Below are 123,467 nucleotides of genomic sequence, written 5' to 3'. Positions count from 1 at the left end.
CTGACAACAAAATCACACAAAAATTATCAATGAAAATCAAATTTATCAACCCATGGAGGTCTGGATGTGGAGTTACACTCAGAATTAAAGTGGAAAGAAAACACTACAGGCTGATCCAACTTTGATGTAATGTCCGTAAAACAAAATGAGGCTCCGTAGTGTGTGTGGCCTCCACGTGCCTCAATGACCTTCCTACAACGCCTGGGCATGCTCCTGATGAGGTGGCGGATGGTCTCCTGAGGGATCTCCTCCCACACCTGGACTAAAGCATCCCCCAACTCCTGGACAGTCTGTGGTGCAACGTGGCATTGGTGGATGGAGTGAGACATGATGTCCCAGATGTGCTCAATTGGACTCAGGTCTGGGGAACGGGTGGGCCAGTCCATGGCATCAATGCCTTCGTCTTGCAGGAACTGCTGACACACTCCAGCCACATGAGGTCTAGCATTGTCATGCATTAGGAGGAACCCGGGGCCAACCGCACCAGCATATGGTCTCACAAGGGGTCTGAGGATCTCATCTCGGTACCTAATGGCAGTCAGGCTACCTCTGGCGAGCACATGGAGGGCTATGCGGCCCCCCAAAGAAATGCCACCCCACACCATTATTGACCCACTGCCAAACCAGTCATGCTAGAGGATGTTGCAGGCAGCAGAAGGTTCTCCACGGAGTCTCCAGACCCTGTCACGTCTGTCACATGTGCTCAGTGTGAACCTGCTTTCATTCGTGAAGAGCACAGGGCGCCAGTGGCAAAATTGCCAATCTTGGTGTTCGCTGGCAAATGCCAAACGTCCTGCACGGTGTTGGGCTGTAAGCACAACCCCCACCTGTGGACGTCGGGCCCTCATACCACCCTCATGGAGTCTGTTTCTGACCGTTTGAGCAGCCACATGCACATTTGTGGCCCGCTGGAGGTCATTTTGCAGGGCTCTGGCAGTGCTCCTCCTGTCCCTCCTTGCACAAAGGCGGAGGTAGCGGTCCTGATGCTCGGTCGTTGTCCTCCTACGGCCTCCTCCACGTCTCCTGATGTACTGGCCTGTCTCCTGGTAGCGCCTCCATGCTCTGGACACTACGCTGACAGACACAGCAAACCTTCTTGCCACAGCTCGCATTGATGTGCCATCCTGGATGAGCTGCACTACCTGAGCCACTTGTGTGGGTTGTAGCCTCCGTCTCATGCTACCACTAGAGTGACAGCACCGCCAGCATTCAAACGTGACCAAACCATCAGCCAGAAAGCATAGGAACTGAGAAGTGGTCTGTGGTCACCACCTGCAGAACCACTCCTTTGTTGGGGATGTCTTGCTAACTGTCTATGCTTTCCACCTGTTGTCTATTCCATTTGCACAACAGCATGTGAAATTGATTGTCAATCAGTGTTGCTACCTAAGTGGGCAGTTTGATTTCACAGAAGTGTGATTGACTTGGAGTTACATTGTGTTGTTTAAGTGTTCCCTTTATTTTTTTGAGCAGTGTACTTAAAATCCTGGCTAAAATCCCAGCTTAAAATCCTCCAAAATCCCAACAAAACACTTTGTAAGGTCTCTTGAAACTCTGGCTAAAATCCTAACCAACACTTTAAAAGTTTTCTTTTTGGCAACGTTTCGACAAGCTCTCTAACTTGTCATCATCGGGCCCCTACTTTCAGTTTAGAAGCTGTGGGTATGCTGCGAGATCGGAGTTGTCGCTTTTCTCTGTTCGCTGCTGCTGACGTATGCTGGTTAGCCTGCAACTCTGTGTCCTGATTGGAGGACAGCAGTTTCTTCTCCTGCTTCATTATCCTAGCTGCAGCCTGACTGCGTGTTAAAGGCCCACTTTCTCTGGTTCCCTATTACTAACTGTCAATTGTATAGAAGAAAGGATTCTGGTAGGCATCAGAACACCGTTGATTGCCTGTTGAGATCTCAGCCTATCCTCTGATGTTAAAACTCGAGTTTCCCTCAGTTCAGGTCTCCAAATACTTGATAACCTAGAAGCATCATCTCGTCTATTCATATTCTGCGGCCTCTTCAATTAGGGAGACTATCGAAATTGCTCTCATGTCCCCCCTACTCCTTCTTTTATCTAGATTGGCCATACTCAATTCCTGCGACTATTCTTAGTACATTTTAGTCTCCGGGCCTTTAATCCTCTTAGTTGCTCTTCTCGGCACTTTTTCCAAAGTTTCCACATCTTTTTTTGTAACATGGCAACCACATCGGGATGCGGCATTCCGGGTGTGGCCTTACTAAGGCTTTACAAAGCGGAGCTAAACCTTCCTGTGATTTTGATTCCATGCGTCTATTTAGAGAACCGAGGATCATGTCAGCATTTGTGGCTGCCACCGCACACGGCTGGCTTTAAGGGATCGTCCGCTAGGACTCCAATGTCCATGTCGCACTTCCTCTTTTTGTGCCGGTTCTCCTCCTTGCAGCTTGGATAAGGAACTATCCGTAAAACTGTCCCTCCACACCTGTTGAATTTCCCTTTCAACTCGGGGATCCATCTGTCATCTTTCCATGCTCGTCCCACGGGGGAACAGGGGCGCTGCGACGTTAAGCGACGTTGATGGTCAACGGAGCCTGACATTTCTGTCGCTAAGTGAGACATTTGTTTGGTCCATTTGACCCCCCCATTTTACAACCTTTCTGGCCCTGGTTGTGCGGTTGTTAAGTTAGTTGTGATGGTCATAACTGCGAAAAACAGTATAGTGGGTTCCACTTACCTTCACTACCGGTTCAGAACGGGGAGTGCGCGTGTGCTTGTGCTTGCTTCGCTCGTGTGCAGCGTTTCTGCACATGTGCAGAAGCTTCTGTGCATGCACGGAGTGTCCATGATGACGTCGAGCCCAGTGGGCGGAGCCTCCCACCACCACCTCTACCGGTTTGCCTGAACCGGAACGAACCGGTAGAAACCCACCACTGACCAAGTCCCTTTTCTTCAGGGCCATTGTCACTTGGAACGGTCACTAAACGAACCGTGGTAACTCAGGGATGACCTGCCATTTCTTATAGGATCAGAACTCGTTGCCAAACATCTGAATTTCGATGGTCATCACCTGCTTTGGAAGACGGGACTTATTTATTTTATTTATTTTATTCGGCTTATATGCCGCCCTATCTCCCAATGGACTCAGGGCAGCTCACAATAATAAAAACACAAGCCACAATACAAAATAAAATCTAAAAAATTTAAAATTTAACCCTTAAAACCCCCCATCAGTCCAGGTCAAGGGATTTGAAAAGCCAAGTTTTTAATTCGCGACGGAAGGTGCGAAGGTCAGGCGCTAATCGGAGCTCCAAGGGGAGTTGATTCCAGAGGGTGGGCGCACCCACCGAGAAGGCTCTACCCCTGGGGGCCGCCAGCCAACCCTGTCTAGCCGACGGCACCCTGAGCAGGCCCTCTCTATGGGCGCAGACTGGGCGATGGGGTATCGTTGCTGGCTGTAGGTGGTCCGCCAAATATCCTGGTCCTAAGCCATGTAGGGCTTTATAGGTCAACACCAGCACCTTGAATCTCACCTGGAGGGCAACCGGCAACCGATGCAAGCCACGCAGGAGGGGTGTAACCTGGGAGTGTCGGGATTCTCCCATCACTACCCGCGCGGCCGCATTTTGCACCAGCTGAAGCCTCTGAGTGGTCCTCAAGGGCAGCCCCATGTAGAGAGCGTTGCAGTAGTCAATCCGTGAGGTGACCAGCGCATGAGTAACTGTGCGAAGGGCATCTCGGTCCAAGTAGGGACGCAACTGGCGCACCAGACGTATCTGGGCGAATGCCCCCCTGGTCACGGTCGTTATATGGTCAACCGTGAATCCAGGAGGACGCCCAAGTTGCGCACCCTGTCTACAGGGGGCAAAACTTCACCCCCTATAGTCAGCGATGGCACCTCTCCCCTAAACCGAGATGCCGGTACCCACAGCAGTCTGTTGCAGTCTGTTTCTACCCATCCAGACCCGCACGGCCTCCAGGCACCGGGCCATCACGTCGAGGGCATCGCTGGGTTGGTTCGCGGTGGAAATGAAGACCTGAGTATCATCAGCGTACTGATGATACCTCACCCCAAAACCACGGATGATCTCCCCTAGCGGCTTCATGTAGATGTTGAACAGGAGGGGCGAGAGGACCGACCCCTGGGGCACCCCACAAGTGAGGGGCCTCAAGGTCGATCTCTGCCCCCCTGCCAACACCGCTTGCGTTCGACCCGAGAGGTAGGAGAACCACCGTAGAACAGTGCCCCCCACTCCCAACTGGGAAAGTTTCTGCTGCTAAGGGAGATGTGTGTTAAAATACCGGAGTTTCCCAGATGATGAACTTTCTCGCCACCGTCGTTAAGTGAATCTGGCTGTTTATTGGTCAGAGGTCGCCCGAGGGGAATCACAGCACCCTCGGATGCTGCGACCATTGTAAATACGAGTCAGTTCCAAACGTCTGAGTTCTGATCACAGGACCACAATGGTCGTAAGTGTGAAAAACAGTCACTAAGCGAACTACCTGCACTGGTACTCCTCGACGTACAACAGTTCATTTAGTGACCTTTCCAAGTTAGGGTTAGAAAAAAGGGCTGTTTTTTGCACGACCGCCCCGGAATCTCTGTGGTCACATGATCCAAACTCTGCAACTGACTCACATTTACAACGGTCGCAGCGTCCCAGGGGTTGCGTGATCCCCTTTGGCGACGATGGGGGAAACTGGATTCACTTAATGACCGTGTACCTCATTTTAACCCTTGCAAGGATTCACTTAATGACTGCAGGAAGAGATGTTGTAACATGGGACAAGCTCCCTTATCATTTTCGGGTTCAGTTGTGGTCGTAAATTGAGGACTATCAGCGTTCCTAAATCTGAGCCAATTTCAGAATTTAGGGGGGGAAAAAAACAACATCCGGGCATTTTCAGCCGCACTTGCGCAAAAGGGCAAGCGAAGCCAGCGACCCCGCCCGTTCTCCCGAGGGATTTAGAAAAAAAAAACTCCGGGCATGCGCACAAGTGCGAACGAAAGTAGCGACCCCATCGCCCGAGTGCGTCGTAAGAAACTCCGGGCTGTTCCTGCTGCGCATGCGCATCCGGGCGAAGGCACGGGGCCACCCCGCCCAGCCTCCCTAGGGTTTAAGAAACTCCGGGCACTCCTGCCGCACATGCGCAAAAAGTGCGAACGAAGACGGCGTTAATAAATTGGCACCTCCCTCCGCACATGCGCAGCCGACTCAACGAAAGCGCCTACTCCGCCCTTCCAGTGGCCTTAAGAAACTAGGCATCTCCCACCACACATGCGCAAAAGTGCGATCGAAGGTGCCAACCAAAGCGCCGACTCCGCCCGGCCTCCCGAAGGCGTTGTCAGGGTTAGTCAGGGCACCTTTCTCCGCACTTGCGCAACTTCAGCCTACGAAGGCACCGACTACGCCCGGCGTACTGAAAGTTCCCATCACGCACGCGCAGGGCGGCGTCTTTTTTTCTTTTTTTTTTTCGTAGCGTCTACGCACGCGCAGCAGTGGGGCTTTTTTTTTGTTTGTTTTTTATTTTTACTCGTCGTCGTCCAAACTCGGGGTAGGGCGGGCTCCTTTCGGCCCCGCGGCGCATGCGCGGTCGGGCGCGGGGCCTGCCTGGCATTGTCCCGCGCGCGCGCCAGCAATGGAGAGTCCCGGCCCGCCCTGAGGTAATTTTTTTTTTTTTTGGCGCCAGTAATGGCGGCCGCTGAGGCGGCTGAGGCGACTTTCCGTCGTCGCCGGGCTTCTTCCCGAGCCCGCCAAGCCGTCCTTCGGACCCGGGCTCGGAGCCTTTGCCGTCGGCTCCGGGCTCTGCAAGGCCGGCAGGTGGAACGGCACGTCCGGCAGCAGCTGAACGGCTTGGTGGGCCGAAGCAGGACGCGGCCTGGTCGGAACGGCGGCGGGGCCGAGCTGAGACGAGTGGCGGCCGAGGCTCAAGCCCGGCTCCGGGCGGCCCAGCGGGGCTGCGATTCGGACGCCACGGAGAGCGCCTCGGACGCTTCTTCTTCTTCTTCCTCCTCCTCCTCCTCCTCTTCCCCGTCGTCCTCGGACTCTTCCTCGTCCGGTTCCTCGTTCGGGAACTCCTCCTCGTCCTCGTCGTCCTCCTCTTCCTCAGACAGCGAGGGCCCCGAGCCGGTCCCCAGGCTCCGATGCAGCGCCGGGGTGGGGTGAGTGTCTCTTCTGGGCTGGTCTTGGGGGAGGAGACGATGGTTTCCACGGGCCTGGAGGGAGTCTAACACGTGTAGAATGGGCTGTGTGTGTGTGTAAAACTTAAAATTGGACCCTGACCTGGATGTAAGCGTGTGAATGGAACCAGACATGTGTTTGTGTGTAGACGTGTGAATGGAGCCTGAGATGGATGTACACGTATACATAGGGGTGTAACGTGTAGATGGACCCTGATCTTTGTGCACAGGTGTGAATGGAGCCTGAGCTGGGTGTACACAGATATAGATGTATGTATGTGTGTGAATGGAGCCTGACCCAGATGTAGATATGTGAATGGAATAGATATGTGACATGGATGTATGCATGTGAATGGGGTTCTAAATGAGTACATGGAGCTTGATCTGGATGTACACATGTGACATGGGGGTGTACATGTGTGAATGGGGCTTCCTTGGGGTGTGTACGCATGTGAATGGATCCTGATATGGGTTTGTGTACACATGTAGGTGGAGCCACATATGAATGGAGACTGAGATGGGTGTGTACATGTGTGAATGGACCTGACTTCTGGATGTACACGTAAGGTGTTCCCTGGGTCTCGGGATGTAACGTGTAAATGGAGCCTCACTTTTGGGTGTACGTATGTAAATGGAGCCTGAGATGGATGTATATGTGTGAATGATGGTGTAATGATGGAGCCTGACCTCTGGGTGTACATGTGTGCTTGGAGCCTGATATTGATTTCTGTATGTGAATGGACTCTGAGATGGATGCAAACATGTGAATGGAGCTTTAACGTGTAGATGGAGTTTGTGTGTACATGTGTAAATGGAGCTTGCCATGGGTGTGTACAGGTGTGCTTGGAGCCTCAGATCAGTGTGTAGACATGTGAATAGAGCCTGAGATGGGTGTGGATACTTGTGAATGGGGACTTAGATCAATGTATACATGTGAATGGCCTAATATGGATGTGTAGACATGTGAATGGAACCTGAGTTCTGGGTGTACAGATGTGAATGGAGTCTAATATGGGTGTGTACACGTATGAATGGAGACTGATAGAGATGTATGCGTGTGAATAGAGACTGATATAGGTTTGTGTACACATGTGGATGGAGCCTGATCTGGGTGTGGATATTTGCCAATGGAGTCTGATGTCTGGGTGTACATGTGTGAATGGAGCCTGATGTGGGTATATACGTGTGAATGGAGTCTGAGATGGGTACACATGTGAATGGGGATGTAACGTATAGGTGGAGCCTGTCCTATGTATACATGTGTATACATGTATGTGTATGTATACAGCTTGACATGGGTTTGTACAGGGGTGGATGGAGCTTGAGTTCTTGATGTACACATGTGAATAGTGCTTGACATGGGTATGTACAGGTGTCAGTGGAGCCTGACCTTTGTGTACAGGTGTGCATGGAGCCTGATCTGGGTGTATATGTGTGAATGAAGACTGACCTGTGCATGTACACGTGTGAATGGAGCCTGAATTGCTCTATTCCTCCTCTTTGTCCGGCTCCTCACTCGGGAACTCCTCCTCAGGCACCAAAAGCCCCGGGCCCTGACGCAGGGTCAGAGTGGAGTGAGTGTCTCATCAAGGAGAGGTTGCCCAGGTATGATAGTGTAATACATGTCAATGCAGCCTGACTTCTGAGTGTGGACATGTGTGCAGGGAGCCTGACCTGGATATACATGTGAATGGAGCCTATGGGTGTATGCATGTGAATGGGGTTCTACATGTGTACATGGAGCTTGACCTGGATATACACGTGTGGCATGGGGGTGTACAAGTGTGAATGGAGCTTCGGTTGGGTGCACATGTGTGAATGCAGGCTGACCAGGTGGTGTAAACATGGAAATTGAACTTGACCTGGGGGTAGACGTGTGAATGGAGAGCCTGCTATGGATGTACATGTGTGAATGCAGCCTGACATGGGTGTATGCATGTGAATGGGGTTCTACGCATGTACATGGAGCTTGACCTGGGTGTGTACAAGTGTGAAAGGAGCTTCATTTGGGTTCTACACATGTGAATGGAGCCTGACCTGTGTGTACACGGGTCAGTGGAGCCAGACCTGGATGTTATACATGTATGAATGGAGTCTGACCTGGGTCTGTGCACATGTGAATGGAGCTGGACCTGGTATGTGCATGTGGGAATGGGGCCTGACATGGTTGTGTAAATGGAGCTTCAGTTGGATGTACACATGTGAATTCAGCCTGACCCAGGTGTGTACACATGTGAATGCAGTCTAAGGTAGGGTGAGGGTCTCGTCAGGGTTGGGCGGAGGTCCGGCTCTCTCCCAGGACAGGCTGCCTCTCTCCGATCTTGAACTCTTTCGGTTGAATTTCTGCCTTGCTCTGAGACCTCCGCCTGCCCAATCTGCTCGCTCGGACTTGTTTAGCCTTCTTTTGCCAAAGAAACCGATGGGTGGCCCTGTTCGTGGGGCAGGGGAAGTGGGTGTCTTTTTGGGAGGGCGGGGCAACAAGACTGACCTGAGAAGTCACCATGTGAACAGAGTGGGGTGTGATTGTGAGGGTTGGAAACCGGGATTCAGATGCTGTAGAGGTGTGAAAGGGAAGGAGCTGAGTTCCCCTTAGCATAACACTGATGACGTTACATAGTTGGGTCATTAGACATCTGCAAGACAAAAACCCGGTTCACAGCACCAAGGACCCCACAGTGCTTCCTCCTTTTCCTCCTGTTCATTGCAAATCCCATTCTCTTCAGCACTAATGATGTTACCTAGATGGATCATGAATAGCAATAGCAATAGCAATAGCAATAGCAATAGCATAGCATAGCATAGCATAGCATAGCATAGCATAGCATAGAATTCTTTATTGACCAAGTGTGATTGGACACACAAGGAATTTGTCTTGGTGCATACGCTCTTGGTGTACACAAAAGAAAAGATACATTCCTCAAGAATCAGATTTCTGTAAGACAAAACCCCAGCTCAGAGAGCACCAAGAACCCCACAGTCATCCTCTTTTTCTTCCTCCTCCTCTCCACAATCCCCCCTCCCTTTTAGCACTGATGATGTTACATATTTGGGTCATGAGATGTCTGCAAGAAAAAAATCCCAACTCAGGACCCCTCATTTCAACCCTGAGTTACAGATGCTCTCCTTGATTATATACCCTTTTCTTGTACATTTATGGGTTCAGTTTTTTGCCATTCTCTGAAGCTGTTTCATTCCTCTCACTACCACTTAAATTCAAGTAAAGGGTCACATTGCTTAGTGATTGCTCCATTTTTTGCCATCCTGCACAGTGAACACGACTGTGATGGCAGTACTGGGACTGAATTATGCCCGGTCCTCGACTTATGACCGCAATTGAACTCAAAACTTCCATGACTAAGCGAGAACTTTGTTTTGTGAGTATCTTTCTTGCCAATTGCTCAGTGAATCCCTGTAGTTTAGTCGCACGGTCAATAAGTGAATCTGGCTTTGAATCCACCCCCTTGACTTTGCTTCTCAGGGTCACAAAAAAGGGATCATGTGACCCTGGGATGCTGCAATCCTGATTACAGACCATTTGATTGTGTGTGTATTTGTGTATCTGTTTCTGCAACCTGAAATGGCAAAGAATAGCCCTCTGTGAGATGTCACAGGTGTCCTGGACTTACGACCAGAATTGAACACCAGAATGTTCTGTTGCTAAGTGAAACACGTATTTAGGGAGTTTTGCCCCATTTTAAGACCTTTCCTTTCCTTTCCTTTCCTTGTGAATCACTGCAGTTGGTAAATGAGTCGCACATTTGTTAAGTGTAACTAGCTCCTCCCCCCCTTGTTTTTAAATACGAGTTGGTGGCCAAGCGTCTGAATTTTGATCATGGGTTAGGGTAGTGTGAGCAACGATCCTAAGTCTCTTTTTTCTGTGCCATTGTAACTTTGAACGGTTGGTAAATGAACTGTTGTAAGTCAGACTATCCCGTATTACATGCCAGTTACTAAGTGGGATGCTTCGATCGTCATAAAGACATGCCAGTTGACAAGGCACTTGCCTTGTCCAGTGGAAGGTTGGTGGTTCGAAACCTGAGCGCTCCGCAAAGGGGTGAGCTCCCGTCCCTGGCTCCAGCTCCTGCCCACCTAGCTCTTCGAAAGCATGAACATTTTTCCTTATTTTAGAAAATTTAGGAAAGTCGCCCATGGGGATTCAAGGCAGCTTATTTGAATATAAAAATATCATATAAAAATAAAAAAGAACAAAAGAAAAGAATAAATGAATAGACACCCCCCCCTCCTTACAAAAGACTAGTAGATAAACAAGTTCAGCTTTGGTGGGAAGGTAACAGGTATTGGCCAACAGGGCATATAAGCCATGTTAACTAGAGGCATGTTGGCTACATGACCACGGAAGTGTCTTTATAGACAATCCTGGCTTCTTTGCCCGAGAAACTGAGATGAATACCATGCTCTAGAGCAGTGATGGTGAACCTTTCTGCCATTGCATGCCAAAAGCATGGGGACCGGAGGGGGGAGGTCGCACGCATGCCCATACCCATAATTCTATGCGCCACGCTCCTGCGCATGCAACACACACACACACACACACACACACACACACACACACACACTCCCTTCGCTTTTGGCACATTAGGCCCGTTTTTTGCTCTCGCCAGGCTTTAGAGCCTTTCTAGGAGTCTGAGGGGGTGAAAACTGCCTTCCCCACCCCTCCGGAGCCCAGAAAAGGCCCATTTGCCAATTTCCTGTGGGACCAGAAGTTGGCAAATGGGCTATTTTAGGCCTCCGGAGGGCCTCTGCGGGCTGGGGAAGGCCATTTCGGTTCTCCCAAGGCTCCTAGAAAGGCTCTGTAGCCTGAGGAGCAAAAAATGGGCCTTCCCCAACCCCACCAGGCCCTCCGGAGGTATGAAACAGCCTGTTTCCCTATTGCAGGTGGGCCCAGAAGGCCTGAGAATCAGCTGGCTGGCACACACATGTGCGCTGGAGCTGAGCTCGCATGCCCACCAATATAGCTACGTGTGGCACCCGTGCCATAGGTTCGCCATCACGGCTCTAGAGTCAGAGGACACAACTTATCTTTAGACCAGATCATGCGACCATGGGGATACCACAATGGTTGTGTGAATAGTGGTTAAGCTTAGGGTTTGTTTACTGTCGCTAAAACTTCCCACGGTGGTTAAGTGTGGCCTGTCTGAACTTGAAGGCTGGTCTGAACGGTGAGCTTCTTGGTGCTTTCTGAGCTGGGTGGTTTTCTCATTTCATGAGCCAACTAGGGAACAGCATCAATGCTAGAAGGGAGTGGGGTTTGTGGAGAGGAGGAAGAAGAAGGACCGTGGAGTCCTTGATGCTCCCTGAGCTTGGTTATCTTCTTACAGACATTTCATGACCAGGGTGGATAAAAATCAATGATTTTTTTAAAAAAATAAAAAAAAAATCGGATTTTTTTGATTTAAATCGGATTTTTTTTATTTTTATCAAATTTATTTTAATAAAAAACTTTTGGAGTAAAAATCTATTGTAAGATAGTTTTCTATTTAAAATACATAAATAATTTAATTTATTCAGCATGAAACGGAGCTTAGTTATGTAGCAGGAGGCTGTATATTCTGCAACACTGGGACTATCGGTGAGTCAACAGTGGGTCAAAGGAGTAGCAGAGATGACAGTTGCTCTTTAAAAATTATGATTTAAATCGAGTTGATTTAAATCAAGCCTTTTTACTAGTGATTTAAATCATGATTTAAATCGTGATTTAAATCAACTCGATTTAAATCAAATCCACCCTGTTCATGACCCAACTAGGGAACATTATCAGTGCTGGAAGGGAATGGGGTTTGGAGAAGGAGGAGAATGGTGTCCTTGCTGCTCTCTGTTTCGGTTCCAAGTAACGCTCCCAATGAAATAAACCTCCAAGGCTAGAAGTTCCTCAAAGTTCCACTTTATTAGAGATGTCATATTGGCACATCCAGGAAAAGCCGAATCTGAAAGCTTCCAGGTTTCCCCCCGCCCAACAGAAACTCCTAATCCTCGCCCAGCACCCACATGTCCATCACATGGCCTAATCCAAGCACCATCCCCACTGGAGAGGCCTCCCAGTTCCAGCCCTCCAGGTGGAGGGTAAGATGTCTCTTGACTCTCTGGGACAGGAACGTTGTTATGACTATATCTCACCCATGCTTCATACAATCCCCACTCCCAGCTTCCCACCGTAGGAAATGTGGCAGGCCTGAAGGCCCAACGCAAAAGATGGCTTCTTCCAGGCCTGACACTCTGAGCTTGATGATTTTCTTGCTGACATTTCATAACCCAACAAGGTAACATCGTCAGTGCTACAAGGAAGGTAGGATTGTGGAGAGGAGAAGGAATATTGTGGAGTCCTGGGTGCTCTCCAAGCTGGGTGGTTTTCTTGCAGACGTTTCAGGAGCCAACTAGGTAATGTCTTCAGTGCAAGAAGAGGTTTGTGGGAAGAGGAGGAGGAGTCCTGGGTGTTCTCTAAGCTTGGCTGTGTTGATGCAGACCTTTCATGCCTTTCAACTAGGCAACATCCTCAGTTCTTTAACTTCATGGGTGAGGCAGCCTAAAATATAATCGCCCTTTTTTAATATCCCAATTACATCACCCTTCAATTCCCACTTGGCTTATAGCTACAATTCCTATATTTTCCCCCCATTCCTCTATCTAAACCACAGGTTTCAATGCAAACTTACAATCTTTCCTTTCCTTACCCTGCAACCAGACTTCTCTGAAATTTAATTCATAGATAGATAGATAGATAGATAGATAGATACAGATAGATAGATAGATAGATAGATAGATAGATAGAGAGATAGAGAGATAGAGAGATAGAGAGATAGAGAGATAGAGATAGATGATAGATGATAGATACAGGTATAAAATAGATACAGATATAGATATATATGGATATAGATATATAATGATATAGATGCACATACATATACACACTGTGTGTATATGTGTGTGTATACTGTGTATATATATACAGTATATACTGGCCATTTTTTAACATCCTGTTTTTAACCCAAGCCGCGAATGAAAAAATGTGGTACAATCAAGAGGCCAGAGCTCAAAAGTTTGCCAAATGACCTTCTGGAGAAAATCTGAAATATGAAACCGAGTTGTTAAAAGCCAGAACCAAGAAAGACGAGAAAGGCTTAACCGGGGTTTCCTGAGTTTCCTTTCTTGTGGCTTCCTTCGGAGCAACCTAGGATTTGGCTGTTGGGTAGACTTGTGTACAAATGGATGTATGTATTTCAATCCTTGTGTCTCTGATGCACCGAGCTGTGTGAAGAATGCTAACTCCCGTGTGCCAATGCTTCTGTTTTCAGGCACCGGCTGGCACAGCGCCAGTGGGCAATGGAGAGAGCGGCCATCATCTGTCGTTGGACGTGGCTACAAGCTCAAGTGTTGGACCTGGAGTATCGGATAAGGCAGCAGACCGATGTTTACAAGCAGCTCCGTGCCAACAAGGTAAGGCACGCTTCCTTTCTTCCTTTCCGGAAGCATCTTTGTACGGGCGTCTCGAAAAGCAGTTCGTTTAGTGACTGTTCAGAACTTTACCACAGCACTGGGGGAAAAAACGAGACCTGTGACAGCTTTTATGAACCTTCGCAGCATTTCCCGCCCCCCTCCCTCCAGGGACACATTGCTCAAAATGCGGACTGGCTCGTATTTACAACGGTCCCAGGGTCGGGATTCCCCTTTGGGGTGTCCTGAAGTCAGGTTCACTTAACAATCATGCAACTGACTTCAGAATTGCAGGTCGTAAAATTGGGGCAAAGCTCACATCCCAAGTAGGTCACAACATCAGTGCAAGAGAAAGTGTGGGGTTTGCTCTCTGTTCATACGTATAGTCCCTTCCAGAACTGATAACATTCCCTAGTTGGGTCATGAGACATCTGCAAGAAAACCACCAAGCTCAGAGAGCACCAAGGACCCCTAATTTATTATTTCTATTGAACATGGATCCTCCCCCCTCCCCCCAATTATTTCTATTGAACATGGATCCTCCCCCCTCCCCCCAATTATTTTGTAAACCGCTGTGAATCTACTGCCACAATCCACTCGAATACCCAAGTAGAATACATAATACAAATAAATGGCACATCATCCACTGATAAAAATTAAAACATAAAAGAGAAAACATTTCATCAGTATGCCAATGAATTCTGTAAGGTCTGTACCATTTATTGAGACCAAATAATTAACGTGCCTTATTTTACGCCAATTATTACTTCAAATCAAAGACGGTGGCTTACGCTTATTTCTTTTTTTGATTTTTTTTTCTCTTTCCTTATCTGCGTTTGCTCAGGCCAAACCAGAATTAAGTAGTTATTGAGGCTTAATGGGCTCCGGGCATCACACCAGTGTTTTTGTATGTTGTTCCATCCAGATCATGTTCACTGAAATTCACCAGCACAGACCCCACGTGTGAGCAAACGCAGCCATTGTGTGTTCTTGGAGCCTTGTTTGTAGGAACAGAGCCTCCAAGGTTTGGCTTTGAACACTGGTGAATTAAACGGGGGGGGGGGGGAATGAGAATTTTATTGACTTGAGGCTAATAAAACAGAGGCTGTGATTTGCAACCTGGGGAAGATCAAAGCTGGGGAATCTCTTATCTCCAACTAGACTCAAGGGAAAGTTTTTTAAAGGTTGTATTTATCACAAACATGTCTCTTTTATACACATCCGGCAGCGCAGGGACTCTGAGTTACAATGGCACTGGAGAAAGACTGTTTTTTTTCATACTTACACCTTTGTAGCATGTAATGTAAATTCAGAGGCCTGGCAGCTGGTTCATACTTACAATGGTTGAAGTAACCCGGAGTCACAGGATCATCTTTTGTGACCTTTGGACAGTGTATCACACTTATGATCCTCTTAAAGCATGCTAGCTGGGTGACTGGGCCAATCACCAGGAGATGGTGAATTCTAGTACCACCTTAGTTTAGGTATGACAGCTGGTTGGGTGACTTTGGGCCAATCACCAGGCAACGGTGAGTTCAAGTCCTGCCTTAGGCCAAACTGGCTATATCAAAGCAGGGACAGAGCAGACCTCTGAGCCTCCCGAAAACTGTTTCGGTGATGAAGTCAGCATCTAGGACCAGTAAAGCTTTGAAGTAATCTCCAGAAATGAGCATTGCACCGTCTTGGAGATTAACACGAGCTTCTAAATACAAAGGTTCCCCCCCCCCCACACTCCCCAGGGCCCAGTTATCCTGGGCAGCCTCCAGCAGGAAGATGGGCTGAAGCCACCGAGCCGCCTGGCCTCCCCTGCAGGAGTGATGAACTCCAGGAAAACCCCAGCACTGCCTCCCTCCTCCCCCCACTTGAAGGTGCCCAGTGGAGTATCGCCTTGCATCCCTTCTTATCTCCTCCAAAATGCTGAAAAACAGGTTTGTATTCTAGTGGATGCATCCGGTGGCAAGGAGCAGTGGTTGACCCTGAAGGGGAATTTTGGAAAAGCTGCATTGTCAAAGTCCTTATTTCTTTCATCGAGTGGGTGAAAAGAAAGAGAAGATCTTAGATCATGGCCATTTTAAGAGGGGTGGGCTTCCAATCCCAAAATTCCCTAGCCAGCGTACTTTAAGAGGGGAAGGCCAACTTCCAGAATCCCCTGACCAGCATGCTTTAATGGGGGAGGACTTCTACTCCCAGAATTCTTTAGCCGGGGTGCTTTAAGAGGGATGGACTTCAACTCCCAGAATCCCCCAGCCAGGAATCGATTTGGCTGTGATAGGCTTTGTGGGGAAAGGGCTTCGAAAGCTGTGAAGGGGGGGAAATGCTCCCTGCCGAGATGGCACATGGGGTTAAGCATTTTTCAATTATTCCTTTTGTTTTAATGGTTTTAATTTTTATATTCATTTAATTTGTTTCTCCTCGGGCTTTTGCATCGCTGGGAAATAAAACTTGTTTTCAGAACAAAAATAAAATAAAATTGCATTTTTCTCTTCTAGAATTCTCACCTCGCCCAGTCTTTAAGGAACCTGGTCTGTCAAAATCCCTCCTGTGCCCCCATCAATGGGTCTCCAGAGCCCCCCAAAGCCTTCCCATCCCCCCATCAAGTTAATGGAATTAGCAATTGGTGAGTTATCCCATAAGATTTCAATTGATAACATTTATAATAAACAGATCATTGTGATATTTATCCTACAATACTTAAGGGGATACAATTTAGAGTGAACAGATCATTGTAGTTATCCTACAAGATTTAAGTCGATAAATTTATAATTAATAGAGTATTGTGATACCTATTCCATAAGATAAAGTTGATAAAATTTAAGCCGATAAAATTAAATAACGAACAGATCATTGTGGTATTTATTCTACAAGATATAAGTTGATAAACTCTATAATGAACAGAGTATTGTGATACCGTAGTCATTCTAAAAGATTTAATTTGATAACCTTTATAAAGATCTTCGTTGTTTGCCATCCCTTTTTCAAGGTAATTTATATTTTGATCTTTTTCTCTGGAATCTTCCAAGCACCCGTTGGCATTAAGCTGACAAGTCTGGAGGTTGCTGATTTTAATCTTTCCCCTTATTGAAACTATTTTTTTTCTCCCTGAGTCAGGCCATTGCTGAAATAAAACATAAGGGTTATTTATTTGCCAGATTGTCAACTTTTTCCTCCGGCTCCTCATCCACATTAAAAGAGTTTGCTCTATTTTCTGGGATTTTCCTTCTTGGAAATTGTTTTTCCTTCCTCTCTTTCTTTACTTCCTCTGTCCCTATTCTTCCTTCATTCCTTCATTCCTTCCTCCTTGCTTCTCCCCTCCTTCCTTTTCTCTTCCTTTCTCTTTCTGTCTGTCTGTCTGTCTCTGTCTTTCTCTCTCCCTCCCTCTCTTCTTTGCTTCCTCTTCCTTTTCTTCCTCCCGCTCTCACTGCCTCTCTCCCCCTTCCTTCCTTCCTTCCTTCCTTCCTTCCTTCCTTCCTTCCTTCCTTCCTTCCTTTTTTATTTATTGAATTTATATTGCTGCCTGTTTGCCCATGACGACTCAAGGCGGCCTACAGAGTATAAAACCTCATTTAAAACAATAAATAATAAAAAGAATCAAATAAATTAATATAGTATAATATAATAAAATCACCCCGCCCCAGCGACAGCCCATCACATGAGCTATTTAATGGGCTCCCTCCCACTCTGGATTCCCCAGGCCTGCTGGCAGAACCAGGTCTTCAGCGCCTTCCGGAAGAGAGTCAGAATGGGGGGCCATTCTAATCTCTGGGGAGATGATGTTCCAGAGGGTGGGAGCCACCACAGAGAAGGCCCTTCTTCTGAGTCCCACCAGGTTTATCTCCCTTGGGGATGGGACCCGCAACATTCCTTGCCTCCCCACTTTGGTGGGTCAGGTAGATGTGACCGGCAAGAGACGGTCCCTCAGATCACCTGGTCCCAAGCCATGAAGGGATTTAAAGGTGACAACCAGCACCTTGAATTGCACTGGAAGCAAATCGGCAACCAATGCAGCTCCTGCAGGAGAGGTGACACATGTGCACCCCAGGGTCTGCACAAACCATGCGGGCCGCTGCATTTTGCACCAACTGGAGCTTCTGGGCAGCCCCATGTAGAGCGTGTTGCAATAGTCAAGATGGGAAGTGACTAAGGCATAAGTAACTGTGAGTAGTGACTGTTGGTCCAGGAAAGGGGGTAACTGGTGCACAACAGTTGCGCAAAGACCCTCCTGGGCAAGACCGCAACCTGCAGTCGTGAATCCAGGAGAATCTCCATATTACGTTCCTCCTTTCCTTTCCTTTCCTTTTCTCTCTCCCTCACTTCTTTTCCTTCCTCTTCCTCCCTCCCTCCCCCTCCTCTCTCTCCCTTTCTTTCTTTCTTTCTTTCTTTCTTTCTTTCTTTCTTTCTTTCTTTCTTTCTTTCTTTCTTTTTTTTCTTTCTTCATAGCAGTGATATTCTCTGGTACACATTTGTCATTGGCTGTAACAAACCAAGACCAAGACCTACTTTCCAATAAAATGTAAATGAGGGCTGGTGACAGAGCACCCACAATGCAGTCACACAACATTGTGGGGGCATGTCGCATATTTGAATCGGGATGTTAAATCCCTTTGGTGGGGACCGTTGACATATTTGAACGGTCATAACTCGGGGACCCCTTATAGTTGCGCTATTCGTTTCCTGCTGATTTCTTTTGCAAGGATTCTGAGCAGGAAGGTTGTCATTCCTTCCTACACAACAACAACCCCATTGTGTCCGGAATATTTCTCTAGCGGGATCGTTTCTTCTCTTTGATCCTCCCAGCTTGAGCGCCTGCGCCACTGGTGGCAGCTCTGCAGAAGGCCCAACTGCCGACCGGCACCTCAAGAAACCCACGCTGGTGAACCACACCCTGCCCGGCATGGCCTCAGCCCTGGACAACAGCTGCGTGGCAGCCCGGATCCGTCCCATCTGCAGGTACAAGAAGCGTCGGCTGGTGAGAATCAACTCCATCGTTCACCTGAACCGAAAGGTAAGGCTGAAGGTGAAGACAAGGCAGACATTTCAAATGGGGTCGCTGGTGGTCTCTGAGCCGGTTGGTTTTCTTGGAGATGTTTCATGACCAAAGTAGAAAACATCATCAGTGTTAGTGATGAGGGATGTTACCTAGTTTAGGTCATGAAACATCTGCAAGAAAATCACCCAGCTCAGAGACCACCAGCGATCCCACAGTCCTTCCTCCTCTTCTTTCTCTTTCTCCTCTCCCTCTCCCCCTCACCCACGAACTCCCCTTCCTTGTAGCCCTGATGCTGTTCCCTAATTTATTTATTTATTTTTTAAACTTGTATGTAGCCCTATCTCCGAAGGACTCAGGGTGGCTTTCAACAATAAAAACAAGCAAAATCAATGTTAAAAATACCCAATAAGATTATAAAAAGACCATTAAAATTCCCTTCAAAACCCCTAATTGGGTTGTGAAACATCTAAAAGAAAACCAGCAAGCTCAGACAGCACCAAGGACCCTCCCCAATCCTCCTCCTCCTCCCTCCTATCACTGATGATGTTACCTAGCTGGGTCATGAAACATCTGCAAGAAAACCCCCAATCTCAGAGAGCACCAAGGACCCCACAGTCTTCCCCCTTCCCTGCTTTTTCCTCAGTATAACAGAGTTAGAAGGGACATTGGAGGTCATCTTGCCCAGCCTCCTCAAGTGGGAGACCCTAGCAGGATCATAGAATAATGGAAGTGACCTTGGAGGTCTTCTAGTCCAATCCCTGCTCCAGCGGGATACCCTCAGCCGTTTCAGACCACCGGTTGTCCCGTCGGTTTTCTACAAAGCCTCCAGGGGTGAAACCCCCCTTTCAAGTCCTAAGCCCAGGGGACCTAAGAGCTGTTCAGATTGTTGTCATTGTTATCACTGAGTCCTCTCTCGCCCTGCAGCCGCCGAAGCCTCTCAGCCTGAAGTGCACCTGTGAGCAGCCCAACTCCTGCATTTTGTGCGACTTCAAGGCCTCACTGCCCACCATCAACCCGGAGGCCATGTCCTTGGAGGAACGGATTGCTCTGCTGGACTCCGGCTTCCACCCCATCCTCTCCTTCCCGCACGGTGAGTAACTTCACACCGCCCGCAACTCCTCCTCCTTCCCCTCCCCCTCTGAAATTACTCTCCGGCCTCCTTCGCTTTTTCCCCCCCTCCGTTCTGTTTGCAGGCACAAAATACAGGATTGTTTCCTCGCTTTGCAACCGCAATGCAGCCCAACGTTTCCGTTGCTAACTGAGAAGTGATGAAGGGAGGTTTTCCTCCTTTTATGACTGTTCCCCGTCCGTCCGACCATCCCACCCGCACTCATTTAGGGCATCCCAGCCGTGGTTAAATGAGCAAGACGGTTGTTGAGGGAATCGGACTTTCCCCATGGACTTCTCTGGTCACGAAAGGGGATCGTGTGAGGTTGGGACACTGCGACCGTCATAAATACAAGTCGGTTGCCAAGCGGTTGGTATCCCAACGGTTGTTAAGTTAGCAACAGGGTCATTAGGTGAACTGGGCTTTCCCTGTCGACTTCGCTTGTCCTGAAAAGGGATCACATGACTTGGGACCCTGCAATTTCTCATAAATGCGAGTCAGTTGCCAAGCATTGTATATCCCAGCAGTTGTTTAGTTAGCAATATGGTCGTTAAGTGAATTGGGCTTTCCCCATGGACTTTGCTGTTTGGAAGGTCGTGGAAGGGACCCCGCGACCGTCATAAATGTGAGTCACTTGCCAAACCTTACGAATTCCAGCAGTTCTTAAGTTGGCCACATGGTCGTTAAGTAAATCAGACTTTACCTGTTGACTTAGCTTGTTGGAAAGTCGCAGAAGGGGATCGGGTGATCCCCGGTGACCCTGCCACTGTCATAAATATGAGTCACTTGCTAATGGAATGGAATAGAATATAGCATAGAATAGAGAATGGAACAGAATGCAGATTAGAAAACACAGAATAGAATAGAAAGAATAGAATAGAATAGAATAGAATAGAATAGAATAGAATAGAATAGAATAGAATGCAGAATGGAATAGAATAGAATGCAGAATGGAATAGAACAGAATAGAAAAGAGAATATAGATTAGAATGTGGCATGGAATAGAATGCAGAACTGAATAGGATGAAATGGAAGAGAAAAGAGAAGAGAAGAGAATATAGAATATGGAATAGAATAGAATGCAGAATGGAATTTGTTGTTGTTAGTTGCGAAGTCATGTCTGAACCATTGCGACCCCATGGACAACGTTCCTCCAGGCAGAATGGAGTAGAGAATAGAATAGAAATTTTACTGTCACTTTAAATGTACACTAATCAGCATATATTAAAATGATATTTCCTTGCATTCATCCCTCCAAAGATAACCATTGTGCCCAAATACATGCACACGTATGACAGAAGAACACCACGGCCTTCATTCCAACGTTTACATACACAGGGCAAAAAACAAAAGATTCCCGCCAGCTTACGAGACGTACAGCGTAAGGAACCAAAGCCGTCAACCTATTACTCAAAGAGGACTTGCCCCTTGACCTCTCAACTTTTGTAGGGTTCAAATGTCATCATTCATTTATTTATTGTTGTCTCTTTTTTTAAACAGGCAACCCTCTGCATTTACACTTAGAGGCCTTGCTCCGAGAAGACCATTGGCAAACCCCCAAACCCGACTTTCTGAAGCTGCCCCATGCTGGCTTGAAAGACTTAACCAACAATGTCGGTTCTCCATCGTTTTCCGCTCCGGGTAAAGTAACCACATGATTTTGGGGTTGTTGTTGTTGGGGTTTTTTTTTGACTCTTGGACGCCATGTCCCATCTCCCTGATGGGCCTTGTAGTTCAGAAGAGGGATCGGAACCGGTTGCCAAACATTGGAATTTCGATCGCGGGGTCATTGTCACCTGCTTTGTAATACGGGGCAGTCCTCAACGTATGACTGCTGATACTTCTGTGGCGAAAGGAGACATTAAAATAAATTTGACGAATGTTCTTGTCCCTGTCATTAAGTGAATCCTGGCTGTTGTTCAGTGAGTAACGTCATTAAGTGAATCTGACTTTCCCCTTGATGGGAGCCCCCAATTTCTCTGGCTTGGCAAGACATTTGTTTTAAAAATACCTGCCCATTTTATGACCTGTCCAGCCGTATGGTCATGAAATCGCTGCAGTGGTTAAGTTAGTCAGATGGTTGTTAAGTGAATCCGGCTTTCCCATTGACTTCTGTTTGCCGGAAGTTCAGGAAAGGGGATCGCGTGACCCTGTCATGAATGCGGATCAGTTGCCCAGTGTCTGAATTTTGATATCACGATCGTAAAAGTTGTAACTCTGAAAAACATGCCTAAGTCCCTTGTTTCAGGACCCATCACAACTTCGAATGGTCACGAAACGAACGGTCATAAGTCGAGGGCAACAAAGAAGGCGGATGTCTTTCTTTGGAACAATCAGAAAAGATTTAAGAGGGGGATTGCCATTGGTTGGCAGAGAATGTGGTCAACAGTGGACCTCAAACCCGTCGTTCAATCATCCTGATTTACGACGGATTTGACTGACACGTCTTCTCTCCCGTTCCCTTTTTTTTCCAGGTGCCCTGTTGAAAGGATTGGCCAGCTTTGGCTTCTGCGCCTCACGTTCTGCGCCCAACAAACTAGGCGCTTCATTCCAGGTGCCACCTCTGTGCCTCGAAAACCCTCCCGTTCCACACGCCAATCATGTGCCCCCTCATCCCGCGATGGCCAGCAGCAGCTCCGCATTGGTGAGTGAGCCAGAAGGGGCCGTGTAGAAACAGAGAATGCAGCCCCCTCCCTTCCAGTACTGATGACATTCCCTGTTGGGTCGTGAAATGTCTGCAAGGAAACCCTTGGTGGGAGGTCTGAGAACCCCGTGGGTGTCATTCTCCTCTTCCTCTCCCTCCTCCTCTTCCTTTTCTTCTCCTCATCTGCTCCCTCCTCCTCCTCCTCCTCTTTGTCCTCCTTTCTCTTCTAGAACTGATGATGTTCTCTAGTTGGGTCGTGAAATGTTTGCAGGGAAACACTTGGAGGGACGACTGGGAACCCCTCAGTGGTTGTTCTCTTCTTCCTCCTCCCCCTCTCCTGCTCCTCCTCCTTTCCATTGTAGCACTGATGATGTTCCCTAGCTGGGTAACGAAATGTCTGCAAGAAAATCACCAATCTCAATGAGCAATAAGGACCCTACAATCCTTCCTCCTTCTCTTCCTCTTTTTCTCCTCTTCCTCCATCTATTGTCTCCTCCTCCTGCTGCTCTTCTTTGTCTTCTTCCTCTTCCTCCTCCTCTCCCTCTTCTTCCTCTTCCTCCTCTCCCTTCTAGCACTGATGATTCTCCCTAGCTGGGTCATGAAATGTCTGCAAGAAAACCACTAAACTCCGTATCAAGAACCCCACAGTCGTCGTCCTCTGCAAGCCCCCCTTCCTTCTAACACTGATGATGTAACCTAGCGGGGTCATGAAATGTCTGCAAGACAACCGCCACCCACACCACCCCTTCTCAGGGCACTAGTTCAACCCCAAGCTACACACATCCCATTGTGCAATAGGAAAGCCCCCGCCCCACCCACCCCCACCAATCTCCCCCGGTGACCACGAGTCAGGCCTTGCCTCCTGTCCATCCCATCAAAATCCCCCAAAAGACCTTTTCGGGATTCAGAGATACAACACTCCTCGCTCCTACCAAGTGCCAACATTCACCCCAGCATTGTCTTTTGTTGGTTTGTTTCACCGATTGTGTGTGGTGTTTTTTTTTTTCCTCCCCCCCTCCCCCCCAGCAGCCTGCCAAGAAGAAAAAAGTGGAAACTTCCTACGATATCAACAACATCGTCATTCCGATGTCCATGGCCGCCGCCACCCGGGTGGAAAAATTGCAATATAAAGAGATTTTAACCCCCAGGTGAGTTCCTCTTTTGGGGAATCCTCTAATCTGTTTCCTGACAAATCCAGAATCTGGAATTTTAATTGAATTGAAGAATAATTGGAATTTAATTGGGGGAAGTCGTTCCGTTACTAGGGAGTCCTCAACTTCACAACCGCAATTCTGCTCTGAATTTTTCGTTGCTGAGAAATAAGGTGGCTAAGGGAGATGCTGGGTTGTGAAGTGGAAGCATTGATGGAGTGAGTATGGCCCCATTTTACAACTTTTTCTGCCACCATCGTTAAGGGAATCGCTGTGGTTGCTGAGTGAGTCACATGGTTGTTAAGTGAAGCATTTGTTGTGAGTTTTGCCCCGTTTCAGGACCTTCCTTGCCACTGTGGTTAAGTGAATCACTGTGGTTAAGTGAAACACACTGTCCTTAGATGAAGCATTTTTTTTCTTTTTTTTAAATCAAGTTTTTTATTTTTTTTATAAATGTAACAAATCAATGCATGAATAGTGTGGCATCTGGGTGTCATACATTCTAATACAAATAAAACTATAAAAGTTAATCATAATTATTACATTCAATCAACTTATATATTTCTAGTAAATAAAACACATTTGTCTTAATGTACCAATGTATCAATGATACAAACTATCATTGTATAGTTATTCCACGTTTTCTGTTATTGCTCTCATTATATAAAAATGTATACATCGATATTCCCCCTTCTCTTGTTTCTATCACCTATTCTAGCTTTTAATCATATCACCCTTTATTAAAAGACTTTTCCTTTCTTTCCTTTCTAACTTCTAATTATGTCACCTACCTAAAAAAAAGAGAGAGAAAAGAAAAGAGAGAGAGAAAGGAGGAGCAACAACTAACAACATAAAGAAATCATCATACATCATCTCTTGCCTGCTTCGATACTTTTAATTGCTATGCTTTAAGCGAAAGAGAGGGAGAAAAAAAGGCAAATCAAAACAATTAAAATAATAATCATCTATCCATTGTCTTTTGCCCGCTTCAATATTTTAATTGCTATGCTTCTTCTTCTTCTTCTTCTTCTTCTTCTTCTTCTTCTTCTTCTTCTTCTTCTTCTTCTTCTTCTTCTTTTTTTTTTTTTTTTTGACTTGCCTTCCACGCTCCTCTCTTAGATCTTTATCTCTGTCTACATTTGTTTCTTGGAGGGTCAGTCTGGATCTTCCTACCGCCTCTCCCCTCTTGCACTGCCTAATTTCTAAGATTTCTACCCAGATCCCTATCTCCCTTTCTAACACCTCTTCCAACTCTTAATATATTTTCCCCCTGTTTTAATTCATCAATCTCTATTATTTTCATTATTGTCTCTTCTTTGTCCTCTTCCTTCATTTCTTCTGTTGATTCCTTCTTTTCCTGGGCGTCTTGGTCTTTGCTCATCATCCCTCGTATGGTATTTTCTATTTTTCCCATAAATTCCTTAAATACTTTCTCCATGTGTATTTGTATCTCCCTGTTTCTCCTTTTGTATTTTGAAAAAGTAATTCCATCTCCATCAAAAATTCACAGTCCAAGAGCTATTTATTCAGTCCTTCAGCTACCATTCAAGGAGTGCACTAGTCCCAGTTCTTTATGTCACATAAGTAAACAATCAGTCCCACATAGATAGTCCCAGAGGTTATTAAAAAGCCTCAATAAGTATTTGCACTTTCTGTCATGTGGGCATTTCCAAATTTGTAATTTTTCCTTTCATCAGCAGGTGGCACTCTCAGCTGCAATTTCAGTTTCAGTTTACTCCTCAATAGTTAATTATAAAAGAGTTATTAAAGCAGGATAGGTTTTGTAGGTAAATAATTCCAACACTTTCAAATTCAGGTGAAAAAGCAATGTTAATTTTTTAAGTCCATAGTTCCAGCATTTTAAAATGCCTGTGTTTTTAAAGAATAAATTATTTCCTCTGTCTTTAAATCTCCTCCTTCCTGGTGCTAATCACTTAATCACTTCCCAAAGTCCCGCTTAACAGGTAGCTCTAAGTCAATAGTTTCTTTGGGGTTAAAATTTGAATAAAAAGAATTCTTCTCACCCAGTTCACACCCTGTTCACAAGGTCCCCCTGCACTGTGCTTAGGCGGCCACCTGCTATCCCAGCTTTGTAGTAGCCATTTTAGGCTGCCTTAAGTGAAGCATTTTTCAATGAGTTTTGCCCCATCTTAGGACCTTCCTTGCCACCGTCGTTAAGTGAATCTATGTGGTTGTTGAGTGAGTCACGGTTAAGTGAAGCATTCCTTAAGTGAGTTTTGCCCCATTTTATCTGCCACCCTCATTAAGGGAATCCCTGCAGTTGTTGAGTGAAGCATTGGTTAAGTCAGGTTTGCTCCATTTTATGATCTTTCATCCCACCGTAGTAAATGGAATCGCTTTGGGTGTTTAGTGAGTCACACGGTTGTTAAATGAAGCATTCTTTAAGTGAGTTTTGCCCCATCTTATGACCTTCCTTGCCACCATTGTTAAGTGGATCACTGTGGTTGCTAGGTGAGTCGCACGGTTATCAAATGAAGTATTGGTTAAGCCGCATTTGCTCCGTCGTTAACTGAATCACTGCCATTGTTTAGTGAACTACATGGTTGTTAAATGAAGCATTTTTCCATGAGTTTTTCCCCATTGTAGCACCTTCCTTGCCACTGTCATTAAGTGAAGTCCTGTGGTTGTTAAGTGAGTCACACAGTTGTTAAGTGACACATTCCTTAAGTGAGTTACCCCATTTTACAACTTTTCCTGCCACCGTCATTAAGGGGATCACTGCGGTTGCTAAATGAGTCACATGGTTGTTAAGTGAAGCATTCCTTAAGTGAGTTTTGCTCCATTTTACAACCTTCCTTGCCACCATTAAGTGAACCTCCTGCAGTGCTTAAGTCAGTCACACGGTCGTTAAGCAAATCTGGTTTCCCCATTGACTCTGCTTTTCAGAAGATCGCCAAAGGGGATCACATGACCCCAGGGACCCTGCGACCGTCATAAATCCAACTCTGTTGCCGAGCATCTGAATCTTGATCTAGTGTTGTTGCAGGCATCATAAGCGTGAAAAACGGGTCCTGGATCCCCCTTTTTTCCCCCAGGCCCATCGTATCTTCGGTCACTAAGTGAACCATTGTAAGTCGAGGACTCCCTGCAAATCAATTAATCAATAAATCGTCTCTGTTTTTCTTCCTTTAGCTGGAGAACGGTGGATCCCAAAGAGTTGGTGATCTTAGAGGAAGCGGAGACGGAGGTAAGAGTGAGGCTGCCCCCAGGTGGCCCACTGTGGATTGATCTGCAAGCTTAGTGTGTGTGTGTGTGTGTCTATGTGGGTGTGTTTCTGCGTACACGTTGCGTGACAGCAGCCACAATCGGACAAGGGCTAGATGGGCATTCTGAATTCAGGAGTGGAAGGAGGTGGGGGGGTGCCGCCTCCAGATCATAACAGCTGATGTAACGCTGGACGGTATGATGGGCAAGATGCAAAGGCCTGATGGCGTTCCCTAGTTGGGTCATGAAATGTCTGCAAGGAAATGTCTGCAAGGGCCAGCTCAGAGAGTATTAAGGACACACACACACCAGTCCTTCCTCCTCCTCTTTCTCTCTCTCCTCCTCCATTATTCTTTCTCCAACTCTTCCTTTTCTTCACTTTCCTCCTGCTCCTCCTCCATTCAAGCAATGATGATGTTCCCTAGTTGGATCGTGAGATGTCTGCAAGGAAACAGCCCGGCTCAGAAAGCAGCAAAGATCACCCAGTCTTTTCCTCCTCTTCTTTTTCTTCTTCTTTTTCCTCCTCCTCCTATTCCTTGCAAACCCCATTCCCTTCTAACACTAATGATGTTACCTAGTTGGGTCATGAGATGTCTGCAAGACAAAACCCCAGCTCAGAGAACACCAAGGATCCCACAGTCCCTCCTCCTCTTCCCCCTCTCCACAAACCCCCCCTCCCTTCTAGCACTGATGACGTTACCTAGTTGGATCATGAAATGTCTGCAAGAAAAGAACCCAGCTCAGAGACCACCAGCAAACAGTCCTCCTTCTCCTCTTTGTCTTTCTCCTTCTCTTCTTTTCCTCGTGCCCCCACCCCCACACCATTTCTGAACTAGATTGGAGACCTTTTGACCTAACTTTCTTTTGCTCTAGATGGAAGACACTTCGGATGAAACATATCTGACCTATCACCAAAAATTTGAAGAGCTGGAACGGGCCCGCTGGGATTCCTGGACCGGAACGTCATCCCAGAGACGAGGAAACAGGTATTCGTTCCCACAGGCCCTTGTCTGCCCCTCCAGAGAGTCTCTTTCCACCCAGAGAGAGGAGTTGCTCAGGTCACAGGTTGAAGAACAAACTCCCAACTTGCCTCATAGTTTCTCTGCCCTGTAAGCCTCGGCATTAGCATTGTGGGTAGCTCCTGGGGAATTCCTAGATATACTGAGGTTGCAAGTTGATTAATCAGATTCAGAGAGGGAGGAAGGGAAAGAGAGAGAGAAAGAGATGATGGATGGATGGATAAATAACATGACAGCTAGAGAGATGATCTGGATGGATGGAGGAATGAATGGATGATTGGATGGATAGAGAGAGAAATGAATGGATTATATAGAGATTATATAGATTGGATGGATGCATGCATAGATACATGATAAAGTAATAGCTAGAGAGTGAAATATGATAGATATAGATGAATGGACAGAGTGTGGATGAATGTATGGATTGGATGAAACTAATTGCCCTTGGGCTGGCCTGGGATAATAATGCAGCAGGAAGAAGCCCCTAGGGTGCTGCAAACGAGATGCCCGGTGTTGTATAGAATCACGTGGCGTCTAAATTATAGAAATAAATGATTTGATAATGTCTCCAGTCTAAATCAAATGCCCGGAAGGGGGCGGGGCTTAGAAGGGAGAAGTCACCAACTTTCCAAACTGTTGCCTGACCTCCTCCTCCCTCCCTCCCTCCCTCCCTCCCTCCCTCCCTCTCACACATACACACACACACACACACACACACACACACACACACACACACCAGGAATACAATGGATCATTTGTTCCTGAATGTTCTTCTCTGCAGCTTCTGGTTGCGTCTGGCATGCTTTGGAGCATTTCCCCCCCCCCCCCCGTGTTTCTCCCTTGCCCCAAAAGAGGTCCTCCCATCTCTGATCTCCTTTTGGAGGTACACCTGTCGACAGACACCGCTTTCTGTCGTTGGGGTGGAAGCAATAAGACACCCCCCAGTTCCATCCACCATCCCGGGACCTCTTTTGAGACCCTGCTACGTTAGGCTTCCTGCTTGATGGGGTTCTCTGTTCTTTCTCCTCCTAGGAGCTCCTCCCATAAAGCTGACGGGCGCTGGGTGCCTCCTCCCGGCTGCCAGGACAGCGTGCCGAATAGTCTTCACTACCCTCAAGGTGCCAACTCTCCCACTGCATCGCTCAGCCCGGACCCCTTCAACGTCCCAACATCCCTGGTGTTAAGAGGCCGAGGAGGGAATTCCTTCAGTGAAGACTCTTTCTTCAGTACAGATGAGATCCAGGTGAGACTTGGTTCAGAGGGCTTGGTTATTCCATTAACAATGCACAGTCCTCAGGTTATGACAGTAATTGGAAGCGGTCCTTGGCTTAGGATAATAACCAAGAGCAAAATTTTGGTCACTGAGAGATGGGGGTCGCAAAGCACAATGTTGCAACTTAACAATAGCAATTCTGGCAGTTCCGATTGCTATCCTTAAGCAAAGAGCTCATGTAACCTCGGCTTCCTGCTGGCTTCCCCATTGACTGCATAGGGAAAGCCAGCAGGAAGCATTGAAGATTGGGATTCTAGGTAGTCCTCGGTTTACAAACAGTTTGTTTAGTGACTGTTCAAAAGTCCCAACGGCACTGAAAAAAGGGACTTACGACTGTTTTTACACTTACGACCCTTGCAACATCACCATGGTCACGTGATCAAAATTCAGCCCCTTGGCAACTCATATTTACGGCAGATTCAGTATCCCGGGATCCCCTTTTGCGACCTTTTGACAAGCAAAATGAACGGGTAAGCCCAATTTGCTTAGCAACCGTGTGGCTGACTTCACGATGGCAGCGATTCACTGAATGTTGGCAAGAAAGCGTAAAATGGGTCAAAACTCACTTGGAACAACTGTCTTGTCTAGGAACCTAAATTTTCGGCTCAGTTGTGCCTGTCAGCCACAATAGTTGTTAAGTGAATCACTGCAGTTAATAGCAGAGCTGTTAAGTAAATCAGTCTTCCTATTGACTTGGCAGAAGGGGAATCGCACGACCCTAGGACACTGTAACAGTCGTAAATAGGAATTGATGCCAAGCGTCTGAATTTTGATCGTGTGACCCTGGGACGCTACAACGGTCATAAGTGTGAAAAATGGTTATTAGTCACTTTTTTCAGTGCTACTGTAAATTTGAACGGTCACCGAACGAATAGTTAGATGGCAATGATTATCTATTCCCGCAGAGGTATGTTGTAATTTCACATAGTCACTAAGTAACCAATCACAAGTCGAGAAGTATGGGTCTTCATTCGCTGAATTTTCCTTCTCCTCCACTAACCCTGTTCTTCCTCTCCCTCTCCTCTCCAGAACGTCCTGCCTTGGGAACCCCGCACCTTCCCACTTTCCGACACCGACTACCGGGCGCTCCAGGATTCCTCCCACAAAACCTTTGGCCAGCAGTGGGACGAAGCCTTGAGGACTAACCACATCAATGCCGCTGGTCTCTCTCATCCGAGAGACGCGCTCCCGGCCAAGCGTCAGGCGCCTCCTGAGGACGGTGATCGGCAGCGCCTGGCCGAGGCTCGTTGCTTCGTCGCATCCACACTGAACAACAGATGATCTCTCGGGCCCCGGAGAGAAGACGTCGGGAGAGTTGCACCCACACTCTAGAGAGGCATCACCGAGCTCGGCTGGCGAGCTAGGCGCCGGGAAAGTTGGGCGCAAAGTGAAGGTCCATCTTTGGACTAGGAGTTCCCCACGACCGGCGAGGAAGGGCCGGCAGGGGCCATTCGCCGAGCCTCTGTGGGGCGGGAGGAGGGGGTGACCTGGAGAAGCCCATTGGTAGGTGGAAGGATTCGGAGCACCACACAGGAAGGAAGGTTAGGGGCTGTGGGAGACCACCCACCACCCCCAAAAAGGGGGAAGCGAAGAGGCCGCAACACACACCAAGAGGGAACACTTGGGAACGGACACCGTTGATCGGAACCTCAAAAGCAGGAGGGACGTGTGGATTGATGGGGGAGATTGATTAGTGGACGATGGGCTTTGTCCCCGGAGCCGCTGGTTATTGGGGTGGGGGTTGTGAAGGAAGGGTCTGCAGGGAAGGGCGATAAATTTAAAACAATTTATCATTTTGATCTACGCCGCTCTGGAATCCATGGTTTTCTGAACGCAAAACCCGTTCTGGAATTGGCGTTTTTTCCTAACTCGGAATCATGGTTTCTCCTGATCTTGGGGTGGAAAAAAACAAAATGACCAATCATGATTGCAACCGACGCTTTCTAGACTTTTCTATTCAGAAAAGTGGTTGATGCTGTGCAGTTGTACGGAAATGCTAATTTAATCAATAAAAGGAACTTGACCGGATGAATAACACGGACTCTGAAGTGATCATTTGGGGGGGGGGGTTGCTTGCAAATATTTTTAAAACATTTTTCATTTTTAAGAAATTTTAAAAATATCTGTTGATATCTATTCTCAGTCATCCAGAACTTCTTAATTTCTGGCTAACAGTTCGGTTCTTCAGTCAGAACTGAAGGAAGCTTCTCGGATGAGAGGGGAAACATCTTCGGGGGGGGGGACAGCAATTGATACTCCTTGCAGACAGCTGGTCATTTGTATTCATTTTAGAGAGCCGTTGAGGCTGTTTGGAGGTTTTTTCTCTGTCCTTGGTCACTGGAGTCTCCACACATGGGTATGGAGCCTCCTTGGAACTGCTGAAAGGACTGTGTTACAATCTGCAAACTATATTTACATTTACATTTTGATTGTCACCACTGACTGGAGCAGCAAATGGCGGTTATCAAAACCCTACACCACTGAGCTGAAGGCCTGCTTGCCAATTCCTCAGTCAACATGGCCGCTGTTGAGATAGCTGGGAGCTGAAGTCCATCCAGCCGTAGGGAGGCTGCCCTGGGTTTTATCTAGGTGTGGTGGGACGTGGTCTGGATTCCCAGGAGGGAAGGGACCAAGACGGCGTGGAAGTTTAGATAAGCTTGATTGGGAGGAAGAAGGATCAAGGGAGATCCTCCATCCAGGTTCTCCATCATTGGTTAGAACAATGAATCAGTGGAAGGAAGGGCTCGCCTCCAGAAGCCGTGGGCGCTCCCTCGCTGGAGGTTTCGAAGAAGAGGTTGGGCAACCATTTGTCCGGAATGAGAGAGGTTCTCCTGCTTAAGTCAGGCGTGCCTCCGTCCAAAACTCAAGAAAGGGAAACCCCAACTCCACAGTTCGTAAAGAAAGGTACTTTTACTGAGCATGAACTGAACGCAAGGAAAGAAAAGGCAAGATCTTGAAGCTAAAGGCGCGAAAAGTACATATTGAAAGCATCCCCGAAATCTCTCTTCCCCAAGGACCCAGGTTGAACGTCCAACCGAAATGTCCCCGAGGGGTCGCGTGGGATTGCTTTCTTCAGACGGCCCCATCTATCTGGTATGCTGGAACGGCTGACCTTGAGTGCTATCAGCACGCCCTGCAGCGGCTACGGAGGCAGAAGGCAGTGAGAGTTTTCCTCCCTTTCCCGAGATATCTCCACCACCTCCCAAATCCCTAAATTGCTTCCCCCCTCCCGTTACTATGGCAGCCACCATCATAGAGGCTGACACGGGCTTGGACTAAATGACCTCCAAGGTCCCTTCAAGCTCTGTCCTGATAGACAATTCCACATTTTGGACAGGTTTGAAAGGGGGGGGGGCCAAGAGGCCACCTTTGTCAAAATTGAACAGTCCTGTCCGTCAGCTAGATCTCCGGTTTTGGGTTTTTCCCTCTGATGCTCGCTTGCTATCAGCTGCCATAGTAATGGGGAGGGAGGGAGGGTGGGGGGGCACGGCATTGGGGTTTGGGAAGAGAGCTGGCGTGAAGAGGGCCCATGTAGATAAAAAGGGAGGTTTTGCTCTCACGATATCACGGCGCTGCTGAAGGGAGTTGTTTTGCCTTCAGTCAAGGCCAACCGTCCTGGAACTCCAGATGGACGAAAACACTTCCAAGATGTGCCCCACAGGACACTATGTGGGATTGGACATTCAGCCCGGGTCTTTGGGGGGGAGGGATTTGGGGAAATGTTCACTGTGTAACTTTCAGGTCTTTTGGCTCAAGATCTTTGATTTCTTTCGCTGCTATCATTTCAAACTCAGTAAAAGTACCTCTTCTCTAATTCAATGGAGTCGGCGGGTGGGGGGGGGTTGTGTTTCTTTCTTGGGTTTTGAACGGAGGCAGGCCTGACATTGTCTCAAGGGGAGGGGGGAGGATACCATAACATCCTCTAAACCAGGGTGGATAAAAATCAATGATTTTTTTTAAAAAAATAAAAAAACTCGGATTTTTTTTTATTTAAATTGGGGTTTTTTGATTTAAATCGGATTTTTTTGATTTTTATCGAATTGATTTTAATAAAAAACTTTTGGGGTAAAAATCTATCGTAAGCTAGTTTTCTATTTAAGATACATAAATAATTTAGTTTATACGGCATGAAATGGAGCTGAGTTATGTAGCATGAGGCCGTATATTCTGCAACACTGGGACTATCGGTGAGTCAACAGTGGGTCAAAGGAGTAGCAGAGATGACAGCTGCTCTTTAAAAATTATGATTTAAATCGAGTTGATTTAAATCAAGCCTTTTTACTAGGGATTTAAATCATGATTTAAATTGTGATTTAAATCAACTCGAGCCTTGGTAGTACAGTGGTCTAAAGCACCCTGTTATTAAGAACAGCTGCCTGCAATTACTACAGGTTCGAATCTCACCAAGGCTCAAGGTTGACTCAGCCTTCCATCCTTTCTAAAGTAGGTAAACTGAGGACCCAGTTTGTGGGGGCAATAAGCTGACTTTGTATAAATATACAAAAGTATGAAGGCTATTGCTTAACGCATTGTAAGCCGCCCTGAGTCTCCGGAGAAGGGCGGCATATAAATCAAAGCAAAAAAAAAAAAAAATCCACCCTGCTCTAAACTACAACACAACCCTTTCAGCAGTTCCAAGGAAGCTGCACACACATTTGTGCTAATCGGGGGAGGGGGGACCCCGAGGACACCCACAAACCTCCAGGCGTCCTCAATGTCTCTAAAAAGAATGCAAAGGTCAGTTTCCTCTTGAAAAAGCACCTTTCGGGACAATCACAACCTGGATGGCCGAAAATCTCCATAGGCTCTATAGTCCTCGATTTACAGCAGTTCATTTAGTGACGGTTTGAAGGGCATAGTGGTAGGTTCCACCTGGTTCAGGCCGGTTCCGCCAAACCGGTAGCGGTGACGATATGACATCACCGAACCGGTTTTGCCCCCCGGACCCCCCGCCCTCCCACTACATTATTCTTACCTTTTATTTGGCCCCACCCCCAATCTATTGCTGCCTCCTGAGTCCCACCTGATCTGCTAGAGCAGTGGGTCTCAACCTTCCTAATGCCGCGACCCTTTAATACAGTTCCTCATGTTGTGACCCCCAACCATAAAATTATTCCATTGACCATTGAAAATATGTGTTTTCGGATGGTCTTAGGCGACCCCTGTGAAAGGGTCGTTCGACCCCCAAAGGGGTCCCAACCCACAGGTTGAGAACCACTGTGCTAGAAGGAAAAAAGCTGTTTAAACTCTTGCCGTGGGGCTTCAAAGGGCCGCCCTGATCAGTGTTAAAAGGCAGTGTGGTGGTAGACCAGGGCGCTCAAAAAATAAATGGGTAGACCGGTACAGCTCTGCAAGCAGTTAAAAGCTGGTAGACCAGTACCTCTGCTAAATCCTAAAGAATTGTCACATGACCATCAAGCCACGCCCATAAAATAAGCCACACCCACAGAACCGGTAGTAAAAAAAAATTTAGAGCCCACCCCTGCAAGGGCACTGAAAAACAGGAATTCTGACCACTTTTCTCATGACTGTTGCAGCATCCCCATGGTCACGTGATCTAAATTCGGATGCTTTGGCAACTGGTTCATACTTATGATGGTGGCAGCATCCCTGGGTCACGTGATTCCCCCCCTTTGTGACCCGCTTGACAAGTCCAAGTCAATGGGGAAGCCAGATTCATTTAACAACCATGTAACTGAAGAACTGCAATGATTCACTGAACCACCATGGCGCGGAAAGTTGTAAAATGGAGCATAGTTCACTGACGAAATGTTGCACTTAGCAACGAAAAATGTGGGCTCAATTGTGGTCGTAAATCGATGACTACCTGTAATAATTTTAAATTGGGGTATTTTAATTTTTAGAGTTTTAAATCAGCCAAATCTATTTAATTATTTTAATTTTTAATTATTGTTGTATCTTGTGTTTTTAAACTGGCTGTACACCGCCCTGAGTCCTTCGGGAGAAGGGCGGTATAAAAATAAAATTATTATTATTATTATTATTAACAGCAACAATCATATTTATTTATCTATCAAACTCTTCCCTGCCTATGCTCTATGCCCTTCACAAAAGGGCTCCCTACAACTAGTCCTCGACTTACAACAGTTCATTTAGTGACCAATCTCAAAACAGCACCGAAAAGAGGGACTTACGACCCTTTTTCACACTTAACGACCATTGCAGCATCCCCAGGTTTACGGGATCCAAATTCAGATGCTTCGCAACTGTCTCATATTTATGACGGTCACGGGATCCCCTTTTGCAACCTTCCAACCAGCAAAGCCCGATTCCTTTTAACAACCAGGAGACTAATTTCATCACCTTAAGGACAGTGACAAGAAAGGCAGTAAAATGTAGGAAACTCCAGGCAAGAAATTTTGGGTTCCATTATGGTCGCAAGTCGAGGACTACCTGTAATTTTAAAACCAGCCACACCAAAAAAACCGGAAATCTATCTATGGCTGCTTGACCAGGCACGGAACACGCATGATACACCTGTCAAGCCCTTTCACACGTGCAGACAGGAACAATCCGGGCTGGGAGGGGCTGCGTGCTGTATAACCCCCCCACCCCGCCCACGGCCAGCGGTAGCAGTGGATCATGGGAGTGGAAGTCCAGGCGTGCGCCCTCCACGTGGCGCGACTGGGTGGGAGTGGGCGAGGCCAAGCGGCGGAGGTCCTTTCGTCGCCCCTCCCCACTCCATCCCCGACCCTCTTTCAGGGGTCTCCGGCCGCCTCTATTGCTCCCCGTTTCACGCAGGCGCAGTCCACTCCACTCAATCCGCGCTTGCGCAAAAGTAAAAAAAAAAAAAAAAAGCCCCCTGTCCATTCGGCCGGGCCGGCTGTCCATCCAAACCTGGGGGTTGAGGGGTGAAGCGGGGAAAGTGCGCGTGCGCATAACTCAGCGGCGGCGAGGACGGCGCAGGCGCTTTCGAGCCTGGAGGGCGTGTCTTTGGGCCGTCGGCGCATGCGCTCCGCCGATCCTCCCCCTCAGCCTGAGGCAACCCCGGCCGAGGAGCCGTCGCGAGCTCGGCGTTGAGGCGGCGCGTGCGCGGAAAGAGCGCGAGAGAGAGAGAGAGAGAAAGAGAGAGAGCGACGGCGAGCGAACAGCCTCAGTAGCCGCCGCGGCGCCTCCTCGGCCGCGCATGCGCGGAGCGAGGAAAGTGGGCGGCGCGGGGCCCCGGCGGCGGCGGCGGCGACGGCGCGGTAGGCCCGGCAGGACAATGGCGGCGGCCTCGGCAACGGCGGCCTCGAGTCCCGTGTCGGGGCCTGGAACCGTCGTCGGAGGCAGCGGGCCCGGTTCGGCTTCTTCGTCCTCGTCGTCGTCGTCGTCGTTTTCTTCCGCCGGCCCTTTGTCGCTTTCCCGCCGGAAAGACGGAGGCCCAGCCGGGAAATTTTGGGAAAGCGCCGACACGGCTTCGCAGTTGGAAGCCACCCGCGCTTGGCTGGCTAAGCATTACAAGAAGGTGAGGGGTGGGGAAAGAGAAATGAGAGGGAATTAAGAAAGAAAGAATAGGAGGGCCTCTCATTCCTGAGGTAAAAAAAAAAGAAAAAGAAAAGAATAGGAGGCCTCTTATTATTGAGGGGGAAAAAAAACACGAGGCCTCTCATTTCTGATGAGAAAAAGAAAGAAAAAATAATGAGGCCTCTCATTCCTGAGGGAAAAAACAAAGAATAGGAGGCCCCTGACCCTTGACCTCTGACCCCCACCTCCCCTCGACCCCCCTCCCCCTTTATCCCCCTCCCCCCTCCTCACAGATCCTTCCCCACAGTGCTTCCCTGCGATTAGGTTAGGGTCTCTTTCATCAGAGCGGTTGTGGATGATGGGGCCAGCTGGACCTGGGGATTATTGTTCCCCCTCCCCTTTTTCTTAACCCTAGATGGGGAGGGGGTCATTCTTCCCTACACAGACACACACAAAGGCATAATGTCTTTACCTTCCTGCCCTTTTGGTGGCTCTGGATTATGGGTCCAGCTGGACCTTAAGACAACAGTGACTACATCTAGATTTAAATATGGGAGGGGGGAGGCCCGTCCCAAGGTCCAGCTAGACCCATAATCCACAACCCTCCACACAATCCCACAGGGCAGGAGGGTAAAGACATGACGGGGGGGGGGGAGAAGGATGACCTGTCATCTAGGGTCAACTATGGGTGGAAGAGGCATGACTCCAAGTCCACCTGGTCCCATAATCCACAGCCACCCCACTCTCCCAGGGCAGGAGGGTAAAGACATCATGACTTGGGGTGGGGAAGAATGATTATTGTTTTCTGCTTGATGGTTTGACTGGTGTCAATCCACGTTCATCTGGATTTCTCTTTCTTTGATCTTGGTGCTCTCGGAGCTTGGTGGTTGGTTTGTAGAGGTCTCATGACCCAACTAGGGAACATCATCAGTGCTGGAAGGAAGGATGGGGGTGAGTGGGTTGGTCTCTGTTTACATACGTTGCTTGCCCCGGCACTGCTGGTGGGAATGTGGGTTTTTTTCCCTTGGTAATTCCTTGATTGGGGTATTGTTGTCTACTTGATCTTTTGTCTGGGGTGAATCCCTGCTTATCTGAGTTTCTCATTCTGTAGGGTCCTTGGTGCTCTGAGAGCTGGGTGGTTTCCTTGCAGACGTTTTGTGACACAACCAGGGAACAATGTTAGTGTTAGAAGGGAGTGAGGTGGGAGGAAGAGGAGGAGGAGGAGAACTGTGGGGTCCTTGGTGCTCTCTGAGCTGGGTGGTTTTTTTGCAGAGGTCTTGTGACTCTACTAGGGAACGGCATTGGTACTAGAAGAGAGGAGGAGGATAAGGGGGGGTGAGAAAGTAGAGGAGGGGGAGGGGGAGGGGGAGGAAGAAGAAAAGGACCATCTGGTCCTTGGTGTTCTCTGAGCTTGATGGTTGATGTTTTATGACCCAACTAGGAAACATCATCAGTGCTAAAAGGGAGGAGGAAGAGGAAGAAGAAAAGGAGGAGGACTGAGAGGTTCTCGATGCTCTCTGGCCTTGGTGATTTTCTTGCAGAATTTCATTATCCACTGAAACATGAATGAACACCATTGTTAGCACTGATGACATTACCTAGTTTGGTAACAAGTTGTCTGCAAGAGAGCCACAGCTTGGAGAGTACACCTCCTCCTCCTCCTCTCCACACCCCAATTCCCTTCTAGCGCTGATGCTGTTCCTTAGTTGGGTCATGAAACGTCTGCAAGGAAATCACCCAGTTCAGAGAGCACCAAGGACGCCCGCATTTCAACTCCGAGCTTAAAAACTCCTTGGTTACCCTAATTGCTGTGACATAGATCATAGTCTCTTCTAACCCCTTGTGAGGTAGCTACGTCAAACCCAATGCCACAAGCTTTTTGCAACTCCTCCTCCCCCATGTCGAATTTTTCCAAGCTGCTTTTCCCATGTGTAGTCATTAAGTTATACAGCGATGCAGCCTCTGTACCTTTTTCTGAAACCTGCAATGTCAGATGAACCGCAGAGGTTGTAAGGCAGGTCAAACCTGTTGGTTTCTTTAGTGCATGAACAGGCATGACATCCTGCACGCATGATAGAGCGGTTACATACATGCGCAGCAGGGAACCGAGGCAGCTGTGCTCATCTCTTTGCAATCAGAATTCAAGTTTTCTCTCAAAAGTTTGCTAGTTTCATTTACTCCTTCCTTCCTTTCTTCTTTCCTTTTTCTCCTTCCTTTCCTCCTCCCTCCTTTTCCTTCTTTTTCCTCCCTCTCTCTGTTTTCCTTCCTGTCTTCCTCCTATTCTCCATCTCTCTTCTTTCCTCCTCCTTTCCTTTTCCTTCTTTACTCTCTCCCTCCTCTCTTTCTTCCTCCTAATTCTCCTTTTTCCTTCTTTTTTCTCTCCTTCCTTTTTCTCCTCCTTTCCTTCCTTTCTCACCCTCCCTCCTTCCCTCTGATTGATTTATTATGATTTAACAACAACAATAAGAGTAATTTATTTATCGAACTTTTCACCACCCTTACAACTGTTGCTTTAGCAACCATTCCAAGTTACAACGGCACCAGAAAAAAAAGGGACATGAGCAGTTTTTACACTTGCAGCCATAATAGCATCCCCATGTGACATGATCAGAATTCAGATGCTTGGCAATTGACTCCTATTTATGATAGTTGCATCGTCCCAGGGTCAAAGCGATTTCCCTTTGGTGACTTTCTGGTGAGCAAAGTCATTGGGGAAGCTGGATTCATTAACAACATGCGACTCACTTCACAACTGCAGCAATTCACTCAACAACCGTGGAAAGAAAGTTCGTAAAATGGGGCAAAACTCACTTAACCGATGACCCTATAACCCCTTAACCCAGGGGTCCTCAAACTTCATGGTCCCTCAGACTGTTGGGGGGGCCAGGATCGGCTGGATGGGTGTGGTTAGGTGGTCATGTGACTAGTTGGGCGTGGCCAATTTAACAGTCCATTGAACAGTGCACACAAATTAAACTTAAATTTTGTTTTGCTACTGGGGGTGTTTTATTTGCTTTTGTTTGCATGTTGCTCTTTTGGTTGCCTTTTCTTTTACTAGATCATTATTTCAGTTTAGGAGTCTAGTGGTCCACTTCAGGAAACTTGCAGCAATTCTCAGCTCCCAAGGAGCTTGAGAAATCTCTTTCTCTCTCTCTCTCTTTCTCTCTCTCTCTTTCTGTTTCTCCCTCTTTCTCTCAGCCCCCCCTTTTCTCTCTCCCTCTCTCTCTCTCTGTCTCTTTCCATCTCTATCTTCTGGAGGCGGGGGAGGTGGAAAATGGGCCATTTTCACCTGTTTTCTGGCCTCCTGGGGCAACAGCACCCTGTTTTCCTGCCCCCCCACCTCCAGAAGCATTCTGCAGGCCAAAACCAGGCAAAAATTGTTCATTTTTTGACCAAAAATGGGCCATTTTCGCCTGTTTGTTTGGCCTCTTTTCACCACCACCCCACACCTCCAGAAGCATTCTATAGGTTAAAACTACTTCTCACAGTTACTGTTTTTGAGCTGGATTTCACCCACTCTGTACTTGTATCTTTGTTTTTTTCTGCCTAGGTGTAAAACCTTGCTTTTCTCCATATTAAATTTCATATTGTTGGACAGGGCCCAGGGATCGAGTCTGTCCAGATCTTTTTGGGTCCCAAGCTTGTCTTATGGTGTGTTGGCTATTCTGGCCAATTTAGTGTCATTTGCAAATTTGATGAGTTCCCCTTCTATTCCCTCATCTAAGTCATTTATAAAGATATTCAAGTGTCCTGGGCCTAAGACTTACCTCATGGTACCCCACTGCTTACTTCCCTCCCTGGAGATGTAGTCTTGTTAAGGACTACTCGTTGAGAACAGTTTGTCAGCCAGTTACAACTCCATCTGTGGTGATGCTGTCTATCCCACATTTTTCAGCTTACCAAGAAGTACGTTGTGGTCCACTGTGTCGAATGCCTTACTGAAGTCTCTTAAGTATTTCGTGTCATCTGCAAATGGGATCAGTTCCCTCATCTTTTATAAAACCTGTATTGTCACAACCACACCTCCTTGCTGACCTCGTGGCAGTGGACTGGCAGGTGTTGACAACAAACACAACAGCTCCTCGAAAGGTTCAGCAGGGAAGAGCAGCTGGAAGTGCAGCTGTCCCTCCCCAGATCTGTGACTCGCAACCCCAGCCGACCCCCCTGTGCCTGCCAGCCTGGCGATGTTTCAGCTGTTGTTCAGCTGTTGTGCACTGTGCTGTTGTGTACGAATGAACTTGGGCCGCCCACAATGGCCTGCAGGGCTGGATTTGATCTCCCTTTTTTAAAAAGAGGCTGCCAATTAGTTTGGTAGCTGCCGAGTGGATTATAGCAATTAGAAAAGCCAATAAAATCTTAGATTGTGTACAACAAAACTGGCCCTGGGGTTGTACAGAATAGAAGAAGAATTGGAAGAGACCTCAAAGGTTATCTAGTCCAATCCTCTGCTCAGGCAGGAGACCCTTACAGGGGTTGGAAGGGGCCTTGGAGGTCATCTAGTCCAACCCCCAGCTCAAGCAACAGACCCTTAGAGAAATACGGAGTTGGAAGTAATCTTGGAGGTCTTTTGGTCCAAGCCCCTGCTCAAATAGGAAACCCTTACAGAATCATAGAATGACAGAGTTGGAAGGTTCCTTGGAGGTTATCTAGTCCAGCCCCCTGCTCAAACAGTAGACCCTTACAGCAGTGGTGGGTTGCTCCCGGTTCGGAAGAACCGGTAGTAAAAATTTGTCATCGGTCGCAGAACCAGTAGTAATGGCTGGCTGGCCACGCCCCTGAACTGGTCCCCCAGTCGCCACCCACTCTCCCTAGCCACCATGTTTTTCACACATGCGCATCCCATTGCCTTGCAAGTCCAATGGGATGTGCATGTGTGAAGAACATGGCAGCGACAGCAGCAGCTTCTTCCATGCCTGCGATGCTTGCGGGCCATATGGCCCCCTCCCCGCCTGCCAGCAGCCTCCAAATCCAGCGCCATTGCAGCTGCTGTGGGGACCGGGAGGGGGGGTCAGCTTGCTGGGCCGCCGGCTTCACCCTCCTCGCCCCCACTGCCCTCTTCTGCTGAGGCCACCGCCACCGTCTCCTGCTGCCGCCGCCGCCACTGCCCTCTCCTGCCGAGGCCACCACAACCGGCTGCCGCTGCTAACCCTCTCAGCCCTAGCTTAGTGGCTTCAGTGTCTCCCCGAAGGGCCGGCCGCCTTCAGCCTTTCCTTCAGAGGCGCGTGGAAGATATACCTTGCCAATGCTGTCAGCAGGGGGAGGGAATCCCATTGCGCTCAGCCAAAAAGCCGAGGGGACATGGCGAGGCTCACTCACCTTTTGGGCCTGGCGTGCTCAGCCTCGGGGGAAGAGAAGAAAGAAAGAAAGAAGGAAAGAAAGAAAGAAAGAAAGAAAGAAAGAAAGAAAGAAAGAAAGAAAGAAAGAGGAAGTTGTGTGTGTGTGTGAGAGAGAGAGACAAAGAAGAAAGGAAGGAAGGGAGAAAGAGGAAGGGAGATAGACAAGAAAGAAAAAGAAGAAGGAAGGGAGAGAGAGAAAACTATGCTATTATTTTTAATTGTTCTATTATTTATTGTGTTAATATTTTACACTGTCCTTGTAGGGAATAAGGGAATTAAAAATAAAATAGTAATGAAGGAAATAGTAATAAACTTGTTATTCTATTGTATAATATATGTTATGTTGTTATAAAACTATTTTCCTTTTAAGCATTTATTTGTTAAGCATTTATAATACATGTACCTATGTAAAGCATATGTATGGAATCAATTGTATCCTTCCTGCATTAAGATTTAAATCCTTCATAAATCCTTTTTCTTTCTTAAATGCCACCCCATTTCCCCAGGAATTGGTATGTAACTCAAACTACAAGAACAATCCACACACCTTTTGTGCGGTTAATAGGAGACCAATTAGTGGCCAGTTAGGAAGACAAAAGGAAGGAATCTGTCTGTTGCGGGAGATGTAGGTCCAAGTTAGGGTATATGACTGATTTTTACAATGTTTACAAAATCAGATTATATGCTTTGTGGAAATTTCTTTCCATGCCTGGAGAACATGTGGGCATTATCTTGTTCTTTGGCATAGGAGAGGGGCCTGCTGAGGGTGCACGGAGACATTCCTTAAAACTGAGAGATGCTATGTAGATGTGTAATGGACAGGCACAGAGAGGTACGGGAGGTGCTGAAGAGAAAGTAATCTGAGAAAACAAAGAGAGAGATAACGTATTCCTTGGAGGCATCTTAGATTGGATTAGCTGAAACCCCGGAGGGCCTGTCCAATAAATCCAAAGGAGGAGGGATAAGCCTGTTGCCTATCACACTCTTGGGCAAAGCATGTGAGCCATTTCCTCCTTTCAGTGGTCCATGAAAGTGCATCTATAGTATGTAGATGATAAAGTCGAAAAAAGGTGAACAACATTTTTACAGAAATATAGATACGTTGAGGCTCGGTGTGACAAGGAATGGCTGGGAGGGGAGGGGCCAGGTGAGGCACTCCTTGACATGAGTGACATTGAGTTGGCCATGCCCATCCAGTCACATGAGACCACCAAGCAAGCCATGCCCGCAGAACCAGTAGTAAAAAAATTTGGAACCCATCCCTGCCTTACAGAAATACAGAGTTGAAAGGGACCTTGGTGGTCATCTAGTCCAACCCCTTGCTTGAGCAAGAGGCCGTGTACCCATTCTGGATATATGGCTGTCCGTCCTCCTTAATTGTCGGTGCTCCATCACTGGAGGCTTTCTAAAAAGAGGCTGGACAGCCATTGGTCAAAAATGGTCTAGGGTCTCCTGCTTGAGCAGGGGGTTGGACTAGAAGGCTGCCAAAGTCCCTTCCAGCTTTGTTGTTTTGTTCTGAAAAATGGGAGATTCCTTTTTCTTTGGGTAAGAGAGAGTTTGGCAGGTAATGCTGAAAAAAACCAGAAATGAATATGCTGCCGTAGATTGTTTATTCATTATTCACTAAGTATAAACAAACAGCTTAAGCAGGGTTTGGGGGGGCTACTTTGTGGGTCTATATGACAGAATTGGAGGGGATCTTGGAGGTCTCAAGCAGGAGACCCTAGAGAATTCCTGACAATCCTAAGTGGCTGATCAGGTCCCCTGGTGGAGCTTAAGAAAGGAGTCCTTGACTTACAACAGTTCATTTAATGACTGTTCAGACTTACAACAGCACTGAAAAAAATCTCTTACAACCGTTTTTCACACTTAACGACCCTTGCAGCGTCTCCCTACGGTCATGTGATCAAAATTGGGACGCTTGGCAACTGGCTCGTATTTACAACGGTTTCAGTACCCCGGAATCAGGTGATCCCCTTTAGCGACCGTCTGACGAGCAAAGTCCACAGGGAAGCTGGATTCGTTTAATAACTCTGTGTGTCTTTTGTTTCACAGTATGTCCAGGCTGACGCACCGACCAATAAGACCCTGGCTGGGCTGGTTTCCCAATTGCTGCAGTTCCAGGAAGATGCCTTCGGAAAACATGTGGCCAATCCTGCCTTTACCAAGTTTCCGGTCAGTATTGAGGATTTCCCCGATGTGGGTCTCCAGTAATGCTCTTTGTGGGTAGAACATGAGAGGCCAAAGGTTTGCCATTGTGTTCATGCCTAAGGCGGGACTAGAACTCACCGTCTCCTGGTGAGTGGCTGAAAGTCACCCAGCTGCCTTTCTTTCTTTCTTTTTTTAATGAAATTTTATTGAATAAAGAGTATATTACATTTCAAACTTTACGGTTCGGCAACGTGTAGTCATATTGTATATTTACAGGTATGGTATCTAATCAATTATCTAAATATTATACAATTTATACGTGAATTTTTATAAAATTGATTACAACAATAATATATAGATTTAATTAGTAATTAAACATTGTCCTAATAAATGTTAACTTTTGCATTTATTTTTCAACCACCTATACCACAGATCCCAAAGCGCGTAGAATTCTGAGTCCTCCTTTCCGTTTAACACATACGTTAATCTACACATTTCTGCACAGTCCAATACTTTATTGACTACCTGTTCCTCAGTTGGACATTTTTTCTCTTTCCAGTAACTGGCATAGGAGAGTCTAGCAGCTGTGACAATATGAATAATCAGATATTTCTTTTTCTTAACAAATGTTCGCTTTAGCACTCCCAGGAGATAAATTTCAGGCAAAAAGTTAATATCCTCATTTAATATTTCTTGGATCCATTTTTGTATTTTTTTCCAGAATTTCCTCGCTTCTGGGCACATCCACCACATGTGGTAGAAGGTACCTTGATAGTGGCCGCATTTCCAACACTTGGGGCTTGCATTCAAATAAATCTTTGCAATTCTAGATGGTGCTAAATGCCATCTATACAGCATTTTGTACTGATTCTCCTTATAGCTTGTTGCTCTTGTCAATTTAAGATTACTGTTCCATATTTCTTCCCAATCATCCAAGTTTATCTTTGAGTCGATATTTTTCCCCCAAGCGATCATTTGGTCTTTAAGTATTTCTCCTTCTCTATCATATTCGAGCAGATAGGAGTATAATTTAGCTAATAGTTTATTCTCATTGCCCAACCATACCTTATCAAAGCTATTTGTCCCCGTTTCTATTCCCTCTTCCTGTTTATCTTTCCTATATCAGGATTTAATTTGTAAATAGGGCCACCAATCGATATGAATCCCTTGCTCTTTCAATATCTCATTTGATTTAAGGTTGCCACTGTTATCTAGAATGTCTTGATATGTGAACATTTTCTCTCTGCTTATTGTGTTTGGGTAGATCATTGCCTCCATTGTAGAGATCCATTTTGGGATTTTAAAGTAATGTTTATGCCTAATTTCTTTCCATGTCTTCATTAATGTATCTCTAATTTTGTGTCAGTGAAAACATATCCCTGCCCCCTTTCCTTTATCCCAGAGGTAGGCATGCCAGCCTCTCAGCAGGTCATGCCCTTCCAGTTGTAGAATTCTTTTGTTTCTTAATGAGGCCTACTCTCGTAGCCATACTAAATTGGCAGCTTTGTGGTATATCTCCCAAACTGGGAGCCCAAATCCGCCTTTGTTTCTTTTTTCCTGCAGTGATCATAACGCAATTCTCGGCTTTTTCCCTCCCCAAATAAATTTCCTTACTATCAAATTTAGATCCGAAAAATATTTTTTGTCAATGCTAACTGGTGTGGTTTGAAACAAGTATATTAATTTGGGGAGAATACTCATCTTAATGGTGGCTATCCTACCTAGAACAATATTTGTAACCTCCCCCAACGGTCCAAATCTTGCTTGATCTTTGTCAGTAATGCTGTATAATTATCCTCCTTCAGGGTTGAGCATCTAGCAGTAATCCAAATCCCTAAATATTTTATCTTTTTAACTGTTTGGATGCCCAAATTTTCTGTTAATATTTCCTGTTCTCTTTTCGGGATATTTTTTGTTAACATTTTAGTTTTTGTCATATTTAATTTAAATCCAGATAGCTTCCTGTACTCGTCTATCTCTTTCAATACCTTTGGCCCAGTCGTTAACGGGTCCTCCATAATCAACGCTACATGGTCGGCAAAAGCTTGAATTTTGACGGTTTCGTTCCTAATTTCCAATCCGCGTATCTCGTTATTTTGCCTAATATTCCTTAACAATATCTCCAGGGCCAATATAAATAAGAGTGGAGAGAGTGGACAGCCTTGCCTTACCCCTTTACCAATCCGGAAAGTTTTGGTCATATCTCCATTCAGTATAATATTTGCACTCTGTTTATCATAAATTGTTTTATCGCATTCTCGAAGTATTCTCCAAAATTCATTCTTTTAATCTGCTGGATCATAAATCCCCTATTTAGGTTGTCGAACGCCTTCTGAGCGTCGAGAAAGACCAAGGCCAGCTGTTTCTCGGAGTGTATTTCATAGTACTCCAGCACATCCATCACCACTCTCATGTTAGTTCTGATCTGTCTTCCAGGGAGGAACCCGTTTTGGTCAGGGTGGATCCAATTATTTAGTATTATCTTCATCCTACCTGCTAGTATTCCCATAAATATTTTATAGTCTGTATTAAGTAAGGAGATCGGCCTATAGTTCTTTATTTGTTTGGGGTCGGTACCTTCTTTTTCTACCAATGTGATGAACGCCTCCTTCCACGATTCTGGAATCCTGGAGCCTCTCAGGGCCTCATTGCATATTGCCAGAAGTTTCGGTACGAGTATTTCTTCCAGTTCTTGGTTTTTATACAATTCTCCTGGGAGGCCATCAGGGCCAGGGGTTTTATTGCTCTTTAATTTAGATATTGCCCCCTTCAATTCCTCTGTTGTAATTTCTCTATTTAGCATTTCCCTTTCCTCCTCCTTTATCTGTGGAAGTTTCTCTTTGACGAGGTATTGATTAATGCTATTGATTGAGGTTTCCTCCTCTATATAATGTCTCGTAATATTGTCTGACAAACTCAAGTTTCTCCTCCTCTTCCTCTAGTATTTTACCTTCCCAATTCTCCAAGCAACCTATAACCCCCTTCTCCTTCTCTTTTACGATACGATAACCATCTCCCTGGCTTGTTTGCATTGTCAAAATAGTATTGTTTAGATTGTTTGATTTTTTTTGCCAGTTCTTCCTGTTCTAATAAGTTTAATTTATGCCTTGTTGTCATGCATTGTTCTTTTTTTGCAGTATCACTGGGGTCTCGTTGTAGCCTCTTTTCTGCTTCTTCCAGCTGAATTAGGAAATCCTTCTGAGCCTTTCTTTTTTCTTTGTTGTTATATATATTGTGCAATATTACTAATCCTCTTAAATAAGCCTTCATTGTATCCCAAACACATGTTGAGGGAGTTTCCTGGTTCTCATTCTCCTCAAAAAAACAATTGTAAATCTCTCTGGAGCTTTTTGGTAAACCTTACATCTCTAAGGATATGGGTATTTAATCTCCATCTCCTTCGTTTAATCCTGTTTGGGCTCTTCCACTTTATCTCTAATGGGTTGTGATCAGCCCATACATTTGGGGTGATTTCAACAGAGTGGATTTCTAACCCCAAACTTCTACTGACCCAAACCATGTCAATCCTTGAACAGGACTTCTGAGGGTTTGAATAATAAGTGAATTGCTTATCGTTCGGATGTAATACTCACCAGAGGTCTACTAAATTGTGCTCATCGACTAGGTCAAAAAAGGTTTTGGGGAGCCTTTCCCTTTTGTTCTTTTTCACTATTCCACTCTTATAATCCATTTCCGGGTTTACTACCCCATTGAAATCGCCAATAATGCAAATATTTCTATGCTCCAGTTCGTCTATTTTGTGGCTTAATTTCCTATAAAATTCTCCTAAATTCCTATTTGGAGCATAAATAGCTACTACTAAAATTGGGATACTGCCCCTCTTGATTTCAATTGCCAGTAGTCTCCCTTTATCATCTGAATATTTGAGTTCAGCAGCAATTCCTTTCTTTACATATAACGCTACTCCCCCCCTTTTTTTTCTCTGCTAGAGAGGTAAAGGTTTTGCCAAATTTCACAAATTCCAAATATTTCCTCTCCTCTCTCTTTATATGAACTTCTTGGAGACATATTATTTCCGAATTAGTTTTAAATAGTTTTGAGAATATTTGTTTCCTCTTCCCTCCATTATTTAGACCATTGACATTGACAGACAGCAATTTCCAACCCTCCATTTTTCCGACTAACTACCTAGTTCTTATTTGTCCTTATGGCTCTTTGTGGTCTTTGTCTCTTTCCTTTGGTTTCTTTAACTTCCTTCTCTTCTAACTCCTTTTCCTCTGGTGTTCCTTCTTTGGATTTTCTTAACTGTACGTTAATTTCTTCCTGGGAGGCTATATCCAGTTCCTCCTTATTACTTTGGTCTTCCTCCGCACCCCTCAGCTGGTCCAAAAGTTCTTGTGCGGAGACAAGACTGTCAATCTTAATTCTTTTCCCTTGCCAGGTGATGAGCATGGTAAAATCCATCTGAAGGGGATACTTCTCTTGTTTAACTGTATCGCCAACAACCTATAGTCCCTTCTCAGATCTCGAACCCTCTTCGGAACTTGCTTCAATACTATTACCTCTTTGCCTTTGAAACTTACAGGTTCTTCTCTTACTATATTGTATAGCATATCTTTCACTTTCTTCCGGGCAAATCTGACATGGACTTCTCGAGGGAGTTTATTCCTCCTGGCATAGTTGGTTTGCACCCTGTAAATTTCATCCAACTCTTTTCTAATATCATCTTTGTCCTGTTGCAGTATTCCAGCTATTAAGTCCGCCATAACGTTTCCCAAATCTTCGTCTTTGTCCTCTACCACGTTTTGAAAACGAAGGTAGAAAACTGCCCGGTCCATCTCAAGCTGGATAATAGAGTCTTCCAACTCCCTATTCTGTGCCATTAATTTCTGGTCGATCGAGTCGAGGTTCCTTTCATTCTGCTCCACCCTCGTCTCTACCTTCTTTATCTTTTTCTCATTGTTATGAATGGATTCCTGAATCTCACTCATTTTCCGGTAATAGAATGGATATCAGTTTTTAATTCTACATGATTATTAGTCATCTTTTCTTGTAGCAGGAGCATAGTTTCTTTTCTTTTCTTTTTTTTATTGAAAAAGTTTTTCCAAATACAAATTTTTCCCCCTTCCCCCCCTCCTCCCTAACCCCCCCTCGCCCTCCCCTCCCCCTGTGGCTTCTTCAGGGTACAACCCAAATTCATAACAGATTATATAATACTTTACCATCCCCTTACTCCATCCCCCATATGCTGACCCTTTCTTTCTAATAATATTATTATATCCTCCTTATACTATACATTTCAAAATAACATTCTACTATAACATTATATAATAACTCCTAATTTAGCATAGTAATATTATTATATCCCCCAATTTAACAATTTCTACTCATGATCTACTCTTTTACTCCTCCCACATACATATATCTCTTAAATCAAATCTTTTTTGTATATTAATGTGACATTTCAAAGCAACCTTCCACTATAAAACTATATAATAAATCCTAATTTAACATTTATTCAACTCATAGTCTGCCCATTTCCTCCACCCCCATAGATATATCTCTTAACTCAAATCTTTTACATATATTCATATCTAAACATAATATCCCTTTTCTTCAATTAAACAATCAATAAGCTAACTTATCTCCACCCACTTTCCTACAGAACTACCATACATAATAGTTCTTGATCTCCTTATTCTTTTGCCCACATCACTAAGAAGTATTCCCTTATATAAATAAAATCCTCAAATGACTTTAAGCTTGTAATCCATATAATATCTTCTGTAGTGTCTTTCAGCTGGATTGTTAACTCTATCACCCATATTAGGGTAACATCACATCCTAATTCCAACAGTGTGTTCGGTATCTTCAATTACCATCTGCCCCCGTCAACAATAGACGTCTTGATATATAAAAAACAACCACCCGAGTGACTTTATATTTGTATTCCATATAGTGTCTATAGTAGTGTCTTCCATCTAAATTATTAATTCCAACCACCGTAATAGGGTAACAACCAGATCTTCTGCGTGCCCCAATCCCATAACTCTCTTGCCTTGTAGCTCAACATAAACGTAATACATTTATCAAAGAATCCAAAATAGATAATTCCAATCCATTCAGTTTAAGGCCCTTTTCACATCCCAAAAGTAGAGCACTGCAGAGGTCTGTCACTGTCCTCAGGATAATATAAATCAATACTTTGCCTCAGCTATCTTTTCATATATTCAATCATCTCTTAGATAACTGGCATTGCACTGTTGTTTAGTTTAAAAGTTTTTGTTTTTGTAAGATCTGTTTCTTCTTTTCTTGACTTTTTGTGGGTTAGATCTCCATCCTGATTTCCTTTCTATAAGTTGTGTATCAACTATTTGGTTTTCATGCTGATCTATAACTTGATCTTGTTGGTTTTGCTTTTGTGGCTTAAGTCTCCATTCTGGTTTCTTTTCTTTGAATTGTATGTCAACTGATTGATTTCTATGCTGGTCTGTAACTTGATGAATCATCACATTAGAATCCAAAGCCGCCTCTCTTGTATTTATAAATAGTCCAGCTGTAACCTCTGAAGGAGAATCCAGAAGCTGCTCATCTACAAAATTCTCTGTAACTTGTTGTTTTTCCATTACTTCCATCTCTTTCTGCTTATCCTGAATTTCTATCTCTTGTTGATTTTGCTTTTCTTTATTCCACTCATGTATTATACATGAAGATGTTGGACCCATTTTAAGAACCTTATAATAAAATTCTTCTGCTTTTTCAACAGAATTTAGTTGGTATCTTTCTCCTTGATATCTCAATATGCCAACTGGGACATCCCATCTGAATGAGATGTTTTGTTTGTTTAGCTCAGTCACCAAAAATCCGAATTTCTTTCTATCTTTTAATATCTTGGGCGGCAACTCTTTATATATCCAGATCTTTCTTCCATACAATTGTAAAGTGGAATTAAAAGATTTTTGCACAATATCATTTCTTATTTCTTTATCTGTAAAATAAATCACCACATCTCTAGGCAATTGCCTTTGCTTTGCAATCCAAGAATTTACTCTATAGGCCTTGTCGATCTTACAAGATACCTCCTCTGGATGAATCTTTAAAATCCCAGCCAGAACTTCAGCAGATATTTTTCTTAAATCATCTCTATTATTTTCCTGTAACCCTCTCATTCTAACCGCAAATTCTGTGAGCTTGTATTGCATTATTGTAACTTCTCTTTCAATCCCTTGTTTTATACTTTCTGCATTGTGAGTCTCGTGATCAGCTTCCTTTTTAGACTTTACTTCATAACTATTGTCTTGAATATTTATCAAATCATTTTCCATTCTTTGTATTTTACTGTTCAAATTATAAATCTTATCAACTTCCTCCATTTTAGACTCTAACAACTTGATATTTGTATCCATCTTTATAACTATTTCTGAAAAAGCATTAGTCACTGTTACAATCTTTCTTTGTAAGTTATCATACTTTAATTGTATGAATTCTTTATTTTCCTGCTTAAATTTTTCAAAATTCTGGTTCACAATCTCGTCATGTCTTGCCATTTCCTTCAAAACAAATTCTTTTAAATTAAAACCATTCTTCTGAGTCTGTAAACTTGAAACTTGTTCACATAATTGTAAATGGGGGAAACCCCCCCCCCCAGTTGCTTGTTTGTCTGGCTTTGTTAATTTTAACGCCATCCTGCCACACAGACAAACTCTTTTTGAAGAAAGAGGACTTCTCTCCAACAAGATCAATATCAAATCTCCAAGAAAAAAAAGAAACTTAAAATAGAAATTTTTTATTTTCTCTATTCTAGCCAGCACTGTTTGCTCCGCTACTTTGTAGCTTGTTACGGAAGGACGTTCACTTTCGGCTACTTCTCAAGCCTCACGGTCGCCATTTTAAGCTTTTTTTTTTCCCTTCACTTAGAAATGCTTATAAAATCATTAAAAATACTTGCAATTTAGGGTCCCAAGTCCAGATCTCATCCTCTTTAATTAAGTAATCTGTTGTTTTCGTTAAAAGGTTTGATCTCGTCGCCTGGCTCTGCAAAAGGCAGAGGTCTCCCGAAGCCCGGAGCAGCGGCGAGGGAAATAGGGAGCCTCATCCTGCTTCGTCCCCAAGAGTAAAAGAAAAACTCTGGGGACTTCGCAGAGGGCTCTACCTGCCCTCGCCTGCTCTATCTCGCATTTCCTTATGGAAATGGAGTTTTGCGAGCCGCCTTTCAGATGTAAAGGCGTCTCTTTACGAGCGACGGGGCTGGCGGTCTCAAAGGACCGTCTGGTGGCGACGGAAGTCAAACCGGAAGCCCAGGAGCATAGTTTCTTGAATGGTTGATAGAGTCACCTGCATCGCTTGAATGGTTGGTAACATTGCTGATTTGTCCGCTTTTGTTAGCACCTCAGTGGGTTTTTGCAGAGCTGAAGAGGACATTGTTAATGCAGGGTTAGATGACATTTTCTTTCCTGCCTTAAATACTGCCGATGAAATGCTTGTTATTTCTTTTAAGATTCTCTTCTGATTTGTCAAAATTACCTCGATATTCTTCCAATTTATTATCCACTATTCTCTCTCTAGTAATAAGATTCACCTAATTCATCCAATCGTGGATTTACCCAATTTCCGTATCAACTCACAACATTTCATTCAGCTATTGTTAATCAAAGTTGTAAATAAATATAGGCTAGATATAATACAATAATAACTGTAGGTTAAATATAGTTATCTAATCCAGACCAGTATATATTAATAAATACTCAATCCCTTCAATAATCAATTTTCAATGTTCATCCAATCGTGCTATTGCACACTTATTAAGTTCATTAAATATAATCTATAATTTATTCTTATATAATCTAAGATAGATGTAGATATAGGTATCAATTTAATAGAGATAGAGAGTTGTTAACAGTTTAAGAAATAAAGTTATACAATAGCGGTGGATTAAGATCTATTAGGCTTTTTCAAGGTGACATATAATCCACTCAAGAAGACTGGGAGAAGTTGTCTAAAATAGTTAATATCTATATAAATAAAGAAGTGATTATAGAATAATAAATAAATTAGTATTAGTAATTAATAGCAAATTCTATCAATAATGTTTTAAAAATTCATTACTCTTATTTAATTAGTACTACCACAATCAAAGAAGTTCTTCCACGTATAGAGATATTTCAGTTAATTGAGGGAAAATCTCAAGTAGATCCAGAGGGCAGCCAAGTCTTAATGAGCAGAAATACTGTTCGAAGAAAAGACCGCAGCTCAGAACATTTCAAAATCGTTCCTGCTGTCAAGCTTCAAATGCACGTTGTAATTTATGGCTGCACTTCCGTTTTCTATCTTCGGAGAGAGCCGGGTAGCTAAGAGTTAACGACTACAAGTTATTGTTTTGATGTTTCCTCGTGGTGTTATATTCAAAGTCTAGGTCTGCACTGTTTTATCCACGTTCGCTGCAAAATTGGGAAAATATGCCAACAGCTTCTAATTTCGCCTTCCCCCGCCTCAGCAAGTTCTCCTTCCTCCTCGCAGTTTCGCCAGCAATCCACAAGCTTCCGATCTGCTCTGTCACTTGTACTCACCGCCTCTCCACCGCCCTGACTACTTTCGGCTGGCTACACTCGCAAATTCTTGAGATCGGCTCCCACGATCACCAGGGATTATGGTTGGGTCTCCTTCTCACTTTAGCCGTCCCGAGCTCCTCGCTTCCTCATTGTTGTTGGTAGTCGCGGCCTCGGGTCCGCCATTAGACGGCGGACGCGCCCATGCTGGTTTGACAGAGGTATCTGTCCAAGCGAGAGACGTTTGCTTGTCGCTCTCAGATCCCCTCTCTAGTCCGAGACGCTCTCCGGGCGATCTCGCCCTTCAGGGTCCCCAAGGCACGGCGAAAAAGACAGTGCTGTGGAGCGAAGCTCGCTCACACAGCACCCTGTCGCCACGATTCCCAACCGGAAGTCCAGCTGCCTTTCATGCTTAAGATAGAACTAGAACTCACTATCACCTGGTGATTGGCCCAAAGTCACCCAACCAGCTTTCATGCTTAAGGTGGGACTACAACTCACCGTCTTCTAGTTTCTAAGCCAGCACCTTTGCCACTTGTCCTATGTGATTCTCTCAGTTGCCGATCATTGTGGCGAAGTTGCTTGGAATTCTGGGAGTGAAGGATGCTTTTCTGATGTTGAACCTGGTTTCATAAGTCCTGGTGAAACTTTCCACGCAACATGTTTCTCTTTGTCAAGCGGAGCTCAAGCCGTTCTTTGTGCAACTCCAAATGGAGTTTTGTTTGGAAAATTTCCCTTTCAAGCTATTTTAGCTTCAGAACTGCATGTCACATGGAAGAAAGAAGAAAAAGAAAGGAAGGGAAGATGAGGAGAAAGAGAGGGAAGGGAGGAAAGGGAAGGAAAAAAGGGAATGAAAAGATAGGAAAGGACAAAACAAGGGGAAAAAGGGGAAGGGAAGGAAAAAAGGGAAGGAAAGGAAAGAGAAAGAAAGGAAAGGAGAAAAGGGAAGAGAAGGAAAGGAAAAAACAAAGAAATGGAAGGAAAGAAAAGAAAAGGGAAGGGAAGGAAAAACAAGCAAAACAATGGAGGAAGGGAAGGGACAGAGAAAGAGGGAAAGAAAGAAAGAAAAAGAAAGAAAGCAAAGGGAGAATGAGGAAGTGGAGAGAGTAAAGAAAGAAGCCAAGTAGGAAAGGAATTGAAAGAAGAACAGAAAGTCATTTAAGGACTTGGACCTGCCTGCCATCTAGGATCTTCCCCCTGCGCCAAACCACCTTTAAAGCCTCGCCTCCGGAATCTGGCCAGTCCTTAAAACAGGACCTCAGTTTGTTGTGCCTTTGTGCTTACCTGGCAACACAACAAAGTTGCTATGGGGGGAGGCGCCTCCTGTGCCCTGTAAGCCGCAAGGCTCTTTTAACCCAGCGACTTTTGAACTTTGCTTGCAAGATCCGCAAACTGTTGGCCAATTGCTTTTTGTTGCGTGTTGTGGTGTGAGATTTGTGCGACTGGTTGCATATTTCAGATTTGTCGATGGGGGGGGAAACCTGCAACTGTCCCTTGGTGCGGTTTTGTCTTTCAGGCCAAGTGCTTCTTGGATTTCAAAGCTGGAGGAACGTTGTGTTACATCCTCGGTGCCGCTTACAAATACAAGAACGAGCAAGGATGGTGAGTTAGCTACCCCCGCAGCTAGTTCTCGACTTAACGACCAAACTTCCAACGCTGCTGAAAAAAAATGGACAACTGATCCTCATACTTACGACTGCACATGCCTGATCAGATTGGCAATTCACTCGTATTTATGACGGTTGCCCTTTCCCGGGGTCTCTTGATTGTGACCTCCTGACGAGCAATGTCCATGGGGGAAGCCTGATTCGCTTAACAACCTCGTGATTCACTTAATGACGGCCATGATTGCTTAACAGCTGGAGCAAAAACAAAGATTATCAAATCGGGTGAGGCTCACTAAGCCCACTGCCTTGCTTAGCGATGGAAATTCTGCTCACAGTGTTGGTCTTAAGTTGAGGACTACCTACGGGGTGAAAATAATTGCATTTATTGCCTTTCTGACTGATAACACACTAGTCCTCGACTTACAACAGTTCGTTTAGTGATCGTTCAGAGTTACAACAGCATCAAAAGATGTGACTTATGGCTGTTTTCAAAATGCGACTTACGACCGATTTCCACACTTACGACCATTGTAGCCTGCCCATGATCACAGGATCCAAATTCAACCATTTAGCAACCGACTCATGTTTATGACGGTTGCCATGTCCTGAGTGTGTGTGTGTGTGTGTGTCACGCGATCCCCTTTTGCGATCTTCTGACAAGTAAGCTCATGGGGAAAGCCAGATTCACTTAATAACCGGCTTCCTAATGTAACGACTGCAGCGATTCCTTTGACAAACATAGCCAGAAAAGTCGTAAAATGGGGCGGAGTTCATTTCATCATGCTTAGCAATGGGGTGGTCTGTTGGCAGTCATAAATTAAGGACGACCTGAAAATTGCATTTCTGCTTGTCCTGAATGGTGATAAATACCCCCAAAATCTCTACTTTCTCCCTTATTTTTCTGCGCAGGAGGAGATTTGACTTGCAAAACCCTTCGCGGATGGACCGAAATGTGGAAATGTTCATGAACATTGAAAAAACTTTAGTGCAGGCAAGGCTAATAATGTTATTTTGGATTGTGGAAATGGCTTTTGATGTGCTTTTGAAGGACCTGAGCAGAATTTGAGCCTCTCTCAATAAATATAATAAACATATTTATTATTCATATTTATTATACACGGCTGTATAAAATCTAAATGAACCAACCATCTGTGAAGTACTCTAAGGAAAAAAATAATATCTTCCTATATTTTTTGTCAATCTCTTAAAAATAAATATATATCTAAAATATATATATATATAATTTGATTAAGCAGCAAGAGTCCTGGGCAGTTAAAAAAATGCTGAAAGGCATGCAGTTTTCCTAGAGATAAATATAAGTATCTTATTGAAGTATTGGATTTGTATTCTTTATGATAAGAATAATGGGTTATTATTTGAATACAGTATTTTTTTATCCTGTTAATTTGTTTTTCCCTGGGATCAAAAAATTTCCTCGCTAGCTACTTTTTTAATTCCTCCATTACTCTTTTTATTTATTTATTTTTCAGAATAACTATCTGAGCAGACCAAGCATCTACCTCATTCCGGACATCGAGCTGAAAGTGGCTAACAAGCTCAAAGACATTGTCAAACGCCATCAGGTAATGGGTTCAAAAATACTGGTTCAGCATGAGCTTTGTCTCTTGGGAGTAGTGAACAAATTCAGAAAACGAAATAATGAGCTCTTAAAACTGCCTCTCGGTTGCTCACAAAGGCAGTCCGGGCATTGGGTCCTTGGTTGCTTTCTTGGAGATGTTTCATGACTCAGCTAGGCAACATCTTCAGTGTTAGAAGGGACTGCATAGAAAGAGACAGCAAACACACACACACACACCCCTTCTAGCATTGATGGTGTTATCTAGTTGGGTCATGAAACATCTGCGTGGAAGCCACCAAGCTCAGAGCACCAAGAATCCCATAGTCCTCCTCTTTCTCCCCCTCCCACAAATCCCCCTCCCTTCTAACAGCGATGATATTCCCTAGTTTGGGTCATGAAATGTCTGAAAGGAAACAACCAAGCTCAGAGACCCCAACGACCCCTCCTCCTCCTCCTCCTCCCTGCAACCCCCCTCCCTTCTAGCACTGATGGTATTACCTACTTGGGTCACGAAATGTCTGCAAGAAAACCTCCAAATTCATAAGACCACCAAGGACCCCACAGTCTTTTTTCCTCCTCCTCTTCCTCCTCCTCTCAACAAATCCCCCTCCCTTCCAGCACTGACGGTGTTATCTAGTTCTCTAGGTCATTAAACGTCTGCAAGAAAACTACTCTGCTCAGAGAGCACCAACAAGCCCCTCCCCCCCCTTTCTTCCTCCTCTCCACACACCCTACTCCCTTCTAGCAATGATGATGTTCTCTAGTTAGGTTGTGAAGCGTTTACAAAAAAAAAACATGAAGCTTAGATGCTATTCCTCTCTTGTGTTTTTTTTTTTTTCCCTTAGGGGACCATCACAGACGACAAGTCGAAAGCCACACATCATATATACCCTGTTCCTACCTCACTGGATGAAGGTTCGACACACCTTTATAATATTCTATTAAAGTAGCATTTAAAATATAAGTGGCATTTGCCTCTGGGCCTGTTGTAACCTAGGCCGAAGTAGTTATTTACCAGACACAATCAGCCCTAAACAAACATATTTTATTAGAACAGCTGAGAATTACTTCATTCTCAGCTTAGTCCAAAGTCTAAATTTAAAGTCCAAAACAAATTCTTCATAAACAGTTCTTCAGCCTTCTCGCCAACCTTGACTTCTTTGGCACTCTGCCAAAGTCTTCTTGGCAAAAGTTCTGAAGCAAGAGACTCCAACAGGAAACAAATGTAGCAAGACAAGAGACAACTGTAGCAACATTGTTTTCCTACAAAGAGCCCAAGAGCCTTCCCTGCTCTTTTAAGCCTTTGGGAGGGGCCAGTCATCTCCTGGCCTTACTCCCGAGTTGTCCTTTTTGCTTCAGCTGCTTTTGCCTTCTGGCAACTCTTTGCATGCGTGCACTAAGAACAGGCTCCTCCTGTTCCTCTGCCTCTCTGCTGTCTGCCTTTGGAGGCTCCAGAGTCCGTGCATCGCTCCCAGATGGCCCTGGCCCCATCTCTGCCTCCGGCGCAGAGCCCTCCTCCGGGCCTTCTCCTGACTCCAGGACTGGCCCATGTTCCTCCCCAGCCTCCTCACTGTCCGACTCTGCTGCCAGCTCTGCAGGCTGCTGGTGGACCATAACAAGGCCTTAAAAAATAACATATTTTATTGTTGTGACTTGAATGCAAAGAGATGAGGTTGTTGGCAGATCCTGCAAATGTTCTCCAGAGTTTTTACAGCTGGCCTCCACTGGAGGGCAGCATTTTCCCAGGCACTTCGGAAAATTTCTCACTCTTTTCCTACCTTCTGAATACTTTCTGGTCTGTTTTCTCATCTGAAGGACAGAATCACAGAGCTGGAAGGGACCTTGGAGGTCTTCTAGTCCAACCCCCTGCTCGAGCAGGAAACCCTATACCATTTCAGACAAATGGTTGTCAAGTTTCTTCTTAAAAGCCTCCTGTTATGAAGCACCCACAATGTCTGAAGGCAGGCAAGCTGTTCCACTGGTTAATTGTCCTCACTGTCAGGAAGTCCCACGGGTGCATTTTAAAGTGGCAACTGGACTTTCTTCTGTTTATTTGAAGACGTTTCGTTTCTCCTCCAAGATGTTGTTTTAGCTGTGACTGGATGGTGGGATATGGAAGGATATAAATCCTTGCAGCCAGCTGGCATTCTTTTAGAGTGCCGTTGAGACCACTTGGAGATTTATCTGTGTCCTCAAGAGTCACCCAAGTAGTGGAAATGGGGGTGGACCCTGTGTGTGGACACAGGGCAGAAAATATCCTGCAGCCAAGAAGGCTCCATCCCCATTTGCACTACTCGGGACCACGAGGACATTCACTATAGTGTTATCTTTGAAGATTCTCACTCATCCAAGTTTTTGGGTGTCCCAAAGGTGCTTTTCTGCAGGAATGTCAGATTCTGTCACGGCGTATGGAATAAATTAATAAATAAATTGGCTGATGTCATTTTATTTCTTTTTTTTTTTTATTGAAAAAGTTTTACAAATACATTTTCTCCCCAGTTTCCCCCCCCAACCCTCCCTGCCCCCCCCAACCCTCCCTAACCCCCCCTAGCCCTCCCCTCCCCCCAGGACTTCCACAAAATATAATCCAAATCAAAATCACATTTTATAAAACTTGAACCCTTCCACCCCCTGTATATTATTCAAATCTTCACAAAATTCAATTATTCTATCCCTATATAATACATTCAGTTAAAAGCTATCTGATATTTCCTAGTTTGATATTTATTCTGCACATAATCTATCCACTTTTTCCACTCCCATACATAAGTCTCTTGTGTCCGATCTTTTAGATATGCTGAAATTTTCGCCATCTCTGCAAAACTGGCCATCTTCAAAGTCCATTCTTCAATAGTGGGCATAGCTTCATTTTTCCAATATTGACCTATCAGTAATCTCGCTGCTGTTACCATATACAATATCAGCTTTACTTCACCCAATGTAAAACCCTTAACTATACCCAATAAAAACAATTGTGGAGAAAACTGAATTTTTTTCTTCAAAACATTTTGCATAACCCACCAAATTTTTATCCAAAAAGCCTTCACTTTCTTACAAGTCCACCACATATGGTAATATGTGGCATCTAAACAATCACATCTCCAACATTTTGGTTGAACATTAGGATACATACTTGATAATTTCTTTGGATCTAAATGCCACCTATAAAACTTTATAAAAATTTTCCCTCAAGTTCTGCGACTGTAAATTTAACATTCTGGACCCATATTTTTTCCCATGTTTCCAACATCACTGGTTCTGCAAAATTTTGTGCCCACTTTATCATACAATCTTTAACCAATTCAGTTTCTGAGTCCCTTTCTAGCAAAACATTATACACCCTTTTAATATGCATTGGACCTTTCTCTTTTATATGTCTAACCAATTCTTCTTCATGCATCATTATACCAGTTTTTTGGTCCTCTTTCCATCTCAATTGAAGTTGATTATACTGTAACGAAGTTAAATTAATCCCTTCTTCCAACAGCGTTTCTAATGTCTTCAGTTGCCATCTGCCTGCATCTGTAAAAAGAACTTCTTTATATAAAAACCCCCCGAGTGACATTATATTTGTATTCCACATGATACGACCAAGATCCAGCCATAACGGTATTTTATAATCCCATTTGAGTCAGTGCTTCTTCCAAACTCTCATCAAAGAGTTTCTAAGTATGTGGCTTTTGAATACTTTATCCACTTTGTTCTCATAAAATAAGTATGCATGCCAACCAAGTTCAAGATCATAACTTTCTATATTCGATATTCCAGTCTTTTTCCTTCCAAACCAATCACTTGCTTGCGTCAAGGCTGCTGCTTCATAGTATAATTGTAGGTTTGGAAGTTTAAGGCCTCCCCTTTCTGGAACATCCTGCATAATTTTCAGCTTAACTCTCGGCTTTTTCTCATTCCATACAAACTTATTCACTCCATTTTGCCATTCTCTCAGTTGTTTATCACTTTTAAGCACCGGAATCATTTGAAACAAAAAAAGAAATCTTGGCAAAACGTTCATCTTAACTGCTGCTATTCTTCCAAGTAAAGACAGCTGTAGTTTTTTCCAAGTCTCCATGTCTTTTTGTACCTCTCGCCACAACACCTCATAATTATTTTGAAACAATTTCATATTTGATTCTGCAACCTGAACTCCTAGATATTTAACCTTTGGTACTATTTCAAAACCTGCCTTACTTTCAAGTTCCTGTTTTCGATCTTGTGTCATGTTTTTGACTATCATCTTAGTTTTTTTCTGGTTCAGTCTAAATCCTGATACCATACCATATTCTTCTATAATGTCTTTCATCTGGATTATTGATTCCATTGGCTGTGTTAGAGTAACAACCAGATCATCTGCAAATGCCCTTATTCTGTAATCCTCTTGCCTTATCACTATTCCCTTCAAAGTACTCGAGTCCCGTATTGTGTTCAACAAGACTTCTAATGTTAAGATAAATAGCAATGGGGATAACGGACAACCTTGTCTTGTTCCTTTTTCAATACTAAAATTTGTTGTCAAACTTCCATTAATAATAATTTGTACCATTTGTTCTTGATAAATTGCTGAAACCGCCTGTATAAACTGATCCCCAAAGATAAACTGATCTTTCTTAAAGTCTTTAATAGAAAGTTCCAATCCACTCTATCAAAGGCCTTCTCTGCGTCCAAAAAAACCAGCACTGCAGAGATCTGTTTATTCTTCTCAAGATATTCCAGTAAATCTATAATTTGCCTTACATTATCCTTCATATATCTGCCTTCTATAAATCCCGCTTGATCATAATGAATCACCTCTTGAATAACTGGCATCAACCTGTTGGCTAATACTTTTGCAAATATTTTATAATCATTATTCAGAAGAGATATTGGTCTAAAATTCTCAGGTTTTTTAGGACCTACTTGCTCTTTCGGTATCAATGAAATATAAGCTGTTTTCCATGATGGGGGTATTTTACCCCCTTGTTGTATACTACAGAATAGATCTTTAAGATGTTCAATCATTTCTGTTTGTAAAGTTTTATAATACACCGCAGTTAAACCATCCGTCCCTGGTGCTTTAGCTGTTTTCAATTGTTTTATTGCGGCAATAATCTCCTCAGCTGTTATAGGATGATTCATTCTCTCCTTTTGTTGGCTAGAAATTTTTGTAACTCTTCTTTTTTCTAAATATTTCTCTATAAGTCCATTCTGTATATCATCTTTGGCATATAATTTGGTATAATAATCTAAAAAAACTTCTTTAATTAATTTTTGTTGAGAAATTTCCTTCCCTCCACTATCAATACTATCAATGATCCGTGTACTCTGCCTCTTCCTTGGTGTATAAGCCAACCATCTGCCTGGTTTGTTAGCGTTACAAAATGTGTTATGTTTCGCAAATTGTAAATTTGTTGCTGTTTGTTCCGCCATAAGCATTTGAAACTGATCTTTCAAAAGTTTTATAGCTCCTCGTATTCTTTCATCTGTTGGATTTTTTATAAGTAACTGTTCTTTGTTCTTTTTTTCTGCTTCCATTTCAGATCTTTTCTTTTGTTGATTTAATTTATGTTTAGAGTTCATATAAATGAGTACCCCTCTCATATATGCTTTACTCGCATCCCACACAATTTCAATAGGGGTACCCTTGTTCAAGTTCATTTCAAAAAATTCTTTCATCTGCTTTCTAAGTTCTATTATGTTCTTTTCATATCTAAACAAATTTTCATTTACTCTCCATGATCTTCTCTCACTCTTTCCCATCTCAATTTCTATCCATACCGGGCTATGGTCAGTTAAAGTCCTTGGAAAAATCTTTGTTCTTTTCGTCTTTACAAGTAAATCAGATGATAGTAAAATAAAGTCAATCCTAGAGAAGGATCTGTGTCTATCTGAAAAGAAGGTAAAGTCCAAATCTTTTGGATTATGTATTCTCCAAATATCTTTTAATTCCAAATCTTCTTTCATATCAAAAAAAGTCTGTGGTAATCTAATCCTTGACTTTGCCAAACTCTTTTTATCTATTTTAGAATCAATTACTCCATTCCAGTCTCCCATGATTAAGATAGATCTATAATCCCATTGCAATATTTTAGAATGCAAAATTTTGTAAAAGTTTTCTTGTTGTTGATTACGAGCATAAATTCCAATCACCAGAATTGGACCATTTGCTGTATAGAGTTCAATTGCTATAAACCTGCCACAATCATCTGCTTCTATAATTTTAGCTGACAGTCTTTTATTTATGTAGATCACTACGCCATTCTTTTTTTCCAAATTCGAGGCTATAAATTGTGTTCCTAATCTTGAATTTATCAGGTATTTTTGATCTTGTGTACGAATGAGTTTCTTGTAGACAAATAATATCATTATTAAATTGTCTCAAATAATTAAAAAATTTCTTCCTTTTCTGTGGTGAATTTAATCCATTCACATTCCAAGATAAAAACTTAATTGTCATCTGAATCTTCTCGAAGCGATAAGAACCTATGCTGAAGGCTTTCCAAGTTGGTAGTCTTCGGCTTTGCTCCTCCCATGGCTTCACATTCTTGTGTATTGCCCTTGGCTCCTTTCTTGTATTGCTGTGGCTTGGTCCTTTCCTGTTGTTGTTTTTCTTTAATTTGCTTAGAAACTGCTCGAGTTATACGCTGATCTTTGGCTTCACACATCCGGGCTAGGTCCAAAGCCACTTCTCTTGTAGTCTTAGGTGGTTCATTTACAATTTCCGAAGGAAGATCTATCAGGGGCACGTCCAGAAATCCTCCTGTAGCTCCCTGCATTTCCATTGCCTCCAATTCCAACTGCTTAGACTGCTCTTCAATCTTTTGCTGAAATTGCTTCTCCTTATCGCTCTCCTTTGTCTCCAGCACAGAAGATGTATGTGGGGATGGTGGACTCGCTTTGAAAAAGTTAGAATAAAATTCTTCCGCCTTCTCAACAGTATTTAATCGATATCTTTCTCCTTTAAACCTCAAAATTATGCCAATTGGAGCATCCCACCTAAATGGGATTTGTTGTTTTTTTAATTCATTCACTAGACTTTTTTAATTCATTCACTTCCAAAATCCTTCCTGTCTTTTAACATCTTAGGTGGCAGCTCTTTATAAACTTCAATTTCCTTTCCATCCACTTGCACAGCAGAGACAAAAGACTTTTGCAGAATATCATTTCTTATTTTTCTATCTGTAAAATATATCACCACATCTCTAGGCAGTTGTCTTTGTCTGGCCACCCAAGAATTCACTCTGTACACTTTATCCATTTTACAAAAAATCTCTTCAGAACTAATCTTTAACATCACAGCTAATGCATCAGCACAGATCTTTCTCAGATCTTCCCCATCATTCTCTTTTAAGCCTCTCAGCCTTATAGCAAACTCCATAGACCTGAATTGCATCATTGTCATCTCATTTTCAAGTCTTTGCATTTTATTGTCCACATTAAAAATTTTATAATCAGCCGCCTTCATTTTGACATCCACTTCTGATCTAAATTCCTCCACTTTTTTATCAGTTTTGATAACTACTTCTGACAATCCAGTCACCACTGTCATTAATTTTTTGTTCACCTTGTCATATTTTTCTTGTACCACCTCTTTAATTTCTTTTATCTCCTGCTTAATTTCCTGTTGTGACTTTTTAAACTTCTCATCCAAATATTCATCTTGCTTCATCAAAGCCTGAGCAATAAAATCCTTTAAGTTTTCAAGATCAATCTCTTTTTTCTGGCTCTGCTGGCTGGGAGGCTGTTGTTGAGGCTTGTGTGTGGGGGATCCCCCCCCCTGCCGCCTTCACATCCTGTTTAGTCTGCTTAGAAGCCATTCTGCCACGTAGTCTAACTTTTTCAAAAAAGGAAGTCTTTTTTCCCTTTCCTCCTCCACAAAGTCCTCTGAAAAATTCCCCCAGGTTTAATCAAATTAAAGATGAAGTTAGATCAGAATCAGGCTTGTTTTAAAAGAGATTCCCTTTTCCTTCACTTGTTACAGACAATGCTACTTTGTAACTTGTTGAAATAGCTACGCAAATCCACTCTCGCTTTCAGCTCTCGTTAACGCTGAAGCCGGGCGCCATTTTCAGGAGACTTTCAATCTTTTATTTCAAAGTTAGTCACAGGGCTAGTATAAATACTTGCAGTTTCGTGGTTCAAGTTCCAATTCCATCCTGTTTGTTTGGAGAATTCACTTTGTTTTCGATAGAAAGGTTGGTCCCGCCGCCTTGTTCTACGATGTGTAGAATTGTCCTCGCTGTCCGGAGCCTCGGTGAGCTGGATAGGGAGCCGCGCCTGTTTCCTCCCCAGAAGCAAAGGGGTGCTATCTGGGGGCTTCACATGGGCTCTACCTGACTCTCGCCGGCTCTATTCGCGATTCCTAAAGGATTCGGAATTTTCCAAGCCGCTTCTCTTATTCGATACTGCTCTAACAGGCAATGGGGCTGGCGGTCCGAAGAAAGACCGTCTGTCGGCGACGGGAACCAAACCGGAAGTCCGTCATTTTATTTCTCTTCCTGGCAGATGAGTGGCTGAGACCAGTGATGAGAAAAGACAAGCAAGTCCTGGTGCATTGGGGTTATTACCCAGACAGGTAATCCATGTGGCTTGGCAATCCAACATTACAATACAGGTAGTCCTCAATTTACAACAGTTCATTTAGTGACCATTCAAAGCTACAATGGCATTGAAAAAAGTGACTATCAAAATTCAGACCCTTGGCCACTGACTTGTATTTATGACGGTTGCAGTGTCCCAGGGTCATCCCCTTTTGCGACTTTCTGACCATCGAAGATTCACTGAACAGCCATGTAACTTAACAGTCGTAATGATTTTCCTAACATCCATGGCAAGAAATGTAAAAAATGGGGCAAACCTCACTTGGCAACAGAAATGTTGGACTCGGTGGTGGTTGTAAATTGAGGATTACCAGGAATTAAAAAAATAAGAATTAAATGAAAAAGACAAGAAAAACCAAATTCAAAGGGCAGATTGCCCACTAGATCTTTTTTGGCCATTTAGTTGCAAATAAATTGGATGGATGGATGGGTTTATGGATGGAAGGATGGATGGATGATTAGATACTAGATGGATGGATGGATGGATAGATATAGATTGATTGTGGATGGATGTACAGATACTACATGGATGGGTAGATAGATGATGGATGGGTAGATATAGAACAGGCATATAGATACTAGATGGAAAAATAGATGATGGATGGATATATAGATACTAGAATAATGGATGGATGGATGGATGGATGGATAGACAGACAGACAGACAGATAGATAGATAGATAGATAGATAGATAGATATGGTTTCTTGTGACTCTTGCGCTCCATCCTGTCTGAGTAGCCTAACCAATCCACCCATCTCTTTCCTTTTTTTTTTTTAACCTTTTAGCTACGACACCTGGGTCCATGCGAGTGAAGTCGAAGCAGAGATCGAAGAGCCTCCGATTCCTGAAAAGCCTTGGAAGGTGCGTCTTGCTTCTAGGTGGGCGTTGGCTGTGAAATCTGTGGCTTTTCTGCGATTTCCCACCTGAGGTGTTAAGAATTCTCGGGAAAGAGAAATTTGGCACATGGTTTTACACATACAAGATGACAAAAAAATTGTCAGGCATCACAGTGAAGTTCTCCTAAATGATGAGGGGGCTGGAAGCTATGGCCATTTACGACGATCGTAGCATCTCAGGGTCACGTGATCCCCTTTTGCGACCTCCTGACCAGCCACGTTAACTGGGAAATCCAGATTCACTTAACAGCCATGTTCCCCACTTAACGACTGCAGCATTTCACTTAACGGTGGCAGGAAAAATCCTAAAATCGGGCAAAACTCCCTTTGAAAATTTCTCACATAGCAACGACAATTTTGTGCTCAACAACGGTTGTAAGTCGAGGACTGCCTGTCCTTAAAGACGATTCTGACAATTCTGATTGGTTAGGTCTACGCCCGATGGATTCTGGACATGGACATCTTCAACGAATGGATGAACGAAGAAGACTACGAGGTTGATGAGAACAAGAAGCCGGTCAGCTTTCGACAACGGATCTACCTGAGAAACGAAGAGGTGACTCTTTTGGCTTCTTGGGAGGGAGGAGGGAAGGAAGGCAGGAAAGAAGAGGAGAGAAGTTAAAAAGGGGAAAGGGAAGAGAAGAAGAAGAAGGCAAGAGAGACAAGACAGAGGGGAGAGGAGAGAGGAAAAAAGGAAGAGAAGAGAAAGAAGAGGGGGGAAGGAAGAGGTTAAAAAGGGGGAAGGGAGAAGAAGGGGAGAGGAAAGAAGAAGAAAAGAAAGAGAAGAGAAAGGAAGGAGAAGGAAGAGAGGAAGGAAGGAGGTAATGAAGGGAAGAGAAGAGAAGGAAAGAGGTAGGAAGTAAGAGGAGAGAAGTCAAAAAGGGGAAAGGGAAGAGAAGAAGGTCAAGAGAGAAAAGACAGATGGAAGAAGAGAAGCAAAGAAAAAGAGGAAAGAAGGGAAGAGAACAGAAGCTGGAAGGGACTTTTGAGGTCTTCTGGCCTGACCCCACCCCCACCTCACCACCTTCCAGAGCAGCGGAACCTGGAAGAGAGCAGCTGGTCGGTGCGCATGCCCACAGAGAGGGCTTTGTGTGCCACATCTGGCACGCGTGCCATAGGTTCACCATCATGATCCTAGACCATTCCACACAAGTTTATTTCTGAAAGAGCAATATTATGTGGAAGGAAGGAAGGAGAGAGGTAAAAAGGGGAAATGGAAGACAAGAAGGAGGGAGAAGAGGAGAGGGGGAAGAAAAGAGGGCAGAAGAGAAGAGAGCTGGAAGGTACCTTGGGGGTCTTCTGGTCTAGCCCCCCGCTCAAGCAGAAGGCCCTAGACCAAAGGTGTCAAATTCAAGGCCTGGGGGCCGGATCTGGCCTGCAGGGTGCTTAAATCTGGCCCATGGTGCCTCTGCCAGTGAAAATGGAGTTCGAGAGAGCCACTTTCCGTTTTCCCTGGCAGAGGGTTGCAGGAGGCTGTCCCAGCTGAAAATGGAGCATGAGAGCTCTTTTTCGCTGGCAGAGCCCTCGGGCCACCACAGGTGCCCCCAACACGAGTGATATCAAGCTGCCCACCCTGGCCACACACACCCCAGCCCCTCCCCGAGGTCAAACCCAACCGTGATGCGACCCTCAATGAAAATCGAGTTTGACCACCTCTGCCCTAACCATTTTAGATAAGTGGCTGAACCTTAACCCATACCCTTCCTTAATTCCACCAGATGGACCTTCTTAGGATAGGAGACCCATAACATCTCATCCCTCCTTGCTCTGGTGGGTCGGGTGGATGTCACTGAGAAAAGAGGTCCTTCAAATAGCAGGGAAGGAGCCAACACAGAGAAGGCCCTTCTGAGTCCCACCAGATGGACCTCCTTAAGAGAGGGGACCCCTAACATCCCCTGCCTCCCTCCTGATGGATGTAACTGGGGAAAGTAGGTCCTTCAGACAACACGTAGGGCTTCGGAGGTGACCACCCCAGCACCATGAATGGAACCTGGACCCTCGTGCACATCTAGCCTTGCCTCAAAGCCCCTTTTGGAGCCGAAGGTTCCAGATCCTTTTCAAAGGCAGGACTTGAGAAGCAGCCACTGGATGAGACGTGGATGATGGGTGCTGGGCAAGGGGACTCTCGTTGGACCATCTCTCTCTCTCCTTTCAACAGCCGGTCCGTAGCCCCGAACGGCGAGATAGGAAGGCAGCTGCTGGGACCCGGAAGAGGAAGGCCTCTCCTTCGCCCCCACCACCTCCCACCCCGGTGGAATCCAGGAAGAAAGTTGGCAAGAAGGGGTATGGTCCTTGGAGGGAGGGATGGATGGATGGATGGATGGATTGAATTACCAATAAGTAGCAGTGAGTTTGTGGTTAACATGACCAAGAGGAGGAAGGAGAGGACTTGCCACCTCACAAGGTGAATCCATCCACAATCATGCAGGAGAACGGTGCGCTCATTCCCTCCAGTCTCATCTGATCAGTCAAAAAGAGACGATTCCTCAAGACATCTGTCTGTCACCTGTCTAGCTGATGAGTTATCTTATCTGTAGTGGTCTGTGACTCGTTATCCGTTGATCATTTATCATCTTACCTATCCTCTTCCTATCTTACGTTAAAGTCCAAATATCTTGTAGGTGGCCGTGGTTGAGAAACACCTGGGTGGGTGGGTGGATGGAGAGATGGGTGGATGGATGGAGAGATGGATGGAGAGATGGGTGGATGGAGAGATGGAGAATTAGAATGAGGGATGGATAGATGCAGAGATAGGTAGATGGATGAAAAGACGGAGAAAGAGATGTTTCTCAACTTACTAACTGAAGAGAGTTGAAGCCCTCCCATCTTCAGGTTGATGGGGGGGGGACACCCCAACCCAGAGTCCACTCCCTGTGCAGAAAACGGTCAGTCAAAGGTGGTCTTCTCCTTTTGTCTACCCCACCCCCACCCCACTCCCCTTCCAGACAAGCCAGCCTCTACGGGAAGCGACGTGGTCAGAAGGAAGAGGAGGAGCAGGACGATCTGACCAAGGACATGGAGGACCCCATACCGGTGCCGAATGTTGAAGAGGTGGCCCTTCCCAAAAACGGTGCGTCGCAACACACAAGCTGCACAACGCAGCCCACGCGGCTGTCTCCCCTGTTTTTGTCCGCCGTGTTTTTTAATCTCCCGCTGGAATTTTCCCTGCTTTCGAAACCGTAATCCGGGGTTTCTCCAGACGAGCGGCCCTTGACTTAAAAGACCAAAATTCCCATCGCCGAGCGAGACGTTGGCAACGTAGGTCTGTTTTTGTCACATCTGACATCTTCGCGATCAAAATTCAGGGACTGGACCACCGACTCGTATTAGTGACGGTTGCAGCGTCCCCTTTGGCGTTTCGCCCACAAAGTCCACAGATTCCTCCAACCGATGTGCGGCTTGCTGAACAACCGCCGCAATTCCCTTAACAACCGTGTCGTAAAATTGGCTGTGATTCGCTTAACGACTGCCTGATAATCCTGGTACCGATTGTCATTGTGAGTCAGGGCCTGGCTAGAATTGAGCTAGTCCTCCGTGGGAGATGGAACTGAAGCCCTTCTACAAGTAGTCCTCGGTTTACAACCACAATTGTGAACAACAAAAGGAGGGTCTGCCTTAGTAAATACAGATTGTCCTTGACTTACAACTACAATTCGGTGCCAAATTTCCATTGGTAAGGAAGATATTTGTTATGAAGAGAGTTTTGCTTCGATTTACGACCTTTCTTACCGCCACCGTTAAGTGAATCCCTGCGGTCCTTAAATTAGCAACCTGGTTGCTAAACTAATCTGGCTTCCCCGTTGACTTTGCTCATCAGAATGTTGCAAAAAGGGGATTCTGTGACTCCGTCATAAATATGAGTCAGTCGTCAAGCATCTGAATGTAAGTTACATGACTGGAGGTGCTGCAACAGTCGTAAGTGTGGAAAATGGTCATAAGTAATTTTTACACTGTTCTCTTTGAACGGTCACTAAATAAACAGTCGTAAGTGGAGGGCTACCTGTATTGTATTCGTTCTTCACTGGAGTGTCCTGTTTTCTAGGCACGTTCGGAATTTGAACCCTTGTCTCTCCAAACCTTTTGTTTATTTCTTTATTTTAAATAACCCTCCAGGCTTTTTTTTCAGAGTAGTTTTCGACTTAACGACTGCAGAGCCCCAAACCTTCCTGTTGCTAAGTGAGACTTTGGCATGGCGACGTTTTATCCCCTTTGACAAACTCTCTCGCCTCCGTTGTAAAACGAATCGCTGCAGTTGTCAAGTGGGGAACGCCGTCGTTAAGCCAATCCGGCTTCCTGTTTCTCAGAAGGTCGCTAAGCGAGACATTGGTTAAGGGAATTGGGCCCCAGTTGGCGACTTTTCTTGCTGCCGCTTTTAAGTGACATATATATATGTGTGTGTATATATATATATATATATATATATATATATATATATATATATATATATATATATATATATATATATATGTCACTTAAAAGCGGCAGCAAGAAAAGTCGCCAACTGGGGCCTAATTCCCTTAACCAATGTCTCGCTTAGCGACCTTCTGAGAAACAGGAAGCCGGATTGGCTTAACGATATATATATCGTATATATATATATCTTTTAAACGTTCCGGAGATCGTGATGTCTATCGCCTCTTCTATAACTATACCTAAAACTCGCATCTTTATTCTGCAACCAATTCTCCAAAATCTGAGGGCCTAGTTACTGGAGGCTACACAACTATGTGTAATGTCTGTGTGTGTGTGTATAAAATAGAGTATTTTTAGCACAGAAATGCTATATTTTGTTTGAAAATAGGAAAGGCTGTAAAGCACAATTGTTGGGGGAGGTGAAATAAAAGCTTGGCTGGAGAAGCAAATTGGTTTCTCCCTCAGGGCCCCCTTTGTTCTGTTTTATGACCCAACTGGGGAACATTGTCGGTCGATAAGGGTGGATTTCAGAGAAGGGAGGAGGAAGAAGAAAAGGACTCGGGGGGTCCTTGGTGTTCTCTGAGCTTGGGGGTTTCTTGCAGACATTTCATAACCCAACCAGGTGACATCATCAGTGCCAGAAGGGAGGGGTGTTTGTGGAGAAGAGGAAGACTGGGATCTTCAGTGTTCTCTGACCTGGGTGTTTTTCTTGCAAACATTTCGTGACCCAACTAGGGAATATCATCAGTGAAAGAAGGGAGGAGGGGTGTTTGTGGAAAGGAGGAGGAGAAGAAGAAGAGGGGGATGAGAAGATGGAGGATGAGGAGGAAAGGAATGAAGAAGAAAAGGACTATGGGGTCCGAGCTTGGTTGTTTCCTTGCAGACGTTTCGTGACCCAACTAGGGAACATCATCAGTGCTAAAAAAATGGGAGGGGGGAGGAAGAGGAGGAGGAGAAAAGGAAGGGGAGAACAAGGAAGAGGAGGTGAAGAGGAAGAGAAGGAGGAGAATAAGAGGTAGGTGGAAGAAGAGTGGAAGGGGAGGAGGAAGGACTGTGACGTTTCGTGACCCAACTAGAGAACATCATCAGTGCTAGCAGGGAAGGGGTGTTGTGGAGTGGGATGTTTTTTGTTTTTTTTTTTACTCCTTGGTAGTTCCGTGATTGGAGTATTTGTTGACTGCTTGGTGCCTGGCTAGGGAATTCTGGGACTTGAAGTCCTGAAGTGTTCAAGTTGCCAAGTTAGGAGGGGCCCCCCTCTCTATTTGCAGAATGCAGGTAGTTCTCGATTTACGGCCGTTCGTGTAGTGACCATTCGAAATTAAAATGGCACTTTAAAAAAGTGACTTAGGACCCTTTTTCACACTTACGACCATCACAGTCAACTTGGCAACCGACTCCTATTTATGATGTATAAATAAAATAAAAATAAATATTTATCATTTAAAAATGAAAGATTTGATCTTATTTCTTTTTGCAGTCAATCCGAAGAAGGACAGCGAAAACACGCCGGTCAAAGGAGGCACCGTTGCGGATCTTGGTGAGAGCAACTTTATCTCAGCTTCCTATTTTCAGCTTGTCCTCGACTTACTACCGTTTAGAGACCATTCAACATTACAACAGCCCTAAAAAAAGTTACTTAGGACCGTTTTTCACCCTTAACGACCATCACTGCTTCCATCGGTCACACGATCAAAATTCAGTCGGCTTGGCCACTAAACAGTCCTGGGGTCGTGCGATCCCCTTTTTCGGCCTTCCAACAAGCAGGAAACCAGATTTATTTAACGACTGTATGACTAACTGAACAATGGCAGGGATTCACTTAACAACAGTGGCCAACAAAAAAACTGGGCAAAATTCACTTAACCACAATCTCGCTTAGCAACGAAAATGCTGGGCTCCGTTGTGGTCCTGCAGAAGGGAGGGCCACGGAGATGCCAACCCTCCAACGTGGCACAAGCTTATGCAACATAATACAACGGCGAAGTTGTGTGAGTGACACAAACCGCTTCCCATTGTGTTCTTATCCTGCAGATGAACAAGACGAAGAGACAATGACGGCTGGAGCGAAGGTAGCCAATTTTATTCTGGGGGAAAAAAGAAAATCACATTTTTAAAAATTAGTTTATTTATTTGTTTATTTTAATTTGCAACCCGAAGGTTGGACTTCCCCACAAACAAAGGTGCTGGACCTCAGCAAGGCTCCTGGACTCCATCTTGGATAAAAGATTGCACACAAAGTAGCTTTCATTTGAGTTGCAAATAAAGTCCAAATCTTCTCTTTTAGCCAAACAAATCTTGCTAGTAACCAATCAGAGAAGACACAGAGCAAACCATCCCATAATCTCCTCTACATTAAGGCTCTCTCCTTTACACGTAATATTTATTCCTTTGACAATTTTGCCGATGTCCAGCACCTTCCTTAAGAACAGGGGGCTCAAAATCATATAGCTCAGGAGGAGGAGGAGGAGAAAAAATGAAAAGGAGAAGGAGGAGAAAGGAGGAAGAAAGGGAGGAAAAGAGGAAGGAGAAGGAGACGAAGGGAGGGAGGAGGAGAAAAGGGAAGAGGAGGAGGAAGATGGAGTTGGAGGAGAGAGGGAGGAGGACCAAGGGAGAAGTTGGAGGAGGAGGAAGAAGGAGCTGGGAGATGATTGCAAATTATGCCAATATCGGGGCTCCATTTTTTCCGTTGGTCACTCTAGATGTTCCTTCCTTGCCAACGTAACACTCTTTTTCCTGCTGACAGGAAGACGAAGATCCCAACAAAGGGGACCAGGGACGATCCCTCGACACTGGAGAAGACAATGTCACCGAACAGACCAACCACATCATCATCCCCAGCTATGCCTCCTGGTTCGACTACAATTGGTAAACATCACCGTAGGGGAGAAGGGAAGCAACACCCCCCCCCCAAATTTACCCCAAACCTTAGTGGGGTTAGTGGAGTGGGGTTCAGGGCAGGGGGAGGAGGAGGAGGAAGAGTGAGGGGAGAGAGAAGGACTGTGTGAGTCCTGGGTGCTCTCTGAGCTAGGTGGCATTCTTGCAGACATTTCATAACCCAACTAGGGAACAGCATCAGTGCTAGAAGGGGGGTGGGGAGAGAAGAAGGACTGGAGGAGGGAGAGAGGAAGAGGGGCTCTGAGCTTGGTTGTTTCCTTGCAGACATTTCATGACCCAGCTGGGGACCATCATCAGTTCTAGGAGGGTATGTGGTTCGGGGAGTGGGGGGGAGACGACTTGGATCCTTGGTGTTTTCTGAGCTTGGTAGCTTTTTTGCAGACATTTCATTACCAAACTAGGTAACATCATCAGTGCTAGAAGAGAGGAGGTTTGTGGAGTGGAAGAGGGGGAGAGGGAATAGGAGGAGGAGCAGGACTGTGGGATCCTCGGTGCTCTCTGAGGTTGGTTGTTTTCTTGCAGACGTCTCATGATCCAACTAGGGGACATCATCAGTGCTAGAAGGAGTGAGGTTTGTGGACAGGAGGAAGAGGAAAAGGACTGTGGGGTTTGGGGGGCTCTGAGCTCGGTTGTTTTCTTGCAGACGTCTCATGACCCATCTATACCGGTAGTGGGTTTCAATTTAGTTTGCTACCGGTTTGTGCGTGCTCACACATGCGCGCACCACTTCTGCGCATATACAGAAGCGTCCAGGTGGGTGGGCGGAGCCTCCCGCCACCTCCACTACCAGTATGCCTGATCCAGGGCGAACCAGTAGCAACCCACCACAGATCTGTACTGTCATCATTCACTTTTTATATACAGTCCCTTCCGGCCCTGATGATGTCACCTAGTCAGGTCACGAAACATCTTCAAGAAAATAGATTGTATTTCTTATTTGTGGTCAAATCTATAATTGTTCTAATTAACAACATGAAGAGGCTTTTATATAGAATGACGAAGTTCAGCAGCTAGTTGTCTTAATCGGTCAGTTGTGGCTTCAGGCTCGTCCTGCTACCCTGATAACTGCGATCGTGGCTTACGCAGCAAGCTAGCATTCAACAAAAGTTGACCCAGGGCTTATTCGCAGACCTAGCCAGGAGTTGGCAAGCCGTCTCGGTGGGTCAGCGCCTTGCCATTCGGAAGCGAAGGGGAACCCAAACATGAGGCTGACCCAATTCTCTTTTTCATTTCTTCTAGCATCCATGTCATCGAACGCCGGGCACTTCCTGAATTCTTCAACGGGAAAAACAAATCCAAGACTCCGGAAATGTAAGTTAGAGAAACAAAGGAGGCATTGAGGGAGGGGATAGGAGTCTCACTCTCTCCTCCTTTTCCTCCTCCTCTTCCTAGCCTCTTCCTTCTCCCCTCCACAATCCCCCCTCCCTTCTAGCACTGATGACGTTACCTACTTTGGTCATGAAATGTCTGCAAAACAATTCTGCCAAATTCAGAGAGCACCAAGCCCCCCCCCCATTCTTCTCTTCCTCCTTCTCCTTCCCTTCTTACTCCTCCTCTTCCTGCTCCTCCTCCTCTACCTCTCCACAAACCCCACTCCTGATGACGTTCCCTAGTGGGTTCATGAAACGCCTGCAAGAAAACCCCCAAACTCAGAGAGCCCCACAAGGACCCCACAGTGCTTCTGGCTCCTCCTCCTCTCCACAAACCCCACTCCCTTCTAGCCCTGATGAAGTTCCCTAGTTAGATCAAGTAATGTCTGCAAAAAAGCCATTGAGTTCAGAGGCCACCCAGGACCCTAGAGTCTTTTCCTCCTCCTCCTCCTCCTCCTCCTCCTCCTCCTCCTCCTCCTCCTCCTCCTCCTCCTCCTCCTCCCTATCACTGATGATGTTCCCTAGTTGGGTCATGAAATGTCTCCAAGAAAACATCCAAGCTCAGAGAGCACCAAGGACCCCACTGTCCAGACCTCTAATATACAGGTAGACTCTCAACCCACACACTTATCTTCACTTGTGGTCTGATTGTCATTTGTCTTTCCCAGATACTTAGCATACCGCAATTTCATGATTGACACCTACCGCTTGAACCCTCAAGAATATTTGACCAGCACGGCCTGCCGAAGAAACTTGACCGGCGACGTTTGTGCTGTCATGAGGTAGTCATTTATGGAAGGTCTTCAAGCCAGGAGAATTTCCGAATTATCACGCCAGTCCTGCCTAGGAAAGGGGGGGTGGAATGGGACCCCGGAAAAAACTGGGGTGATGCTTGGGAAGCCAGCGATGTATTCCGTGCTGAGGTCTCCTTTCGTCCTCTGGAGAACATTTCTGGGAACAGGATTAACAGGAATTAAACTGGGAATTTGGCTACTGGAGTGTATTGTAGTCTGGACATCAAAATTTAGATAGCCCTCGAGATAAAACCAGTCACTTAACAGCTGTTTGAAGATACAAACGACATCCCCCCCTCCTCCCCGGGCTGGCTCAGGGGTCCATGGACGGCCCCACCCAATTGGGGTCTGCCCAGCCACCTCCGAGCAACGTGAGCTCGCTTTCTCCTTGCATTGGCCCTCCACAAGTCTTCTCGCCCCCTTTTCACCTTTCATCTTCCCTATTGTCCTTGTAGAGTCCACGCCTTTCTGGAGCAGTGGGGGCTGATCAATTACCAAGTGGATCCGGAAAGCCGACCTATGGCCATGGGACCCCCGCCCACCCCCCACTTCAACGTGCTGGCAGACACCCCTTCGGGACTCATGCCGCTCCACCTGCGGACCGCTCAGGTAACCATCCTCCTTCTGCTGGGTCTCTTGAGCTTCCATGGCGTCCTTCAGGATGGGATGGGCTCCTGTCAACCTGGTTTCATATCTAGCATCCGTGGGGAAGATTTGTGCTACAAGGAGGTTCCTCAGACCCTACTGAGAGGGCCTTCCGCCTCTGGGTGATGATTGTGGGGAGGCTACGATAGGAACTGTGGAAAGAACCTCTGGGGAACATATCTCGGAGACATTGTCAGGTTCAGCCATTCACAAGCTCGGCAGCCATTTGACTGGAGAGGTCTGGTGAGCTGGGCCACCGGAGACCGTGGTTGCCTGGGGAATTTGAGGAGTTCAGGTCCCAAGTGGTCAAAGTGCAGAAAGAACTGGTTGATTGGATGGATGAATGGATGGAAAGAAGGGAAGGGAAGGGAAGGGAGGAAGGAAACAGATCAGAACTTCTCAACATGCTGGCTGGGGAATTCTGGAAGTTGAAGTCCACCCCCATCTTCAAGCTGCCATGGTTGAGAAACCGATGGATGGATGGGGAGATGAATGGATGGATGGATGAAGAGGGAGAGAGAGAGAAATAGATCAGAGCTTCCCAAAAAGCTGGCTGGGGAATTCTGGGAGTTGAGGTCCACATAAGTCGCCACTTTTGAGAACCGTTTTGCTAATTTCTTAGGTAGCCTCCTTCCTTCTTTTCAAATCTCTTACAGCAATTTCAATTTTTGGCCTCTTCCTCTTCCTAAATTAGATATGATCCCTCATTTATAATTGGTATTTGTGATCTGGAAAAATATTATTGTATTTTTTAACCGGGGCGAGGAAGTGAGGAAGCTCTTTTGGAGCACTGATGGGTCCTAGTAGTAGTGATACACACTTGTGATGTGTGGCACATTCTACGTACTTTATTTGCATCTTTTCAGAAAATAAACTTGATTTTGCTTATTGAGAGCTGGTTTAGCCGCCTCCTTAAGGCATTCAAATTCTCTCTTTCCCCTTCTCATTATTCTGCCTTTTTTTTCTTTTTTAAATCTTAGATTCCATCTTCCCAACAAATGCTGAACTTTCCAGAGAAAAACAAGGAAAAGCCCACTGATTTGCAGAATTTTGGCCTCCGCACGGACATCTACTCCAAGAAAACCTTGGCCAAGGCAAGACATGACGTTCCCCCGTTTTCTTCCTCCCTTGAGGACAGAGTTTCAGTAAATTTTTTAGACCGTTATGTCTTCGATTGCTGGGATTCCCCGACCAGCAGGTGGGACTCCCCACCTCTAGAAGTTGCTGAGGTGGAGAAACAGATTATCTCAGGGGATAATCTGCAGTCTGAACTGGCTAGTGTGTAAAACTGATATCTGTTAAATAAGGAAGTATTTACTCCCAGGCTGCTGGGAACTCAGAATCCCTCGGAGATGAGCAATCTCTAAATTGGATGGATGATTCACACACACACAGACACAAACACACAAAAACACACACACACACAGAGGGAGAGATGGTAGGTAAGTAGGTGGGGTACAGTGGGTAGGTAGATATACATACATACATACATACATACATGATAGATTTGGTAGGGAGAGCAAGATAGCTTAGATTGGTAGGTAGATAGATGGTAGGTGGGGTAGTATGGATGGATAGACAGATGATGGAGAGAGAGAGAGAGAGAGATACCTAGATAGATACATAGATCAGCAATCACCAACTGGTGATCCACGGACCACCGGTAGTCCATGAGAAAATTTTGGAGGTCCGTAGAAAAATTATTTGCATTTTTTACATTGCCCTAAATCAGGGCTCCTCAAACTACGGCCCCTGGGCAGGGTACGTGCAATGAACATTTGTGTTGTAACCAGCCCGGGCGTTAGATCGGCCCCTGCAAACTCCGCCTCTCAAGGAGCCAGCCAAAGTTTCATACGCCGCTCGCTGAAGTGCCTGGACTCCCACTGACAGGATGGGGTCCTTCAGGCACTTAGCTTGGCCTCCTGTTTAGTAGCTCCAGCCCCTCCCTCTGTCACGGGAGATCAGGCGCCTCAGCGAGCAGCACACAAAACTCCCACCATCCAGGAGGAGAGGACCGCTCTGGAGCCCAAACGCTGGCCTCAGAAGCCAAGGATCGTGCAGGCATCCCAGCCATGGAAAGGCCGTCCAAATCCCCAGGTTGTCGAACTCCCCAAATCACCTGGGCCTGCCGGGCACTGTCTAACCCAAATCAAGCGGTGGGAAGGGGCCGGCCGGCCGAGGACAGCGCCCTTCTAGCACCTGCCACCCTGGTGCAGGCGGTGGCAATGACCCGATACTGGCCATCAATGATGCGGGCAAGAATTGGCCATGCCGATCCCGCTTAACTGGCCACGCAGATGGAGCCCGCACCGGCTACTTCTCTCCACTGTAGTGTTTCCCCGATGCGGCTTATCACTCCGAGCCCAACTGGGCGGGAAGCAAAGGCTGCCTTGGCACTACCAAATGTACCGTGATGAATGCGGAATGCTGTTGCTGTGCAAAGGCCAGTGGCACTTTGCTCCCGCACACTAAGGCTCCAGTCATTGCCACTCCTGTTTTGGCCCACCTGTGCTGCGCCCCCCTCCCGGTTGCAACAGCACCATTATCTCGTTCCAACCAGCGAGGGCTGCGCTACTCCTTGCACGTTGCACCACTTGCAACATTGCATGTATCCCCCTCTACAGCCCCACCACGAGCTGCCCGGCTGCTGCCCGACAGGCCCGTGCACCCGGATGGAGGAGCTGCTCCAGGATGAGCAATGGGCCAGTCCTGGGACTAAAGCTCCGGAATATGGTGCCGACTTTCCCACCGACGTCAGCAAGCTACCGTCAGTCTTCCCGTCTTCTTTTTCCTTCACTCAGATGGACCACAAAGCTTCTCCATGAGAGAAGGAACACAAAAGAGGTTCCTGAAAGGCTGTGTGCCCAGACCAGGCGCTTTCTCTTGGGTCTCCCACCCGGAGGCATCGCAGAGGCAGAGACGGGCAGGAGGCCGAGAGAAAGCGCCTGGTCTGGGCACCCAGCGCTCCAGTGTCAAGCTAGGTTGACGCCCCCCTGCATCGATCCAGCAGACAAAACAGGAAAGGGGTGGTGGTGGAGAGAAACAGTCCAGTTGCCAAAGTATGCCTGAGTGGGAGGCCAGTGAACCGGAGACCTCCTTCCCAGGAGCATGGGGCTTCTCGCGACCGGGCCCTGAGCTCCCTTGCAGCTTGTTCTGCTGCTGGAGGATGGGCTGCAGCGGTCCCACCTTGGCCACGCCAGCTCCTTGCAATCACCCATGCCAGGATTGCTGCAGGGAGTCTCCCCCTTTGGGGTCTTTTTGTGCGAGTTGAGGGGGGGGGAAATTCCAACTCGGGATCTGCTTCAGCCTCCTGGTGGGGGGCTTTGAGCGAAGGTTGGAGGGAAGTGCCGCTGGTGGAGAAGAGCCGGAGGGCCTCGTTCCAGTGGGACTGCCTCATGGCATGGAACTGGCTGACCATCTCAGCCTGCTGAGCCTCCAGGCGCCGGTACCTGGCCTTGCACTCCTGCAGGCCTTCGCTCTGCTTGGAAAGCCTATGCTCCTAGTCCTCAGTGAGGTGCTTCTGCTGAGCCTCCTTCTCCGCCAGATCCAATTTGAACTGAGCTGTTTTGCCAACTCTTTCTCATGGTGGCTGCTTAGCTCCAACAGCTGCTTCCTGTTGGGGCCCTAAGGAGCCCAGCCAGGCAGGCAAGGAGTGGCTGGGAGGGGAAGGGCGAGTAGAGGTGAGTGACATCAAGTTGGCCATGCCCACCCAGTCACATGATTACCTGACCACGCCCACCCAGCCGGTCGTTAGGCAGATCATATTAGTGGTCCGCGGGATTTAAAAGTGAATTTAATGGTGTCTGAGGTCCAAAAGGTTGGTGATCCCTGACATAGTTGATAGATGATAGGGTAGATAGATGGACAGAGGATGGAGAGAGAGATTACATTATATATACAAATTTTTATATATGTATTTATTCATTTATTTATTTATTTTCTCCTTCCAGAGCAAAAGCGCCAACGCTGGCCGAGAATGGACGGAACAAGAGACTCTGCTTCTGCTCGAGGTAAAATTAAAACCTATAAACCTCAAACATTAGGATTTGGGCGAGAAGAGATGTGACTGCAGGCAGTCCTCTACTTGCAACCGTTCGTTCAGTGACCGTTCAAAGTTAACAATGCCATTGTTTTTCAAACTGAGGACCGTCGTAACATCCCCACGGTCACATGATCACAATTCAGACACTCATATTTAGGACGGCCGCAGTGTCCCAGGGTCACATCGTTCCCTTTTGCGAACTTCCGACCAGCAAAGTCACTTGGGGAAGCCTGATTCACTTAACGACCAGGTGACTAACTTAAGAACTGCAGGGATTCACTAGTCTTGGTGTGGTGTGTTTGTCTGGAAGAAGAAGAAAGAAAAGAGGGAGGAGAAATAGGAAGAAAGAAGGGAAAGAGGAAGAAGGGGAGGGAGGAGGGAAGGAAAGAAAAATGGGAGAGAGGAAGGGAGGAAAGAAGGAAAAATGGGAGGGAGGAGGAAGAAGGGAAGGGAGGAGAAATAGGAAAAAGGGAAGAAGGAGGAAGAAGGGAAGAAAGGAAGGAAAAGAGTGGGGAAGGAAAAGGGAGGGAAGGATGGAAGAAAGGAAGGGAAGGAGAGAAAGAAGGCAAAAGGGAAGAAGGAAGGAAGGAGAAAGGGAGAAGGAGGGAAGGAAGGAACTAAGGAAGGAAGGAAAAGAGGGAGTGGTGGAAGAAATGAGAAAGGGAAGGAAGGAAGGAAGGAGAGAGGAGAGAGGGAGAAGAGAGAGCCAGAAGGAAAGAAAGGAAGCAGTGGAAAAAAGAAAGGAAAGCAACAAGGGAGAAAAAAGGGGGAAAGGAAGGAAAAGGGAGGGAGCGATGGGAGAAAGGAAGGGAAGGAAGGAAGGAAGGAAAAGAGGGCTGGGAGGGAAGGATGAGACAGGGTGAGAGGAGGGGAAGGCTCAGAATTCAAGGAAGGAAAGAAGGAAGAAGCATCCTCAAGTCAAGGCTTAACTTTGGGGAACCACATGGAGACAATCTTCCTGTTGCCAAGGCAACAGCAGAGTAGTCCTTTCCCATTGGCTCCTTCCAAAAAACGCTGCTGTTGCTGCTCCCTCCTCCTCCCCCCTCCTTCTCCATCTCTCCCTCCTCCTTTTCCACCTTCTCTTCCTCTTTTTCTTCGTCTCCTCCTCCTCCTTTTCTTCCTCTTTTTTTTTTCTATTTCCTCTCCTCCTCCTCTTCCTCCTCCTCCTCCTCCTTTTCCACCTTCCTCAATCTCCCATTGCCTCCCTCTCTTTTCCTCCCTCTTCTTCCTCCTCCTCTATCTCTGGCTCCTGCTCCTTCCTTCCTCCCTCCCTCCTCCTCTTCCTCATGCATGGAGAAGGCCCCGAAGTTTTCTTCAAGGCTTGCCATTGCCTTCTTCCTAGGGCTGAGCACGAGTGGCTGGCCCAAAGTCACCCAGCTGGCTTGAATCCTAAGGCAGAACTAGAAGACACCAACTCCCCAATTTCTGATCCTGTCCAAGTCAATCTGAATGACTTGATCCACCACAAAGCACCCACTCAGGCAGTCCTTGACTTACAACGGTTCGTATAATAACCGTGGTACATTGTGGCACTGAAAAAAAGTGACTTAGGACCATTTTTCACACTTAACGACCATCGCGGCATCTCTGTGGTCAACGTGATCAACATTCAAAATGCGTGTCAACTGACTCGTATTTACGACAGTCACCGTGTCTCTGGGATCATGCGATCCCCCTTTTTTTGACTTTCTGACGAGCAGGCTCAGTGTCGAAGCCATATTCACTTAACAACTGTGTTGCTAACGTAAGAACTGCAACAATTCACTTAACAACAGTGGCAAGAAACGTCATAAAAGGGGGCAAAACTCACTTAGCAACAGAACTTTTGGGTTCAATTGAGGTAATAAGTCGAGGACTAGCCATATAGGAAGATGTGAGTGTTGATGGGATACTGGTGTGTGTGTGTACAGCTAGTCCTTGACTTACAGCAGTTAATGACCATTCAAAGTTACAATGTCCCTTTAAAAAAAGGGACTTAGACCTGTTTTTTACACTTAACGACCTTTGCGGCATCCCCGCGGTCACGCAGTCAAAATTCAGGCGCTTGGCAACCGACTCACATTTACGACAGTCGCCATGTCCTGGGGTCACGTGATCCCGACCAGCAAACTCAAGGGGGGAGCCTGCTTCACTTAACGGCAATGTGACTAACTTACTTCGCTTCAAAAGGAAAGGGGCCAAGCTCGTTGGACAAATTAGTGGTAGAAATTTCGGGCTTTATTGAAGTTGTAAGACGAACTCCCATGCAGGAAAGCGCACACATTGGTGGGGTTGTGGTGTGTGTAATTTGTGTGTGTGTGTGTGTGTGTGTGTGTGTGTGTGTGTGTGTGTGTGTGTGTTGCTCCTGAAAACCGCTCTGTTCTCTTCTCCGCCAGGCGTTGGAGATGTACAAGGACGATTGGAATAAAGTCTCCGAGCACGTTGGGAGTCGAACCCAGGACGAGTGCATCCTCCATTTTCTCAGGCTTCCCATTGAAGACCCTTACCTGGAGAATTCGGATGCCTCCCTCGGACCCTTGGCCTACCAGCCCGTCCCGTTCAGCCAATCCGGCAATCCGGTGATGAGCACCGTGGCTTTCCTGGCCTCGGTGGTGGATCCTCGGGTGGCTTCGGCTGCCGCCAAAGCTGCTTTAGGTATGATTCTTCCCCCGCTGTATGGACCCGGTTTGATCTTGGCTTAGAGGCAAACCAGGTTCCCTAGTTAGGAAAACTCGAGAGGAAAAGAATATTGGTCACTTGGGGTTGAACTGGGGGCGTCTCTGAGCTGGGTGATTTCCTTGCAGACATTTCGCGACCCAACTAGGTAACTTCATCAGAGCTAGAAAGGAATGGAGGAGAAGGAGGAGAGGAAATAAAAAATGATGGATATATGGATAGACGAAGGAAGAGGAGGAAAAACTGGGGGTCCTTGGTGCTCTCTGAGCTGGGTGATTTCCTTGCAGACGTTTCATGACCCAGCTAAGGAACATCATCAGGGCTAGAAAGAAATGGAATTGAGAAGAGGAGGAGGAGGGGAAAGAAAAAAAGGAGGGAGGAAAGGAAGGAAGGATGGACGGACAGACGGACTGTGGGGTCCTTGATGCTCTCTGAGCCTTGCTCTTTTCTTGCAGACATTTCCTGACCCAACTAGGTTACATCAATGGGGCAAGAAGTGGGTTTGACAGAGTGGAGGAGGATGACTGTGTGGGTCCTTGGTGCTCTCTCTCTTTGCTGGGTTTTTTAGCAGACGTTTCATGACCCGACTAGATAACATCATCAGTGCCAAGAGGAAGTGGAGAAGGAGAAGGAGAGGATGGAGGTGGGGTCCTAGGTGCTTTCTGGGTTTGGTGGTTTTCTTGGAGACGTTTCATAACCCAATTTAAGTAACATCAGTGATAGAAGGGGCTGTATATAAAGAAGAGAGCAAACCTCCCTCTCTTCTCGCCCTAATGATGTTCCCTAGTTGGGTCGTGAAACGTCATTAAAAAAACCACCAAACTCAAGAGAGCACCAAAAACCCCTCAGTCCTTTTCTTCTTCCTCCTCCTCCTCCTAACTTCTAGTCCTGATGACGTTCCCTAATTTGGTCATGAAATGTCTACCAGAAAACAACCCAGCTCAGAGACCACCAAGGACCCCATGTACACACTCAATCCACCCCGCTGCCTTTTATACCCAATTGCCTCTTTCCGAATACTCTCCAAGGATAGCCCCACGAACAATGGGTCACAGTAGTCCAGACGCTCCACGACAGGAAAGGCTTTTTAAAGAAGAGATCGGACAGCCCATTTTCTCCGAAATGGTTAGAGGGATCTCCAGGGTTGGATTTGAAGACCGCCGAGGTTCCTTCCAAATTCCACAATTCTGTATTCTGAGTTTCCAACTTTTTTTTTTTTTTGGGTCCTGCAGAGGAATTTTCCCGCGTCCGAGAAGAAGTCCCTCTGGAGCTGGTGGAGGCCCACATCAGGAAGGTCCAAGAAGCCGCCCGGGCTTCGGGGAAAGTGGATCCCACTTATGGGCTTGAGAGTAGCTGCATCGCTGGAACAGCCCCCGACGAGCCGGAGAAAATGGGTACATTTCCCAAACGTGGATGGTTTGAGCCTTCGAGTTAACGGCCGTTCGTTTAGCGACGGTTTGGAGTTGCTAAACGAAAGGTGGAAAGCTCGCAACGCTGTTTCTCCCCCTTCTGCAATCCGTGGGTTGCAATCCAAGTAGTCCTCAGCTTAACAACCATTTGTTTAGCAACAGCTCGAAGTCACTAAAGGAAATGCGAAACCCTCGTGACCCAGTTTGTCCCCTACTACAATTTGGGTAGTCCTTGACGTACGACCGTTCATTTAGTGACTGTTCAAAGTCGCTAAACAAAAATCCAAAACCTGTCGATGCAATTTCTCCCCTTTTACAATTTGTGCTTTGCAATCTGGGTAGTCCTCGATTTATGACTGTTCATTTAGTGACCATTTGAAGTTACAATGGCCCTGAAAATAGTGACTTACGACCTTTTTTCACACTTATCCCTGTGGTCACGTGATCAAATTTCAGATCCTTAGCACCTGACTCGTATTTATGACGGTCGCAGTATCCCTGGGTCATCCGATCCTCTTTTGCGACCACCTGACCAGCAAAATCAACGGGGAAGGCAGATCGACTGAACAGCCATGTTCAGCCAACTTAACAGCTGCAGTGATTCACTTGACAGCTGTGGCAAGAAAGGTCGTTAAATGGGGCAGAATGACAGAGTTGGAAGGGGCCCCGGAGGTCATCTAGCCCGCCCCCCTGCTCAAGCAGGAAGCCCTACCAACATCAGTTCCTCCAAACGTCATGTTCTCCATCACGGCGCCTGGCTGATCCAAGTGACACCTCATAAGACAGTGGCTTTACGACGCCCCGGGAGACCTCTTAGCTTGCAAGCGCCCGGCAGCTGTCACACAGGTGGTGCGTGCAGGGCTCTAAGCCATAACCTTGGCTGACATTTGAACAAGGTCGCGCAAACATTCTGTAACGCATGCGGGGTAGGAATCCTTAATTATCTGAGTGAGGGAGAACCGTTTTCATCATTTATTTCTTGGGATCTGTCTTTATTATTTGTTAAGTAACGCAAGTTGGCAAATATGCATTACTGCTCCTATTTTCCCCATAACAACAACCCTGTGAGGTGGTTTGGGCTGAGAGAGTGAGACTGGCCCAAAATTACCCAGCTGGCTTTCGTGCCTAAGGCAGGACCGGAACTCACCGTCTCATGGTGATTGGCCCAATGTCACTCAATTGGCTTTCCTGCCTAAAGCGGGACTAGAATTCCCGACTCCTGGTGATTGGCCCAAAGTCACCCAGCCGGCATTCCTGTCTAAGGGAAGACTAGAATTCACCAGTCGTCCCACTATCACCGCAGGCTGCTCTCACGCTTCAATCTGTACTACAACTCCCACTCTCCTGGTTACTAAGCCAGCACCTAAACCACTACACACTGTCCATTGATTTATTATCCTCTCACCTTTTTTTCAACTCTGAGCTGATACCGGTTTTTTTTTTTTTAAAAAAAGGAAAATTAACTTTGACAATTCCCTATTTAACAGCTACAGTCATTAAATTAGGGCAAAACCTGACAGTGCCTCGATCCGGTCAGCAGGGGTTGCGCTTCGGGAGAGGCACCCGTCATGTTGTTGGGCTTGCACCCAATTTAGCAGGGTGGCCAACCAAGTGGCGAAACGTCGCCTCTTCCCTGATATAGCTAAAGGCACGGACAGATTGTCCCTCAAGAGAGAGCTGTGACAAAATAACAACAACAGCAACACCCCTCCGGTTTGCGCTTTCAAGTGGCACCAGGAAGCGTAGTTGCGGGCGCTGAACTCGGGCTCAGATTAAAAAGCTTTGAAGGTTATAAGTTTGAAAAACGGTGATAACTCTCTTTCAATTGCCATTGTCTATTTTGAAAAACTCCTCGTGGGTTTGGGAAGTCTTGAAAACTAACTCCCTTCTGGCCCTGCGACTTCCTTGGGGGTCTTTGCGTGAGACCACAACCAGATTTAAGACTTTTGAGATTAGGGGGTGGGGGTGGGAAGGGGGATTGATGGCCAGATGCTGGTTGTGTCTGAACGAGACTTAAAAACAAAAGAGAGGGGAGGGGGAGAAGGAAGGAACACAGGAGCCAAGAAAGAGAGAGAGAGAAAGAAAAAAAAGAAAGAAGAGAGAGAAAGAAAGGAAAGAAAGCGAAAGAGAGAAATAGAGGGGAGGGAAAGAAGCAGAGAAGGAAGACAGATAAAAAGTGGGGAGGGAAAGGTAAGAAAGGAAGGAAAAAGGAAGGAAGGAAAAAGAAAGGCAGAGGACGGAGGGAAGACGGAAGGAAGGAAACGGAGGGAAAGGAGGAAAGAAAGGGAAGAGAAAAGGAAGGGAAGAGATTGAAAGAGAACGTCAGAAAAGGAAGGGAGAGAAGGAACAAAGAAGGAAGGAAAGAAAGAGAAAGGGAGGAGAGGAGGAGGAAGGATCTTTGCTGCTCTGTGAGCTAGACTGTCTTCTTGCAAACGTTTCATGACCCAACTAGGTAACCTGATCAGTGCTTGAAGAGCAAGGATTTTGCTCTCTTGATTATATACAGTCCCTTCTAGCGCTGATGATGTCACCTAGGAGGGTCATGAAATGTCTGCAAGGGAACAACTGGGTCAAGAAAGGTCAGGAAGTGGGGCAAAACTCCCTTAACAACTGTCTCAGTTAGTAACCTAATTTTTGTGGTCGTAAATTGAGGACTACTGTATGCTATTCCCAATTAAGCATCTAAGGAAGAGGAACATAGACCTTTAGTCCTCGACTCACGCTCACCATTGAACCCCAAATTTCTGCCGCTGAGTGGGATGCATCTCAAGTGAGTCTTGCCCTGTTTTACGACCTTCCTTACCTCCATCGTTAAGTGAATTGCTGCAGTTGGGACGTCAGTCACACGGTTGTTGTCAGCAGATCATGTGACCCTGGGATGCTGCAACCATCAGTCACCTGCCAATTTTGGATCCCGTGACCACGGGAATGCCACTACGGTCGTAAGTGTGACAACTGGTCCTAAGTCGCTTGTTTCACAGCCATTGTAACTGCGAACAGTCACAAAACGAACCATCATAAGTCAGGGACTACCAGGAAGACAAAGGATCCCGGCACCTTTTGTGACCAGATCCCGATTTTACATCCGTATCATCATTTCTGTTCCGACTCAACCGGCTAATCGTTGTTCGCATTGATCACCGAGAGAGTTTTATATACCCAGTTAATTCATTTTGAGTTTTATATATCTAATTAATTTATTTCACAATCTCGTGTGGAGGCGGTTATAATTTTACGACAGTTGAATAAATGTGAACAAAACGCCTTTAATTCGCTAAATCTCTTTTTTATTTTCCTCCCTGTTTTTTTAACCTGGGGATTCTGCCTTTTGGACAGACAAGTCTGGAAAATAATTATAAATATAAATACAGATATCATTAAAATATCTGTATTTTCCCAATCGAAGTGATGACAGCAATGAAATCTCCATGGTCACAGGATTAAATTTCACATGCTCAGCTACTGTTTCATACTTATGACCGCCATTGTACCCCAAGGTCATGGGATCCCTTTGTGTGACAAGCCAAGTCAATGGGGAAGCCAGATTCACTTAACAACTGGGTTACTAACTGAACAACTGCATTGATTTGCTAAAAACAGTGACGAGAAAGGTCGCAAAAGGGGGCAAAACTCAACATCTCACTTAACGACAGAAATTTTGGGCTCAATAGTTGTAAATTGAGGGCTACCAGCATTAAAGAAGGATTCTGTTTTCTCTTCGTCGTGGCTTTGCGTTGCCAGAGTGCCAAATCTTGTTTTCCTTCATAAAATCACACATAGTCCTCAACTTACAGCAGTTCACTTAGTGACCAAAGTTACAACGGCACTAAAAAAAGGGACTTAGGACTGTTTTTCGCACTTAACGACCGTTGCAGCATCCCCATGGTCACATGATCCAAATTCACATTTATGATGGTTGCAGCGTCCTGAGGTCACGTGATCTGTCTTTGCAACCTTCCGATGAGCAACATCAATGGGAAATCCAGATTCATTTTAAGGACCATCTTGCAACTTACTTCCACACTTAACGAGCGTGGAAAGAAAAGTCATAAACTCCCTTAACCAGTGTTTCGTTCTTCGACCTAAGTTTTGGGCTCAATTCTGGTTGCAACTTGAGGACTAGCTCCACTGATCCACTCTGCATCCTTGATTCATTGGCACCCGCAGCCCAGCGTCCATCCAGGGTGATCTTCTTGAGATCTTTCTGATCTTCTTGCTGTTCAGGGTCGATCTTCTGTCTTTTAGATGGAGCTCAAGAGGACAAGATGGAGACAGACACGGACGGCGCACAAACAGACAAAGTTAAGGTCTGGCACAATCAAATCCCCTTTTGTTGTTGTTCTTGTTGATTCTCCTTCCAGATTGAGTGAATTTGAATTATTAGAATTCGGTGATACTTTGAGGCTCGGGGTTGAAGTGGTCTCTGAACTGGGTGATTTTCTTGCAGACGTTTCATGACGCAAGTACAAAACATCATCAGGCTAGAAGGGGAGGGGGTTTGTAGAGAAGAGGAGGAGGAAAAGGAGGAGGAGGAGGATTGTGGGGTCCTTGATGCTCTCTGAACTGGGTGGTTTTTTGGAGATATTTCAACACCCAACTAGAGAACATCATCAGTGCTAGAAGAGAGAGGAGTTGGGGGGGGAAGGGGAGGAGGAAGAGCAGGAGGATTGTGGGGTCCTTGGTGCTCACTGAGCTTGGCTGTTTTCTTGCATACATTTCATGACCCAACTAGGGAACCACATCAGTGCTAAAAGGGAGGGGGGAATTAGTCTCTGTTTATATACAATTCCTTGCCTAGGCAGGGTTGGTTGGTGTGTGGTTTCCCCAACCCACCCTTGTATTACTAGTATTACTTTCTGCTCAGTTCTTTGTCTGGTGTTAATCCCTGCTTATCTGTGTTTCTCTTTCTGTAACGGTCCTTGGTGCTCTCCGAGCTTTGTTGTTTTCTTACAGCCGTTTTATGACACAGCTTGGGAACATCATCCGTGATATAAGGGAGAGGGGTTTGTGTAGAGGAGGAGAAAGGAGGAGGTAGCAGATGAGAAAGTAGACGAGGAGGAGGAGGAAGAAAAGGACTATATGGGGTCCTTGTTGCTCTCCGAACTTGGTAATTTTGTTGCAGATGTTTCATAACCCAAGTAGGGAACATCATCAGTGCTAGAAGGGAGTAGGCTTTGTATAGAGGAGGAGGAGGGAAAAGAGAAAACGAGGAAGGAGGGAAGTAGAGGAGGAGGAAAAAGAAGAAGAAAAGGACTATGGGGTCCTTGGTGCTCTCTGATATTGGCTGTTTTCCTGAAACATTTCACAACCCAATTAGGTAATATCATCAGTGCTATAAGTAAAATAATAACTTTATTGTCATTGTACTGTATACACAGTATACCCATACAACGAAATTCACTTAACACCCAAAATGTTAAGACTACTGTTTGTAGTCTTAAGACCTACACACATAACAATCCCCAAACATTCCCCACCCACCCATCACAAAGTCCCCACTTCTAAACCACCCAAACATCCACACAACAGACCAAGTAATGCTGTCCAACAGCTCACTGATGGTGGCCCTTTAGTTCATGGTTGAGTGTAATTATAGCTCTGGGATAAAAACTATTCAGAAGATGTGTGGTCCCAGTTTTAATTGCCAGAAGGCAACAGTCCAAAAAGATTGTAAGCAGGATGGGAAGAGTCAACAAGGCAGTGGGGATTAACTTCTGGAACTGATGATCTTACCTAGTTGTGTCATGAAACATCTGCAAGAAAACATACAAGTCACAGAGCACCAGGGAAACCTCCTCCCGCCAAAAATTTAATACTAATATTCTTAAGAAATCATATTGTTTTCTGCTTAAGTAACACCCCTGTTGTTGTATATTCTTCACACCCGCTGTTAAACAGAAGGAAACACAAATATTGTTTTCCATGGAGTAGACTAAAAAGGAAGGGAACATTTTGCTTTTCAAAGTTCTGGGTGCTCCATCACAAAAGAAGAGATTGGGCAACCATTTGTCTGAAATGGTCTAGGGTCTCCTGCTTGAGCAGCAGGGGGTTGGACTAGAAAACCTTCCACAGTCCCTTCCAACTCTGTCCTTCTAAAGTCCCTCTGGCCAGGTCCTAAAGTAGTCCTATCAGGATATCAGAGCTTTAAGTTCTTTTTTTATTTTCCCTTCCGCTGAAACTCAGCTGCCATGTGACAACTTGTAGCCCGTGATTCTCTTAAGCCTTTTTTCTTTTCTTTCTTTCTTTCTTTCTTTTAAAATTTGAATTTAATCATCCCTTCTTTCTCTCTTCTCAACTGTCCTAGGTTGAAAGCAAAGGAGAGAATGAAATAGACACAAACAAGTTACCAGAAGGAGACGATGAGAGAATTGCCGAAAAGGAACAAGATAGTGATGTGTCTCAAGATTCGAAGCAAGGTAGAAAGTGGGGGGTGCGCTGTGTCTCACACACACACAGACACACAGAGGCCATGCAGGTCTTCTCTATTGTTCCAGCGACGCCCCATAAATTTGGCTGGAGCAGACATAGTTCTTCCCCCCCCCCCCCCTTCGTAACACAGAATACGGCCATAAATTTCCTGCCTTATTTCACGAGCCTCTTGGCGCTGGGCAGTAAATCTTGATTTGGAAACCTTGCATGCTTCACTTACAGACGCTTTTCATCTCCCGTCATCCTATATGCTGGGTCATTAATACTCAGCTAATACTCAGCTAAGGGGTCGGTGGGGGGTGGGGTCCAGGCTGAAACATTAAGAGTGGGGGAGGGAAGGTATTATTTTGTTTATGGCTAAGCCGTCGGTACAGCCTGGATCTGAAAGAACGAACAGGCGAAGCCAGGAAGATTTTGGGGTAACCTGCCCTTCACTTACAACAGTTCATTTAGTGACCGAAGTTACAACATCGCTTTAAAAAAAGGTGTGACTTCTGATCGTTTTTCACACTCAGTGACTACTTTAGCATCCCCGTGGTTGCGTGATCAAAATTCAGGCAGTTGGCAACTGACTCACATTTACGATGGTTGCCATGTCAGCCATCCGATGAGCAAAGTTGATGGGGAAGCCATACCCGCTTAACAACCGTGCTACTAACTTAACAACTACCGTGGTTCGCTTGACGACGCTGGCAGGAAAGATCGTAAAATAGAGGGGGGGAAATCTCACTTAGCAATGTCTCGCTTAGCGACAGAAAATTTGTGACTTGATTGGGGTCGTGGAAAAGAAGTGAGATACAGGCTGTCCTTGACTTACGACCACAACTGAGCCCAAAATTTCCATTGCTGAGCAAAACAGTTGTTAAATGAATTTTGCCCCCAAATTTTACGACTTTTCCTGCTACAATTGGCAAATTGAATGGCTGCAGTTCGGTTAGTAACATGGTTGTTAAGTGAATCTGGCTCTCCCATTGACTGTTTTAATCAGAAGGTTGCAAAAGGGGGTCACATAACCCGGAAACACTGCAACCATCGTAAGTACGAGCCAGTTGCCAAGTGCCCAAGTTTTGATCACGTGACCATGGGAACCTGCAACCGTCATCAGTATGAAAGACGGTCCTAAGTCCCTTTTTTCAATGCCATTGTAACTTCAAATGGTCACTAAATGAACTGTTGTAACTCAAGGACTACCTGTAAAGAGAGGTTCGCTAGAGATCCACAGCAGTGCAGGCGGAACAGAGCTCTTGCTGGCCATACTGGGACGGGACTGGTTTTCTTCGGCCGAAGCTAAAATCTCAGGCTGGGAAGTAAAGACCGCCGTGGGAATCGGTGGTGACCTTAAGCTAACCCGGGTTCCTTTGTTCAGACGATAAGGACGCAGATGACAACAAGGAGAACTTCGACGTCGGCAAAGAGAAGGAAGGCAGTGGCGGGAAGCGGCGTGCCGAGCACGAACTCTCCGAAGGGAACGTCGCCACGGCCGCAGCTGCCGCACTGGCTTCAGCCGCCACCAAAGCCAAGGTTTGTCACGGAGAAGACCTCCGCAGCTTCTGCATTTCCGCTGCTTTGTGTCGTGATGTGCCGGGATTGTACTTGTTGTGTTGCTGGTGTGTTTTTTTTGGTCCTCTTCCTGTTTCTTCACGCTTTCCAATGCCCCGTTTGTGCGCTTCGGCTTCAGCTGCACGAAGGGGAATGTGTGTGCGCTATTGTCGGCCGGCTGACAGAACCCCTCTGGAAAGTTTGGCAGCTGCTCCGTGCGGCCTTGACGCATTGATTTCTTTCGGCATTATTGAAAGGAGCTGAGCTTTTCTTTACCTCGCGGCTCTGCTGACGGTTTCTGTGTGTGTGTGTGTGTAGGGAGGCTAACGCATTCCAGCTCCAATTTACTGGGAGGGGGTGGGTTGTGGATCTGAAAAGAGCTCATTGTGTAACCCTTGCAAGAAATGGAAGGAGAAACTTCCTTTTTTTCCTGGGTTGAATGCATGCCGACAATTCTTCCTTTTCCTGCCATTTCTGAGCTAATGAGCAGAAGATCCTTTTGCCAAGGATACCCATGCTCCTTTCCCCTCAGGCTCTGCTCCTAGGAATGGCGCCCACCGTTGCCCTTGTCCCAGAGCATCATTTTACACCAAAGGTCCAGGCCCCGTTCCTCTCTTCGGCACAAAAATCAAAGCAAAGACTGAAGCGAAGGACACACTCATGTAAGGTGCTTTTATTAAAGCGCCACTGAGTGTGTCCGAGCTAAATTTCCTTCGGTTATTTGCATCGTGGGCAAAACAGCTTCCAAAAACTGGCTTTCCCATACAGTAGTCCTCAACTTACAACCACAAATGAGCCCCAGATTTCTCTTCCTAAGCAAGACAGTTGTTCAGTGAATTTTGTCCCATTTTACCAACTATGTTGCCCCGATTGTTAAGTGAATCACGGCGTGTACTAGGCTAGTCACACAGTTGTTACATGGTTCTTGAATTCTAGTAAGCACAGTGATTCACTTAGCAACCGGCGCAATAAAGTTAATAAAATGGGACAAAATTCACTTAACGACGGTTCCCCTTTGACTTTACTTGTCAGAAGGTCGCCAAAGGGAAATCACGTGACATCCGACAGACCCTGCAGGCCTCATAAATATGAGTCAGGTGCCAAGCATTTGAATTTTGATCACCTGATCACAGAGATGCTGCAATGGTTGTAAGTGTGAAAAACATCACAAGTCGCTTTTTTTCAGGGCCATTCTAACTGCAGTCACTAAGTGAATGGTCGTAAGTCGAGGACCAACCATAATGCAGATAGGAGTAAAAATGGACAAAACGTGTCCCAGCCCCCCGTTTCACTGCGTTGTGGAGACAAAACGCTGCTAAAGAGAGAGCGACGGAGGCCCTCAGGCAGCCGTTTTATGTGCCTTGCTCACAACAGGCAAACTGAGAACCCATGAAGGAAGAATCTGGATCTTTACGACCTAAAACAGAAAGTCTTTTAACAATCCCCCTCCTATTTGCTTTCTCTGAAAATGCTGCTAATCCTCAATTTACGGCCATAATTCAGACCCACATTTCTGTTGCTAAGCGAGACATTTTTTAAATGAGTTTTGTCCAAGGGTGAAATGTAAAAATTTGTTACTACCGGTTCTGTGGGCGTGGCTTGTTGGGGGTGGGGGTGGGTAATGTGAGTGGGTGGGCGTGGCCAACTTTTTTTTTTTAACTTTTCAAAGCATTTTTTCTAATGCTTTGAAAAGCCTCTGCCGATCAGGGAACTCAGCTGGGATAGTCAGAGACTTTTCAAAGCATTTTTTCTACAATCTCTTCGGCTGAAGAGGCTGCAGGAAAAAATGCTTTGAAAAGCCTCTGACGATACCAGCTGAGCCGCGCGATCATCAGAGGCTTTTTTTTCTTTTTTTACTTTTAAAAGCATTTTGTCGTCGGAAGAGGTTGTAGAAAAAATGCTTTTAAAAGTTAAAAAATACAGCTTCTGATGATCGCGCGGCTCAGATGGGCATGGGGGGGGGCAGGGATTTTTGCTACCGGTTCTCCGAACCACCCGCCACCATCGCTACCGGATCGGGCGATCCGGTCCGAACCGGGAGCATTTCACCCCTGGTTTTGTCCCAGTTTACAACCTTCCTTGCTACGGTTAAGTGAATCATAGCAGTTGTTAAGTTAGCAACACAATCGTTAAGTAAACCTGGCTCCTCCCCCATTGTCAGAAGAATCGTAAAAGGGGATCATGTGACCACGGGACACTGCAACGGTCATAAATACAAGACAGGTTGCCAAGTGTCTGAATTCTGATCACCTGATCATGGAGATGCTTTTTTCAATGCTGTTCTAACTTTGAACAGTCGCTAAATGAGCCGTTGTAAGTGGAGAGTTTCCTATGTTAATTCCTCTTGCACCCTTCGCTTTTATATCTGAGATCCAAGCCGATCCTGGTTTCATCCAATAAACCCCCATAAACCTATCACTCCAGCTCTACATCCTTCCTAATCTTACCCTGGTTGGGAAAACCATCCTGCCCAGTCTTCTCCAGACACCTCACCTTCCAAAATCCCGTTTTCTGAATCATTCGAATAAATGAAATAATTTCCCTGTTGGAAATCTTTGTGGTCGCAAACATCATCTTTAAAGCTGCTAATGGAGTTTTGAGATTTAGTTATTAAGCCGCTTTGAGATGATTACTTCATCTTAGTGACAAGGAACGGCATAACGATGCCTTCATTTACCTTGGGGGGAAAAAAATCTCAGCCTTAAATGGTTGCCAGGCAGATCCTGCAGCTGTGCTGTTGATCACCTCAAAATTCAGGCACCATATGGTAACCTCGACAAGGTTATCTCCATCTCATTGAAAGCAAATTCCGCTAGAATTGCAAATTCCGCTAGAATTGCATCTCCCAACAGAGATGCTTATCCGATAATGCAAAACAAAAAAATAAATAACTGTTTTAAAAAACCGGAGATAAAATACCTATCCACAGCTACAAAAACCCCACATTGGTGGTTTGGCCTCTGGGTAAACTGGGTTCTGTTCTTCCTTAGCATCTGGCCGCCGTCGAGGAACGGAAGATCAAATCTCTGGTGGCTCTCCTGGTGGAAACACAGATGAAGAAACTGGAGATCAAACTTCGTCATTTTGAAGAGCTGGAAACCATCATGGATCGAGAGAAAGAAGCGGTAAGATTAAAACCCGGTTCCGTTCACTTGTATCTTGGAACCAGTTGTCTGCCAGCTCAAAGTTTCTCCAGATTTACTTTCTCTACTGTTGATTCATTTATATCTAGCCTTATCCTTTTTATAAATAACTGGGTGGTAAACGTCCCCGATATACAGGGACACCTCAATTTACGACCACAATTGAGCCCCAAATTTGTGTTGCTAAATGAGACAGTGGTCTAGTGAGGTCTAGCCCATTTCAAGACCGTTCTTGCAGCAAGTTGTTAGTAATACGGTTGTATAGTGAATCTGGCTTCCCTTCAGAAGGTCGCAAAATCACTTGACCCTGAGACATAAATATAAGCGAATTGCCAGTCCTCTGAATTTTACTCATGAGATTGTGGAGATTTTGCAACGAACATTGTGCGAGAAACAACTGGTGCTGTGGCCTAGAGGTGGACCTCTCGCCTCATGATCAGGAGGCTCTGAGTTCAATCCTAGGCAGAGGCAGATATTTTCTCTCTGAGCACGATAAGAATGTATCTGCTGAATATAACTCCGCATTGGCGACAAAAAGGGCATCCAGCCAGTAAACCCTCTGCTCCATTCAGTTGTCCAGACTCCACCCCACAAGGGATTATGGGGTCGTTAAAAGAATATGTGTGAGAAATGGTCCTAGGTCACTTTTTTCAGTGTCGTTGTAACTTCAAACGGTCACTAAATGAATGTTTATAAGCCAAAGGCTGCTGAACCTTCCCCCTCCTCCTGTTTCTCCCCCTAATTTCAAATTTTCTTTATTTTATTGACTTCAACGCACACTGATGGCTGTCATCTTATTTATTTGTTCATTTGTTGGTTTATTTTACCTCACATTTATGGTTCTGAGTTTGATCCCCAAAATAATAAAATCCTACAGAAAAAAAGATTCTACTTCTAGCCCCAAATTGCCCCCAGGGCACCATTTCTAAGATGGGCGCTGACTTTGTCACGCCCACTGATTTAACACATCCGTTGTAGCGGTTCTGTCATTAAAAAGTTGCTACTGCTTCTTCGGGCTTCTCAGCAATTGGCTTTTGCACATGTCTGCCCCTTCTCTGCCACAGCAGCATTGTTGGCAGTGGTCCCCTTAGCCACCCCTCCCAAAAATAGGGTACATCGAGAGAGGCTCCCCCAGGGCTAAACCCAATCTGCCCAGGCAGGCAGGTGGTATTTTATTGCGTGACTTGCCTGTGTGCTGGGCAGAAAAACGGAGACCTATGTTCCACCCCTAAAATGGGTGGGGGTGGGAACGCTGGTCCCCTTCCAGAGAAATTGGGAAGACCCTCCTCCAAATGGAGGGTGCTATCCAGCTGGCAGAGACCAGAATCAGGTGCACACATGCAGGCCCAATTAAAGTGATTGATTGCCAAAAAGTCTTTACACAGGAATCTTTCAACTAAAGTGATTGATTGCTAAAAAGCCTACCCAGTGGGGAATCTTCTCCGCTAACAGTAGCTAACCTGCTACTGGTGTTTGCCCTAAAATAAGACCTGGTCTTATAATTATTATTTTTTTGCCAACAAAAAAAGGCACCAGGTCTTATTTTCAGGGGGGGGTCTTCCGCTGACTCACCTTGCGGCAGCGGCACCACCAACAGCCCCACCCAGCACTGCCGGCTCACTTCTTCTGCCACTGCTCCTGCGCGTCGCCCCCCAGCCTCCGTTTCACTGTCAGAAGCCTTCAGGAAGGTCCTCTGCAGCTGAGAAATGGGCTCCGGATTGACGTGCACGGCATCCCCCAGCCTCATTTCGCCATCACAGGCCTTCCGGAAAGCCCTCTGCAGCCATCAACAGAGCTCGGAGATCTTTCCAGAAGGCCTCCGACAGCGAAATGGGCCGAAGCAACACGCACAAGTGGCGGCAAGCTGCCGCAGAAGTGGGGCCAGCAAGGCAAGGCAGATTTCAGGATGTGCGAGGCCTGATAAGTAGCACAACTCCACCACCACCCCATCCCCACCCTAGCTTAATTTTTACCTGTGCAGCTCACCCCGCCCCCTGCACCCCAGAGTACGCGGGGTCTTAATTAAGGTTTATATTGGGTGCACGTGTAAAAATCAAGCCAGAACTTTCGGGGTAGGTTGTATTTTTGGGGAAATGCAGTAGTAGAAGTGAAGATATGAGTCAGCAGAATTCAAGGGAGGCTGAACTTAATGTAGTTTGCTTGTGACTACGTAGGAATTCTAGGCCGCTGCCTCTTTTCACACCGCCTCCAAATTCTGCCAAAACCTGCTACAGACACCGATGTTCCTCCCATTCATGTGCTTCTTCTTTTCCCAGTTGGGGCCAGCAAAGGAATCTGTCCCAAGGCCATGTCACGGACCCTCCCCATAGCCCCTTCCTCTGGGCACCCCGGAGTCAATTCGTGCAGGCCCTCCGGGCACCCAGCGATGAATATCCCAAGTCCATCTGGATACCCCATGGTGGGAAAATTGAGTTCTTCTAGGCAGCCCTCGGTAAATCCATGGAGTCCCACTGGGCACCCCACCATCAATCCCTTTGGGTTCCCCTTGGCCAATCCATGGAACCCCTCTGGCCACCCCACGGTCGATCCGTGGAGTCTGGCACCGCATGGGCCATCCATGAAGTGCCTCCGGTCAGCCCACTGTCAATACCCCACACTCAATTCAATCAGCCTTCTCCTCTCAGGCATCTGACCTGCCATAATAACTCAGGACTCCCCCAACACCCCCCCCCCAAAGTTTACTTATTGCCCCTTTCCAGACCCCTCCTTGGAAAGTTTAATCATTGTTCTCTTCCTGATCCTTGATCCCGTTTTCCCTGAAGGCAAACCCCATAAAACGGGGACGTTCCCCCTCCCCGCATCAGGGCGCGTGTACCCCAGCACGTTCTCTGCTCTTTATCCGCCGGGTTTTCCTGATTTCCTCCCCCCCCCCACTTCCCCGGAATAGCTTTTGTGTGGCAGCCGTGTTCCCCTCCCCATCTCCCCCTCCTGCTCTCTGCTGATTGGCAGATAAGGAAAGGATGGTTGCTAGGGGCGAAGGCAGCTTCTCCATTGATTCTCTTTCTTCCCCCCCCCCCTTCCAAGAAAATTACTCTCTTGCAGCTGTTCTCGCCCCACAGCATAGGCATGCATGGATTCCCAGCTTTCTGAAAGGGGTGGGGACCCTCAATTTTCCTTGCAAAACAAACCTTTCCCGTTGCAAAAAAGGTTGGTTTTTATTCTTCTTGGCCGTTCAAATCGACCTCAAATCGGCCTTTTTTCTCTCCCCCCCAATTTTATACATAATAGATTCGAGGTAACACTTTTAGCCCAGAGAGATCTAAGTCAGCGTTGTGTAAAATCTCACAAAAGAGGTGTCAGGCTGCATTACTGCAGAGCCAACAGCCACCGTGGGTGAGTTGCTTTTAATTTCCCCGTGTTTTTTCATGGTGCCGCGCATTGTGAATACTTCGCATGGCTCGTTCACGCGTGCGCGCAAACAACACACCCAGGATAGGAGGTGTGAACAGGATTCCCTCGGCCACCATCCATCCAAATTGGAAGTTGACAGGTGTAGAAATTCCATTGGTCGTCGTTTCAGAGACGGACGATTCGGTCATATATTTTTTTATTTTTTTTATTTTTTTAACCGAGGCGTGACCAGAATAATTTAGGAACCTGTTGGAAATCTGGATTTTTTAAAAAACAATTTTCTTCCCTCCCTCTGTGCTTCCATTAAGATTAAGAGAGAAAGTTGGCAGGATCCCAAGGAATCATTGATGCCTTTGCACTTCTCTTCGGTGGGTCCCTCACTCCGGTGCCTTTGCTAGGTGCAAACATTAATTAATTACGTGGGTTTTTAAAAAAAAAAAAAAAAAAAGCGTTCATCACCATCGGCTTGAAAATCAGGAAGTGGACAAGCTGTGCACAATTGCTTTCTTGGTGTAATGTAAAAGGTGTTGGTTTTGTGGCTCAATTTGGTCTAGTGTTAGTTTAGAAACCAGGAGACGGTGAATTCTAGTCCTGCCTTAAGCATCAAAGCCGGCTGGGTGTCTTTGGGCCAACCACCAGAAGATGGTGAGTTCTAATCCTGCCTTAGGGCATGAAAGCCAGTTGGCTGACCTTGGGCCAGACCTTCTCTCTCAGCCCACCTCACAGAGTTGTTGTTGGAGAGAAAACAGGAGGAAGAAGGAGTATTATTTACGTCCATCACTTTGAATTTTTACAAAATAATGAAAAAAAGCAGATCAGCAGAGGAAGCCTGATTCACTTAATGACTTAATGTTACGGATTGAACAACTGCGGTGATTCACTTAACAGCTGTGACCAGAAAGGTTGTAAAATGGGGCAAAAGCTCAGTGCACCAGTCTCCTGCTTAATGATGGAAACGTTGGGCTCAATTCTGGTCGTAAGTCGAGGACTACCTGTAATCAAAATTCGGACACTTGGCGACTGAATCGTATTTATGACGGTCGTACTATCCTGGAGTCACATGATCCCCTTTTGCGACCTTCTGACCAGCAAACTCAATGGGCAAGCTGGATTCACTTAACAACTGTGTCCCTTGCTTAGCCATGCAAGGGATTCACTTAACAACGGTGGCCCAATATGTCGTCAAATAGGGCCACTTTAACACCTTTACTTCACTTTTAACAACTGTCTTGCTTAGCAACGGTAACCTTGGGCTCGATTGTGTCGTAAGATGAGGGCTAACCAGTCATCAAAATTTGGACACTTGGCAACTGACACGTATTTATGACGGTCGCATTGTCCTGGGGACACATGATTCCCTTTTGCAACCTTCTGTCAAGCAAGGTCAGTGGGGAAGCCAGATTCACTCAACAACCATGTTCCTCACTGAACCACCCCAGCGATTCACTTAACAACAGCCCGCAGAAAAATCCATCAAATGGGGCAAAATTCACCTTTTAACAACTTGTCTCACTCAGCGATGGAAATGTTGGGTTTCGATTGTGGACGTCAGGTGACAAATACCTATATACCAACACATAATTTATGGCCGTGAATTTGAAGCAATGGCCAGGGGAGGTTTATGAACTGGGGGAAAACATGCTGTAGTTATTTTTATGATGGGCTTTGATCCACCAAATTGGTTTATGATGCCAATCGGTATATGATGCTGATCAGTATATTATGCCGATCGGTATATGATTTTATTTCCCCATCTCAATTTCTTTTTTTCTTAGCTGGAGCAGCAAAGACAGCAGCTGCTCACCGAGCGTCAAAACTTCCACATGGAGCAGCTGAAATATGCCGAACTCCGAGCCCGGCAACAATTAGAACAGCAGCAGCAACAACAGAACCAGAACGCACAACAATCGCACCAGCACGCCAGTGGTCCGGGCATGAATCCTCTGGGGACAACCTTGTCATCTCACCAGCAGCCTCCCCCTTATCCCATGATGCATCACCAGATGCCCCCGCCTCACCCTCCTCAACCAGGTTAGTGACGTCGGTCAGTGTTGACTGTTGAAGCTCGGGTTTCGGAAAGGAGAGAGAGAGAGAGTCATTCTGAGCTGACATAAATTCTGACAAGAAGATAAAGAAGCCAAGATTATTAAGTGCTGGAGGCATAACCTGTAAATAACAGGCAGTCCTTGCATTGCGACCAACATTGGTGGCTAAGTGAGGCAGTGGTTGAATGGATTCACACCTGGTTTGGTACCCTTCATTCTCGCGGTGTTAAGCGAATTGCTATAGTTGTGAGGTGCATCATGTGAATTTAGATCATGTGACTGGGGAATGAAGCAATGGTTATAAGTACAAGGATAGTTAGGTCCTTGATGCTCTCTGAGCTTGATAATTTTCTTCCGGACATTTCACAACCCAGCTAGGTAACATCATCAATACTAGAAGAAAGGGGGATTAGTCTCTGTTTATGTACAATTGCTTGTCTGGGCAATGTCATTGGAAGTGTGTGTGTGTTTTTTTTCCCCTTGGTAGTTCCTTGATTAGAAGAGGATTGTTTTCTCCTTGATTATTTGTCTGGGGTTAATCCTTGCTTCTCTTAAGTATTGGTAACTGGAAGGGATGTGTTAGCCTTTTTGTTTCCTTTTTGAATTGTATGTAAATGTGACTTTTCTCTATGTATCTATAATGGGAGAAGAATCAATCCTGGTAGCATCATTTCCCCTTTACATTAATACTCCTTGGGGGGGGGGGGGCGTCCTGGGTGCCCTCTGAGCTGGGTGGTTTCCTTGCAGACGTCTCATGACCCAACTAGGGAATGTCATCAGGGCAAGGAGGAGGAAGAGGAGGACTGGGTTTTCTTGCAGATGTTTCATGACCCAACTGGGTAACGTCATCAGTGCGTAACAACCCACTGTGTTGTGTTCGGAGCGCAACAGGAACGGTGGACTGCAATTGATGTTTGGGAAGCCAAACCTGCCGACCTTCCTCCTCCTCCTCTTCCTCTTCCTCCACGTTTTGTTAGAGCCAGGGCTTTCAGTTCCTGGTGGGGCCTCCCTAAAAGTTTTGCTCCAAAAGCTTCTTGAAACCTTCTTTTTAACACGCCCGGATGTGCAAAAATGGCCTTTTCAAACTCAGAAAGCAAGAACGGTAAAAATCCCTCTGCGGTGAAAACAGGTTTCAACCCAGGGCAGGATTAGCGCCGGGGGATTTTCCAGTTCGGAGAGGACATTCGGGAGTGAAGGTCTCCAACCTTTGGAATCTGGAAAGAAGGCACTGCGGCTATTTGGATATTGGAAGATGAGGCTTCTCTACCTGTTGGATTGTGTTCAGAAATAGAAGGACGGAGGGGAGGGAGGGAGGGAGGGAGGGAGGAAGGAAGGAAGGAAGGAAGGAAGGAAGGAGGGAGATATGTAGGGAAAGATGAATGGAAGGAAAAATGAATGGCAGCAACTGTATGAAGGATGGAAGGAAGCAAGAAAGGAAGGAGATATAGGGAGGGAGGGAGGCTGGATCGGTGGGTGGAGTGGGCTAGAGGGAAGAAGGAGATATGGGAGAGGATGAATGGAAGGAAAAAAGAAAGAAGGTTGGAGATGTATGAGGGATGGAAGTATGGTGGATATATGGAAGGAGATAGAGGGGAATAGAGGAAGGAAGGAAGGAAGTAGGTATGACGGATGGATGGATCGGTGGGTGGGTGGGTGGATGGATGGAAGAAAGGAGGTATATGAAGGAAGGAAGGAGGTAAAATGGATGGAAGGAGATAGAGAAAGAGGATGGAAGGAAGGAGATATATAAGGGGAGGGAGGAAGGAAGGAAGGAGGAAGGAAGGCGCCACTAACCGCCTCCTGTCTAATGAACCATGCCTTTCTCTCACCCCCACCCCCCTCCAAACAGCTGCCGTTTGTGCTCGGCTGTGCATTTGTGCGTCTGCCTGCCTGCGTGCGTGCGTGTTTTTCTTTCAGCCTCCCTTCCTGTATGTAGGTCATGCTTCCCTGTTTATTCTGCTCCAGCCATTCTGCCTTCCCCCCCCCGCCCATCCTCTCCTCTTTCTCCTCCACCAAATGTCCTTCTCTCTCTCTCTCTCTCTCTCTCTTTCTGTTTTTTCCCTTCTTTCCTCATTCTCTCTCCCCCCCCCCCCCGCATCTCGCTTGCCTTTAACCTGTCGTTGCATCTCAGCTACTGCGGGGAAATCCTGGTTAGCGGGAAGCCATTCCCCCACCCCTTAGTAATGGAGAGTTTTTGCACGTAGATGTTTGCAACGAAACAAAAATCTGGGGTTTTTTTCTCTGCTTTTATTTCCCCCAGAGATATACACACACACACACACACACACACACACACACACAAAAGACAGAAAAAGGCTTTTAAAAAGCACTTTAACGTTGTGTGCTGTTTCTTGCAAAAGTAGAGCAACCGGGGAAAAAAAATAAGATTTTTTTTTCTCCTCACCGATGGCTTAAAAGGCAGCTTAAATATAGGCAGTCCTCGTCTTAACGTCCACAGTGGAGCAGCCACATTTCTGCTGCTAAGGAAGACATTTCTTCAAGGAGTTTCTTGCCCCCTTCATTAACTGAACCCCTGCAGTTGTTAAGTCGGTAACATGGTTGTGAAACCAATCTGGCTCCCCTGTTCCGTTTGTCAGAAGGTTGCAAAAAGGAGATCACACAACACAACACACACACCCCGGGACACTGCAACCATCATAAATACGAGTCAGTTGCCAAGCTTCTGAATGTTCTTCATGTAACCGAGAGTTCTAAGGTTGAAAACTGGTCCCAAGTGCTATTTTAACTTTGAACAGTCACTAAATGGACCATTGTAAGTCAACTATCTGGGGGGGCAGGGTTTTTCTCAGCCTCCACAACTTGGAGATGGGTGGACTTCAACTCCCAGAATCCCCCATCCAGCATGCTTTAAGAGGGGAGGACTCCAACTCCCAGAATTCTCTAGCTGTCATGTTGAGAAACACTGATCTTCCCCTCTCTCCCTCCCTTTCCTTTTTCCACTCTCCCCTCCCTGTCCCTCCTTTCTCCTCTCTCTCCCTCTCTTCTCTTCCCTATTTCTTTGTCTCTCTCTCTCCCATCTCCCCCTCCTTTCTCCTCTTTCTCTCCCCCTCCGTCTCTCCTCTCCCTCCATCTCCTCTCCTCTCCTCTTTCTCTTTCTCTCTGTTCCTCCCTCTCTCCACTCCAGTCCATTCATCCATGGATGACCAGACAGGTAGATGGACAGAGAGATGTACGGAGACACCAAAGGATTGGGAATGGAGAGATGGATGGAAAGGGAGGGAGGGGGAGAGAGAGAGATGGAAGGGTGGGGAATGGATGGCTGGAGAGATGGATGAAAATGGATGAAAGGGTGGGGGAATATGGAAAGATGGATGGATAGACGGATGAATGGCACTTTGCCTTGAGCACTGGGGTATACAAATGTTCTACAGAACATTGCGATGATAGACTAAGAATGGGGCAGAGATGTTTAAAATGAAAGAAAGCTTTAGAACTTACTAAGTGCTTACTAAGTGGTGCAACCACTGCTGAACTTGTACATATCAGCTCTGAGATTAATTTGCTGGGTTTTGTGGTCTCTTCCACCCCTGAAGGACAAGGATCCCAGGATCTGGGATACCTTGTAGACCCCATCCCCGTCAGCCTGGGACCAAGGAATGTCCATCACCTTGGAATTTTTGCTGATGCATCTCCCAGACACCAGCCAACGTTTATGACTTTATGTCCGTTTTTTTTTTAATGAGGAAAATAAGTAGTGCTAATAGGATACTAATGGAATACTAATAAAACTGTCCCACTAACAGGTTTTTAGTGAGTGTTTGAACCAGCACTCAGTAACTCAGTTTGTTTTGTTCCGTGTACCTTATCTACTTAACTTGGATTATCTCAGGAGGACTTAACGGATTTGTGCTACGCTTCCTTGGCTGGAGGAGTCACGTGATATGGGCACCACCCAAAAGAGCTTCTTCTTGTAAGGGTTTGACCAAGCCAGACCTGAACACGAGCTGCAGGGCTTCTTTTCTTTTACTAGACATAGAAGCCATGGGCCATACATCTGACTTGAGATGTTCCTCAAGATGATGGATCATAACTTCCATGATTCCTGGATGGTTGGAAGCTGAAGGACCTGTTCCTTCGGTCCTGACTTGCTCACAGAATCATGGTGTTGGAAGGGACCGTGGAGATCTTCTCATGATTCCTAGAGAATATGGTCAGAAACTTAGAGGACCTGGTCCTGTCTTGCTTACAGAATCATGGCATAGAGAAGAACCGTGGAGATCTTCTCAAGATTTCAGGAGAACATGGTCAGAAGCTTGGAGGACCTGACCCTGCGGTCCTGACTGGCTCACAGAATATACTTCTGTGTAAGAGTTGGAAGGGACCGTAGAGATGTTCTCCTGGAGAGCATGGTCAGAAGTTCGAGGGACCTGGCCCTTCCGTCCCGACCTGTTCACAGGATCATAGAGTTGGCTGGAATAGACCTGAACCATCATGCTTGGGTGGCCCTTAAGTGTGCGATATTTTGTGTTATTTGGGAGGTTCCATTTTGTGTCCCTGTCTCATCTGGTGGGGGCCAAGAGGGTGATGGGATGGAGAAAGGAGGAGGAGGAGGAAATGGATGAAAAGGATCAGAAGATGGATGGATGGATGGATGGATGGATGGATGGGGAGGACGAGGGGGAGGAAATGGATGAAGACTAGAAAATAGATGGATGGATGGAGGAGGAGGAGGAAGAAATGAATGAAGAAGACGAGAAGATGGATAGTGGGTGGATGGAGGGATGAGTGGAGACATAAACAGAGAGATGTTCCAGAGGTTCAAGGATGGCCTCCAAGGGCCACCACCCTCCATCTCCACCTTCACTGTTATCTTCCTCCCCTACAGGTCCAATCCTCGGACAGGGCTCCATGATGCCCGGACAGCCCCTGCCAGGCCGTATCATGCCAACTGGAACCACCAACGCCCCATCGGCCACCAGCACCAACATCCCTCCATCTGGGACAGGAAACATCATTGGGCCCCGGGGACAACTGGCCTCTCCAAACGGCTTGTGTAAGTCTTCCGGTTGGCCCCCGTCTCTCTTTTGGCAGGTTTCCTTCCTCCCAGACTTTCAGAGGCCTCCTTTCATTTTATTTATTAAATTTACAGCTGGTCCTCGACTTACGACCACAACTGAGCTTGACATTTTTGTTGCTAAGCAAGACCTTTGTTCAGTGCATTTCGCCCCGTGTGACAACTCTTCTTGCTGCGTTTGTGAAGTGAATCATTATGGTTTGGCTTCCCCATTGACTTTGCCAGTCAGAGGGTCGCAAAAAGGGGGATCATGTGACCCTGGGACACTGCGACCGTTATCAATATGAGTCATTTGTCTCGCTTAGCAACAGAAACGTTGGGCTTGGTTATGGGTCGTAAATCAAAGATTACCCGTAACATTCCGGACAAATGGTTGTCTAATTTTTTCAGCCCCGTTGCTCTCCATATCCTTCCGATAATAGCCCTTGACTTTGAATCTGAAGCCAGCCTCTTAAAAATCTTCCATCCAGTGGCAGGAAGTTCCCCTGGCTTCCTCACATGCCATTCCCCAACTGCCAACTCCATTTTGATGGAATTCAGCAAATAATTTTTCTAAATAAATAATAAGTTCCACTTCCTTGCGCATTACCAACCGTCCCATGGCCATTGTCCACCCTTCCCCAAATGAACCTGATCCATCCATCTCTGGTTGGAGGCCTTCAACGATGGGTCCTCCTGAAACTGGGTCCCCATTTTTAGGGCCAACCTTCATGTTGACAATGTTCAGAGGTGGTTTCCAACCCATCTCCTACCGAATGTAAGTGCAGAATTTAAGCCGTGCCAGATGTCACATCTTCCCTCAAGCTTCTCAAGAACCCAACTTGAAGATCAGAGCTCTCTTTCCAGATGACCACCTTAATTCTATCTTTGGTGTCTCTTCTCAGATCCTCAGCCGCCGCCTCCTCCTCCTCCAGCCGACGGGGCAACTCCGCCTCCCGCAGGACCCATCCCCGCTTCCACAGCTCCCTGAATACGTCCTCAACCAGGACCTTCTCAAACTCTGGAAGATGCAGCCAACACCATCGTTCCTCCATGTTCTGCTCCTTTTCCTCCCAGCTTGTCTTCCCACCCCAATGCGTCATTCGACTCACAACGCCCATAGTTTCAGGATGGGGGTGGCAGTAACCCTTTGGGTGGTGCTTCTGACCCAGAGCTGGTTCATCTTGGTTCTTCAGTCTCCTGGCCATCAAGGGCATCATCAAAAGAATTGGCAGGGATCTGCTGAGATTGAGGGGGGCTGAGCCAGTGGGTCAGGCCAAGAGCCAAGATGGACCAGCTCAGTTCCGTGAACCAGAGGGGAGGAAGGAAGGGTTCCCCATAGCTTAGAGTTCAAGGTGACAATTCTTCTGGGAGATGTCTCCATCTCTTCCTCCTGGACGAAGTTCTCCAGAACATCGCTGTTCCTCCTTCACACCTTCTTGAACCTGGGGGGGGGGGGCACTCCATTCTCCACTCCCCACAATGTCAGTGTAGTAGCCCAAGGAGACCTCCCTTCCCCTTCCAGCCCCTTCCCCACCTTTCTGTGGCTCCTCCCCCTGCAGCCCACCCACCCAACTGCTACCATCGTCCTCCACCGTCATCAGTTCTCAAAACTACCTCTTAGAAAACAGCTGCACTGGTGGGCAAGCCAGCAAGCTGGGACCCTCTTTGGGGTCCTGAAATCCCCCTCCCATCTTTCATAGAAACACCCCCAACCCGTACAGTACCCCAAAGCCCCTGCTTACCTTTGCCTGCCACTCTTCGACCCACCCTTTAGAAATAGGGCCACTGGCTTTGGATCAGGCCTGGACACTCACAGCCGCACCTGGTTTTCTTCCAGCCTTACAGGTGCCTCGCCAGAGAAAGCGGGGGGCTGTCCGGGATGCCGAAGCCGGCCATGGCCCCATAAACACACACCACCCCTTTCGACACCCCAAATTTCAAGAAGTGTTTTTGAACCAAGCTTGTCCCGCAAAACGGTGCATCGTTTCTAACTACATTTCGGGGCCTGGGGGAGGCGTACAGGCCCCCCAAATCTGCTTCACCGCAATCCCCACTCCCACCCCAGATGTGAAGAATACAACAGTTGTGTAGGGTAACAATTGCGGGTCTCCCACCTCTTATTTGGGGAAGATCTTGTCCCCTTCTCAATACGCACCCAGAAAAGAGGTCCCTTTCTATTCCCATCCCCCGCGCAGCCCTCCCACCACCACCCCTTCCCTCGGGAGCACCATGGGATTTGTGATTCTCAACATAGGTCCTTTTTGATGGAGTCCTTTTTTTAGCAAGATCTCCTTTGGATTGTAAAAGATTTGCAAAATGGAGAATTTTTCTCTCTTTCTCTCTTTCTTTTTTTTTAAACTCGATTAGTGACCGGATCCTGTCGCTTACGTATGTGTGACAAATTATTAACACGACGGTGTTTCGGTACGCATGAGAAAGCGGAGATGTTTGGGGGGTGGGGGTTTTTTTGGCTCCAATTTGGGGATGGGGACATCAGTTCTTGCAGCATAAATTTCTCGATTTTTGTGACACTGAAAATAAAAACATGGGGTTTTTTTTAAACAACTCGGCGTGTCATTGGCGTTTTTGTTGATTAGGCAATGTATTCCTCAACTTAGCGACACAACGGATGGCTAAGCGAGATATTTGTTAAGTGAATTTTGCCCCATTTTATGACTTTTCTCACCACAGTTGTTAAGTGAATCACTGCAGTTATGTTGCAAAACCTGGTCATTAAGTGAATCTGGCTTCCTGCTTGTCAGACAGTCACAAAAAGGGAATCAGGTGACCCTGGGAGACTACAACTGTAATAAACAAGAGCTGTTGCTAAACCTCTAAATGTCAATCAGGTGACCACAGGGATTCTGGGACAGTTGTAAGTGTGAAAAAATGTCATTGTAACATCGAACAAAACGAAGTGCTGTAAGTTGAGGACTACCTCTAATGATCTTATTGGCCTCTTTGCTCAATGTCCCTTGATGGTCTGATAACCACATCCGAAGATCTGCCCAAAATCAGAGAAACACACAAAAACACACAATCCTTGCCCAACCTGTTGCTTGCCAAGCAGAGTCTCTGTGATGGACAAAGAAACTGAGGAATTCCATTGTCAGAAAGGAAACTGAGTTTATTCTTACTTATTAATTGAATGGATTTATAGAGCTGTCCAACTCACAAACAGAGATTGTGTACGACATTAAAATCCACCTTTTAAGGTACCATTTCCTGTTTTGCCATTTAAAGAACGCCCACAAAATTCCAGTTTTAACACATGCGCACACACAATTTTCTATTTTTGCATTAAAACATACAGCAAAAAATCCTGAGTTTAACTCAACGCAAATTCCTCTTTTTACACATTAAAAACCCCACCAAAAATAATAACAAAACTTTTACATTTAAAAAACCCACAAAATTCCATTTAAAACACAGTCCTTTTGCATGAAAAACCCAAACAATTTTCTTTTTTCTCATTTAAAAAAAAATGAGTTTAATTTATTTTATTTATTTTTATTTATTTAATTGGACTTATATGCCGCCCTATCTCCACAGGACTCAGGGCGGCTCACAACAATAAACAAAAACAAACAGACCGCTAAAAACGAAGTCCATAATAAATTGGCAAAAAATCCAATAAAACCCCATTAAATTCTATTAAAAACACCATCAGTCTAGGGCAGCTAAGTAAAATAGCCACGTTTTTAGCCCACGGCGGAAGGAGCGAAGGTCGGGGGCCAGCCGGAGCTCCAGAGGGAGTTGATTCCAAAGGGTGGGTGCGCCTACAGAGAAGGCCCGCTCCCTGGGGGTCGCCAGCCGACATTGTCTGGCCGATGGCGCCCTGAGAGAGTGCACCGGGCGATGGGGAGCTGTCGCTGGCCATAGATGGTCCGCCAAATATCCTGGGCCTAAGCCATGTAGGGCTTTATAGGTGATCACCAGCACCTTGAATCTCACCCGGAGGGCAACCCGCAACCAATGCAGGTCGCACAGGAGAGGTGTAACATGGGACTGTCAGGACACTCCCATCACAACCCGCGCGGCCGCATTTTGCACCAGCTGAAGCCTCCGAGTGGTCCTCACGGGCAGCCCCATGTAGAGAGCGTTGCAGTGGTCAATACGGGAGGTGACGAGCGCATGAGTGACCGTGGGTAGGGCATCTCGGTCCAAATAAGGGTGCAACTGGCGTACCAGGCGAACCAGAGCAAATGCCCCCCTGATCACCGTCATAACATGATCTTCCAAATTTAACTGTGAATCCAGGAGGACGCCCAGGTTACGCGCCCTATCTACAGGGTGTAACACTTCACCCCCTATAGCCAGAGATGGAATATCTTGTTCGAGCCGAGATGCCGGTACCCACAGCCACTCGGTCTTGGCAGTGTGGAGCCGCAGCCTGTTTCTCCCCATCCAAGTCCGTACCGCCTCCAGGCACCGGGACATTACGTCGAGGGCATCACTGGGCTGGTTCGGGTGGATATAAAAAGTTGGGTATCATCAGCATACTGATGATACCTCACCCGAAACCATGGATGACCTCCCCCAGCAGCTTCATATAGATGTTGAACAGAAGAGGAGAGAGGACCAACCCCTGGGGCACCCCACAAGTGAGGGGCCTCGGGGCCGATCTCTGTCCCCCCGTCCAACACTGCCTGTGAGCGCCCCGAGAGGTAGGAGGAGAACCACCGGAGAACAGTGCCCCCCACCCCCAACCCCTTGAGGCGTCACAGCAGGATACCATGGTCGATGGTATCGAAGGCCGCCGAGAGATCTAATAGGACCAAGACAGAGGAATACCCCTTGTCCCGGGCCCTCCATAGATCATCCACCAGCACAACCAATGCCATCTCCGTGCTGTATCCAGGCCTGAAACCCGACTGGTATGGATCAAGGTACTCTGTTTCCTCCAGGGCCAACGGGAACTGCTGTGCCACCACCATCTCAACAACCTTTGCAATAAAGCGAAGGTTGGAGACAGGACGAAAGTTGTTCAAAATGGCTGAATCCAGGGCAGGTTTCTTGAGGAGGGGCCTCACCACTGTCTCCTTCAAGGTGGCGGGGAAGCTACCCTCACCCAAGGATGCAGTAATCACTGCCCAGATCCAGTCACGCGTAACCTCCCGGGCTGCATAAACAAGCCAGGAGGGACACGGGTCTAGCAAACATGTGGTAGCACTCAGCTTCCCCATGATCCTGTCCACTTCCTCGGGGGTCACAGGATCGAACTCCTCCCAAATGACAAGACCCGTCGTCTCCCCCCCCCCCCCCCGTCCGACTCTGCCCAGTCAGAGTCCAAACCGTCCCGAATCTGAGCGATCTTGTACAGCAGATGCTGAGTATACTCCTCGGCCCGCCCCGGAAAGGGTCATCCCCCGCTCCCCGATTCAGAAGGGAGTGTGACACCCTAAACAGGGCGGCTGGGCGATTATCTGTGGATGCGACAAGGGCAGAGAAGTAAGAGCACTTTGCCGCCTCCATATCCACTAGATAAGACCTTGTAAAGGATCTTAACTGAACGCGATCAGATTTGAACGACTGGACCTCCAACAGCTCTCTAGGCCTCTCATCTCCCGGAGCTCCCTCAGTGAAGCAAGGGGCCAACCGGGATCTGTGCCGGATCAGAGGCCGCAAAGGCACGACACGGTTGAGGGCCCCATTCCCAGGCATCCACCAGGGCCTCGACCGCGGCGTGGGAAAGAGAGATAGGTATCGGCCCAAGCTCCATCTGGAACCGCTCAGGGTCCACAGGTGCCTGGGGTGGAACCAGGTGGTCGGTCTCGCATCCCAGCGGTGGAGGGGGGGTGGCATAGTGGAAGCCCAGCCGGAGGAGATAGTGATCGGTCCATGACAGGGGGTAAATGACTGGCATTCGCCCACCGAGTTCCGCACGCCACTGTTCTGAGATAAAAACAAGATCGGGCGTGTGTCCCCCCACATGGATCGGGCCCTGAATTATCTGAGTCAGATCCATGGCTGCCATGGAAGCCATGACTTCCCGGGCCGCTCCTGACACCCCACCCAGAGAAGGTAGATTGAAGTCCCCCAGCACAGTAAGTCTGGGAAACTCCACCACCAGCCCTGATAGGACGTCGAGCAGCCTGAGCAGGGCCGCTGATACGCAGTTGGGCGATAGGTACGTAATCAACAGGCCCAACTGCCCTTGCGGGCCCCATCTCATGAGCAGGGACTCACACCCGTCTATCTGCGGAACAGGGACCTCCCGCGGAACCTGGGCTTCCCTAATAGCAACTGCCACCCCCCCCCACTCCTACCCTGGGCTCTTGGCTGGTGTGGCACCCGAAAACCTGGCGGGCAAAGTTCGGTCAGAGGGACACCTCCCTCCGAGCCCCAGCCAGGTGCACACTATTCCCTTTTTTTGCATTAAAATAGCCACAAAAATTTCAATTTAAAAGTTTCATCCTTTTGCATTAAAAAAAAAAAATCTTAACACACGGTTCCATCTTTTTGTATTAAAAAACCCCCGCAAAAATCCAGTTTAAAACACATACACAATTTTTGTCTTTTTGCATTAAAAAAAATAATCCACAATTGAAAACACAAATTGATTTCCCCTTTTTTGTTAAACAGCTTAACTCATCTCCTCCCTTGAATCCCATCCATCTTCCCGCCAAGCTGGTCTCCAGGTCTTCCCCATCTCCCTTTTCAGCCTTCCCAATCCCAATGCCATCGCACTACAACTCCCAGCGTCCTCAGCCAGGAGGACTGTTGACCGCATAGCTGGAGATGTTGCAGGTGTATGCTCCTCTACGGATATATGTGTGTATGTGCATATTCAAGGTGATTTTTTTTTTTTGTGCAACAGACTGACGCAAAATGGGCCTGTGCCTGGAACGCACCTAGTGGAAACCCGGTTTGGTTTCTCCACTAAGCCAAATATGACCAGCATTTGATGAAGGAAGCAAGACAATTGTGGCATCTTCCCGATTACTGATGGATTTGTCTCCGCGATTGATCCATTCCTCTTGGCCGAATTAAAGATAAGATTCCTGTCTATCTCCCAGGCTGAGCAGGATCTGAACCCAGATCTGCTTTGCATCACCCAGCTTCTTGCTCCCGGGTGGTTCCCCAAAAAACTGGCTAAGAAAAGAACCCCCCCCCCAAGACCCCCAAAGTCAAGGACTTCCCCAAAGAAGGAACTGCCATGACTGGTACCATCTTCTCTCCGAGTTGCTCTAAGGCAGTGTTTCTCAACTTTGGAAGCTTGAAGATGGGTGAACTTCAACTCCCAGAATCCCCCAGCCAGCGCTGCTGGCTGGGGGATTCTGGGAGTTGAAGTCCACCCATCTTCAAGCTTCCAAGGTTGAGAAACACTGCTCTAAGAAAAGTCATGAATTGGGGCATTTATGGAGTTCCAGTCTAATCCAGCCACAGGAACAGAGATTCCTTGATTGACAGGGAAAGGAGGGCTCCAGTGGGCCTCCGTGCTGTGCAATCCTCGAGTGGCAGTTTCTACCAGGGGCGTGGATTGGAAAGGCTGAGGCAGCCCAGCATCATGGGCTTTGGAGTTGCCTTCTGATTGGTGACTGACACAGCTACTCTGTGATGGCCCAACCTCATTCACCAATTGCAGTACTATTTTAAGCACGGGGGACTGCAACTCCCAGGATTCCCCCCATGCTGGCTGGGGAATTCTGGGAGTTGAAGTGCTCCCCTCTTAAAACATGCTGGCAAGGGGATTCTGGGAGTCAAAGCTGAGTTTCCACAAGGCACTAAAGCACCGAAGCTCCGAGTCCCAGCCTAGTCTCAGTCCCAATCCAGCCAAGGATCCACCGAGAGGCCACTCCTGGGGGCCCTGTAGGTCCCCCCCAGAAGCCCACTACTCTTCCCACGGTCTCTCCCTCCCCGCCCCCCCGCACTCCCCCAAGCCAGAGGGATCCCAGCCTTGAATCCAGTGGCTGGAGATGTCTGCCTTTGGCTCAATCCCGTTGGGCGCGAGTCCCGATCTCTCAGCCCCGTGCGAATCCCAGCTCCATTCCCACGATCAGCCAAGCCTGAGATTGCCGGCGCGGCTCAGCCCCCGGCCCCAGGGGAAAGACTCCAAAGCCCATCTCCCTCCTCCAGCCCCGTCTCCTACTGGCCGGGGATGATGGGCGTGGGTGGGGCTGCTGCTGCTATTTCGGCCTCTGCGGGGGTCTCCCTCCCTCTCCCTCTTTCTATCCCCCTCCTCTCCCCTCTCTCCTCCTCCCCCTCCCCAAGCGCCGCCCCCTCCCCTCCTCCTCTCTCCCCCCCCCCACTTCAGGAGGCGGCTGGCCACTCGGCGCTGATGCTGGAGGCGAGGCGGCCGCGGATGATGGGGCGGCGGAGGAGCGGCGGGGCGGCGGCGGCGGAGCGCTGATCGCGGAGGGGAGGCAGGCGGGCAGGGGGCGCGGTCGGTCCGGCGGGCGAGCCCAGAGCCCCGCGGTGAGGATGGGGTCGCCTCCCGCCGCCCCCCGGCTGTTCCTCCTGGCGTTGCTGCTGGCGGGTAGGTGGGCCTGGAAGATGGGGGGGTCTCGAGAATCCGTGGAGAGGTCCCTCCTAGCCCCCCAGACCGTTCCCCACATTGGTAAAGCCGGCCAAAGAAATGGGGAGGGGTCTTTGCCTTAAATGCGGGCTGGGGTCTTTCTGGACTCCTTCCCGCTCGGATTTGGGTGGGTGAGCAATGGGGAGGGGGGAATGACGAGGGTGGGGGCGTTGGGCTCTTGTCCCCCTGACACGTGTCCCCTAAATCCACACTGAGCATCCTTGGAAGAGATGCGAGGAGAGGGTCGCGCTAAAATCGCAGCACGCCCCCCCACCCGGCCAATTCCAACCGTAGGGACTGGAGGGGGAGGGGGCGGTTGCGGAAATCTCGGGGTTCTCTAGATTTAGGGGAGGGGGCGGCGGAAAAAAGGGGTCTCCCCCCTCCCCAGCTGTCAATCAGCGTCTTTGAGAGGGAGGCTGCCGTTGGAGTCCCTTTCGCCTGGAAAGGCGGGGGTTCCCGGGAGGGGGGTGGGCGGCTGTGGGAGCCAAGAAGGGGAGGGGTCCTATTCTCCCCCCCCCCACTTCCCCATCCCGCTATTTCTCAAACGGACCGGGCTACAAAGCCCAACATCCCCAGTCAGGACAGCCGAAGGTGTTTCATACAAGCTGGCCATCATTTCACGAAGAGGAATAGAATTAGAGGAAGGGGACAAGAGGGGGAAGGGGCGGAGGGCGGCATCCCCAGAAACGGTTTGTGGGTTCCTGGCCATGTGCAGAAAATCAGCCCGCCCCACCCCACCCCGCCCTATAAACACAGACACACAGAAACATTCACCCCTTTCTCTTTTTTTTCTTTTTTTGGGTGGGGGGCGTCGGAATTATGGGAAGGGTCTTTGCAAAGTGGGGAGGGAGGCCTGTATTTGGGGGCAGGGGAGCGGCTTGTCTGCTTGGTTGCAATCTCCCCACCCCCAGCGAAAAGAACCCCAGATGAATTTTTCTTGAAGAAGGGGCGAGACCACCCCCAAAAAACGGGGGGGGATTCTGCAGGTGTGCCCCTCCCTCACTGCAAGCCCCTGCTTTCCTCCCTCCATCCTTTTTTCCTTCGTTCTTTTTCATCCTTCCTCCCCTCCCCTCTTTTCCTTCCTTCTTCCTTCCCTTCTGCTCCTCTTCCCTTCTTCCTTCCTTCTCCATCCCTTATTTCCTTCTTTTTCATTTTCCTCCCTCTCTATTTCCCTCCTTCCCTCCCTCCTCCTCTTCTTCTTCCCTGCTTCTCTCCTTCCTGCCTTCCTTTTCCCCCTTTCCTCCCTCCCGCCTTCCTTCCTTCCTTTCCACCCCTTCTTTTATCTTCCTTCCCCCTCTCCCTCCCTTCCTTCTCTTTCATTTCCCTTCTACTGTCCCTCCTCCCCTCCCCTCCTGTCTTCCTTCTTCCCTGCCATTCTCCCTCCCTTCTTTCTTCTTCCCTCCTTCCAACCCTCCTTCCTTTTCTCTCCATCTCCCTTCTTCCTTCCTTCCTTCATCCCTTCCCTCTCTTAACTTCCTTTTGCCTCTTTCCATCTCTCCTTCCTCCCTTCTTCTCTCCCTCTTTTCCTGCCTTCCCTCCTTCCTTCCCTTCCCTCTTTCCCTCCTTCATTTTCCCTCCTTCATTCCTCCCTTCCCTGTCCTCTCTTCCATTTTCCTCCCTCCCTCCCTTTCATCTTCCTTCTCTCCCTCCCTCTTTCCTTCCACCCTTTCGTTCTCTTTTCCATTTTTTCACTCCATCCCTTCTCCCTTCTTTTCTACCACCCTCCCTCTCACCTTCCTTTTCCTCCCTTCCCTGTTTCTCTTCCATTTTCTTTCCTCCATCCCTCCTCCCTTCTTCCCACCGTTCCTCCCATCTCCAATCCTTTCTGCCATTTTTTCCCTACCACCTCCCTTCCTTCCTCAACCCTCCCTCCTTCCTTCCTTCCTCCCTTCCCTGTCTTCTTCCATTTTCTTCCCTCCATTCCTTCTTCCTTCTCCAGCCCTCCTTCATTTTCCTTCCTTTTTTCCTTCTTTCCTTCCCTCTCTCCCTCCTTCTATCCTTCCTTCCTTCCATCCCTCCCTCCACCTTTTTTCTCCCTCCCTCTTCCTTCCCTCGCTCCTTTTGTCCTTCTTTCCTTCCTTCCTTCCCTCCCTCCCTCCTTCCCATCCGTTCTTCCTTCTTTCCTTCTTTTCCTTCTCTCCCTCCCACTGTCTTTTTTTCTTCCCTTTTTTCCTTCCTTCCCCTCCTTTCCTTCTTTCCTTCCTTCCTTCTTCCCCTCCCTCCCTCCTTTCCATTTATCTGTCCTTCCTCCCTCCCTCTTTCCCTCCCTCCCTCTTTCTTCCTCTCCCACCCTCCTTCCCTCCCTCCTTCCCTCCCTCCCTCCTCTCCATTCATCTGTCCTTCCTTCCTTTCCTTCCTTCCTTCCCTCCCTCCCTTCCTCTTCCCTCCCTCCCTGCTCTTTTCCTTCCTTCCATTTTTCCTTCCTTCCTTCCTCCCACCTTCCCTCCCTCCCTCCTTTCCATTCATCTGCCCTTCCTTCCTTTCCTTCCTTCCTTCCTCCCTCCCTCCTTCCCTCCCTCCCTCCTTTCCATTCATCTGTCCTTCCTTCCTTTCCTTCCTTCCCTCCCTCCCTTCCTCTTCCCTCCCTCCCTGTCTCTTTTCCTTCCTTCCATTTTTCCTTCCTTCCATTTTTCCTTCCTTCCTTCCTCCCTCCCTCCTTCCTTCCCTCCCTCCTTGTTCCTCTCCCTCCCTCCCTCCCTCCCAGCCACACCTCCTGGGAATTAATCCCTCTTTACTACGGCTCCCGAAGAAGGCGAGAGAATCCAAAGAATGAATCAGTCTGTGTGGGAACTGCTGCTATTTTTGCCACGCGTGGCACAGCCGCACAGTGCTGGGATTAAAAAAGGGTGTATTTTTTGCTCCCTTCCCCTCCCTCCTTGGGAAAAGCCCCTTGGGGTTCCCACTCCCCACTCCCATGGAGGCGTGTGTGCTTAACCGAAGGGGGGGGGTAGAGTTGTCATGGGGAGGGGGGGCAGCCAGAGAGAGACCCCCCTGTGTGCCACGTGTTTGCTTTCCTTCCTTGCAGCCTCTGAGCCCCGTCCGAGTTTCCCAGGTGACCCCAAAGTATCAGGACCCCTCTGGAGGAACAGCCAAGAGCCCCCCCTGCTCAGCAGCCATCCCGCCATGAAAGAGAGTCCATCTCCCCCTGCAGAGACCCCCAGGTTTGGGGGCAACGCCTCCACAGGCCAGGTGTCGTCCCTGCAACCGGCCCGGGCCAAGGAGTCCCAGCTGGTGCCCCCCGCTTTGCCTCCCACGCAGGTCCAGCAACCTGCGTGGGAGCCCAAAACCCAACCAGTTCTCTGCCCCGGCTGCTCCCGGCGGACAGCGCGGGAGATGGCGGGGAGTGATTCGCACCCAGACCCCAGTGCAGAAGCTTCCTCGGCCGCCCCACATGTGGCTCCCCCAGGCCGGGCAGAAGACGGCACCTGGCGGCTTTTCGACCGAGGCAAAGCTGGGCTGGGCAGCCAAGAAGACGTGGGTAGCGGAGACCCGCACGCAAAGACATCCACAAATCCTGGGTGGGCCACGGCGCTTCCCCCGCACGATTTCAACCCGCTTGGCCGTGAGAGAGACCTGCTGCTCAAACCCACACGATCCACACGCGACCCCCAAGCCACCGAGACCCCGCGAGGAGCTGGGGGCGTCCTGGGCCCAAAGGAAGAGCCCTACAGCCGCAGCCCAAACCTGGAGACCCTCCCTTCTGTGGCGCCCCCTGCCGTCAAATCCATGCAGACCCCTTCCTCCGACCCACTGGCCTCAGAGATTATTGACGTTGATTATTATGACCTTTTCGACGGGGGGGCTTTGCGTGGGCCTGGCATGGACTCGACCAAAACGAAGCCCCCTGTGGACAAAGGGGTCTCGTGGCCCTTCCGCGACCTTTACGACGAGTTCAGCCCTTTCGACGAGTTGGATTTTTACCCCACGACCTCCTTCTACACCGATGGCGACGAGGAAGAGGAGCCGGAGGAGGAAGAAGAGGAGGAGGAAGAGGAGGAAGAAGAGGCAGGGGCCGCAGAGGAAGAGGAGGAAGGGAAGGACCCCCTGGTCCCAACGCCCACACCCCCCAAAATCCACACCAAACTCCCCGGCGCAGAGCCCACTGTCCGCCGATTTCTCCTTCCCCCGTTGCAGACTTTTGTCATTTCAGGGGGCAGCGGACGAACCGTCTCCGGACCGGTTTCAGGGGATCCAGCCCGGGAAACGGGCATCCCGGAGAACGGCACTGAATGCCGCATCGGCTACACCCGACACAATGCGACCTGCAAGTCGGTTTGCGACACCTTCCCAAGTTATTGCCACAACGGGGGGCAGTGTTACCTAGTAGAGAACCTGGGGGCCTTCTGCAGGTGAGTGGGGGGGGGCTGGAAAAGGGCCAGGGGTCCCCCTGGGCTGCCAGATTTCCAGAGGGGAAGATTTGGGGGGATGACACAGAGACACCCCCCCCTTACTTTCAAGCAGAGGAAGCTAGGTGGGATGTCTTTTAAACTTCAGAGGAAGGTTCAATGCACACAAAGGAGACTTTGGCCCCAGGGGGAGGGATTTGAGAGCTAGTTTTTTTGGGGGGGGAAGGTTGCGGGGGTCCCTGTCTAGTCTCTGAAACACACACACACACACACCTCGTTATGGTTCACACATGTACATTCTGCACATGTTTGTCTCCCAGGTAAATGGAGTCCCGAAAGCAGTGCAGATGCTGCCACCACCCTACTCTACCCCAGCAGAGAGAGAAGGGAAGAGAGAGAGAGAGAGAAGGAGACAGAGGGAGATAGAAAGAAAGAAGGAGAGTGAAGGAGAAAGGGAGAAGGAGAGAGAGAAGGAGAGGGAGAGAGAAACAATGAGAGAAACAATGAAAAGAGAAAGAATGAGAGAGATAAAAGAGAATGAGAGAAAGAGGGAAAGAATGAGAGAGAATGAGAGAGGGAGAGAGACAGAAAGAAGAGAGAAAAACAAAGAAATAGGAAGAAAAGAGGGGAGAATGGGAGAGAGAATGAGAGGAAGAGAGAAAGAATGAGAGAAACAGAAAAAGAAAGAGAAAGAGAGGGAGAGAGATAGAGAAAGAGAGAAAGAGAGAAAAACAGAAAGGAATAGAAAGAAAATAAGAGGAGAGAATGGGAAAGAGGCAGAGAGAAAGAGAGAATGAGAGAAAGGGAGAAAGAGAAAGAGATAGAGAAGGAGAGTGAGAAAAAGAGAAATAAAATGAGAAAGAGGGAGAACGAGAGAAAGAGGGAGACAGAATGAGAGGGAGAGAGAGAAAGAGAAGGGGAAAGAGTAGAGAGAGAAAGAGAAAGACTAAGAGGAGATGAGAGAAAGAGTGAAAGAGAGGAGAGAAAATAGAGAGAAAGAGAAAGAAGGACAGAGAGAGAAGGAGAGTGGAAGAAAAACTGAGAGAAGGAGAAATAGAGAGAAGGAGAGAGAAGGAGAGAGAGGAGTGAAGGAAAACAACAAGAAGTAGAAAAGAGAGAATGAGTGAGAGAGAGGAGAGGGAGAGAGAGGGAGAAAGTAAGAAAGAGAGGAAGAGAAAGAGAGAATGATAAAGGAACAGAAAGAGAGAAAGAAAGAAAGAAAGAGAGAGAGAGAGGAATGGTCTACGGCTAGGTCCTAGGGTCTCCTAGGGTCTCCTGCTTGAGCTGGGGGTTAGACTAGATGACCTCCCAGGTCCCTTCTACCTATTCTGTTCTGTTCATGAAAGCACCCTGCTCAATTCTCACATGGACACCACCACACTGCTTCAAAAACACTCTGCACGTGTTCAGGAGTTCCGCTTCGCCGTATGCCAATGGGCCTCCTTACTTCACAGAGGTTTAATTGATGCTGAGAGTCATTAAAACAAAGGGGATTAAGGAGAGAGGGATTTAGGGTGGGGGGTATTGAAAGACCTCTCCCCTCCCTCTTGAGACCCTCCGTGGCCGGGCAAGGAAGAAAGAACCCCTCCCTCTTTCCCCTCCACTCTCCCTCCCACCCCCCTCAGCTGCCCCCAGACTCAAAATGGGGTTTCTGAGGGTCTCACACACAGCATTCGGGGGGGGGGGGACAGGCTGAAGCCAAGAGACCCCTCCCCTTTTCTCCCCAGCCTCATCTTTGTCTCAGAATGGGAGGGGGTCACCTTTGACCTTGTCCCCCTCATGACCAACCCCCCCATCTCAATTCCTCTGGACCTCAGACTCTCGAAAAACGCCCCCTCCCCAAATAATCATTCCAGGCGTAACATGGCTGCCTGGTCCTTCCGGGCGTAACATGGCTGGCCTCACAGGGATGGGGGTCGCAAGGCAGGTAGTCCTCAACTTACGACCAAATGCAAGCACAACATTTACATCGCTAAGCGAGACAGGTAAGTTTTGCCCCATCGGACGACTTTTCCTCAAATCTAATGTTGAGACAGGCCGTCCTCAATTTACGGTGGTAATTCCGCCCCAAAGTGAGACAGTCGTTGAGTTTCGCCCCATTTTATGACATTTCTGGCCGTGGTTAAGCGAATCCCTGCTGTCATGAAGTTGGGAACACCGCCGTTAAGTGAATTGGGCTTCCCCCCCCCCTTGACTTTGCTCGTCGGAAGGTGGTGCCCGCGGGAATTTCGCTCCCGTCGTAAGTGTGAAAAACGACCATCGGTCACTTTCTTCCACGCTGTTGTAACTTCGAATGGTCATTAAACAAGGACTCCCTGTACCAGACCCACGAAGGTACGTACTTCGCCCTTCCTTGGGACTACAGACCCCATCTTCCTCTCCCCCAGGCCTGCCAGCAGGGGACAATGGGAGGCGTAATCCAACCCATCCAGCAGGGAAGACAGCAATAAGGATCTACCGGTTGTTCTTCTGGGGTGGGGGGCTCTTGGAGCCGCTCCCTGAGCCGGGGACCCCTGCCCTTTAATGGGGCGCTTTGGGGCCCTATATGGGGATGCCATTTCTCTCCCCCAAGTCCTACAAAATCCAGAGGGCAGAACAGGGGTGAAATCCAGCAGGTTCTGACGGGTTCTGGAGAATCGGTAGCGGAAATTTTGAGTAGTTCGGAGAACAAGTAGCGGAATCGGCAAACACCACCTCTGGCTGGTCCCAGAATGGGGTGGGAATGGGGATTTTGCAGTATCCTTCCCCTGCCATGCCCACCAAGCCACGCCCACAGAACTGGTAGTAAAAAAAATTTGAATTTCACCATTGGTGCAGGGTCCCTCCAAGAGAAACGGATCAAAGGACCCATAATCCACCAATTTGCTTTCCATTATGCCCCCTCCTCTCAGGAGACCGGGCTCCCCACAGGTGGGGGGGGGGAGCAAAGACTGATCCCTTGCCGCTACCTTGGGGGGGGGACTCCCCCTCCCCAAATGTGAAACTGATACAGGAAGTCCTCAACATACGACCACCGTCCATTTCCCCCCCCCCCTCAATTTCCACTACTTGGTGAGACATTCACTAAGGGAGTTATGCCCCATTTCACCCCCGGTTGTTAAGCGAATCGGGACTCCCCCCTGGACTTTTCTCATTGCAAAATGGGGACGAACCCTAGCCTTTCCCTCCCCCCGGGACGCTGCGACCGTCATAAGTATGAGTTGGTTGCCCTCCGTCTGAATTTGGATCATGGGGAGGCCGCGACAGTCGTAATGGTGAAACAAACGGCCCTACGTCGCTTCTTTCAGTGCTGTGGTAACATCAAATGGTTACTAAATGAACGGTCGTAACTCGAGGACTAGGTTCCAGGCTCCGTGCATGGAGGCCATCCTCTTTGCAGACCCTCTACCCTGAATTCCACAGATGGGGGAAGACCACCACCCCCTCCCCTCTCTCCCAGAAGCAGGCAGATGGTATTCGGAGTCCTCCGGGCTCCCCCTCTGCTGGAATTAGGTCAAAGCCGTCCGAAGCCGTTAATCCGCTTGGTCGTCCAGCCAGGAGGTCAGAAACCGCGGTCAGAATTGAATTCAGATCTCCAGATCTCCATGGGGAGATCCTGAAGCCGGGGACAATGAGCTTTGTAGTCTGTCGAGGTTGGGCAGGCCGGTTGAGCATCATTTCGAGCTGTGGATTTTGCAGAGATCTATTGGCCGGGAGTTCCGCAGATTCCAAGTAGCTCCAGCCAAGATGGAAGATACATAGAATGTAGAATCATAGAGTTGGAAAAGACCTCAGAGGTCTTCTAGTCCAACCCCCTGCTCAAACAGGAGACCCCATACAGGAAGTCCTCGACTTACGACAGCCCGTTTAGTGACCGTTCTGAGTTCCCGCGGCACTGAAAAACGTGACTTATGACCATTTTTCACACTTACGACCATTGTAGCCTCCCTGTGGTCACGGGATCAGAGTTCAAACTCGTACTTATGATGGTTCCAGTGTCATATGATCCCCTTTTGTGACCGTTGGACGAGCCAAGTCAATGGGAAAGCCCGGTTCACTTAAAGACGGGTTGCTATGTGAGACGTTCACAAAGCTTTACAAAGTTCATTTTGATGTGATTCACTTAACAATGGTTTTTCCCCCTTCATTTGAAGGGGGCAAAACTAAAGACGTAACGAATGCCTCACTTAACGACTTAAATTTTGGGCTTTAATATGGTTGTAAGTCGAGGACTACCCATATAACAGTGGGCACGCTGCCAACCTATGTAATAACATATAAGAAGGAAATATATAAGTCTAAAATATCAGGATGAATCATATAATATTAATATTATATAATAATAATAATAATAATATGAATTTAAGATCTGTCTCTTTTTTCAATTGGTCTCCTGAGCATAATACAAGTAATCCTTGGACTTAACGACTGCAACGGAGCCCAAAATTTCTCGCACTGAACGCAAGAGTCGTTAAGTGAGTTTGGGCCCGTTTAACGACTTTTCCGCCCACCCATGTTTAAGCGAATCCCTGGTGTCATTTAGTCGGTCACACCGTCCTTAAGTGAATCCCAGCCGTGGCGAAGTTAGTCAGATCGTTGTTCAGTGAATCGGGCTTCCCCCATTGACTGTGCTGGCCGGACGGTCGCAAAAAGGGGATTGCGGGACCCTCATAAATATGAGTCCGTTGCCACAAGGGCATTGCGGGGATGTGGCAATGGCCAAAGTCACTTTTTT

General features: G+C 46.9%; 3 protein-coding genes across 9 annotated transcripts in view; all 3 read left to right on the top strand.

The window, feature by feature from the left end:
- Positions 1 to 5,188: 5,188 nt before the first annotated feature.
- Positions 5,189 to 31,039, top strand: LOC117673258 (KAT8 regulatory NSL complex subunit 1-like). 4 transcript variants are annotated; one of them, XM_034430534.3, is made up of 13 exons: positions 5,281 to 6,130; positions 13,459 to 13,600; positions 15,337 to 15,525; positions 16,087 to 16,214; positions 18,392 to 18,599; positions 19,509 to 19,674; positions 21,193 to 21,333; positions 22,167 to 22,336; positions 23,366 to 23,484; positions 26,641 to 26,695; positions 27,586 to 27,698; positions 28,764 to 28,974; positions 30,034 to 31,039. In XM_034430534.3, exons 1-13 carry the CDS (start codon positions 5,661 to 5,663, stop codon positions 30,283 to 30,285), a joined length of 2,364 nt encoding a protein of 787 aa, XP_034286425.1. In that variant the 5' UTR covers positions 5,281 to 5,660; the 3' UTR covers positions 30,286 to 31,039. The 4 variants fall into 4 exon arrangements, with proteins under 4 accessions (XP_087750411.1, XP_034286426.1, XP_034286425.1 ...); XM_034430533.3 differs by having other exon boundaries at positions 5,329 to 6,130; positions 23,363 to 23,484; XM_087894285.1 differs by lacking the exon at positions 15,337 to 15,525 and having other exon boundaries at positions 5,189 to 6,130.
- A 4,899-nt stretch (positions 31,040 to 35,938) lies between these two features.
- On the top strand, positions 35,939 to 108,454 carry SMARCC1 (SWI/SNF related BAF chromatin remodeling complex subunit C1). Of its 2 annotated transcripts, XM_087894278.1 has the most exons (29): positions 35,951 to 36,472; positions 43,863 to 43,982; positions 54,981 to 55,066; positions 55,981 to 56,062; positions 56,562 to 56,654; positions 57,496 to 57,565; positions 65,129 to 65,198; positions 66,011 to 66,086; positions 66,552 to 66,677; positions 68,280 to 68,404; positions 69,067 to 69,191; positions 72,012 to 72,071; positions 72,566 to 72,603; positions 73,278 to 73,399; positions 74,669 to 74,740; positions 75,468 to 75,581; positions 76,049 to 76,202; positions 77,219 to 77,332; positions 80,189 to 80,248; positions 82,656 to 82,914; positions 84,168 to 84,329; positions 88,590 to 88,651; positions 90,649 to 90,760; positions 92,140 to 92,294; positions 95,303 to 95,437; positions 98,705 to 98,809; positions 100,603 to 100,858; positions 105,719 to 105,886; positions 106,792 to 108,454. In XM_087894278.1, exons 1-29 carry the CDS (start codon positions 36,152 to 36,154, stop codon positions 106,875 to 106,877), a joined length of 3,528 nt encoding a protein of 1,175 aa, XP_087750404.1. In that variant the 5' UTR covers positions 35,951 to 36,151; the 3' UTR covers positions 106,878 to 108,454. The 2 variants fall into 2 exon arrangements, with proteins under 2 accessions (XP_034286422.2, XP_087750404.1); XM_034430531.3 differs by lacking the exon at positions 98,705 to 98,809 and having other exon boundaries at positions 35,939 to 36,472.
- A 5,540-nt stretch (positions 108,455 to 113,994) lies between these two features.
- CSPG5 (chondroitin sulfate proteoglycan 5) overlaps positions 113,995 to 123,467 on the top strand; it is a 21,785-nt gene continuing 12,312 nt past the window's right edge. Inside the window, exons 1-2 of one of the 3 annotated variants that reach the window (XM_034430527.3) lie at positions 113,995 to 114,368; positions 117,433 to 118,756. In XM_034430527.3, coding sequence (XP_034286418.3) covers positions 114,314 to 114,368; positions 117,433 to 118,756 — 1,379 coding nt within the window. In that variant the 5' untranslated portion in view covers positions 113,995 to 114,313. The remainder of the gene's footprint in view (positions 114,369 to 117,432; positions 118,757 to 123,467) is intronic. The other 2 variants (XM_087894280.1, XM_087894279.1) reach the window with 2 other exon arrangements.

This window comes from Pantherophis guttatus, chromosome 4, assembly GCF_059756535.1.
Source record: "Pantherophis guttatus breed Tessera chromosome 4, ASM5975653v1, whole genome shotgun sequence".
NCBI lineage: Eukaryota > Metazoa > Chordata > Lepidosauria > Squamata > Colubridae > Pantherophis > Pantherophis guttatus.
The sequence above is the reverse complement of the archived record's forward strand: the minus strand, read 5'-3'. Positions and strand labels throughout refer to the sequence as shown.

Coding starts and splice junctions, on each gene's coding strand:
- SMARCC1 (XM_087894278.1), top strand. CDS start 36,152: ATGCGCGGAGCGAGGAAAGTGGGCGGCGCGGGGCCCCGGCGGCGGCGG. Junction 65,199..66,010: donor TGGGGTTATTACCCAGACAG/GTAATCCATGTG, acceptor TTAACCTTTTAG/CTACGACACCTGGGTCCATG. Junction 100,859..105,718: donor GCCTCACCCTCCTCAACCAG/GTTAGTGACGTC, acceptor CCTCCCCTACAG/GTCCAATCCTCGGACAGGGC.
- LOC117673258 (XM_034430533.3), top strand. CDS start 5,661: ATGGCGGCCGCTGAGGCGGCTGAGGCGACTTTCCGTCGTCGCCGGGCT. Junction 26,696..27,585: donor TAGAGGAAGCGGAGACGGAG/GTAAGAGTGAGG, acceptor CTTTTGCTCTAG/ATGGAAGACACTTCGGATGA. Junction 28,975..30,033: donor TCAGTACAGATGAGATCCAG/GTGAGACTTGGT, acceptor TCTCCTCTCCAG/AACGTCCTGCCTTGGGAACC.